This window comes from Cryptomeria japonica, chromosome 10 (genome assembly GCF_030272615.1).
Source record: "Cryptomeria japonica chromosome 10, Sugi_1.0, whole genome shotgun sequence".
Lineage (NCBI taxonomy): Eukaryota > Viridiplantae > Streptophyta > Pinopsida > Cupressales > Cupressaceae > Cryptomeria > Cryptomeria japonica.
In genome coordinates this window covers 126,645,235-126,789,413 of record NC_081414.1, presented here as the reverse complement: position 1 = coordinate 126,789,413, position 144,179 = coordinate 126,645,235, and the positions used below count along the sequence as shown (strand labels likewise).

General features: G+C 37.2%; 1 protein-coding gene and 1 long non-coding RNA gene across 4 annotated transcripts; both read right to left on the bottom strand.

Annotated features, from left to right (window-relative positions):
- Positions 1-25,415: 25,415 nt before the first annotated feature.
- LOC131030874 (autophagy-related protein 18g) lies at positions 25,416-115,243 on the bottom strand. 3 transcript variants are annotated; one of them, XM_057961820.2, is made up of 11 exons: positions 114,878-115,242; positions 113,383-113,622; positions 110,904-111,368; positions 110,353-110,799; positions 109,664-109,909; positions 108,725-109,561; positions 108,436-108,611; positions 27,248-27,435; positions 26,731-27,120; positions 26,416-26,583; positions 25,416-26,319 (listed from the first exon to the last, which is right to left on the bottom strand). In XM_057961820.2, the coding sequence occupies exons 2-11, from the start codon at positions 113,575-113,577 to the stop codon at positions 26,315-26,317; spliced, it is 3,117 nt and encodes a 1,038-aa protein (XP_057817803.2). In that variant the 5' UTR covers positions 113,578-113,622; positions 114,878-115,242; the 3' UTR covers positions 25,416-26,314. The 3 variants fall into 3 exon arrangements, with proteins under 3 accessions (XP_057817803.2, XP_057817801.2, XP_057817802.2); XM_057961818.2 differs by having other exon boundaries at positions 26,416-27,120; positions 114,878-115,243; XM_057961819.2 differs by lacking the exon at positions 114,878-115,242 and adding an exon at positions 114,000-114,115 and having other exon boundaries at positions 26,416-27,120.
- Positions 105,653-106,949, bottom strand: LOC131030875 (uncharacterized). Its single transcript, XR_009102954.2, has 2 exons — positions 106,605-106,949; positions 105,653-106,485 (listed from the first exon to the last, which is right to left on the bottom strand). It is a non-coding gene; the product is annotated as an uncharacterized LOC131030875 (long non-coding RNA).
- Positions 115,244-144,179: the final 28,936 nt, after the last annotated feature.

Here is a 144,179-nt window from a genome sequence, read left to right as displayed (position 1 = left end):
CATAACCCAATTTAGATTTCAACAAAATAAATTCATATAATCCACATGTAAATAATAGAAAATATACCCATCAAAGATGACACAAGATATATTTTGGGAAAACCCTCATGAGGAAAAAATCCAGCCTCCAAAAGCATCCATCACCATGTATTATTCAACAATGCAACATTACAATACAACTATGAAAGCTTCTGAAACTCATCCATCAACAAGCACTCCAAGTGAACAAGCATGTAATCACACATCCCATGCCATGCTTCCAACCTCCACAAATGCTAACCTGGCTAACTGACCAACCCAAACAACTACCCTTGTGGTTGCTTTTATAAGCACAAGCTCCCACAAAACCACTAAGTGGTATTACATCAAAACCATGTGCAAATACCATGTGCTACCTACCCCCTTGACACCACATCTAATATTGGGTACTTTATTAAATTGATTTCCCCAATATTAAATAAATGCAATATAATATATCAATGTTACAATACAACCCATCAAGTGGTCCCGAGAATATTCCCAAGGAATCTCTACATGTTACACGTCCATGTGCAACATCAAATAAATAAATATTACATTACATGTCCGTGGGAAACTCACATAATAAATAAATATTACAATTATAAATATAATTATGCAAGGTGTACAACACCTATTTTCCCAACAAGCACATGCACCAACCATACACACAAGAACACTAGATTTACATAGAAAACCCAAACAAGGAAAAACCATGGTGAGAATCTAACTCACACTATGAATAACTATGTTTTCAATGTTTTCCACTTGCAGCCAAGCAACATCAGCACCTAAAGGACTTGTAGAAAAAAGAAAACTTGCACAATTAAAAATCATTTCTTCAAGACAAGATACAAATTGCTACCAAAGAACTCACTGTCAATCACAACGAATGAAATAGATGAATTGAAATTGAGAAGGATTCTCTTGAATATGAAATTATCCTTGAACAACTAAATCAAGCTACCAATATCATGGAAAACATCTCTGATAATCTTCACTTTCTCAGCACACTATCTTGTAGAATATATCAGCTTCAAAGATCTTCTCAAATTGAATTTCACATCACCACAAACTCAAATCTGCTTGCAAATCAATCACATACACTTCTCACACTCACTTCTCATCCATACTTAATTCATCCATCCACACATCTTAAATATGAGATACAACATTGAAATCCTAATCAAGGTTCGACCAAAACATAGTAAACAATATTACATAAAGTAACCCACTCGGACCTAAAATCCTTAAATCGGTCCACTCCAAGAGAAAGAGGGAACCAAAACAAATTATAGAGACATCCTTCCATGATTGATCCAATGGTCTACACATGCCAACACATTCTTTAAAGTCGTTACAAACTATAATGTGTAGACATAATCAACCAGTTGGCCACATAACCTTTTATGATGCAAAAGTACTCTATGCGGATCTCCACAGGACAAGGTGAGACCCAAAATAACATCCCAACATATCTTCCAACACATTTTTGGACCAAAAGAATATGATCCACTAAACCACAATACGATTAGCAATACATTCAGAAGGAAACAAAAGCATTTCAGACCACCCAGAATATAGGATGCCACAACTAACACCAAGAATATCAACCGCAACAACCAAAACCATATCCAGAACACCATCCATCTAAATATCAACATTTTACATAAATAACAACTATAGCTACAACAATCTCCAACAATATCCCCCTTTGTCATTGATGGCAAGACCAATGCCAACAACATGATCAACAACATGATCCAATAATCTTACAACTCTCTCCCACAATAATCTCATAATAGCTCTCTTCAATGCTCTCCCCCTTTGACAACAATGACAAAGGGCACCATAAACCATACTGACCAACTCACACCATTTCTCCCACTGAGAGTAGCAACATCATCGATCTAGGAGACAAGGCAAGATTGGTATGCAAAGGTTATTCTCAGGAAGAAGGTATTGATTTTGAAGAAACTTTTGCCCCAGTTGCTAGGATGGAAGCTATTAGAAAGTTTCTTGTTTTTTTTACCTACAATAATTTTACAATATATCAGATGGATGTTAAGTCAACATTTATGAATGGAGAACTAGAAGAGGAAGTATACATTGAAAATTCAGATGGATTAATATTGTAAGATGATCATCCAGACATGGTTTGCATATTGAAGAAGGAATTATATGGACTTAAACAAGAACCTAGAGTGTGGTATGCAAGACTGGACAACTATTTATTACAACAAAACTCCAGGAAAGGAATTGCAAATAACAATCTTTATTTCAAGGTTAAAGGCATTAAGTTGTTGATTTTTGTTTATGTTGATGATATTATTTTTGGAGGAAGTGATGGTTTGTGTAAAGAATTTTTCAAAGAGATGTAGAAAGAATTTGAGATGACTATGTTTGGAGAGATGTCATTCTTTCTTGGTCTTCAATTCATTCAGTTGGATGATGAAAATTTTATTTCTCAAGCTAAGTATGTTAAAGAGATGTTGAAGAAGTTTGATATGGAGAATTATAAACATGTTACTACACCTTTAGCTGTTGGATGCAAGCTAGGCAAAGATGACACATCTCTAGATGTTGATTAGAAGTATAGATCTATGATTGGAGGATTTTTGTATCTTACCATTTCTAGACCAGATATTATGTACTCTGTGTGTTTGGTTGCAATATTTCAAGCTAGTCTGAAGCAGACTCATGATCAGTGAAAAGAATTTTTAGATATCTGATTTAGGAACTTAGGAATTTGGCCTATGGTACAAGAAGGATGGAGATTTCATGCTCAAAGCATATACAAATGTTGATTGGGCTAGAAGTGTTGATGACATGAAGAGTACTAGTGGTGGAGCATTCTTTTTGGGAGACAAACTGGTTTCATGGATGAGTAAGAAACAAGAATTAATATCATTATCCACTAAAAAAGTTGAATATATTGCCGCAACATCTTGTTGTACTCAAGTTTTGTGGATAAAGTAGACACTTAAGAATATCAGAGTAGTATATGATGAAGCTATTCCTATTATGTGTGATAATACCAGTGCTATAAACATTTCAAATAATCTAGTTATGCATTCAAGAAATAAACACATTTCAATCTGTTATCATTTCCTACGAGAAAAAGTTGCAGAGAAAGAAGTCAAACTGGAATACATTTCTACATTGCAAACATTTTTACCAAGGCTTTGGTGAAGGATACTTTTGAGTATGTTAGGCAGAAACTATGGGTTATTGCCCCTCCTTTTTCTAACTAGATACATTTTCAGTGGTGCACCATTCCAGGGGGGGAATTAGTGCTTATACTTGTCTCCTAGATTGATTATGTTGTTGATCTCAAGGGGAGCAATGGTCTGTGTTGGTCAGTATGGTTTCCAACGCCCTTTGTCATTGTTGTCAAAGGTGAAGAGAGTTGAAGAGAGATAGCTATTATGAGATTATTGTGGGAGAAAAAAGTTGTGAGATTATTGGATCATGTTGTTATTGATGTATTTGTTGTTGGTGTTTCCATCAATGACAAAGGGGGATATTGTTGGAGATTGTTGTAGTTATGGTTGTCATTGATGTCAAACTTGGCTCTGATGCCAATTGTTGAACACCTGACATGACTAAGAGGGGGGGTGAATTAGTTCAGAACTTCAATTTTTTTTATTAATTAATGATATTAACATACTTAGGAATAACACATTAACAATCAACACACGCATCAACCATCAAAACAAGAACGCTAGATTTACGTGGAAAACCCAAATAGGGAAAAACCACGATGATAATCTAACTCTTAATATAAATAAAAATGTTTACAACATTTTAGGCTTGTAGCCAAGGAGCACCAACACTTGAAGGACTTGTAGAACTAAGGTACACAACCTTAGGCAAGATACAAAGAGGACTTGCACAATTGATGGTTACTTCTTCAGGACAAGATATAAACTGTTGCCAAATGACTCACTGTTAATCAACAACGAATGAAATAGCTGGCTTGAACCTGAAAATCAATTTGTCCTTAAACAGCTGAATCAAGCGACCAATATCATGGCAAAAATCTCTGATAATCTTGACTGTCTCAACACACTATCTTACAAAATATATCAGCTTCAAAGCTCTTCTCAAACTAACTTCCGCATCACCACAAACTCAAATATTCTCTTAAATGAATTGCATACACTTCTCACACAATTTAGTTCTCATCCACACTCAATTCATCCATTTGCACATTTTAAATATGAGATACAACATTGATATCCTAATTAAGGTTCGACCAAAATAGAATAAGCAATATTACATAAAATAAGTCACTCGGACCTAAAATGCTCAAATCGATCTACTCTAGGAAAAAGAGTGAACCTAAATAAATTATAAAAAAATTATTCTATGATTGATCCAATAGTTTACACACACTGACACATTCTTCTAAGTCATTACAAACTGTAACATGTAGACATAATCAACCAGTTGGTCACATAACCTCTTTCGATACAAAATGCTCCATACAGATCTCCACATGCTAAGGTGAGATCCAAAATAACATCTCAATATACCTTTCAATGCATATCTATACCAAAAGAATATGATCCACTAAACCACAATACAATTTGCAATACATCTACAAGGCACCAAAAGCATTTGGGACCACCCAGAATATAGGATTCCACAACTAACACCAAGAATATCAACTACAACAACCAAAAGCATATCTGGAACACCATCCTTCCAGATAACTAGGTTTGACATCAATGAAAACCATAGATACAACAATCTCCAACAATCTCCCCCTATGTCATTGATGATAACACCAACAACAACAACAACATCAACAACATGATCCTAATAATCTCACAACTCTCTCCCACAATAATCTCATAACAACTCTCTCTCTCTCTCTCTCTCTCTCTCTCTCTCTCTCTCTCTCTCTCTCTCTCCAACTCTCTCCCCCTTTGACAACAATGACAAAGGGAATTGGAAACCATACTGACCAACTTGTGCCACTACTCCCCATGAGAGGAGCAACAACATCAATTCAGGAGACAAGTATAAGCACTAAGTCTCCCCTTGGAAAGATGTACCGTTGAAAATGCATATAGTTAGAAAAAGGAGGGGTAATAACCCCTAACTTTTTCCTAAGATACTCAAAAGTATCCTTCACCAAAACCTTGGTAAAAATATCTACAATCTGCTTTGATGTAGAAATGTATTTCAGTTTGACTTCTTTCTCTTCAACTTTTTGTCTTAGGAAATGATAATATATTGTGTGAGATTTTTCCAAGATCAAGAGCTCAATGAAAAGTACAAAAAAGAGAGACAAGATATAGGACAAGAATAAACCGTATTCTCATCAATAGATAAATGATCAATAGATCAATAGTTGTTACATACAATGAATACGAGCCTGCATATATAGGCAAGGCTATATGGATATGTGAGAACACAAACATGACATGTGGCTCAATAAGAAACAAGGGTAGGTAGGAAATAGGTGTGGTAGGTAGGAGAAACAATATAATATTCCACATGAGGTGGATCACCCATCAAAGGTGGAATTATCACTCCATAATAAGTGGATATGATAGAGTAGTAACAAGATCACACCATAAAAGGTAGAAATTCTCCTACACACACTATCCCAATGTGGCACAAACACCCAAGTGTCTCATACCTAAACTACTATGAAATGCATGTTCCTAAGTAAACTTAAGTAAGGTGTAATAATATCCAACATGAATAATTAATTACACCAACACCCCCCCTTAAGTGCAAATTAGGGGAATGCACTTAAGTCTACAATGCAACTAAGAAATGCAAGATGGGTCCCAGCTATGAGGCCATGTTAGGTACCCATGTACAAATGCAAATGCATGCAAACCAATGCAATGAAATCTCTCATAAAGCGGGGAAAGAGAGAAAAAACCAATGGGAAAAAACCCTCCCCCAAAAGAGAGATGAAAGCTATACAAGAAAACTCTCATACAAATGTGAGAGGAACAAAGCCCCATGTGAGGAAAAAGTCCCCCCCATATAAGAGAAGAAGAGAAGCTAGGTATCCCCCCTCAATGTAGAATCTGCACCAATGATAGAAGCTCGATGATGTATGAAGAAACTGCTCCATGAACGCCGAACAACATTCCTCCCCTTAGGAAGAAACAAAACCAAAGGTGTATCCATAAAATCTCCCCAATCATGAAGGGAAGATGTAGGGAAAAAACTCATGATGAAAGGAATCTCTGAAAACTACTCAAGTGTCCCCATGTCGATGTTGAAGGTTACCCCCTCCAAAGGTAGTGAACTTCTCCACACTGCTGAAAAAGGCACTCCAAGATCTAGTGGAGATGAATGTAGAACAATAGCCAAAGACTCACATGTCTCCTCTAAGGATAAAGAGACCTCCTCCAACTGTTGTACATAAGAATCCACAATCATATCAACCTCGAAAGAATGATCATGTAGAGAATGAACAAGAGGGTCAGAGTGTTCCCTCAAAACAATTGAATAAGGATCATATTCAACAAAGAGAAGATGAATATCATCAATGATGTCTCCCAAATATGTAATGTAGGACTCCACAAACAATCCTGCAATGTCTGTCAAGTACTCATCCCATGAAACTGAAGCTGGAAGATGATATATCCTGCTGCATTGAATCACAAGAAGGCAAAACTGTCGCACTAGCTACATCATCAGGTGCAATAGGTGATGTGATATCAATAGGAGGAGATGAAACACAAGGATCCAGAATGGGGTCACATATGAGAATCCCCAAGTTCAAGTACCCAAAGTTCTCCTCAAAATATGAATCATCACAAGAAGTGTGATCATCATGTGTAGAATCATCATATGTGAAATTATCCTCATCAACAAAATCTGAAAAGGAGTATAACTGAGATGCATGATCAACCACCCCAGTCGCAATGATAGCTCTAGTCTCCAAGTCTCTAATGAAAACTAACTCAGGTGTGAACTCCACAATTCTCTTAGTTGCACCATGTGTGATGTGATAGATAGAAAGGAGATTGTTTGTCAAATGGGGTACACACAACACATCATTGAAGGAGTTATCCCCAATGGAAATATATCCTTTCCCAATCACATCCATGTATGTATGATTGCCCATCAAAATCTGCGGCATGTGGGAAGGCTCAAATGTAGAGAACATAGACTGCGACGATACCATTAGATGAGAAGCCCCTGAATCTAGAAGCCATCTCCCTGAATCATGACTTGTAGTAGCACAAAGAGCTTTTCCTTTTCTTTTCCAAAAAGAGTGATTCTTCCCACTTGTAGAAGCCATGAATGCTTGCCCTTTCCCTTTTGGATGTGAGGAAGTGGAAGTTGATGAATCCTCCTTCTTGTAGGCATTAGGCAAATCAATGTTGTGCTTTTTGAGGATGTGTGAGAGCTCATCAATCTTCTTAGAATGGCAATGACACTCCTCATGACCAACCTTTTTACAATAGGCACAAGTAGGTCTCTCCCTCTTTGGTGAATAGTCCTTCTTGGAAGAGGATGAATCTCCTTGGTGTGGAGAAGGTGGTACTTTGTCCTTAGGCTTTGATTGCCATTTCTTCTTGTTTGAGTTGTCCTTTCCTTGATTTCCTTTGTTCCCTTAATTTTCCACTAATGCTTGAGACTTAGAAGTCTTAAGAATGCCCATGCTTATCAACTTAGTTTGTTTCATCATCAATATTTCGGCAAAAGCAACAAATGTAGGTATTGTGTAGCCTGAACCCATTGTCATCCTATGGGTTTGGAAACTAGAAACAAATGCTACATATTCTTGTGGAAGTTTGCCCATCAAATTGAAGATCAATTGAGTATCCTTCTTATCAATGCCACAATCCTTGAGTTGTGCCCTCAACTCTTTTGCCTTAGTAACATAATCTTGTATAGTATCAAAGTTCTTGGGATCTAACATGGTGAGATCACTATCAATCTGATATCCCCTAATCTCATCAACTTGACCATACAAGTCTTGAAACTTTTTCCAAACATCCTTGATTAGAGTACATTTCTCAATATGAAAAATAAAATCCTTTGATACATAGTTTCTTAAGGTACCAATTGCCATGATATTCTTAGTGAGCCAATCCAAGTGAGCAACGGGATCGGCCTTAGAATAAGCGGGAGCAACAATAGTTCCATCAATGTAATGAGTTAGGTCTTTTTCCATAAGTTTACTCCATGTATCAATTTTCCAAGTAGCATAATTATGAGGAGTTAAGAGAGGAAACTTAGGAAAACCCATAGCAAAAAAAAGAAAGAACACAAGAGCACAAGAGCACAATAGATAACCCCCCCCCCCCCCAATTTCTTTTTGTTTAATGATTTTGGCACTTTATATGTAGTGTGTGTACAATAGGCCACTTGCAAACAATGGCAAGGTGGACTTCTGATTTCATTTTACAACTACCCCAATAGGTTAAGAACTATAATGCAAAAGATCAACAAGATAGATCTATGCAATAGAAGTGCCAAATTGGCCAAAAACGACCATATGATGAAAGTACAATTTCTACTCAAAATCACTGCAAAAGGATAGAAGATAATGAAATTAGACAAAAATTTATGCACTTTAAAAAAAAATGGCACCTAAAAAGGAGTTCATATAAGCCCAAACGGAGTCTCAGAAGTTGCAAAAATGAGGATTGGACAAGTACAGTCACCAAAACTGAGATTTCTTGAAAATCTGTCCATCAAAATCAGAAAATAATGCCACCACGAGAAAGTACATGAAAAATTAGCCCATTTCAAAACTAATTGCACCAAAAAAAGAGCAAAAATGAGCAAGATATGGCCTTTCAAAGTTGAACTGCAAAACTAAAAAGCTCAACAGGAGGGGGCTGATAAATTTTCAAAAAAATGATTACGTCAGAAAAAAAAAATGAGGTTAAATTTGACGGTCATATGGCCCTCGCCGAAAATTTGCCTCCCTGCCTGATTGGATGTTCGTACAATACGGACTTGACACGTGTCACTATCTGATAGGCAGAAAAAATGGCGTGGCAATATGGTGGCAAGCTAATGTGGTTGTACGAATTGTTGATGTGGCTGTTGACTGTGTAGTGATGTGGCTAGACACGTGTCTGTGGCATCCACATGGTGGCTCTCGACTGGCCCTGGTAGGGCCGCATGGCAAGGGTCTTGCATGGCTGGCGAGGTCCGCGTGGCAAGGGTCCCACATAGCTGGCAGATCAATGGCAGGGTCTGCGTGGCATGGACGCAGTAGTGCAGAGTACAGAAAGACTGAACGACGGCCACAATGCAGAGGATAGTCATTAGTGACGGAGGGTCAGGGTTGGTTTCGGGGGCTGCCGAGAGTTGACTGTCGGAGGCAGTTGGACAGGCGGTCGAGAGGGTCACCGATAGGCAGCGAGAGGCCGGAAAGCACGGAACACAAGCCTGTGGGGGTCGTTGACGGAGCACGAATGACGACAGCACGGAACGGAAGCCGACGGGGAGACCGGAGTACTGTGGCCAGCAGGAGGGACCGCCGAAAGGAGGGTCTGGTAGGTGTGGAGTTGCTAGAGGTCGTCGGTTTCGTATAGACAGAGGATGGAGGACGACGTGGAGTGTGCAGGCCGATAGGAAAAACACCTGCCAAAATTAAATATGCAGAGTATGGTGTCCCGGGGGTGGAGTTTCATGGAAAATAAAAATCGAAGAATTTTTTTTTTAATTTTCAAAAAACCATACCATATAGCTCAAATCATGCAATTTTTTCCCTCCAAACCCTAAATTTGACTTTCACCCAATATAGGCAAATTTATAGTCACAATTCATGGAAACGGACTCCTGGATGCGATGGCGAGGTCGGATCTGGTCTAGGATACCTCCAAAAGATGTTTCTCCTTAGATCTACCTCTTGACGCCACAATAATGCCTCTCAAAGATGAATCAATGACACTCTAATGGATCTGATACCATGTAAGATTTTGCCAAGATCAAGAGCTCAATGAAAAGTACAAAATAGAGAGACAAGATATAAGACAAGAATAAACTGTATTCTCATCAATAGATCAATAGTTGTTACATACAATGAATATGAGCTTGCATATATAGGCAAGGCTATATGGATATGTGAGCACACAAACATGACATGTGGCCCAATAAGAAATAAGGGTAGGTAGGAAATAGGTGTGGTAGGTAGGAGAAACAATATAATATTCCACATGAGGTGGATCACCCACCGAAGGTGGAATTATCACTCCACAATAAGTGGATATGATAAGAGTAGTAACAAGATCACACCATAAAAGGTGGAAATTATCCTACACACACTATCCCAATGTGGCACAAACACCCAAGTGTCTCATACCCAAACTACTATGAAATGCATGTACCTAAGTAAACTTAAGTAAGGTGTAATAATATCCAACATGAATAATTAATTACACCAGCAGATTGAAATGTGTTTAGCTCTTGAATGCATAATTGGATTCTTTAAAATGTTTATAGCATTGGTATTATCACACATAATAGGAATAGCTTCATGATGTACTACTCCAATATCCTTAAGAGTTTGCTTCATCTGCAAAACTTGAGTACATAAAGATGTTATGATAATATATTCATTTTCTACAACGGATAATGATACTAATTCTCGTTTCTTACTCATCCATGAAACCAATCCGTCTCCCAATAAGAATGCTCCACCACTGGTACTCTTCCTGTCATCAACACTTCCGACCCAATCAACATCTACATATTCTTTCAGCATGAAATATCCATCCTTCTTGTACCATAGGCCAAAATCCTAAGTTCCTTCTAGATATCTAAAAATCCTCTTCACTTCTTGATCACGAGTCTGCTTCAGACTAGCTTGAAATTTTGCAACCAAACACATTGCTTGCATAATATTTGGTCTCAAAGTGATAAGATACAATAATCCTCCATTTAGATATCTATACTTCTTTTGATCAACATCTGGAGATGAATCCATATCAATAACACCTTTCTAAGGCAATAACAACCTAGAGCATTGTTGTAACTCATCTTGATGAGTGACCAAACATTGTAAACACCCAAAAAATAAGGTTAAAAAGAACTGTTTCATTTATTAACTTATAAAATAAGATGATGTTGTCGATGGGTGGGGGGAGGAAATCGGAAACATAATCCATACTCTTTGCAAATAGAAATAGCATTTGGAATAAGATCTTTAGGGGTTGCATACAACCTCAAAGGGTGAAATGAAGTGTTTATTATTCAAAGAAAGTGGGCACTAAAACACAAAAATTAGAAGATTATCTCTTGCAAGGTGGGGTTATGAATTTGTAATTAAGCTCATAAGATACAAAGACAATGAATCAATCTTTCAAGTTCTTGACAAGGAGCATTGACATGTTCTTCATCTAGTCTAGAACAAAAGTTTTAGGCTCAAGTCGTTGCCATTGTTTTCTATCTTGTTAATAGATCTCCTACATCAACTCTCGCTAAGAAGACATCTATGGAGGTGTGGTTAGGATAAAATTTGTCATTAAGACATCTTTGAGCATTTGGTTGCAAGGAATATGCACATGTTTCAAGAGAAAAGATTAAAAAGTTGGAGAACAAGGAAGTGAAGTGTATCTTCATGGGATATGGTATTAGTGTGAAAGGGTACAAGCTTTGGGCTAGTGGAAAAAAGGTTTTATATTAAAGAAGGATTTTTTTTAGAGATGAAACTATCTTCTATTATTTTGTAGCCAAAGAATGAAGAGGAGAAAGAGGATGTGATTCATCTTTTTACTATCCCTGAGAAAAAGGAACCAAAAACTCTGGAGTTGGACCTAATAATGATGAGATCTCTAGTAGCTCTTAAATATTATAAGAAGAAGGAGAATCTAAAATCCAACCACTGAGGAGGTCCAAACATGTTAGAAAACAACCTAAAAGGTTTGGTTTTCATTACATGATTCTAGTTGCATTTTTGCTTTGATTGTTAACATTGATGAGTCTAGAATTGTGAAAAGATCTATGGGCATAAAATAAGAAAGCTCTTGGAAAGAGGCCATGAAATAATATATGGATGCATGAAAGAATAATAATACACAAGATTTGGTACCTTTTCCTAAAGAATGTAAATGGGTGTTTAAAAAGAAATTTGGTTCAAATGGTAGTGTTTAGAAGTATAAAAAAGGTTGGTTACAAAGGGGTATTTCTAAGTTTAGGGAATAGATTATGGTCAGATTTTATCTCACATTGCTAAGATGAAATATATTACATTTTTTCATCACTTGCTACAACATATGATATTGAAGCTGAGAAAATAGATGGATGTGAAGAAAAATTTCCTTCATAGTGGTTTGGTCGTCTAGAGGACATATATATTTCACAAGTAGAGCACTAAATTGAAGAAGGTAAAAAAATTGTTTTTCAAGTTGAAAAAGTCTTTGTATGGTTTCAAGCAATCTCCAAGGGTGTAGTACTAGAAATTTGATTCCTTTGTGTTGATTTTGGGACTATGACATTGAAATTAGATTATTGTGTTTATTAAAAGTAGGACAATGATGACATTCTCATTATTGCATTGTGTGTTGATGATATGTATTTCATTGGGAGAGGCAAAAGTTTAATTTGTGAATTGAAGTCTTAGTCATTAATATCATTTGAAATAAAAGATTTAGGGAAAAACTAGGTAATCTTGGGGATGGAAATAAGAAGACACAAAAAACAAAAACTTTTGGTAAACTAAAGTGAGTATTTGAATAATGTGTTGGGGAGTTTTAACATGTAAAACCATATACCATTGTGTTTCTTGTTATGTAAGGTGCACAATTATCTATTATAAATGCTCCAAAATCTCTTGTTGAGGTGGATATGACTAGAGTTCCTTATGCTAGTGTTGTTGGTATTTTGATGTATGTTATGGTCTATACAAAACCAGACATTGCCCAAGCAGTGGGAGTCCTTAGTCGATTTAGCCTCTAATCCTAGATGGGTACATTAGGATGCATTCAAAAGTGTGTTCAGATATTTGTATGGTACTTTTGAGTATTTCTTGTGTTATCATGGTCATCCTATAGGACCTTAATACTTTGTTAGTGTCTATGGATATGTGGATTTTGATTGGGTTGGTGATATTTATATCAAAAGATTCATCGGTGGTTTTTTTTTACTATATTTGGTGGTTCTATTAATTGGATGAGTAAGTGGCAAGTTGTAGTCATTTTGTCTACTATAGAAGTATAGTACATGGAAACAAATCATGCTTGTAATGAAGTCATTTGGCTTAAGAGACTATGTTTAGATGTTGGGATTAATGTATGGATGATTATTATCTGTTGTGATAGTCAAAGTGCTATTTTTTTGGCAAAGAACCCCAACTTCTATTCTAAAACAAATCATTGATGTTCGGTTATCTTTTATATGTGACGTGGTGGAAGATGGAAAAGTGAAACTTGAGAAAGTAGATACTTTGACAAATGTTACAAATTCACTAACAAATCTTGTGAGCATAGAGAATTTTAGATGATGTTTAGAGTATAAGGACCTCATGACCCCTAGCAACTTTTGTTTTTCTATTCACTCTTACAAGGTGTTTGATAAGTGGGAGAATGTTGGGAATTCAGGTGTGTCAACATTTGCAATTTCATAGTGTTGATTTATTTAATATTTTTATTTTATTTTTCTATACAATATTTTTTTATGCACATACTAATTTGTCATCTTGTGGGAGTTGGCATGGTGACTTTTCATCCTACTAGGAAGGTGACATGGATTTTTTTCCTCACATGAATAAGTACGCATCCCATAGCATTATTCCATCCATGTGTCGACATCTTGTGTGGTGTGTAAGATGTTATGACAAATTATGACATATTTGATTCTATGCCATGTAATGACACATATGAAAAGTGTCATGAAGCATCTTTGCATATGATTTTTAGGTGCCTAAGTTGGGTTATGATAAGTTGAAAGAGAATCAACTATTGTTATTCAGTTATGATATTTTCTCTTACAAAATGTAAGTGTTGTAAGTTATGACATATTTTATGATAGTTGTAAGATGTGTGAGAGCATTTGTCATAGATTATTTTTAGTCAATTTTAGGTATCCAAGCTTGAGATGAAAGATTCAAATGTTATGACAATTGTAAGGGGTCTAAGGGAATATTATACAAGTGTCTTCATGTAAAAGGTGTGGGAAAGTGTGTTATGTGAATTTGGACACCAATTCCTTGTTCCTTCCTCTAGAAGCTTTGTAAAATCTTTTAAAAAATCTATAAATAAGATATTTGAGGAGTAGTTTTCATAGGTCAATTCGTAGGTACTATTATACTCCTTAGAGATGAATATATTGGGTTGTTCTTTGGAGTGGGGTTTTCCTCCTGAAAGGGTTTTCCCTATTAATGTTTGTGTTATGGTATAGTCTCTTTATATTTTATGTTGTGTATCTTCTCATTGTAACCATTAAATAATTAAAAATTTACATTCTCCTCTCAGATTGGTGTAAGAAGCATTACCACATACCTTGATTCCTTTCATTAACTAATTACCATTTTTGTTGCTTCTTATAACCCCTCCCTCCAATTTTCTCACTTCCCTTGATGATATACGTTTATTGGTTCTTCCTCTAGTGATGATATAGTATTATAGTCAATGCTCGATATGGTTATTTTTCTACTCTTGAGCCTTTTCTTTCTTCTATCTCTCCTTAATCTTGTGTCTTCAAGGCTTCTCTGCCCCATATAAACAACATTAGATTTGAAGGCCCCTTTTTATTTGATCATTGTACTACATATTTTTTATACATCCCATCAAATGAGGTACATGGTGATATTCACACATCTACTTATTTTCCTTTTTTAATATCAATCTACTCCTAATTTTAAAGTCATTATTGTCCTCTTCTACCACTATCTTCCCTCAAAATCTTATTCCTATTCTTTCTAAGTCATATGAGTCTTCACCTTATCTTTACACCCTCATTGATATCCTTTATTTGCATGCAAGTTGACTTTGATTTTCTTCTTCATCCATTACATCTTTACTTTCCTAAAGATATCATCTTTCTCTTCTAATAAGGCCACATTATTGAACTACTTCATGCCCTAAACAAAATGAATCCTTGATCACCCTTTCTTCCAACTTTCTACCTCCATCTCCTCACATTACATCTATTTCATCCCCCCCTTACCATATATTTATGGATAACGATAAGGATTTTAGAATATGTGATGAACATAACATTAACAGGATTCATGTTGTGATGAAGATTTAAATGTTTTAGTTCCTTCTAATAATGATTATTTTGTGCATGATATTTATTCTCCTTCACTTTCTATATATCAGATTGTTCAATGAAAAGGGTTATAAAGTACATGTGGTGTTTATGGATGAATCATGTTGTGATGATTCCCTTGTGGTGTCTTATTTTCCTTATCATTTAAATATAATGTATTAAGTTAGTTTCATGAGATCCTATGAACATTAATCATTCACCCTCTACCTATTTCTTCCACTTTCCTTGTTTACCCAATTCGTACCATATATATATATATATATAAAGCTTAATATTCTATTTCTCATATGATATCATCTCCCTTTTCCCCTTCTAAGGAAACACCATACTCATCTAGTTTGCCTCCTATACAAGAATGGTTACTTCCTACTTCTCACGAGACACATAATTCTTTCACAGCGCTTACCCTCAAATCTCCTTACACATTTTTCACTCATTCTCCCCATCACAAGGTGTTAAATTATTCTACACATGATATTTATTATTCACATATTCCTCATTCAACATATATCTACACTAATCTTAAGAAACTAGAGGTGCAACTAGAGACCTTTACCTCTCCTCTCACTTTTCATTCAATACCTTCATGAATGACATCAACCCTTGCATCTACCAATTTTAACTATACTTCTCCTAACATGACCTTGTTGGATTATGATAACAATAATGGCCATGGAGACCCTATCTAGCATGTGCGGTGTTAGAATCCAATTTTACTATGTCCAATTTTTCTTGAGTCTTAACCCCTTTGTATATTTAGGCCTCATTGTATAACTCCATAGATATAACAAATATAGGAAAGCTTCAATTGGGTACCATTTGTTAAATTTTTCCTAACTATTGTTTTCTTCCATCATGCGCCCCTCATATTTTGGAAAGTGCAAAATTCCAACAAAAATCCAAGTTTGGGATGTGTTCTATTAAAATTCTAAAGTCTGAGTTTTTGGAGTTTTGGTGTTACTATGTATACCCTTTTTTCGTCAAGAATTTGAATTTTTCCTTGTGGCATACCTTTCCTTCAACCCCTAGTTTTTCTTTGTCTTTGTCATAGTTGGAAAATTTACCTTATAAGCACGCCTTTTCGTAGAACCTCAAACTTTGACACTTTGCACTAAGTTACCTTTAAAACTCAAAATGGGGGTCATCTTGTTACTCACATCTCCTATAACATGAGGTATGGAATCTCCATGATCCTTGACTTTGTCACATTTTTCATCATATATCCTTTGAAGTTAGACTTGAGGAATTTCATTTCCCACCATCATTCTTAGTAGACATTATGAGTTCTTACTGAACCCCAATTCCTAATTCTTTCTATTATGCCCTTTTTTTAAAAAGAGTTTTTGTAATACCTCTATCTACATCATTTTGGCATCAATTTCTAGGCATCCATGATCCCTAATTACCAATCCCTTTCATTGTGTTATTTCTCAAAACTAGATTTTTAACCATCATTTTCTTCACATAATTCTAGCATGACTTATGAGGTATACTTGACTCTCAAACCCCAACACTTTACACTATATTACTTTTTGGGATCGCAAGTTCAAACTTATTCCTACCTACATAATTTGAGGTAACAATGAAGGCATTTCCCCAATCCTTGACTCCTTGACATATTGCCTTATGCATTCTTTCATAGTTCTAGATGCAAAGATTCCCATATTTTAATATTTTTGGCATGAAGTGTGAAGTACCCTTGATCCTCAATTTTCTATCCTTGATCCCTAACACCCCATCCTTGTACTTTCTTCAACATTGGAGGATCATTCATCCTTTAAAAAAATTGTCAATAAGTTTCTTAATTCTTTAAATCCTTGATGAGCCAACAAGAATATGTCAAAGGATCATTAATTCTTCTAACCTCTGAAATTTTTGACAATTTTCTCTACAATGAAGAAGAATGAAGAGGTCGTTGGTAAGTTGAAAGGTTTCCTAACTCTCTAAAATGTCAACAACATTTGGGAGTCAACCAAATCATTGACAAGTGAAATTCAAAGATTATCAATTTCTTCTAGCCTCTAAAATGTCAAGAAAGTGAAAACATTGAGACATTGGAGGTTCTTAAATTCTTTTAATTATTGAAACATAGACAACTTCTTAACATAAAATTACATAAAGATGAATGTTAGAGGTTCACGAGTTCCCTAAATCTTTGAAATGAAAAATAAATGCAATAAAATAAATTTTGCTCAGTTATAATGTTCCTTAAATCTATCAAACACTAATAGAAGGTTCCTAGAACCATCAAAACTCTAAATTAACATTTTAAGTAGTTTTTACATTTCTTTTATTACAAAGATATATAATAGCCAAAGTCAAAACATGCAAATATAATATCAATTATAAATATCTAATATTGTGCTTTCTCATTTCATATAGCCTATTAATTAGAATAAAAAAATATTTTATTCAAATATTTGATAATTTTTTATTTTCTCTATTTGAATTTTATTCTATCATTACTTATAATCTTTAAATCCCTCAATTAATATATTATTCCTGCTAATTTTAGAATCATACTGTTAAATTTAGATAGCAATGACAGAAAATCAACACAAAGAACATACAGAACACAAGGGTACCCTGGGAAAACCTCCCTCTTGGAGGTGAAAAACCCAACAATCAAAATCTCAGATTGTATTAGACCAAATCAGTATGATTCTTACAAGTTTTGCTTCAACACTTGAAGCAATATATCGGCACAATATAATCCAAACTAGGGCATACAACAGTATGACAGTGCTAGGGCAAACTTATCTGAATATCCTTGTCGTAGATGGTTAGCTAATCAAGTAAAGCAATCTGTTGGTGTAAATCATCCACTTGACAACGTGTTGACTGAGAAGATGATTTTCTGCCCCAAAAACACCTTCGTTGTCCTTGAAAGCGAGTTTGCTTCCCCTTGAATCAGGTCACTTGCTGAAGGTATAAATTCGTTGCTTTGTTGAAGGAATTCGCTTGAATATGTGCAGAGATAATTTGTTGAATAGTGGAGACAATTCGTTGGATCAGTGTGTGCATTTGATGTAAGAATGATTTGTATATATAGGTGACTTGTCCGCCTAGATTGACTTAGGTCGACCTTGCATACATTCATAATTTTGGCGCCCAAAATTACAAGTTACAACTATAGGGTCAAACCAATATAAATTCCGAGTTACATGTGATGATAGGGTTTGTCCTATTTCCATTTACAAGTTACAATGCCCATTATAGGGTTACTCTCATTTACGAGTTACATTAGTCATTATAGGGTTAGCCCTATTCACAAGTTACATTGCCCATTATAGGGTGTGACCAAATTACAAGTTACATAATGTGTTTGGGTCCAGCCCAATACAAGTAATACTTATATTTGATCTGAACTGGCTATTATTTCAACACTCCCTCTTAGCTAGGGAGGATTCTAGCCAAATAACAAATCATCATGGACCTTTCCATTATATCCATCTTGCATTGCCCACAAGGGATGGATCCAAAAACTTTATTATGCACACCTGCAAGAAATGAATACACATCATGAACTTCTTTCATGATATCCATCTTGCAGTGCTGCAGAGGATGGATCCACCTTGCATTGCCCACAGAGGGTGAGAAGAGGTCTTACACCTCAAAAATTCTCTACTGAAAAGAATAACCTATCACCTTGCTTTCCATAGAGGGTGGTTCCACCTTGCATTGCCCGTAGAGGGTGGAGGAGGTCTTTCACCTCAACCTTCTCCTAGAGAAGGATCTGATGTCACCTTGCATTGCCCGCAGAGGGTGGAGGAGGTCTTTCACCTCAACCTTCTCCCAAAGAAGGATCCAATGTCACCTTGCATTGCCCACAGAGGGTGACTCCACCTTGCATTGCCCGCAGAGGGTGGAAGATGCAACTTGATACATCACTAGGACTGAGACTCCCTCTCAGGCAAGGTTGTGTTATCCACAATTTCCAAGTCTCTTTCTAAAGCACACAAACTTCACTCGAACACAAGGCTTGGCGATAACAGCTGCAATCTGCTCATCGATGTTGACATATTCAGCTGAATGGCACCTTTCTGTACCATATCATGAACATAGTGATAATGAGATTCCACATGTTTTGACCTGTAATAAAACACATGATTAACAAACATCTCAATACAATTTTGATTGTTACAATTAATGAGTGAGGGTTCTCAAGGTTGCCCAAACAACCTAGCAAGATTCTTTGTGAAGCCACACTGCTTCACAATGTAATCAGCTTCAACAGTGCTCAATGCAACTCAGGACTGATTCCTGCTGACCCAAGAGATTAGCGCAGAACTCAAGTTGAAGCAAATTCCTGAAGTGTTCTAACACTTCCTGCCCAATCAGAATCTGAGTAGCCTTCTAAGGCCATGACAATGTTGATTGAATACTTCAGCCCGTAGCCAACCATTTCTCGCAAATATCTCAGGATATCCTTGGTTGCAACAAGATGAACATGCTTAGGTTTGTTTATGAACTGGTTTGAAGGGCACTCACTGCATAACAAATATTATGTCTAGTGTTAACTAGATGCATTGAGGATCCAATCAACTACCTGTACTCCGATGGATCTGCAAAATCAGAGTTAGCTGCAGATAAACTCAATTTTTATAGGAGTAGACATAGTTTTACAATCTATCATATCAATGGCATATTTTCTTGACTAAGGATAAGATCTTGGTCATACTTCTAGTCCTAGACAATAATGCATTAGGCCTAGATCCTTCATTCCAAATTCAATGGTTAATTCTTTTTTACATCTAATGATGAGACTATCTCCAACAGTTAGAAATAAATCATCATATATATAAGAAACAGAATTAGTAGTTCACCATTGAATACTTTTAAAGTAAAGGTTAGAATCAACATCATTCTTGCAAGATCCTAAACTAATCAAATACTTGTCAATCTTCTCATACCAAGCTCAAGAAGCTTGTTTGAGGCCGTAAAGAGCTTTTCTTTAATGAGGTTCTCTATTTTGATTCTCATAGCCTTCTAGTTATTCAATATAGACAACATTAAGAAAACAATCCTTATATCCAACTTCCAACCTGCAACATTAGCTATAATGGTTCTAATATTAGTATATGTAGCAGCAAGAGCAAATGTTTCCTTCCAAATATGAGCTACACATCTAGCTTCATATTTTCTCAAAAACTTCCATTTGGAACTTCCTCTTGATTCTTAATGTAAAATTGTGGTAACCAAGTCTCATGAAGATTTCATAATATAAGAATCAATCAAGGAAGGCAGCCAAAATAAGTTACCATAAATCAAAGATGAGAAATGCCAATCTTTTCCTTACTTTACTTTTACGAAATGGACTCATAGCACAATCATTATGATCATGGCATACCTTCAAGTGAAGAAACCAAGCTCCCTCTTAAGCTTGAAGGCATGGTAATTCAAGAATATCTTGAAGAGAAGCATCAACATGATTAAATATCTTTTTATTGACTAGACTTCCACCATTGACAACATATGCCAAGATTGCTCAAAAGGATATTACCAGTCTATAATCAACTTCAATCATACTGTAAAGCTACACAACAATCTTTAAATGTAAAATTATTTTCCATAGTTGAATAACAGAGAGTTAGCAGTGTCTGATCACATCTGAAAACTAAGGCAAGTGTATGACTTTCAGAAAACTTTGACAATCTAACATTTTACAAAATCCATAAGCAAGGTATATAAGCCAAATTTTCTTTCCAGCCAATGCGTAAAATCAGATGAGTATCAACCACTCAAAAAGATACACATTGTAGTTGAGCACAAACGTATGATCAAAAGACAACTTCAATAAGTTAGATACCTCATTCATCTTAGGTTTCATCATCAAGAGAATACTTACTTCAAGAATGTAATAGGTAGTATGCACAAATTGAAGAGATAATATCACAATGAATATTATGTGAGGATAGTGAAAGCCATGACAGAAAATGCAGTAGAGATAAAGGAAATCCTCTACACAAGAAGAGCAGAGCAAGGTTATAATAAATGTATAACAAAGAACATGAGAGCCTTTTATGAAGAGCTAAAGAGAACCAAGCGTTACATAGATCTAGTCCTACATGCCAACATTATTATAGAATAGAGACTATAGTCCGTATGATGTTAGGAGACACCAACAAGACTATTAAGAATTTCAAGATTTAGATAGAATATGATGCATCTGAACTACGCAGCAAGTATCATCAGAAGAAGATAGAAGGGTCATCATTGGGCATAGATACTAAATAGGATGACTAAGACATCTTACCTTTACATGCCTACCACACCAATGATTAGAGGACACTATATGTTTTCAACTAAGGTTCCATGTTTCTGAATCTCCTATAATTTTATTCAGCTTTCAGTCTTCCTATTTGTGCTTGTTGTTATATCCATCATAATACTCCTATTTTTATATCTTAATACACATGCTGAAATCTTAAGTGCCAAGGATGTATTTAGATCAATGCATCAATTCGGATCATTACATATTCATAGCAAACCACATCAAATAGGTTAAGAGATAAACATACTCAAAATAGAGAGTAGGGCATAACCAAATACTAACTTCAATAATTCAAACTGGATTAGAACAAATTCTTAACACAAGAACAAAGCTCAAACTAGGGTGATTGTTACAAACCTTAGGAAGATAGTTATGCAACCCTTAAAGGTATAAAAGGAATACTAGGAACTGAAAACAAGTGCACAAACCGAAATATGAAAGCACCCTCAGATGAAGTAGTTAACAAGCAAGAGAACCTTGTGCACTAGATAAAACACCAATAACAATAAGGCAATCAGATGCAAATCTCCAAACCAAGTGGACCCTACAATTGAGAATAGAGGAATGAGAACACCTGAAATCTTATTCTTGTTATCGTCCCATCGATGCCTTCAATTTGTCAAGCAGACATTGTTGTTGAACTTTTTGATTCACGGTAGACTTCTTCAGCCCTAATCTGCACAGGAAGAAGTACAAGCTCTTCATTCAAGTTGTTATGCCTTATAGAAGGAACCTGCTCTGATACCATGTTAATTTTAGAATCAGACTGTTAAATTTAGATAGCAATGACAGAAAATCAACACACAGAACACAAGGGTACCCTGGGAAAACCTCCCTCTTGGAGGTGAAAAACCCAACAATCAAAATCTCAGATTGTATTAGACCAAATCAATATGATTCTTACAAGTTTTGCTTCAATACTTGAAGCAATATATCAGCACAGTATAATCCAAACTAGGGCATACAACAATATGACAGTGCTAGGGCAAACTTATTTGAATATCCTTGTTGTAGATGGTTAGCTAATCAAGTAAAGCAATCTGCTGGTGTGAATCATCCACTTGACAACGCGTTGACTGAGAAGATGATTTGTTGCCCCCAAAACACCTTCGTTGTCCCTGAAAGCGAGTTCACTGCCCCTTGGATCAGGTCACTTGCCGAAGGTATAAATTTGTTGCTTTGCTGAACGAATTCACTTGAATATGTGCAGAGATAATTTGTTGAATAGTGGAGACAATTCGTTGGATCAGTGTGTGCATTTGATGTAAGAATGATCTGTATATATAGGTGACTTGTCCGCCTAGATTGACTTAGGTCGACCTTGCGCACATTCATAATTTTGGCGCCCAAAATTACAAGTTACAACTATAGGGTTGGACCAATATAAATTTTGAGTTACATGTGATAGGGTCTGCCCTATTTCCATTTACAAGTTACAATGCCCATTATAGGGTTAGACTCATTTACAAGTTACATTAGTCATTATAGGGTTAGCCCTATTCACAAGTTACATGCCCATTATAAGGCCAGACCAAATTACAAGTTACATAATGCGTTTGGGTCCAGCCCAATACAAGTAATACTTATATTTGATCCGAACTAGCTATTATTTCAACAATTCCCCAACTTACTATTTTAAATCAAATTGTTGTCACTCAGTCCTAGGTTCTTTCTAACAAAAAATGTTGAATAGTTAAAACTAAGCATTCACATAATTACCTTGGCTTGTATTTTCCTTATGATAACTAACTTGGTTTGTGTTTTCCATATCATAGCATATTTATAAAAGATTTGCTATGACTAGATCTTACCAATTAAAACAATACTTATTTGATTATATTAGCAAAAATAATAGTTAAAGTTCTCTTTGTTCAATGACAATGCTTGTCAAACTTGCAACCGATTGAGATAGAGATTGACACTTAAAAAAGGTTTCATCTTCATTCAATATAAGTATCATCTCTCCTAGCGTCATGAGATATTCACTTATGCAAATAATGTATATAAGAGTTCTACACCATTACCTAAGCACATTGTTTAGAAGAAACTAATCATTAATCTTGGTTGCATGCCGTCATGATTCTTGTAAGCAAAAAAAAATTTGAAACAAGTTCTCTTAAACATCAAACACTAGAATGGTAAAAGTGGCTCGAACTATTTAATATTTGAGCTCGCCTTTGCCTACATTTACCAATAATGGTGGTTCTTGTTAACATGGGAATTTAATATTGTCTCAACAATAACAAGTAGATTATAACTTTACATAAGCATTTCATGCTATGCAGGTTATTTTTAGGATAACAGAATTATAGCAATTATATAAATAATTTTTATTTGCTAAATCTGTGTGTTTCCTATTGAACTGTAAATCTTGCACAAGAATTATGGGATGCACACTCCATTGTGAGCATTGTGAAAGCCTTAGGAGTGATTTTCAATGAATTGTCTTCAAGGTTTTACAGTTATTAAGAATAGTCATTGATTCATTCTTATATTGGTAGATAAATTCTAATAGAGTTCTCTACTATAATTTCAGAAAACCATGTAAATGACTACAAAGGTCTTCAAATATATCATATGGATCCTCAATAAATTGTCAAATATAGTTGTTCCAAATAAAGTTACAAGGTTTCAAAGCACAATTTGGTGTATCAAAACTCTTAAATAAGATGGATATAAGACTGATCATCTATACTTTTTTCATCCACATGGAATAATAAAAGATAGTTATTGACTAAACAATAAATCATCTCAAAATGTACAAATCAAAACATTACAACAAGAGATGGAAGTTCCTCCACTAAACATCATAGCTACAATATTCTACACAACAATTCTAGACACCCCATTATAAATGTGTCTTGGATCTCAAGAATCAAATCAAGAATCAAATCTTAATCTTGTTATTTGTATGATGCCAAAATCTCAACTTGCTATATGGGAATTACATAAAGCAATACAATTTACAATCCATAATTGGTGATAGACTCAATGCCATACTGTAGACTTTCTAAAGTCATTAGTGATTGATGAACACTATAATGGTACTACAACAATAGTATTAGGTGAGGCTGGCATGAATAATAGTTGAACCTTGTTGTTGGGATTATAGGAAAAATAGTATAAAAAGAAAATTGAACAATACTTAATTTCCTATTTCAAATTCAAGATCCTTGCAAAATTTCAATATTTTTAGTTTTATCATTGTATTAATGAAAAAGTATATGGCAATGATAATTAACGGCATTTGTTGCAATCAGGTAATGAAAATTGTAACTTCAGAGTTAAATCCCCTTAAAATTTTATGGGAAAATTTAGATCTTACCTCTTGTTATGTTATCTTACGCCAATATTAGACTGATGTTGGAAGCAAAGAAGTTTTCTCTTTTTTTGTAAAGTCAAAATGAAGATAGTATTTATAGTATTTATAAGTTTCTAAATCTAGGGGTTAATATGCATTAGTGATAAAGAATGATCAACAAAACTCCAAAATATTCCTATTAAAAGAAAGTTGAATGAAAATCATATAAAAATATGGCATCTACAATATGATGGTTGATGATGCAAATTTCGGTACTTGGCATGGATAATACATACACAAAAATTTGTGCGAAGAAATATTTCCATTGAACTACTATTAGTCGACTATTTATTCACAGAATTTTGTACAATATTTATTAATATAAAAGATGGCATATACAAGATGATTGTCCATTAAATGGCACTTAATAATGTATATATAAAAGTTTTCTGTGAATAAAAATTTCCATTTATTTATTTGCACCAATGTCTCATCTATATGTTCAGATATTCCTGCACTTTATCTATGTTTAAAAATCTATAGAAATGATTTTGCTTCAAAAGACAATTGCTAAACTGCACTTCAAAACATAGAATGTCATAGCTCCACTTAAAATGAACTGTCTTAATTTAGCACCGTAACTGCAAGATGAGGCACCGAGGATAAACATCTTATCCCCATAGAAGCAAGGCACGAGGAAAAGTGTGGAGTTGCCTAGTAAGCCACTTGCACGACTAATCGTGAATGTTTTAGGTGCCATTGATGAATATTCCATTGTGTGTTGTCTTGTAATAAATGCACAAACCTAATCTATAATTGACAGTAAAATATAATTTAGGCAATGATGAGGATCCTTTTTGCAAGTGCCATGCATGTCTAAAAAATCACTGCACAATTGAGCTATTTACAATATACACACGCAATAAAGTTCTTCACAAAGGTCATTGCTTCCCTTTGTAATATGAGTTCGGAGCATCATTTTTCTTCCTTTGCTCTTCAAACTATTATGAACTGGCTTGAATTTTTTTGAGATGCTTCCAATGATAATTTGAGCTTGAAACATTCAATACAAGCTGAAAACCAATTTGATGGGAAGGATCTATATAAATAATTAGCCTTTGATAGGTCTCCCCCATTTTTTGCCCCATATTCCTCTCCACAGTAAAATCTGTCAAAGTCATTTCCAGCATAAATCCGATTATATAGAGAAGCTAATCTCCAGAAAATGAAATATGAAAACAATGTGGTTCGAACCAAGACCCAAAGGTAGAACTCTCTGAAATTATGAACCACGGTACCCATAAGAGGGATTCTTGGAGATGTAGTTGAAGATGATCCCAACACACTAAGTTGATCATCATCTTCCTTCATGCTGTTAAAAGAGCATTTTTCCAGTTTGAATCAGCTGTTCTAGAAATTGAAACCTCTTTCGAAAATTATCACTTAAGAAATAGTAGCCCACGGTTAATTGCATGAATGCCAGCACAAGTTCTTTGACAACCATGTGCTCAATCTGCTCAGAAAAGAAAACTTATCAGGCGCATTGCATAATGCCTAAAAGACAAACTGACCATAAAATATTAAGTCCAAGTTTCAATCAAAAGACTACCTTCCACACAGAAAGGGAATACACTTCCCTCCCAGCCAATTTCATCTTGCTCCTTTATTGGAGTGGCCATCCTGCTACTGAATTCAGTACCCTTGATGCTTGGAAAATGATCTTTCTTATTTACTGGCTCGATACCTAAATGTTCATTTCCCACAGGGCACCTACAGTCTGCATTTACACCATGCATTGGGATACTTGTATCATATAAATTGGGAGATAGGGAACCAGTTTCCCCCTCTGAACCTACAACCCAATCATTTGTATTAAAACACATTAATCTACTGTCACAAGCCAAGTGTGGTTTAATAAGCACACCTCCTTGGGAGACTCCGCTGTTTAATATATGTCCCCTAGAAACAAGCTGAGGACGATCAGTGACATCATGTTTGGTTAGTTGTTTCTTGTTGATGCCAGATTCGTGCATGGAAAAACTCTTCAGGCTACCAGCTACTCTGACTTCTTCAGATATCTGCATGTTGAACACAACACCATTGCCACCGACAGCGATATCCATGGGTGGAGACTCAATGCTTACAAGTTTTCCTGTTTGAGAATGGTATTTGCCATTAAATTCCCGATTTGGAAGCCTTAGCTTCCTTAAAGATATAGATATTTCTTCTATGTCTGGTGATGTTGGACCATGTTTCAGATAATGCCCAGATAGAGAATCTAAGAAAAGCATGCCTTTCATATGTTCTTCAGAATCTGAACAAATACATAAACCAGCCTAAATGATAAAACAATTCCAGATATGCAACCTGGAAAAATAAATTAGATATAAAATAGCACGAACTAGCACAAAATCTTGATAAATCTCAGTAAAAGCATAGACCTTGATTAGCATGAAGAAAGCCATTCCTAATCATTGGGTTCCCATGAAAACAACCATCTTGAGAATTATAACTGCTTCCACCGCTTGAAACTTGTAAATGATCATCTATGCTATCTTGTATGGATCCATCTTTCATCCAATGGAACTGCAAAGGTGAAACAACTGAATAGACTTCTGACTCAGATTCTCTGCAACACGCAAAAAGATTGATCAGATTTCCACATATACATCTTAAGTAAAACACCGTGTTATTGTCTATCCTCATAAAAAATCATTTTCGAGTAATACATTTTCATTCACATCAGCAATAGAGTTAAGGTGAAAACATAGTGGACCGAATTTTCAAGATGTTTTATTGACACAAAAAATTCAAATCCTTTGTCATTTCCAAAACACATTTAAAGCTTGAACATGATTGTCAAATGAGTGAAAGGCCCCCTCTCAAACAAGAGTTCCAAATCTATTTTTTAGCATAACAAAACCCAAATGGTCTGAGAGACAGCAAATCCCCAATGGAGTTCTGTTCAATAAATCCTTACTGGTGACTTTGAATTTCAAGAATACAACCAACACTAAATGATACTATTCCAAGAATGATTAGAGATGTGAGAAACTTCTGGTCATTATACATATCTTGCCATTTTCCTAGGAAAACATATTACTAGAGAAAAGGCTATCGTTCTGCTTACTCCAAGAGTGGATAAATGATATATTACATTCTTGACCTAGCTCAAATATAATTCACAATTTTTTTATCATATAATAAGTTCCACAAGTCATTTTTCATCACAGAACTATTACTCTTTTGTTGTATAGTTTGCAAAGGGAAGTAATTCTGTAATTCTGAGTAAATATGCCTATTTCTGTTTTTGATCAACATCTTGGGTTGACCTTTTCAACCATCACACAAATAGTAATTTACTAATTTTGTTTAGCCTAGAAAAAAATATAAATATTTGTATATTTAGCCAAATGGTAAAGCCCTTGCATCAGAAACATTGAACTAAACAGTCATATACTGATTAAATGATAATTATCAATACTCCATCTAGGTGGTAGAAAGAAATACATGAGACCCAGTTTACTCATTATAACTTTTGTTGAGTGTTTTTCACAGGCACAGAAAGTTTGGATTGTAGCGACAAAAGTAACTAGATTTGGGTTTGGTTCACACCAAGCAAGGCAAAGTGTAAGAGACAGACTTAGACACAACAACAAAGTGGCAACATACTAGATGTACAACCTGACTAAATAAAAGTTGCATGTGATTGAATTCTCACAAACAAAAATCGTTGCACTTCCCTTATTTCCCTGGTGAGCTGGTTTGGCAAGCATTACCTTCTAATGCTAAATAGTAAGTGTTTATATGACAAGCACTCTGTTCAGTTTTTGTAATAACCGCCCTATACTTTTTGAAAATTTTACAAGTGAAATGAATTGTAATGCAATGTCCCGACTCCTTATCACTGTTTGATCACCTAGTTCCTATGATGGGCAAGGTGAGAGAATACAGTGTATAGGACCACACCAACTATCTAGAATGCGGAAACTTGAAAGAAAACACACTTAACAGCAATGCCAGCCAAACTTCACTTTTTCAGTAGAGTGTGCTATGCAAGAACCGAAAAGAAAGCACTTCAATGCTTATAATGTTGGCAAGAGACACTGCACTAGGCGTCAGATGTTGTCATTGATGGCAAGTGCAACCCAAGTTAGAGATTCTATCCGCAGTGTGTGATTTGATCCTACCGGAAGACAGAATGAAGATTTGGTTAAGTCCGGTGAGCTAGAAGAGGGCATCCGCAGAGGTTAGTATTTTGGTCGGTATTTCACTTCAGTTGAATAGTTTGTGTTGTGGAGCTAAGGGAAGCCTGATAGATGTTATACAGGTTTTTGGATAGAACAATGTTCATCAACAGTCTCGTGTGGATATTCATCGTGCGGATTATGTGGATTGGTTTTGGTGGGTTATTTTTGTGTTCGAGGATGGTCAACCAACATAGGGGAAGCGTGTGGACAATTCCTTTTGGTCCTCAAGATTGTTTTGGTTCGGATTGAGCCGACTTGGTATACACATTTCATTTGTGTGTCATGCGTTTTTGGACCGACATGCAGAAGACCTAATTTCATGTTGCAGATGTATAAAATTGTTGTGGATGATCATTTTAGGTATGGGAAATGTGTTAGCAATTATTTGTGCGTAGTTTCAACGTGCACAAGTTTGAGATTTGTGCTCCGGATTGCAGCAGAACAGTGAGACAAAGCAATATGAGTTAAAGGTTGAGCAGTATGTATGTATAATGAGCTTCACCGGAACTATAATCTGGAATTGGTAGATGCTATTCATTAGTTCATTTCATTCATGTGATCTTTATAATCATTTTGTAAGGCAGTGAGCCTTCCGGGGTTGTAGCCCTTATTGTAATTTGAGCAGTGAGCTCTAGGTAGTGTGCTTGAATGCATGTGCATTCCCCTTATGTAATATTTCTATAATGTTGGTAGTGGGCCAGCATCCCTCGCGGGGATTCGCGACGTGGTTTAACAACCTCCTGTGGATTCTATAAGTCTAGTGGTTGTATCGGGCATTGACAGGTCGATCTTTTGGTGCAACGGCAACCCTAGCTTGTAACAAGTGGTATCAGAGCTTGGTCACAGGTTCGAATCACGCAGGCCGCGGCGAGTGACGTTGGGAGGGAGATTGTTGGCAATGGTCCAGCGTCCCTCGCGGGGATTCACGACATGGTTTAACAGCCTCCTATGGATTCTATAAGTCTAGTGGTTGTCTCGAGCATTGACAAGTCGATCTTTTGGTGCAATGGCAACCCTAGCTTGTAGCATATACTTCTGACATAGTATATTAATATCGTGGGTCTCAATCCCACCGTGAAATTTCCCTTAACTGGGTTTTCCATGTATAAATCTGGTTTTATGGTGTTGTGGATATTTGCTTTATGTGTTTGCATCTTTCTTTTGTTGATTTGCATTAGATGGTTGAAGAATCAGATTATCAATGTTAAAGATTGCTGAACACTGATTCACCCCCTCCTCTCAGTGTTCCTTGATTCCAACATATTCAACAGAGTGTGCAATCACAATGAGTACACATGCTTCTTCTGGCTTATTTAGCAGAGTGTCCAATTCCATAACACAATCACTTCCACTTATTTAGTGGTGAGTGCAATTACAACAGCCATAGCAATTCTACTTATTTAGTGGGGTCAGCAAATATGACATTTCCACTTGTTCAGTGGTGAGCAAATACAGTACTTCCACGTATTCAGTGGGGTGAAGAATACAACACTTCTACTTATTCAGTGGGATGAGCAAATACATTAAAATGCAAGGAAGAAACTACTAGCAGTACTACCATCCAAGGTATTACAAAATATCAGTGCATTACAAACATCATATACAAAGGATTAATTAATTTAATTAATGATATGCTGGCATAAAGTGCTGATTATAGATAAGCCTGCTGCAACAACTCCAAATAAAATCAAATTGCATAGATAAACAAGTATTCAATTGCCCAACATGAAATATACATCTTGAAAGATGAAACAAGGCAGATTGCAGGTCTGATTGCACTCTGTTGCTGTTGTCTATCTGTCATAACAGATCTAAACACACACTGAGAACATACAGAAAACTGTTGATTGCTGAAATTTGACCGTTTGAAAATTTATGAGAACTTCTAAAAACTAAAATTTAGAGAGAATTTTTTGACAACTGGTTAGTTAATGTTTGGGGCAAATAATGGGGGATATATATCTCTAGTTTTTCTGTATTATTCACAAAGGATTGTTTGTGATTTTCTGAAAAGAACACATTATGCAAAAAAGGGTGCTTGGGTACTTGAGGAGTTCTAGAACATTGGTCAATCAATTTTTATTCTGTGTCTTGGTCTCCAAAGGATACACATGAAGAGATTATGGTTGGCTCCATTCCTAGATAAATGACTCTTAAAAAAATGTGGGCCCAACTTTGGGCCTTCTTGCCAAAACTGCTCAAATCATTTATAAATATTCTTAAAAGTGAAGAAACAAGGACTACCCTGTCACGCATGAATGCCAAGGTTTTAATCTCAATTAATACGAGAGTTCAAATCCCTCAAGCAATTGAATTTCAGATTGATAGTAAACTATATAAATATGATCTTGAAGGGCTTGGGGGTCTAAACATCTAGTTCCTCTATAAATGTGACAGTCGCCAAAAGAAAGACTGCCCATCATTAACAAAATATAGAAACAATAAAAATTCCAACGAAGTTCCTGAATTTAGAAAGAAAAAAAAATGATGTAGAAATTCCTAAGGAGAAACCCCGGGAGTATTTTGATGCCTCTAAGGAAAAAAATGAGAAAGAAGGGAGTGATATAGAAGAATTCCTAGAGAATCAATTTGAGAAATTTTAACATCTGAAAGGGTATCTAAAAGACACTTTTTGTGCACTCAGAAAGATGGTTAATGTTGATCTTTCAGACTGAGGAGAAGTTTTCAAAAAAGATTTATGAGGAAATAGGTATCTCTAATGAAGAAATGGGCAGTGAAATCAGTGGTGAAATGACAACTATCTCTGAGGAGATGGGTTTCACCAAAACAAATAAGGGCAATGAAATCAATGGTGAGATGATTTCCAATATTGGGAAAAAAAGTGCCCAAGAAATTGTCCTAGAAAAAATAAAAGAGCAAATAAAAGACAATAAAGGAGACCAAAAAGAAGCAATTCTAGACTCTCCAGTGTTGAGACATAGACCACCTAGGACTCGAACCTAGGACCTTCCATACACTGCTGGAGTGCTCTACCACTGAGCTACTGACCCCTCTTGGACCAGTCCATCGTCGGTCTGGGTGTGGCTTATTTCCAACACCAACACCCCCCATTAAGCCACACCTCTCATGTGCTTGGGGCTCCTAGCCTGGACCTGGCTCTAATACCATGTTGAGACATGGACCAGCTAGGACTCGAACCTAGGACCTTCCATACGCTGCTGGAGTGCTCTACCACTGAGCTACTGGCCCCTCTTGGACCAGTCCATCGTCGGTCCGGGTGTGGCTTATTTCCAACACCAACATCCAGAATCCCAGATATTGTAGATACTGCAGTTCTTGATGGTTTTAGGAGAAATTTCCCAGTTGAGAATAAAGATGCAAAATATAATAATAGTTTATAATTTTAAATGCTCATACCCCCTATTGCTGAAGGAAATGTGGAGCAAGAAGTTGTATGGTTAATATCTCTAAATAAGAGGTTAAAAGGAAAAGAAAGCTAGTAGGAGTGATAGTAATCAGAATCTTTGGAAAAAAATCCCCAAATGCTTTGACAGGCTCTATTAGAACCAAAAGCCTGCTAATCCCCCTCCTGGATGAATTTATATTATATCAGCTGGAATATTAGAGTACTTGAGTCCCCTGATAGGGAGTACATAATCAAAGAGCTTTGAAATAAGAAGAAAGATTTAGACTGCTTGTTGCTAAAAGAGGTGAAGGCAGTTGATTTTTCAGTTGGAAAATTCTCTGAGATTTGTTTGGAATGATTCTACCCTTTTCTTTTCTAACCACTGTAGAGGGAAAGGAGGTACTACTATGTTAGTCAGCCAGAAGTGGGCCAAATTTATAGCCCAAAATGGATACTCTCCTTGCAATAGATGCCTCTGAGTCATCTTTGAGAGAAATAATGTTAAAGTTTTGAATTTGTTCAATCTGTGCCCCTAATGATTATAGGGATACAATTGAGCTTTGCAAATGGATGGCTTCTGATCTCCCTAAAATCCCCTGGATCCTTGGTGGGGATTTTGATGTTGTTGAACATAAAAAAGATAAGCTGGGGTGCTCTCTCTGAGCATGGAAAGGTAATGAGTTTTTCTTCTAGCAGAGGATGAAAAAGTTGCTTAAACTCTTTGAGCCACTTGAAGCAAAGAAGAAGAGTAGTAAGAGTATTTGGTTCACCTGGTGCAATAGCCAACAGGATGGGAAAATAATTTACTGTAGACTCAACAGATTTTATGCTCAAGAAAAATCATTATTTTGCTAACAGAAGAGATGTTAATTGTGTTCAAGTGATGCCTAATGCCTTATCTGATCACCATCCTATTGAGGCCTCCATGGCTCCATCATTATCAACTATTTTAACAGTGATAATAACATAAGAAGGGGCAACCTGTTCAAATTGAATACCGAGCTTTTGAAAAACAATGATTGCTTTGATGGAGTTGCAACTCCTAGGAGAATATATAAGAAGACAGTCCCTAATATTTCTGCTACCCGATTCTGGGAAAATCTTGTCAATAACTATAACTCTCTGTTGCAAACCATTGGCAAAAAATAGGTCATGGATAGTAGGAAATATGAGTTCTTGCTTCAGAAGGAATTTCTTAATGCAGAAAATAAAGTGCAGAGTGATAATAAGAATTGGAAATTTATCTAGAGGTTAGGAGTGATTAAACACAAGCTTAGAAAATTCCAAACAAAAAGAGCTTAAGGGGCCAAAATATGAGCCAAGATTAATTGGATCAAAGGATAGAGGTTTTAAATATTTTTTTAATTTGTTGAGAATGAAAAATAGCAAGGAGCACATTGGTCAAATCCTGGAAAATTATATCTGGGTTAAAAACAATGATGATATCAAGGAGGTTTTTAGAACATGTAATAAAAATCTCTTTACAGCTAATGATAAGAGTAGTTGCAAACAAGCTCAATAACTTTGTAGAAAGATAATTCAAGAAAAAGAAATTCTGAAATCGCAGAGGTATTGAGGCAAGATATTACTAGAGGAGAAATTGCAAATGCCATCTTATCTTTTGAGAACGGGAAATTTCCTGGTGCAGATGGACTGCCTATACTCAAATGATAGTATACCTGAAAGATTGAATATATTTTTCTTAGAATCAGGAGCTGAAATCTCTGAAACTAAATCTGTGCTTTTAAGATGGAAGGAGGAGCCTCCAGACTGGTTCAAAGATGTCTCTTGACAATGGGGGGATTCTACCAAGAAAGTAAGGTTTCTGGGGGTTCCGTTTGCTATCAGTCCTCTAAAACCTATGTGAATTGGATGTTTGCAAAAATTGAAAAGAAGTTAAAAAGCTGGAATAATAATTTTTTGTCACTTGTGGGAAGAATTCAAGTTTGTCAAAAGATACTCTCCTGTTACTCGATTTATTATGCTTCTATGTGGTTATTTTCTAGTTATCATATTGAGAATATTCAGAAAATCATTAGAAACTTCTTGTGATCAAATGGAAAGGGAAAGAAGAAGAGGCATGGCATGAAATGGGAATGGTGCTGTCTGGAAAAGGTCAACGGTGGTAAGGGTTTAAAAGGCTTAAAATGGCAAGGGGTAGCCTTGGCTGCAAAGTGGATTCTTAAATCCTTAGAAGGAAATGAGCCTTGGAAAATATTAGTTAGGTGGAATATTCAAGAGGTTGTTCCTAAAAAAGCTAGCCTTTAGAAAAACTTGCATCCACAGGGCATCTTATTTGGGAATTTTCCAATTAAACCTTCTGGATCGGTTGGATTTTACAGTATCTGGAGAGCCTGGGAGTCCGTTAAGAGCTCTATGGTGGGCAAGGAAGCTATTAATAAAAGAGATAATGAGTTGTTTAGCTTCAGGTCCATTTGGTGGAACCTCTATTGTAATAACAAACCCCTTGGTTCGCTTCAAGGGTGTTCTACTAGGAATTGGTATAATAAACATATTATAGAAGCTAAAATCTCTGAAACTAAATATTGTGACAGCAGTCTGAAGAGCTGGATGCAATTGAGAACAGAGTATGATTTGCCTAAATCTCAAAAAAGAGCTTATTCTGTATTAATGAAAGCCCTGAAGCATGTGAAATTTCCTATCAATGTGAAATTTACTACTAAATGCATGGATAACCTCAAATGGAAGGATAACTCTGGGTTCTTGAAAATGAATCCTATTAATCTTTATAAGCTACTAACTGGTTCCCAGGAGGTGTTTAAGGCTAATCATGTCAAACTTCTCTGGAATTTGAATCTAGATTGCTCTGAATGATCTAACTCCCATAAGGGTTGTTGGTCTAATAACCTTGAACCTAAGAAAAGATGTTTCAGATGGCTTTTGTTTCTTAAAAAACTTGTTGATAATTCTTGTAATGATTTTTGTTTTTTATGCAAATGTATTGAGAATTGTTAGCATGTTTTCTTTGACTATTTGTATGTCAAAGCTATCTAATCTATGTTCATGGGTAACATTATAGTTTGGGATACTAAGAATGCTGTGTCTTGGAAAAGAATTTGTGTGGATTTGTCAATGGTTTTAATGCTAAGTTGAATGCTTTTTGAATTTTTTTGTCTACTGAGATCTTATTGTTTTTGTGGAAAAGGAGGAACAAATATTTTTACCAGAAAAAAATAAGGAACCTTACAGAGTCTTTCAGTAGACTCACTCTGTTTAACTTTCTAGAACAGGTTGCAATGGCTCGAGTACCCTACAGGAAGGTCAATGAATGATGTGGCTGAACATTCTACCTTGATGGGCAGTTCAGACATGAAGGTTGTTGCTATTTGGCCCCAGGACCTAAGAAATTTAGAAAAGTTCTAGTAGTTCATAGATTTTCAGATTCACTTCTGTAAACAACAACATTATGAGCTCAAAAGTGACATGGATGTGGGTTTGTTAAGACTGAACATTAACAATGGTGGCAGCACTGCCATTTTCGGATGATAATTGTGATGTACCTGAGCAGGTTTCTTACTATTTGAATTGAGTTCAGATGTGTTCCATTAAATAATAGAATGATAATTGATATTCGATGTTTACAAAAGGAGATGAAAGCTCCTTAAATAGAGAGTACACTCAATGTTCCTATAAAAGAAACGATAGAAGACGAAAGACAGAAAGGAAACTTCCTAAAACTAACTAAAGAAAAAAGACATAAAAGGAAGTTTCTAAATACCAACTAAGATGACCATTATATCAATATTACAATATTATTTTAGTAAATAAAATAGATAGGAGTATAGAACAATTGGTGGCTCACCTCAACATCTCTCGACTTTGCCAAAGGTTGCCACAAGTTCTTGAAGATCTATACTAACCAATAAAATCAATAGTCTCTTCAACTCTTGTAGTCATCTCTTTTTCCACACAAAACAATAGTCTAAGCTTTGGAACAACACTCAAGACAAGTACTTGACACAATAGTCTGCAATAGCAAGTAGCCACCTTGTCATCACCTCTACAACAAGTGGTAGGCTAACAACAAACTCAACACTAAACACCCACAAATTATAACTCACAAACCCTCACAAAACAAACAGTAAAACTCACAATATGTTTTTACATGTCATGAGAGTTGATTTTACGTTAAAAATCCAAGAAAAACTAATCGAAAAATGTTTTTGAAAAACCTTAGCCCTTTTCCATACGAACTTCAGGGCAAACTAGAACGATTTTTTTTATTTTCTTTAAAATTGCCAAATTATCGAAAGAAACATGGGTTGCCAAAGGAGCGAGTTCTTACTTGTAACAAATAGCAAGAAGAAGAGGATAGTGCAATCAAGTGAACAAGATTAAAATTCCAACCTTTGGCCAAAAAAAGATCATACAAACCACCTATAGAATTAGAGCCACCCTCCACTTCTCCAATAGGTGGTTGCCACACGTGCTCTCATTGCAACACACTCTTCCCAAGAAGATGATAGACCCTTTTTTCTCACAAAAGAACAATTCAAGAAACAAGACCTTTAGAAAGTGCACTTCAAGCTAAGGTGAGGCCACTGCAAATGAGCACATTGAGTTCCTTGACACCAATAGGATTCCTTTCAACCTTTTGAAATCACCATATTGGTAGGAAATGGTGGAAACAAGATAATGCAAGTTCTAGCTAATACAAGGTGCACACCACCATATTGGCCCAATAAAGGAAAACATTTAGAAACATCAGTGCAACCAGCCAAAGATTTGTGAGCTGAAATAGAAGTGTCCATTATTTTTGATCGATGGAAAGATTGTACAAACAAGCCCCTAAGTAATGTCATTGCAATGTGCCCTGAAATGTTCAGCATGTTGACCAAAAATCCTTCTATGCATAATGACCATCTAATCAAACAATGAACACTTGCACACTGTTGTGACCAAATCACACATTGCCCCATTGCAAATGGAGACCCCTCTTTGCTTTGTAGTTGTCTGTTGATGTGTTTTTCATGCACATGCGAACACAGAATAAAATACCTAAAGGAACCTTATCCTCTCTTGAACAAAGTTCCCGATTGCTGAAGATCTCGCCGAAGGATCAGTTGAGGCAACTCCAAGGTTCTTGTATGTAGGTTCTCTACTCGTGGATAAGCTCTCTGTGGTATGATGTGATTTTGCCGGAATCACAAGGGGACTTACACTTGATGACTAAACGTCTGATTTGCTTTGAATATTGCTGGAACACAGAGTTTCACTAGCCTAGATTTTTTGAAAAAAAGGAAAAAAGGATGAGGGCGAGGGAAGGATCTAATTCTGACACTAAGAATGTAGGAGCAATGAATGATCTTTGATGAAATTCTAACTAAGTCTTGTTTTGACATCCCAGGACCATCTCCACAAGGTTAGTGCGATCTTCGAAGGAAAGCTTTATGATGTTCAGATCATCACTACAGGCATAGACACCATCAGGCTGATGCATATCAATGAAAAAGCGACAATTGAAGTTAAGCTTAAGCTAAATGATTCCAGTTGACTACACAAGGCAAGTCTGCAATCAACAAACTGCTAGTAGTATGGATATACGAATTTCACCATCAATCAAACACATTTCTTCCACTCATCTAATAACATGAAATCAAATATGAGAAGTATAAAGACCATGCAAATTGTTGAATCGACCCATAAATTTCACCATTTCTTCAATGAAGTTTTACAAGTCTTTTACAACAACATCTTGGCAACAATCTTTGCCTTCTCTTTCTATTCTACTCTAATTGCTATTCTATCAACTGACTATCCACTATTAGCTAACTATTCACCTTCTAACTACTCTCTATTAGCCTTTACAAAATGAAGAGTCAGGGCTTATATAGTGCCCTTAATACAATTCAATGGCTAAGATCAATTTGAGATCAATGGCCAAGATTCTACAATGAAAACCCTAATTAGGGTTTGTTACAACAAACTTAATTCCGACCAATGAAATAATAGTATTAATTGGACACATGCCTTCTCTGGAATATTCGACCAATGGATAGTTGGGGTAGGTACATCGAAGTTTGTGCCACCTTTAATGAGCCAGGTACATTGAATCTGGACACGCTGAGGTGGACCAACCCGACTAGAGGAGTGATGACTAGGATGCCACCTTGTCTGATACTTGCAACTTGGTAGATATCCAATTCGATGATGCTGAGAAGCTAGCTTTAATTAATTCATCTGAAACTATCTGCTTCTTCAACGAACCCTTGCTCTGACTTCTTTTGTCTTTGATGTGCAGGATGATGATGTACCTCGCCTTGGAATGCTGGATTGGAAGAGGTTATTCCTGATGATGCTTGACCGAAGAAGGCCGTCCTTGTTGATGCTAAACGGGAGGAGGTCGCCCTTGTCCTTGCCCTGACTTGATCTTCTTTGATGAGGGTCCGCCAAGTAATTGATCTTCCGACTCCGGGGTCGCCATTTGATGCCTACACAAAAGATTAAAGTTAGTCTTTGAGCATCAAACCTTAAAGCATAGAATTTAGGACCTTCCAAGAGAATGATTTAAGATATTAATTTGGAAATGTCATGATAAATCCAGAATTCTAAATTTCCAAATTAATTATGAATGAAAATTGGATTTTCAAGACTTAGACCTTATGAAAATCAAAACAAATCTTGAATAAGAACTCCAAACAATTTGATTCTTCATACCTTCCCCTTGAATGCTTAACTATAAAACCTTGGAAAATGAAGAAAGAAGACCGGATTTTGCTGGACAAGGGTTGAATTGTGGTCTTCCTTTGGATGAATTACGCCTCCATTAGCCTTCAAAAGAGCTTCATTTTCCACTAGCCTCCAAACACTTAGCAAATTCTGGAAATTATCCTCCAACTTATCAAGAAATTCGCCTCCAACTCAGCTAGGATTCGCTCTTCAAATTGCTCCTCAATTTCGCATAAGAAGGAGTGAAAGAATGATTTGCATTTGCTACAACACCCCTCTCTTATATAGGGTGCTCACCCTAATTAACCATGAGGCCGACCTAGGTTTTTTAATAATAAAATAAGACAAAATCCCACCTAAAAGGAGGCTGACTTGCTTGTAAAAGCAAATAAATGCTCTTGAGCGCTCACCTTTTATTTATTTTTAAATTTCAAAATTAATTACAAGGCCAAAAGGTGGATTTTTCATTTATTTCAAGGCCCAAAAAATTAATTTATTAAATTAAAAAATGCCTTAATTAATGCGCATTTAATTCAATCTTTCCAAATGTTTTAAATTTGGCAAATTTGGCGAAATTTGGGAATATCAAGGTTTGACTGAGGCTTAGTGAAGTTTCTTCAAGATTTCGCCCTGGACCCTTTGGAAGGGTCAGGAGCGATTTTTCCAATTTAGGCCAGAATTCACCTTAGCTTGATCATTGAACTTCTTCAAGGCGATCTCCAGGGTCCATTTCCTTCCATCACTGGGTTAGCTCATTAAAACTTGAAGGAAAAAATTGTATTTTAGGGAATTTCGCCCTGGGCCCTTTGGAAGGGTCAGGGGCGAAATTCTCTCCTGAGCTCAAAATTCTCATTTTTCAAAGTTCACAACCTCACCAAGGCATTCCAAATAGCATTTTTCACCGAGGTCTAGGCTTAGTCTCATTCAAAACTTGGAGAAAAAGGTGGATTTAGGGTTTTTCGCCCTGGACCCTCTGGAAGGATCAGGAGCGATTTTCCTTGCCTAGGCTTACTCCTTCATCATTTTAACTCCAATCAACTTTACAAAGCTAGGAAATAGTCCTCTTCATTCACCCAATCCAAGTTTGATTTGCTTTTGTAAGGCAAAATAGGGGATTTTCAAATTTTTGCCCTGGACCCTCTGGAAGGGTCAGGAGCGAATTTCCCTTTGGGCATCAAAATTTGCATCTTTAGCAATCCAACCCAACTTCAAGGCAATTCAAATGTCATTTTACACCCATGCCTAAGCTTGGCCTTGCTCAAACTTTGGAGGAAAAGATAGGTTTTAAGATTTTCGCCCTAGACCCTCTGGAAGGGTCAGGAGCGATTTTCAAGTTTTGAGCAAGTTCCTCTATCCTTTCAACTTCAATTCACCTTCAAGGCTAAAAACACACTTCTCCTTGCATGTTCAACCCAAGTTTCACTTGATTTTGCCAGGGAAAATAGGTGTTTGAAGAATTTTCGCCCTAGACCCTCTGGAAGGGTCAGGAGCGAATTTTCTCATTTGGGCTCAATTCCTTCTATTTTCACCTTGTCCCATACTTGCCTTAGCGAAACTTGATAGCAAAGAGTGATTTTGAGAAAATTCGCTCTGGACCCTTTGGAAGGGTCAGGAGCGAAATTTTCATTCTTGACCAAAAATCATCATTTTTCCAACTTGAAACTTCTTTGCAAGGTAGGTTTTCATCTTTCATCATGCTAGGAATAAAGTCTCATGTCCAAGGAAGGCCAAAAATGTGGTTATGAGGAATTTCGCTCTAGACCCTTTGGAAGGGTCAGGAGCGAAATTGCCTTTCCTAGGCAGAATCCTTTGTTTTCTTCATTTCCAAACATGCCTAAGGGTTTCAACGTGCCCTTTCCACCTTTCATCATGTCTTTGACATTTCAATTCAACCAAACTGAGCAAGAAATGCCTCCTATAGAGATTTTCGCCCTGGACCCTCTGGAAGGGTCAAGAGCGAAAATTAGGTTTTAAGCAAAAAAATCCTTCATTCTTTCAAGTTGAAACTTCCTCAGGAGGCAAAAAGGAGTTGTCCTTGTTTCATCTATGTCCAAAACTTGACGTTTTTCATTGCAAGATGAGAGCTATTGGGAATTTCGCTCTGGACCCTCTGGAAGGGTCAGGAGCGAAATTGCCTTCCTTGTCCAGAATTCATCATTTTGCATGCTTCCAAACCTTTGAATGATGTTCAACCTTCATTCCAAGAGACCCTGCACATAAAAGGTTAGCCAAAATTAGTGACAAATAAGCACAAATAAGATTTTCACTCTAGACCCTCTAGAAGGGTCAGGAGCGAAATCTTCATCCCAAGCTAAACTGCTCAATTTTCAAGTTTGAAATCATTTCACAGGGCAAGGTTAGATGGTTTTCCAAGTTAGGAACAAGTTTTCAAGCTCAAACAAGGTGGCAAATGAAGTTTATAATGAATTTCGCTCTGGACCCTCTGGAAGGGTCAGGAGCGAAATTCCTCTTCCAGGCTAGAATCCATCATTTTTTCAAGGTTTTCAAACATTTCCAATTTTCCCTTCAAAATGCCTTGCAAGTCAAAATTTGGTCAAATAAGGCAAGAAATGAGTCCTAGGTTGATTTTCGCCCTGGGCCCTCTAGAAGGGTCAGGAGCAAGATTCGCTTTGGACCCTTTGGAAGGGTCAGGAGCGAAATTCGCTTTGGACCCTTTGGAAGGGTCAGGAGCGAAATTTGACTTTTTGAACTCTCCGTCAGGATCATTTTATGGAATATAACATTTAAGTATAAGTGGACTTTAAGTTATATTCCATATATACTTTCAGGATGTTTGAGAGTGGTTTCAAACCTCCAGGAGCTATATTGCAAAATCTAGTTTTTGGAGGATTCTTCAATTTTCCAGACTTAGTCAAATTTCAGGATCAGGGCATTCCAGACTTAGTCAAATTTCAGGATCAGGGCATTCCAGACTTAGCCAAATTTCAGGATCAGGACATTCCAGACTTCATTTCAGGAATTTCAGGATCAGGACATTCCAGACTTCATCACTCACCAACTTGACCTAACTCAAGCAGAACCTGCTATCCAGGTGATCCCCCTGGCGACACTCAAAAGTTAAAGGCTAACAGACAAAACCCTAAAAGACCTAAAAACAAACCCTAGAAAGCAAAAAGCAGGGGTCCCCATTTGCAATGGGGCGATGTGTGAAATGGTCACAACAGTGTCATAGAATTAAGTGTAATAGTTTAGCATAGTATAGAGTGGGAGTCATTTAAAAAAATAAAAAATTCAAACAAAAAAATAAAAAATAAAAAATTCAAAAATTTGGCTAAGGCATAAAAATGATCTAGGCTTCCAGTATTCTCGTACCCCCCTTCCATTATTTTTGCACCCCCCCTTCCACTTTCATTGACACCCTTTGACAATCACTACGAAAATGTAGGAAGGAAAGTGAGAAATTAGATTAAGTCAAGATCGATTATGGAAGGAAAAGGTGGCAATGTTTTACGATGCAAGATGCAATGAATAAAGAGCCACAATGCATGCGAAGCATTGAATGACAATGAACTTGCACGATGAAATCTTATGCCATGATCAATGCAAGTGTGATGGAAGACTCAAATGGTGATCAAAATTCATTAAATAAATGGTAGCCCAAATGCAAATATTGGAAACCAATGCCTTGTGATATTTAAAAGTTTGATGTGCGTCATTCAATACAAGGCAGCCAGCATTATCATGAATCGGAATTTTAAACTTCTAAGTTGGCGATTAATGTTTGAAGACAAAATCGATGCATTTCACAATGATCAACCAAGAGGCATTGAATGAATGTGGTAAGCATGATAATAATGTATTTGCCAACTCAATAAACGTAAATGATTGCACTCAATAATCCCACGTAAATTGCACCAAGTGGCCAAGGTTGTAAAACTCGAAACCTCATATAAATGCCTTATTGGGTCATATTTAATGGTATGTATTTGGTCTATTGGATTCAAGAGAGCTAAATTCGAAGTTAGTAGGATTGCATTTAAGAAGATCACTGAACAGCAAGGTAATGAAAATTAATTGATTTGATCAATGCAATTGAGCAATTGTTTTTACTTTTTAATGAGTAGGATGCAAAGTTCAAAGCCTTTTATTTGCATCAAGGGTGGTCATGTGATACGTGTTGCAAGATATCTACAAACACACCCCAATGCATTTGATGAAGGCAGCAATTAAGTTCCTTAACAAGCTAGTGCGATTTTGAATAAAGCTCCATGTTGCAAATCGAAGAAGCCATTAAATGAAAGGCAACAGAGATCACGATTTTGTAAATGTAATTCATTTAATGAAAGCCACTAGCTCCTTGTGATGAGGTATCGATTTCTTAAGGCCTCAAATTGATCATTTCATTTGATCAATTTGAATTCGATTTTTTTCCCTTTAAACAAATGAACATCAACATACTTAGAAGGGCAGCGATCTGATCAGTAATCAATCAAGGCAAATCCTCATTGACAACGAATTCCTCCTTAAGTCATATCAAGTTCGTTCTTCACCAACAGCGATCGCATTCAAGGCACAGCGAATTCTTCTGTGTAGCGATTCCAAAATTGCCTCCATTTCCAATGATATCAAGGTCATTGTTTGATAGCAAATGTGCCTTCATAAGAAGCGATTACGTCTTGAGAGGGTGATTTCAAGTTTTGATCAGTGATTCACATCATTTGCAAATTGATTAAGAGATGATGATACTGCGACTTTGGAGGGTGGCGATACTGTTCAAACTTTGTATGCTCAAGCAATTTTGAAGGCCTCGTTTTGACAGCGAATTTTGATCTGCAGCGAATTCATCCCTGCATTCTGATCATTAGTAATCTCATTTTGACCAGCAATTTGGTTAGGAACGGTTTGTGTGTAAAGCAATTATCGAGTTTATGCGATCTCCAAAACAGTGAGCAATCTATGAAGTGCGATTCAGATTTTGCATCAGCAAACATCATTGTTGGTGGTAATCCCAAATTTGTCAAAATTGCATTTGGCACAGCGAATTTCATCTAAGGTTTGGACAATTTTCATGATCAAATTCAGAGTTGAGTATTCAAACAATTATTTTTTAAGTTCTGATTTACAACTTTTAATTTGATCAGAGAGGTGGCAATTGTGATATCACAGCGGAATACTCTATCTTGGCAGTGATTTGAATTCAGACCTGTACAGCGAATTTCAGTTTGTCATAAGGCATTTTCGCAGGTTTGAAATGTGTGGTGACGTTTTCACACATTTCCCCATTGCAAATGGGGACCCCACTTTTTTCTGCTTTCTAGGATAGTGGTATAGTCTTTTGCTATTAGCCTTTGCATTGAAGAAGTATAGTTGGTCAAGAGCTGATTAAATCAAGTCTCTCTCTCTTGATGAAGTGAAATCAGTCAGTTGTCAAGGCTTACGAAATGAATGACTCATCTTTTGCTTGCAAAACTAGGGATGGAATGCTAATTTTGGCTAAGGCATGAAAAATTCCTTTGATCACCTAGATCAGCAACCGAGGCATTGACAGCACTTCCTTTGCCCAGCCAAGCCATAATCACTTCCACTTCTTCCAGCACTGTCAATGGGTGCCCAAACCCGATCAACCCTCATTTCCATTTTCCCTCACTCACTCCCATCTCCTTCCATTCCTTTCCATTCATCTTACCCTTCCCTTCACCTACCTTCCTTCTTTTCGTTCCCTCCATCTCCCACCATTTCCACTCCCCCTTCTTATCTTTACCTTTACCCTTACTACCACTTGCATCTCCCTTACCTTCCATCTCCTTCCACTTCCTCTATCTCCCTCCCTTCCTACATCCCTTATCCTTCCATCTTCTTTCATCACCTACCCTTCTACCTCACCCTCACCTTCACCTACCTTCATCTATACCTTCACCTACCTAAGCCTCTTCCCATCCAAGCATACCCGTCCACTACCCTTCACCTACCTCTACCTTCACCTACACCTACCTTCACTTTCACCTACACTTACCTTTGCCTACACCTACATCCTCTACCCTCCATTTCACACCCCTTACCCCTCTACTTCCCTTAGCATCCCTTTCCATGTTGTGTTTTTTAGGCACAATCAAACACATAATAGAATACCAAAAGTATCTTATCCTCTCTTGAATAAAGTCTCTCAAATGCTATGCTTCGCGATCAAATAAGACAACTCCAAGGTTTCTACTATCAGGTCTTGACTCGTGGATAAGCTCAATGGTTGATGTAATTGCTGGTAATCCAAGGGGACTTGCGTTGAATACTTGAATGCTGAACGTTTGGATGTTGCTGGAACTTAGATTCTCACTACTTGCTTGGAAAATAAAAGAGCGAAAGAAATGGGTTTAAGAGGACTACACTACTAAGAATTTGAGAACAATGAACAATCTTTGGTGAAACCCCACTAAACCTTGCTTTGACATGCAAAGCAACAACTCCACAAAGCTTAGTGCGATCTTCAAAGGAAATTAGATGATGTTCAAATCATTATCAAGCATAGGCACCATTAATTGAATGCATATCAATAATTGAATGATTGAATAACAATTGAACTTAAGCTCATTCAAGTATTCCAGTTGACCACACAATGCAAATTTGCAATCAACAAACTGCTAGTGGTATGGATTAGGAGTTTCACCATGAATCATTCACAACGCTCTATCATTCAACTAATCGACATGAAAGCAAATGAGTTGAGAAGTAGAGACCATGCAACTTGTTGAAGTGACATTAATTCACCATAGCTTCAATGAAATCATATGCTCTTTACAACAAGATTTTGGCAACAATCTTTGCCTTCTCCTAATCTAACTTATATTCTAATTGCTAACTTTTCATCTATCTATTCTTCTTACTCTTCTAACATTAACCTGCTATTAACTATTAACCTCCACAAATGAGGAGATTTGAGCCTTTTATAGATAGCTCTTTACAATGAATGGTTCAGATTGATTCACAATCAATGGTCGAGATTACAAGATGGAAACCTTAATTAGGGTTTGTTAAAACAACTCTATTCTAGCTAATGAAATAATTACAATATTTGGACACATGTCCTCTCTTGAATATTTGACCAATAGATAGTAAGGGTAGGTAAATTAGAGTTTGTGCCTCCATGGATGAGTTTGGTTCATTGAATTCGGACATGCTGATGTGGAACTCCTCTGATTGGTGGAGTGATGACTAGGATGACACCTCAACTTGCACTTATAGATTGGATTCATCATCATGAATGAGTATTGAGTAATATCTCTCAATACTCAACATTTCCAAGCTTGGTGTGATGATGGTGATAGATCATATTCCCAATTTCTATCATCTTTCATCCATTTTCTAGCTTTGATTATCACTTTTTCTTTGATTACACTTGCCTTTCACCTCTAAACTTTGGGAATTCCTTATGATATCTTGCATTGATCCTGGGCATCTTGATTCCTTCCTTGGACATTCCTCGTGATGTTTGGAATTCCTTGTGATGGTTTGTATTTCATTCTCATGTTAGGGAATTCACCTTGTTCTCTCCTTGATGATGTTTGATCTTGAAATTCCTTGTCTTTGACTTAAATTCCTTGGGGTAGTTGTGAAATCCTTTGTTTTGAGCTTAGATTCCTCTTGTTATCCTTTGAAACTTCTTGCACTTTCCTTCTTGAATGTCTTGAGTTTGTCTTCCTTGAAGTTGTGATAGTGTTGTCTTGCCTTGGAATGTAGAAAATTTCTTGCTTTGAGTGTGTAGAACACGTCTTTGTTGTTTCTCCTTCATCCTTATGCTTTCTTTGTATTCCCTTGTGTTTCCCCCATATTTGGCATACCTAAAATTTGATCTTCAAATCGGTCTCAGTGTCGAGTAAAGATCCAATAGGTGTTTATGCGTAAGCAGTGAGCACGTGGTCCAAGGTCGTTGCCAATCAAAATATGAAAAATGGATGAATTTTGGAAATCACTAAGAATTGAGGGAAATCATTTGATAGACAGGTTCTAGGCATCATTTTGTGTCATGTGGCTAATTTTCGCATGAACCCAGTTCATAGTTTGTCATTTTTTAAACTTTCAAATTTTGGTGTCTGACGCCTAGAAATGATTAAAATCTCTCATTTTAGGATTCGTCATGAGGAGTAAATTATGTCGTTGACTTGTTTCCCTACCATCAATGCGTGTTTCAAATTTCAAGATCTAACTCCCTAGCGTTTGGAAGATATGGTCATTTTTCTCAAGCCTAAACATTAAATTTAAAATATTTAAATTATTTCTCAAATAAATAATTTAATATTTTAGATTATTTTTATATTGTGGTCATTTGAGGGAAAAAGTTGTCTAAACGTCATTTTCATCTCCTTTATTCTCCTCCGTGGTCGATGGTTTCTGGAGGTCAAGGTCATAATCTTTGAAAGAAATGGTTAAAGATGCTCCATTTTCGAGCATTTTTGACCCATAATCATAACCTTTGAGAAAACAATGGTTAGGAATGCTCAGTTTTCGAGCATTCTTAACCCATATTTATAACCTCTCACAAAAAGGTTAGGAATGCTCCAAAATGGAGCATCTCTAACCTTATTTCCTAAATTGTGGGCCCGCTTTGTCAAGAAGGTTAGAAATGCTCCGTTCTAGAGCATTCTTAACCTCCTCCATAAGAGATATAAGAAAAATACTTCACACGGCAGTATGGACATTCATCAAGGCAGCACTGGAAGGCATAATTGCAGATTAAGGAAGCATTCATATGCCATGAAATGTAAATATGTATGCAAAATGTGGAAGGCATAAACAAGCTACAAATCATTTGACAAAATGCCTCAATGAATTATTATCTCAGGGAATGATGTATATGATGCAAGTGTTTGACAGAATGATGTATAGTTAACATGCATACAAATTGTGGTTAAAATTCGCAGAAAATACAAGTTTTATCATGGCATTTATAGTTTTCTTCCCTCTTTGCCCAATTATCAAAGGTGAATGTCTTCAAACTTGTCATGACATTCAACAAAGTGCAGGAGATAGGGGAATTTTGCCAGCCATTGTAGTTGTAACTGCTTTGGTAGACCTGTATGCAAAATGGGGAGGCGCAGCCAAGACATGCATGTTACTGTTCAACAGAATACCTCAGAAATGTCATCTCATGTAATGCAATCAGGAGGTGTAAGGCCGAATTCCACAACCTGTTAATTGGAGATATAAAGGATTGAGGAATTGTGTCAAATGTTGTAGTTGCAGCTGCCCTGGAGACATATAGCAAACCGTGGAAATCAAGAAAAGGTGTGAATAGCAAAGGTGTGAAGTTGTTTGCCAGAATCGTGTGTTTACGTGAGTGCAAATCGTGGACTAAAGCAAATAATGTGAATGCATAGACAAGGCGTTTAACTATTTGACAAACCGCCTCAAGGAGATATGGAACACGTTGAATGAAAATCATGGAAGCTTTGACATGGCACGTGAACTGTTTGACAATATAACGTGGCAGACACAAATGCAAATCATGGGGGCGTAGACAAGGTAAATGAAGCGTTCAGCATAATACCTCAAATCAATGTCACCTCATTACATGGAATGATCGCAGAATTTGCACCAAATTGACAACAGACATTCGTCAAAGCTTAATGGATAGAGGAATCTCGTTAGACGTTGTAGTTGCAACTGCTACAACAAATATGCTTGCAAAATGTGAAGAAAATGAATATGATGAAAAAGCTTTAGAAACTTTCAAGCTAATGCAATTAACGGGTGTAAATCCAAATTCCACAACCTTTACTAGCATCCCTCCCGCTTGTGCAGAGACAATAGGCCATGGAGCCCTGGTACAAGCATCGGCAAGGCAAGTGAACTGTTTGGAAAAATGGTCAAAGTAATGTGGTCTCATAACACGACATGGCCGCATCATGCACAAAGCGTCTGAGTTGTTTGACAGCATATCTCAGAGAGACATCTCTTCATGGAATTTGATGACTGCATAATTGTTCAACAAAATGCCTCAAAATAATGATATTGGGTGGCATTATTTCATCTCTTCTAAAGCGGGAAAGGACATTGAAAAATGCATCGAGCAAGGTAGAGGAAAGCATTGATGAAGATGAGATAACTATGCAAATGAAGGTGTTTATCTTTTCTCATCTCATTATGTGTCGAAGGAACTCCAAGGAAGCATGAGCAACTCATGGGATATCTTACAATGGAAAACATATTTCGAAGACAATCAACAAACATGCAAGGCGGCAATAAAGGATGTTTAATTGATGTAATTGGATTGTGTCTTTGAAAGAAAGATGTTAGTGAATGATAGATTTATGTCGATGATGAAGGTACCAACCTATGGTCATTCTACAATGCATGATCCTTTTGAAAAAAAAAAACCTTGGAGTTGTCTAATCTTTTCAAATGTATATATATGTTTTGTGATCTCAAATGGCTAGATAGTAAGATGATGACAAGTACAAATGAAGCGGATGAAGATGTAAATCTACATCAACATAACTCATGACTTGGGTTTTCATCGAAGTTACAAATTTGAACTTGTATTTTTGTAAAATTGACTTATGCTACTCATTGTAACCAAAGGTTAGAAAGTGGGCCTTATTCACGCAGAAGTGAAGTAGTTTCTAACTAAGCTCTTTTTGCATAAGAATGAGTTAGTTATTAACCTATCCAAAGTTAGTTACTAAGGTGGTTATTCTGGAAAGCCTATAAAGGCAAGGCTTTTTGTAATGTAAAGGGGGGGGGGAAAGACTTTTTAGAGAGGGGAAAAACTCTGCTGGAATTCCAGGAGAAACTTGTAATAACATTTTGATTTGCACTATGTATAGAAAGGATTTTGGACTTGTATATTTCCAAAAGGATAATGAAGAATACGTCTTAGTTCGTGTGTTCTAAATGTATTCATGTGTTATCATTGCTGATTTCTCATATGTCAAATTGGTAGTCTTTTTATGCATATGTGATTTGTACAATTGATGTGATGATGCACAAGCAATCTTTGGTATCTCAGTTTGAATGTGTTGAAGTATCTTATCTCTCTGTATGTTGAGATTTGTCATTCTTCTTTATCGTCATCTAATGGCTAAGCATATTACCTTATAAACTCCCCTTGTAATTTGTTGCTAATGTTGAGAAATCTCAGTTGATGGTCGTATGTCTATTGTTGGGGTTTCTACCTTTATTTCTTTTTAGTTTTATGTTTTCTCCTTTATGTACTTTCAAGCTAAAAGTACACAAAAATCCTAAATACCCCTATCATACGAGGGAGCTGCCCCTCTCAAATGCAGAGGAAGATTGCGGTTTCACTTCAATCTCTCCAATTGTTGGAACGTTTGTCACTGCTCAGCGGGCAAATGGGGTCAGTTTCAAATAAATGACCACAGTGACAAATCTGTTTACCAACACCTTGCAATCAAACCTGCGAGAGAAGAAAACAGAAATCAATCTCTAACGATTGTGGAATGAAAGGCATTCAAAATTATATCATTTAAATCATGAGGTTAACTTCTCAAGATCCTCCTAAAATCTGGAAATGGTCACTTTAAGGACTAAATGCATGATGTTGGTTATGTTTGCTGCGATTCACATCCTCAGGCCTGAGTTTATTGTCTCTTTTAGGTCTGATCACTTACACTTCACCCCTGATTTTATGTGCTATTGTCCTCCAAGTCCTGATTGCTGATGTTAAGGTTGAACTTTCTATCCGGAAAGCTTTCTTTGCTGACGTTGATTGCTGATGCTGAAGATGAATAGATAATGTTCATTCTTATTGCTGTTTGGCGTGATTACAAGAGGAAATTCGTACATTTTGCTTAGCAAAGGAAAATTTCGTACTTTTTGGGGGTCAATGGAAGTGCAATCAGACTTTTTCACTAGCAAAGGAAGTGGGATCGGGGTTTTTCATAGGCAAAGGAAGTGGGATCGGGGTTTTTCATAGGCAAAGCAAAGGAAGTGACTTTGGGGTTTTTGGTGGGCAATGGAAGTGACTTCGGGGTTTTCAAGTGCCAACGGAAGTAAGTCACCTCTTGTATTGCTGATTTGGACAGTCAAAAGAAGTGCTGTCGGTGGTTGAAATTCCTTGGAGACTTTGATTTGCATCTATTATTTAATTAGTGGGACCCAAGCAAGGCTACGGTAGTAAGGGAGTCAAATGAAATACTTTATGCCTTAAGAAAACTTTTTAAATCTCCATTTTAGAGTTTGTGGGGCCCAAGATGTGTGACAAGGTAGTGGAGGGAGTCGAAGCTAGTAAGCTGGAAGGAATGTGAGGGAAGTGGTAAGGGAAGCTGCCACGTGAAGAAAGGGGAGGAATGTAGGGGGAAGGATAAGAGGAGTGGGATGTAGGGAAATAAGGGGTAAGTGAAGGTGAATACGGGGGTTATAAGAAGTGTTGCGGTAGGAGGGAAGGGAAGTTGGGAGGTATAAGGGGAAGGTATGAAGGGAAGCGCATGCCGTGGGGAGCAAGGGATAAAGAATGTGGGAGGTATAAGGGGTAATGGAGAGAGTTAGGATAGAATAGGGGATGGAAATGGAAAGGGTAAGATAGGAAGGTAGGGAAAGGGTAGGCTAAGGGGAGTAGAGGTAGGGGGATAGAAAGGTAGAGGGTGGAAAGGGATGATAAGGGAAGTAGAGGGGTAAGGGATGTGAGATGGAGGGTAGAGGATGTAGGTGTAGGCAAAGGTAGGTGTAGGTGAAAGTGAAGGTAGGTGTTGGTGAAGGTATAGGCAGGTGTAAATGTAGGTGAAGGGTAGTGGATGAGTATGCTAGGATGGGAAGAGGGTTAGGTAGGTGAAGGGTAGTGGATGGGTATAATAGGATGGGAAGAGGGTTAGGTAGGTGAAGGTAGGGAGGTAGAGAAAGAAAGGTGGGAGATGGAAGGTAAAGGAGATAGAAGTGATAATGGGGGGTAAAGGTAAAGGTAGAAAGGGGAAGTGGAAAGGTAGATGGTGGATAGGAAGGTAGGTGGGTAAAGGATATGGGGTGAAATGGAAGGAAGTGAGGGGAAGTGGAAATGGTGGGAGATGGAAGGGAAGAAAAGAAGAAAGGAAGGTAGGTGAAGGGAAGGGTAAGATGAATGGAAAGAAATGGAAGGAGATGGGAGTGAGTGAGGGAAAATGGAAATGAAAGGGGAGGTGGAGGATAGGAGAATGTGGTGAAGGTGAGGGTGAGGTAGGAAGTGGAAGGAGAGGGTGAAGATGAATGGGCTGTGGGATGAAGGAGTAAGATTGAAAGATGGAAGGGGAATGGAAAGGTGAAATGGTGATGGCAACGGTGAGGAATATAAATGGGAGTGAATGGGTTTGGGCACCCACTGGCAATGTTGGGAGAAGTGGAAGTGATTATGCCTTGGCTGGGCAAAGGAAGTCATTTAGAATCGCCATCTCCACCTTGTTCCCATCAAATTTGATCTTTGGTTTCAATCTTTATATCAATCATCCATGTCAAATGAGCAAAGGAAAAGTTGTATTTGTGGTGAAGCACAAGAAATGATCAAGTTTCTTACTCCAATCGCCCAAGCTCATCAATTCATTTTCATAAGAACTCCTTGTATCCACATCAAACCTCTTAGATTTCAGAAAAATGTCTCCTAGGCCAGATCGGTGATTGAAAAGATCAAAGTCATTGCTTAGCCAAGGCAGTAAGTCATGATCCATGAAGAGCAAAGGCAATTCGGACTTTTTAAGTAGCAATGGAAGTCAATTTGGGGTTTTAAGGAGGCAAAGGAAGTCAGTTCGGACTTCTTGGAGGGCAAAGGAAATTTTCTTATACTTAGCCAATTTTTTGCTCGTGTGACTTGCCTCTTAATTGAAGTGCAATCAGACCTCTTGAATGGCACAAGAAAATCTTCTATACTTGGTGAAATTTCCATCCAAGAGACTTACCTCTCAAACCTCCTTGCCTATCTTGCTCAAATTGACACAATTTGACACCTCCTTGCCATCCAAAGATGATGATCAATCGAAGGAATCGTCTCATACTGGCCCTTGAGAAACTACACCTCTTCGACACAAAGGCTAATAGCCAAGACTCTACCACTACCAAAGTTAAGCTAAGACAATTAACCTAGAAAGCGAAAAAGTGGGCGTCCCCATTTGCAATGGGGCAATGTGTGAAAACGTCACAACACTGCCCTTACTCCCCTTAGCCTACCCTTTCCCTACCTTCCTACCTTACCCCTTCCATTTCCATCCCCTTCCCTTCCTACCTTCCACTACCCCTTATACCTCCCACATCCTTTATCCCTTAGTACCACTTCCTACCCGCTCATACCTTCCACCTTACCCCCGTGGCATCTTTCCTTATCCCTCCCTCACAACTCATCTTTTCCACTTCCAACCCATGACACCTCATATTCTTCTCCGTCTATACTGTATTACATTACTTGGGACCCACAAACCTTACGGTGGAGATTTAAAAGGTTTTTAAGGCATTAATAATGCATTTCAAGCACCGACAGCACTTCTTTTGACTGTCCAAGTCAGCAACCCATGAGATAAGTCGTTTCTTTTGCCAATGAGGAAGAGTATTTTAACATTGTGCAATTTCCTTTGCTCTCCAAAAACCCCAAAATCCTTCCATTGCCATTCAAAAAGTCCAATGCACTTCTATTGCCATTCAAAAAGTCCAATGCACTTCCATTGACACCTAAAAAGTACGAAATTCTTCCTTTCCTATGTAAAAAGTCCGAAATTTTTTCCTTCTGATCATGTCAAGTAACAATAAGTAATGAGGATTGCTAGTGCTAAGGGTTTAACTTTAAAATTTCAAGAAAAATGTTCAATTATACAACTAAGTCGGCTTCTTAAAGAATGAAAAGTTTTATTCAAAATGCAATCAATACGGCCTAAATGGGGAAGAGACACACCTTATCCTTAAACACCTATAAAGGGGCAAGTTGATCATTATCATTTGATCACAAAGACAAAGCAGGCTACAGCAGAGCAGAAGCAAATTAACATTAACAGGAATGAGTATGAATTGAGGGCAAGGCAAATCAGATTCTAAAGCATTAAAATCAAGTCTGAGATCAGACCTAGAAACATATAAAGTTAGTCTTGAAAAACTTAAAAAATCAGACTATAAATAAATGCAATCAGACTCAGAACTTTACACTTTCTGTTTTCCAAAATTGAAAGGGGATGAGATGTAAGGCTAATTTGTTCATCACAGGTCTAATATGAGGTGAATTTTTTCAAAATCATTAATTGATGAAGAAGATATACACTCAGAATTAGGTGAATTTCACCAGTATATTGCTCAGATTTCAGAACTGAGAACATTATTTCCAAAATGAAACTCGGTCATTTCCAGGCTTGAATGAATGATTAGAAGCATGATTAATGATGCAGCAAGAGTGGGAAGTACTGTATTATTATTACACTCGTGATTCTTGATTCATAAATGTTTTCTTTTCAGGTCTGATACATGGGGAAGCATGTCAGCATCGTGAAGACTTCATCACATTCAAGGCATTCAAGGTGATTGCAACATTTGAGAGTTACACCAAGGAAGGATGAATTTGTGTCATGATGAACATGGAAGAAAAGTCAGATGAAAGACTCAGCCAAGAACACTTCAAAGAGGTGAATTAAAGATTAAGACAATGTTGCATCAAAAAGGAACTTCACAGCATGGAAAGGTTTTGCAACAGCAACAGTGATCGAGATTAGGGTAGACTGAACAATGCAAGAGAGAGAGACATCATGAAATTAGGCGTTGCAACTGCTACAAGGATTATGAGCTTAGGATAAAAGATTTCATCAACAAGCATGTAAGATCAAACATCAATACAATAATTACTCAACCAAACAATTGAAGATGATCAAAGAGATGTACATGCTGAAGTGGTGACAACTCCTTCCATCATCCAACTCAAAGAGGTCAACTAGTCCAAGTTAAATGAACCTAATTCATCTCATGGTGGAGCAAGTGACACATGGCGCCTTATCAAATACTATTTTAGATACCTAGGATCATTTTCTATTCACTATTGGTTCACATTCAATATTGAACCTAAATGTAATTTTCTCATTGGTGTTGACGTGTATTTTGTACACAATCATACACAGAATAAAATACCCAAAGGCATCTTATCCTCTCTTGAATAAAGTCGCTAACTGCTGAAGATATCGCAAGAAGGATCAGTTAGGATGACTCCAATGTTCTTTTTAGTAGGGTCTCTACGTGTGGATAAGCACCAGTGGTCGTTGTGATTGCTGTGTCATCAAGGGGCCTTACGTCGCCGAAGATTTTTCCTAAACTAAACAAACTTTCAAAAAATGCCAAAAGAGTAGGGTTTGCGAGAGGTCTAATCTAATCTAACCCTAAGAATGACTTAATGTGGACAAGGCTTGGTGAGATTCTACCAACTTCAATATTGCCATAAATTAACAACTCAATTGAAATTGATGCGATCTTCTAAGGTAATAAATGATTTTTCAATACATCAAAGATCAAGGACACTACCACGAAGGTACATATCCAAGATACAACAACGATTGAAGGTTTAAGCGATTCAAGTATCTCCAGTCGACCACGCAAGGCGTTCCTACAATCAGCAAGAAGCTAGTGGTTTGGAAAGCGAATCCTACCAAAGATCAAGTCCAACACTTTGTCCTTTGAATTAACACACTACTTTGATTGAGAGTGATTCAAGAAAAATGAACAACCATGAAGATAACCACGAGAATTGCAATAAAACACCATAATTTCAATATTTCATTGATCTCAAAGCCATCATGTACAACAATTGTTTGAAATTCCTTTCTCAAAGCTCAATCTTGCTACAAAAGTAAATTGCTTCTAAACTCTCTAATTCTCTAATACATCAATAATTTCTAACTCTCTCTGATTTTCTAGTTCTAGTTTAAAATGAAAAGAAATGAGGGTATATATAGCATCCTCAATTACAATGAACGGTCCAGATCGAAAGAAGATCAATGGCCAAGATTATGACACCTAAACCCTAATTAGGGTTTTATTACAAAAGTTCCCCTTTTATTGCACAACATTAAATGCATAGCCAATTATTAAATTTGGCATGAAAATCTAGGAGACATAAACCAATGACAATTAAGGTGCCATGTCATCTATAGCAACCTCTCATCTAGAATCTTATTCCCTTTCCAATGCTCCTTTTTAGCATATGCAATGAATCTAGACACGATTCCTTCGATCTCAGCAATTGGAATCTCGGGAAGATTCTTCATTCTCTCTTCCAAGTGGATGACCTGATCAAATGCCTGGAGAAGAGCAGCGTCCCAACCAGGTTCAAGTTCCTTAGTCTTCTCAATCAAGAGCATGGTAGCAAACATCCGGTCCCGTTGCTCATCTGTGATAACATTAGCATCCTTGCAAAAGATGATTTTGACTTTATCCTCCAATTCCTGCAAATCCACATCTGTCTCAACTTCGATCCTCCTGCCAAGAATGGTACGCAGTACCTCAAATACTCTATCCTGGATCGGGTGGATAACCTCCTCAACATGATTGCACCTAGAACTGATGTCCTCGAAGAGAACTTCCTTCATCTAGAGTAAGGTTGACCACTGAAGCAAACTATGAGGTCCTCCATCCATTATCTTTTCCTATGCCAGGACCTTCCTTGATGTTTGTCTGATTACTTGCAAGACAGGAATGATAACATCCTTAGTATGAGCAAAAGCGGCTACCGTTATCATCAAGTTGTGGATAATCTCAAGAACCTGAATAGCTCGGTGAATGGTCTGCATCATCCTTGTTGCAAATTCCATGGCGACTGTATGAGATTTGTCAATCCATGAGCTCATAAGCTGGACTAAACTCCTGACTCTCTCTGCCTCACCAATTGATTGAAGGGGAACTGCCTGTACGGGTGATCTTGCTGGATCCTGACGTCCCAAAGGTTGATTGAGATGGCTGAAGTATGTTCTCCATGCACCGACCTCTCTCTCAAGCTTTCTATTTTTCTCCATTTCTTCCCTAAGCTTATCTTTCAATGCCTCAAATGAATCGGTGGCATCATCTAGTGTCTGCTCGGCTGTGAGTGGACCAAGCTCAAATGTCTCTACATCATATTCTTCTGCAAGGATCTCACCTTCATACTTGTCCACGGCCGGTGTAGCTATCTGCAATATTCTGGATCCAGTCTCATCTCTAATCATCTTGGACATCTTGGTAGCTTTTCTCTTCTCTGTCACTTCCTGGGAATGTCCAACAAGGCTCTCCAAATCAATCACATTGTCCTCGTCCTCGATTACAATCACCTTCGTTAATCTTTCCTTTAACCAATCTGGGATGGCAGATCTTGTCTCTTTAACCTGTATCTCCTTAAGCAATTCTTCTTTTCTGGGAGGAGATGTCACTTCGTTATCTTCCCTATCTTCATGCAACTCATTATCTTGGAGAGATCCACCTGGTGACCTTCGAGGTGCCTGTCCTTCTTTATCATTTTGTACCATTGATTCCATGGATTCCTCTATCTCAGATGTCCTCTTCTCCTGTCGAGAAGATGTGCCGGATGAACGATCTCGGTTGGCCTCCTGCTTCTTCTTGGAGGATTCCCTTTTCTCAGGTCTTTCTTTCCTCTTCGAGCCTCTAGGATGGAGATTGCCTTCACTTGTGCTTCGAAGGTTGCCTTCACTTGTATTTCTGGGATTAGGATTACCTTTGCTTACACTTGTCCCACCTTCAACTGGTCTCTCCTCCAAGGTGAAAGTCATAGCTATGCCTTGCTCTCTCAACTTCTGATGCTGCACATCAACCCATCTGCGAGTACAAGACAAGACTGGAGCCATCAAAGCATCCAGATCCACAACCTCGGGCTCATTCCAATCTAACCTCACTGTTTTGCTATCTCGATCATAGGATGATTGGAGATGTCTGCCACTGTCCTGAGCTTGGTCGGCCACTCTGTAAATCTTGCATTCCCTGATGAAATCCAAAGGTAATATGGAATGCATTTTCCTTTTCACTTCAAGATCATCTAAGAGATTCATCATAAAATCTTCTATTTGAAACTCATGCTTAAATTTCCTACCGACTGTCTCCTCTATATATCCATGTGGATCAAAGCTTTCTCTCAAGGCAAAGAATGAAAATGAATACAAAGCTAACTCCTTCTCTGCGTCATCCATGGCTAGAGCATTAGGACATACCTCAACTGAATTTCCTAATATGATAGGTACAGGAACTCCATTTCTATGCCTGTGTCTGAATGCCTTCGCATAAGCTGCCAACTGTCTAGTTACTTCAAGTAACACTATTTTGTCTGTTGGATATCTCGGCAACATGTATGGAGGTGAAGGACATCCATGAACTCTAATATAAGTAAATTTCGGAAATTGGATAAACCAAGCACCGTACCTCTTTACTAGTTCTTGTGCATCCTGTGATAGCCTATTGTGAATCCCACCTTGCAACGTCCTGGTGATGTTCATCGTGAAGGTATCATTAACTAACTTGTAGTTACTTCCTGGTGGATGATGCAAGTGGACATAGGAATCACAAACTCTGACCTCACCGGGTCCTCTTCCAATCACTCCTCTGTGAGGTAGTCCAGCATATTCAAAGCTCCTGATTAAGGCATATATGACGTATGAACTCATGTGGAAAGATTTGGTAGCCTTCAGTCTCCTTAACTGTACGTCCAAGCAATGGCTAATCATTCTAGCCCAATGAATTGTTCCTTTTCCCTGAACTATCACTTGGATGAAGTAGAACATCCACTTCTCGAAATAGAAGGCTTGAGGGGCTCCTGTGACTCGGTTGAGCATTGTTATCAAATCTTTGTACTCCTCCTGGAAATCGATCCTATGTGGTGTGTTCGGGATCTTGCTCAGGCGAGGACGACTCTTAAGTAACCAATTCTTGTTGATGATTCTTAGGCAAGCATTTGGATCATCTTCGTACATGGACTTGGCTCCTTCTAAGCTTTTATAAATCATATCTTTATGTTCTGGTAAGTGAAAAGCTTCACTTATAGCCTCCTCTGAAAGATAAGCACAAGTGTCTCCTTCCTTGGACACGATCGTTCTGGACTGAGGATCATAATGGCGAGCACACTCGATCATCAACTCATGGCACTGGACTGCTGGAGGGAAACCGGCCGCCTTAATGATGCCACTTTCAATTATCCTCCTGGCGACAGGTGATGGCTTGCCAATATAAGGGACCTCTCGAAACTTCTTCGTACTGAAGTTGCCCAAGTTGGTATCTCCAATGTTGCTCCACTTAGACACGATCTTGGTCTCCAGTTCTTCGGTCTTTTGATCTTCCTTCATAAGAGCTGGACGACTGGTGGATGCTCCCGCCTTCGGGGTCGCCATTGTAACACCTACACAACATTTCACAATAAGTAACTAGATTTTGCAAGGTATAACTATAGATTAGAGATTAAATTTAGGAAACTTCATGATAAGTCTTTGAGTTATCATTTCCTAAATATGATCGAGCTACTAAAATTCAAAATTTCAAAATTTCAAAATTTAAGGCTATGACGATCAAAATTCAAAATTCAAGACAAGGAATCACATCGCCATACCTTACTTGAGAGCTAACTCTAAAATGCAAAATTAATAAATTCGCCTAGGCAAAAATCAATGTCTGATGACTTCAAAGTGATCTTTTTCAAACGAACATCCTCCTTAGCAACTTTGCCACCTTTGGGGGGGGTCTTCAATGTCTTGATGGCAAGCTCGCTTCACTTGAAACTAAGTTCGCACTCCCCTTTGATGATGTTTCGCACCTCCTTTATGAAATTCGCACTTCTCCTAGTACTCTCCAAATCGCATGCAAAAGAATGCTCGAATGATGATTTGAAAATGAAATAATTCACCTCCCCTTTATAGGCGCTCACCCTCTCATTCACCTCTAGGCCGACTTTGCAAAATAAGGCAATTTAAAACAATTTTTTAAATAAAAACCAAGGGCCGACTTTGTAAAATATAAGATTTGAAATTTAAGCGCTCACCCCACTTTAATTTTTATTTAAAATAATAATTAATTCATTTAATGCCCTTGCAATTAATTAATTCGATTTTTTAAAGGCAAAAAAATAATTAATTAAATGTTCATGCACAATTTTAAATGCCAATTTTAATTAAATATTTCAATTTTCATCGATCTTAGCATTTAATATAATTTGAAAAATGTCATTAGCGCCAAAATTAGGGAGATGAAAAATACAAACCATATCGCTCTGGTCCCTGGGAGAGGGACAGGAGCGAATTAGCATTTTAGCCTTGATTCTCTCGCCTTTTACGTTCAAAACAACCTTCTCCACGTGGAAACTGGCATCTTCGTTGGGTACCTCGAGCTTGATCGACTCAACTTTGTGGATAAATGCCTCTTAAGGTCAATATCGCCCTGGTCCCTTGGTGAGGGACAGGAGCGAACCTTGTGTTCTCCTTGATCCTTGTTTCTTCGATCACCAATCTTCATCACGAGGCAAGTAACAACGTTATCCCTTCATAGCACGCATAATTTATTTGTCTTTTACAATGCACATTTGATGTTTGAATGATTTTCGCCCTGGTCCCTTGGTGAGGGACAGGAGCGATCCTTGTGTTCTAGCCAAAACTCGTCATCTCTTAACCTTAACTTCTCGTTCATGACCTTTCAAATGACATATTCGATCTTGTGTACCCTTGCTTGACATGATCTTTTGGGACGAATGATAGATTTAGTGAATATCGCCCTGGTCCTTGACTGAAGGACAGGAGCGATATTGTCTCCTTGCTCAAGTTGATCACTTTTTGACGTTTGATTTCTCGCATATCACCTTCTCAAGAACACTTTTGCCCTTGTGCAACCTTGTACGTCCTTGCCTTGACGTGATTTTTGAAAGAACTGGCTAGTGTAGTGAATATCGCCCTGGTCCTTGCCTGAAGGACAGGAGCGATCCTTGTTGTCTTGGGCTCATCCTTGTTCCTATCAACTCTTAATTGTCTTCACAATGTAAAACAATGTCCTTTGATCCTTTGTGAACGTATGAAACGAGATTGACATTCAAAACTTAAGCACACCTAGAGATTTCGCCCTGGTCCCTGACTGAGGGACAGGAGCGAACTTGGGCATATAGTGCAAATCCTTCATCTTTGGCGATCTTTGTAACTTCATTCTTTGTCGAGGCGTTCCAGACATCATTGCTTCCTTGTACCCTGACTTGGAGTGATTTTAAAACTTGGAGGAAAAGCCACATAACTAATATTTCGCCCTGGTCCCTGGCTGAGGGACAGGAGCGAATTTACACTTGTAGGCTCAATCGTGCTTTGCTAACTTCCAAATTTATCTTCAACGGACTCGTTGTGCCCCCTTTCACTTATCCTTGGCATGGTATTTGTTTCAACTTGGTGAGAAATTGGTCTAAGGAAGAAATCGCTCTGGTCCCTGACTGAGGGACAGGAGCGCCTAGGCAAATATGGGCCTCGCTTCGGTGTTTTACAATCTTCAAATTATCTTCAATGGGTTCGTTACACCCTCTTTACTTGCTTCAAACTTAATCTTCACTTGATCTTTGCCCAAATTTTGCCCTATAAGGAATTTCGCTCTGGTCCCTGGGAGAGGGACGGGAGCTAACATCAAATTTCGCCCTGGTCCCTGGCAGAGGGACAGGAGCGATTTTGCTTCTAGAGTCCATTTTCCTTACGTCGGCAGTTTCAAGTTATATTCAACTGATAAAGTGCACTTCCTTGGTTCTCCTCAAATCGTGAAATTGTTGAAATCTTGCAAGGACAAGGCAATGTTGGATTTTAAGCTCCGGTCCTTCAGTGAGGGACAGGAGCGATTTTTGCTCCTGGCACATTTCCATGTTCGCGAAATTCTTCAAATTATATTCAACGGAAAGAACATGCCTCCCTTTATCTCTTCCAATCCGAAAATCATCTTGATCCTGCAAGGACAATAAAATTTTGAGAAACAAGCTCCGGTCCTTCAGTGAGGGACAGGAGCGATTTGTCTTCCACAGGCCAAAATATCACGATTTCAAGGGTTTAATCACTTCACAAGGCAAAGTTAGGTCATTTCCAATACCCGGGATCAATCATCAAAATTCCAAAATTTGGTCAAAATCATTCAATCATACAAGATTCCATAACTCATCATCAACACTTAGGCAAAAATTGGACTCTGCATCAAAATTCCGACTGAACCTAGACCAACTCACTTGACCACTTGACGAATTCACCCTATTCAAAATTGCATCCTACGGGAGGAAGCTCAATAGCTCTCAAGATTAACTGGACCCTGGCCTGAAAACACTAAAACGGGAACCCTAAGGCCTGACCCTAATCCAGACACCTGACACACTAAACCAAAACCCTAAAAAAGCAGAGAGAAAGGCGAGCAAAAACGAGCAAAAAGAGGGGGTCCCCATTTTAATGGGGTGATGTGTGAAATGGTCACAACAATTGGCCAGATGGAGTTTGTTGTAACAAACCCTAATTAGGGTTTTCATCTTGTAATCTCAGCCATTGATTGTGAATCAATCTGAGCCACTCATTGTAAAGAGCTATCTATAAAAGGCTCAACTCTTCTCATTTGTAAAGGTTAATAGCAGGTTAATAGTTCAACAATAGTTAGTAGTTCAAGAATAGTAGCAGATAGCAGCTAGAGTAGAATAGGAAGAGAAGCAGAAGTTGTTGTCAAATTTGTAAATAAACATCCTTTTCATTGAAGTTATGGTGGAATGTGTTGTTTCTTCTACAATTGCATGGTTTCTTGTTGGATCTTCATGTTAGATAATGATAATTAGATGAATGAAAGAACCTTGTGCATGATCGATGGTGAAAATCATATATCCATACCACTAGCAATTTGCTGATTGTAAGTTTGCCTTGTGTGGTCAACTGGAATCCTTAAATGAGCTTAACTTCAATTGCTATTCACACTTTGATATGCATTGTCTTGATGGTATCCTTGTTGTTGATAGTGATTTGAACATCATTTTGCTCTCCTTAGAAGATCGCACTAAGCTTTGTGGAGTTGTTGCTTTGCATGTCAAAGCAAGGCTTAGTGGAGTTTCACCAAAGGTTGTCCATTGCCTCTTGCATTCTTAGGAGTAGTGTAGTCTTCCTAAACCCATTTCTTTTACTCTTTTTATTTTCCACTCAAGTAGTTAGAATCTAAGTTCCAGCAATATCCAAATGTTCAACATTCAAGCAATCCAATGTAAGTCCCCTTGGATTACCAGCAATCACATCAACCATTGAGCTTATCCACGAGTCAAGACCTGACAGTAGAAACCTTGGAGTTGTCTCATTTGATCGCGAAACATAGCATTTGAAAGACCTTATTCAAGAGAGGATAAGACACCTTGATATTTTATTTTGTGTTTGAAGTGCATAAAAAACACATCAATAAAATGGAGCTTAGTTGGCAACTTATATAAAATATTGTGTTCAAAATTGATCTGGCTGCCCATCAAAAGTTGTGTGATCTTGATTAAGGAGGGTTTTATCATATTTAGATTTTCTTAGGGGCTTTATAAGCAATCATATCCAATCAGGGGTTAGAGAAGTACCCTAGGGTTTCACGGTTTTTTGTTCCAAATTAGAATTTCTTTCCTTATATGATCAATTCACATTTGCAAGCAATCATCATTTCATAAAATTAACTCAATCAACTCTCGTAGGTGCAAGATGGGAATAAGGAGGCAAGCTCTCATCAAAGTAGATTCGAAGAACGTCATCATGGAGTCCAAAATCATATCGCATTGGGCCAATGTGGGCGATCCCAATTTAGGCCAGATTGATATGAAGAAGTTTCAAAGTTCACTCTACACCACCGAACCAACAGGATGCGCTAAAGCAATGATGGATAGTGGCATCATAAAGGCGGCAAGCTTCCCTTTGGCAGTGCAGTGCAATGAACTCATCATTGAATGTGCTAGGCACTACGATTCTGACAGGAGGGTGATTGTGGCACTTGATGGAAGAGAGATCACCTACCTTTTCGAAGAGGCAATCAGTGAGGCTTTTCACATACCTCAATTCAAGAACATGATATGCAAAAGCATTGACAGTGCAAGGGCAATTTATGATGATCCAGACAAATGTCAGGGGATACTTAACAAGTATTAGCTATTGAAGAGAATGCCGCAATCCAAACAACTAGACAAATTTCACAGGATCGACTTCAAGGAGGAATTTGGTGATCTAATCACACTCCTTAGTCGAGTCTTCAAGATCCCACAGGCCTTCCACTTTGAGGTTTGGATGTTCTACTTCATGGATATTGTGTCATTAGGAAAAGAAAGGATCAATTGGGCAAGAATCATCGGAAACAACATTGATTTGCAATTTAGGAGGCTTGAGTGAACAAAGACATTCTACATGAAGTCGTATATCATATACTCACTTGCTTGGGCTTATCAATATGTCAGGTTAACATACAGAGCACCGGTTGGTACTAAACCAGGACAACTAAGAGCATGTGATTCATACACACAGTTGCATTATCTCAATCAAACACATTACAGGAGGGCGAATGATGCCTTCACTATGCACATCACAAGGACATTGCAAGGTGGTATTCATCAAAGACTATCCCCAGAAGCACAGGAGTTGGTGGAGAAGTTCAATGCGTGGTTCATCCAGTTTCCCAAATTTACTTATGTAAGAGTTCAAGGATGCTCGTGCCCACCTCTTATGCTACCAAGATATCCTACAAACAAATTGGTACTCCTTGAGTTGATGAGACAGTTGGTAGCATACAATAAAGTACAAAAGAACAAGTTGAAGACAAAGATTCCTTTCCCTATTTCATTAGGAAAGTCTTTGGAGGTTTTTCCATCCTTGCAGGTAGTAGAGAAAGTAGATGAGGAATTAATGATTTTCCACCTTTAACCATACATTTTGAGAAACAACTTTGATCCCTACGGCAACATTCAAAAGACAAGTGGGAAGAAACATGGGCATCGGTTGCAGTTAGAGGATCATTTCATGAATGCACTAGATGATTTTGAGATAAGAAGGAAGATGTATTCAAGGCTACCTATTGAGATTATTAGAGCAACTAAGGTCTTTGATGTTGCTGATCAGGCAAATGATAGTGGAAGACACCTCTTGCCAGCTTATGAGAAGGAAAAGAACAAAGAAGTGAAGGTTAATTGGGTTGAATTGAAGTTACAGATTTGAGAGAACTCATGAGATCAGTCTTGATCAATACCAAGAAATCGGTGGAAGGACAAGCATATAAGTTGCAAGATAAAGGCATTCAAATGACATTTCAAAGGATGGGAGAAGTTGAATCTTTTGATGATGAAAAGGAAAGCGAGAGTCATAATAAGAGTGCAGCTCAATCATCTCATTACAAAGGATCCAGGCAAAAGGAGGTTAATGAAGAAGAAGATCCCAAGAAAAAACTCAAGTCAAGTCAAGCACCTTGTCCTTCCTCTAGTACTTCATCTATACATCAGGTAGATGCGGATCAAGCAGTTGGAACAAATATTGATCATGGAATGAGTCGATGACAAGATAGCTTCACCCAAGCCAGTCAATGACAAAGCAGGTAGTGATACATATGTGAACATTGAAGATGATGAAGAACAAGAAGTTACATCTCCTCCATGAGAGCTATAGTTGAATGAGATGCAAGTTGAAGAAGAGAGATCAGCTATACCTGCTTGGCTAAGGGAAAGATTGTCAAAGAAGGTGATTGTAGAAGAAGAACAAGATCCATTCAATCTAGGTAGCTACCTAGATAGGGACCACAAACATGAGAAGAAGGCAGCCACCAGGATGTCCAAGATAACAAGAGATGAAGATAGATCCAGGATCATACAGGTTGCCATTCCTAGAGTAGACAAGCCAGAGGATGAGATTACAGCACAAGAGTTTGACTTGGAGACCATCAATCTAGGTCCTCCCACCACTGATCAAGCATTAGAAGACATGAATGATACAGTGAAAACAGTTAATGATATGCTCAAAATGGAAGTTGAGAAGAATAGCAAGTTAGAAAAAGAGATCAGTGTATTGAGAGGCTACCTCCAACAACTCAAGGTTCCACTAAAGCAACATGATCCGTCAACTTCATCATTACCTCCTCCAAATACAGTTGATGATTTTGAAAAGATGAGAGCGTCAACACAATTATTGGATGCATGGATCACCAAGACATTTAGAAAAGAAAGAGCATTCGTAAGGGAGTTAGCAAGGATATTTGATAAGGCTAATGATGATTCTTGAGAGGACTAAATGACTCAAGGTAGCATATGATGACTTTGTCTACACAAGAGACTTCACCATCCCTATATTGCAAGTAATGAAGAATACACAGAGACAAACGTTGGTAAGTGAAGGGATACTGAAAGATGAGCAATCACCTAATTTCCATCCATGGTATAACTTGCTTCGCATAAGGAGACTCATATTTGAAGACATCAATCTTGGGTGCACTCAAGTTGATCACGCAATCACTGCAATGCATGATAAGATCCTAGAGGTAGCTGAAATTATTCTTGAGAAGAACAAGGATGACGAAGTTGACATTGTTGTGGAAGATTTGATAGATAAAGTGAAAATTCTCTACTTTGAACCAAATGGAATGCCTTCCGAAGGACAGCTGGACGCTATCCATTCATTCACCGTACTTGCTAGCAAGACTAAAGACTTTGGGCCGGATTTGGATAAAACCTTTGCCACCAGCTTGGATGAAATCAGCTACCTAGAAGTGCAATTGGAGAATCTACCTGCAGTTCCAATAACTGAGATAGAATCTATGACATCCAAATTCATTGAATTTGCAAAAAGGGAAAAGGATAAGGGCAACAAGATTCTAGAAGAGAGTTTGTTATGATTCTATGTGGCATCATTTTTCCTATTGGAGGAATTTTTCTCGTATTTTGTGCCAAATGGATGTCATATTCCCATTGGCTAGCATTTAATGTTTTGCAATAAGTTGGGTATTTTGTAATAATAAACCCTAGGGTTTAGGTGGCGAAATTTGGGCCCTTGATTTCAGTTTAATCTTGGCCATCCATTGTAATAAAGAGCTCTATATAAGCTCAATTCATTTCATTTTGTATCTCATTAGATTTGAGATTATATGTGAGAGATTAGAAATCAGAGGAGATCAATCAGAAGACTTTGAAGAATTGTTGCTTGATGTTTCAGATTTTAATAAAATCATTGAAGTGTTGGTGACTTATCGAGTTTTGGAGCATTTGCTTGTTTCTTCATACCTTTTGTGAGAGCTTATAATCAAAAAAGACAAAAAAGTAAATTAGAATAGAATTTGCTTTTAAGCTTTAGATGAGTAAAAGATATATGTGCATGATTGAAAGTGAAGCTCCATTATTCATACTACTAGCAGTTTGTTGATTGCAAACTTGCCTTGCGTAGTCAACTAGAATTAAGCAGCCAAAACTTAACTTCAATTGCTACTTCATCATTAATATGCTTCATTTTGAGGGTGTCTATGTTTGAGTTGGTAATTTGAAAATCATTAAGCTACCCCTTAGAAGATTGCACTAGCGTTGTGGAGATGTTCATGCGATGTCAAAGCAAAGCTTAGTTGAGCTCACTTAAGATTGTCCATTGTCTTGTATTCTTAGTTTAGAATAGCATTCCTACACCCTACTCTCTTTTCACTTTTTTATCAACAATTAATAGAAGTAGAAAGGAGCAATATTGCAATATCATTTGAGGAACATCATAGCCATTGAGATTGAAGCAAGAAAGTATGTAAGTCCCCTCGCAGGAACAGCAAATCACATCATACCATTGAAGCTATCCAACACGTTAAGACCTAACATTAGAGAACCTTGGAGTCATCTCAAATGATCCTTTGCAAATCTTCAGCATTTGAGAGTCTTTTTATCAAGAGAGAATAGAGTGCCTTTGGTATTTTATTTTGAGTTGTATAGTGCATAAAAACACCATCAACACACACCAGCTTGCCAATGGCAACAAACCCAAAGGGAAGTCTCACCCAAGATGTACTTGGATTCAGAAACCCAATACTAGTTCCTCCTATGGATGAAAACATACAACCATATTCTATATTCAATCCATCATATACCTATATATTCTCTTATTTTCTTCTCTGTCACCTATATTATGTCAATGTTCCTCACTTATGTACTTCTACACTTCTTATCCTTCTCTTATGGTATTTTCTTCTTATTACACCTCATGTTTGAAATTAATCTTTTTGGCCCATGCCCTTATGTCACATCATTCTCCTCATATATCTTCACAATATCTTTTCATAATAATTCTTCTTACTCTTCTTCCTATGTTTTTCTCTCTTCTTTTATTATTTTATCATTTATTATTATTTATTCCTTCATTAATGAGTGATTAACAACATTTAATCACTTTATGATTCATACATGATTCCAAAATAAACAACATGATGCGTATTATCACACAATTTTTTGTATGTCATCTAAACCATTAAATTTCTTCATGGTGTCACTAGTATCCCTACAACACATATAGATGTCAAATTAAGTGATAAATCCTTAAACATTATCTTTGAAGTTAAAATTGTCTCATCCTCAAAACTACCTAGTGAAATATCTTGAAAACTTTATTCTCATCCAAGCACACCATCTATCTCACTCATCTCTATCCTATGTACTTGTCCATAAAGCTAGCTATAAATGTTTCCTCTAAGATCTCATCAAGATTCTCTCTCAATTTTATCTTCCTCTATTACTATTATTATTTTAGCAAATGGCATAAGAGATGGTGATTGGTGTGGATAGTTTATTTCCTTATGGGATTTTTTGGTGCTTGGAATCGCATCCTTTAAAATCTCATTAGTTATCTCTAACCCTTCTTTATCTCCTAAATTACTACTTTCTGTTAGGAATTCACGTTAGTGTTCACATGGGTTAGGATAATAATGTTTGAATGAATGAGGTAAAGTAAGTTGTTAACAACTTACGTATTTATTATGGGTGTTGGGAATATTACACTGTTCCCATAAATGTTAGTAACTTAGAATAACAGTTGTTAGGAGTGTTTATTTGTGAGTTTTTAAAACAACTCATATATTTAGGGGACTAGTTGAAGGTAGAACAGCCTTCCCATAATATAGAATATGAAAGTTCTATAAATATGTAATTTATAATAACAAAATATGAGATATAGAAGCATAATATTATTACGTGTGCAAATCTTTTCATTTAGCTCCTATAATTTTTGCCAAAATCTTTCATACTTTATTCTTCCTCTTCTAAACTTGTATTTCTCTTCTTGTTTCCATCTTTTTCCTTATTTTATTACCTCTCCTTGACAACCAATCAGTAGCAGGTGTCAAGTAATTCAATTCTTTGATTACAATATAAGGTTTTGCCTCTCCTTAGGGTGTTCTCTATAATTTCCTCCTAAGCAATCAATTCCAATGACCTCACCTCCTCTCTACCTTCTACTTCTAAATGTTGGCTACCTATATTGGTGCTCCGCCCAACCATCCTGTCCTCTTCAGCATCCTCCTCTCTTACTACCTCCTCTCCTACATTTACTTCTTCCTCTTGTACTGGTCCTTGTGTTGATGGCTTCAATGATTTTTCTATGTGGTGATGTCCCAACATTTTAGCTAACTACCTTGTTCCTTCCTCAATTGACTAAAACAAAATTTCTAACTCTATTCTCATTCCTTCTTTTTTCTTTCTCTAATCTCATTTACATATGCGCTACCATCTCTTCTTTGGGTCTATTATCGCTCCCTTGGTCTGCTGCCCTTGGTTCATGACTTCTTCTTTGGGTTTGCTCTGGTCCCCTAGCACTCTCCCTCTAGTTCTTAATTTCCTCTTTGGGTCTGTTGCTGCCCCTTGGCACTCTTCCCTAGTTCCTCTCTATTCTCTTTTCTATTTCACTACTCTAACTTCATTCCTATGTTACCATATTTCCTACTTCTCCCAATATCCCTCCATCTTATTCTTCCCCAAACATCATATCTAATTTGTCTTGGTAGTCATACAATCATATCATTTCAGGATCTTCTACCTTTTCTTATGCCATAATGTTTTATGCATTATTGTTGGCTTTCTCTTCCATACTAGAGACTCTAATTGGGTTCTAACAATGGAACCAAATGTTGATCAGAAATTATCCTTTTGTGTACAATGACCATCTGATCAAACATTGAACACTTGCACACTGGCTTTCCAATGGTAACAACCCCAAAGGGAAGTCTCACTCGAGAAGCAAATGGATTCAAAAACTCAATATTTATTTTGTGCTATGGATGAAGACATACATACAGCTATATTCTGTATTCATTCATTCATATAGCTATACATTATACATTCAACTTTCAAGTACAATCCCATCCATTATGTCTCTAATTTATCTCTTCTCTCACATATATTGTCCAAGTTCCTCACTTATTTGCTTCCATACTTATTATGCCTCATGGGTGGATATTACTTTTTTTTTCCCATGCTCTTTATGTTTCATTGTTCTACATATATTCATAATGTCTTTTCCTGATAGCTCTTCATGGTAACTCTCCCCACTCTTCTTCCTAAATTTCTCTTTCCTTTTATTATTTAATTACTTACTATGGCTTATTCTTCCATTTAATCACATATGACCCATCCATGGTTCCAAAATGTGCTATAATATGATGTGCCTCATTGCACAATCTACCATTTGCTTAATTGCCAACTATTCTAGCGGTACCATTAATATCTCTAAGGCACATACAAGCACATAGTTGGGACAGCATATATCATCCACTCACTCAAATAGATGATACAAAAGCTTGGCACGCAAATCAAAGTGGATCAAAGAAATCTGCACTAAGGTTAAGGAGATTCCAATGTTAAGATCAATCATCATAATGTCAAAAGCCATCTTCAAGTCCTCAAAGTTGGAGCTTTTGAAAGTAAGTTCATAAAATTTCGATATATTATTATTTTTATTTACTTCAAATTTGCTATAAATTTTTAATCTACATTTGACATATTTAAAAAATATTTTTTATTTTTTTTAATGCTAATACATTTTTTTGTTTGGGTTTTTTTTTTAACATCATATCAAGTCGTTGAGACTTCATTCAAGTCACACACAATTGCCACAACTTATGAAGGTTCAAAAGGCATTGAATGCCATGGCCATCAGAAATCTTTGGGGTATATGAAAACATTCTAATATAGAGGGATCTCTGTAAGAGTTGGTATAGAATGCTCTATGCCATGCAAGATTTGGCTGAAGATTGTACCCACCCAAGATCTAGGAACTTTATGAAAGCACATGAGAGATCAGCTATGAGAGAATAATGCTATTCTATCAAAGGATGCAAATGATATATTACAATGGATTAAATTAATTGAATTTAGATTACAAAGGAAACTCCTTGGTTGTAGAGGCCAAGGTGAACATAGGACTGCATAAAGTTATGACATGTGTCTTACTCTTATGACTTGAGACATAAAGTGATAACTATCCTATGTGTACCCTAAGTAAACTTAAGTAACATAAAGTGATAATATCTCCTTGAATTTTCTTTGAATCCCATCTATAACAGCACAAAAATACTTATTTGCCTAAGAGGGAGCCACCATACAAAGACGTTGAAGTTAGTAATGGGTACAAGGCAACATTCACCAGAATCTTCCTAGATCCAAAGTAGAGGACACAATCATGGGTGAATTTGGTGATTTTATAGCTTTAACAAACCAGATTCTTAGTGCTCTCTAAGACAAGTACAAGAAGGATGCTCATACATAGTGATACTTCCAAGGCCAAGGCTTTATTTACCTACAACCTATTGCCATCAAAGATCTATCACATGTATGTATTTTTAATTTTTTAACTTCATTACTTTTCCTTGATGACCATATATTATACTTTATTATGGTAAATGTCGTTTCCACTATCTCTAATCTTATCAAGTTACAAGTTCTTCAGCGAAGCACCACTAGAGTACATATTCTATCCACTCAATTAACTGCAACAAGTTGGCTGCAAATTAGAAGAGTTGATCTATATCCATTCTAACTTCAGCCTCCTCTCATATAAACAAGTTTAGTACAAGAAGAGAGCAATGAAGAATTGTGATAAGCCATAAGAGTAAGACACATGTCATAACTACTGTTTCATGTCAAAAATAGAAAATAACAAGATCTGTCAATATTAAAATTATAAATTGCAGCTATTGAAAAATATTCATTAGGTATTCAATAGGTTCAATTGTCGGTAGAGGAAGAGGTGTTGAAAGCATGAATGGATGAAGGTCTATTGAATGATGCTGAGGGACCAAGGGGAGCATCAAATAAGTTAGAAAATATGTGGCTGTTGATTGTTGGTTGTCTGAGACTTTGAAGATAAGGATAATCATTTCATGTTGATAAACTTGAGAATTTTCTCAATTGAAAGCCTGGGGATGTCAATAGTGCATTCTGAGCATAGAGTGGCACACGAGAGTAAATTATTTCAAGGATGGTCACATCGAGAAAATATTGACCAGTACCAAGATTGCAGAGCCAGTAGATTTATTGAAAACAGTTCCAGAGCCACATAAGTTACGAGTTCCTTTGCATGCTTGTATCACAAATATGTTGGGAATGCCAAAGGGCTGCCTAGATTTGGAGAGTGGCATCTCCTTTCAGGCTAACATCTTATGTAATGTCCCCAAATTATTAATACCCAGATTTTGCCCTAGATCACAATTTTTAATTGAAACAAAGTAGGGTTAGAGATACCTTTCACTTTGATTGAGACCTGTTGACGTGTTTTTTATGACAGCGCCTAACACAGAATAAAGTTGTCTAACAGTCACTTCGCTCTCTCTTGATCAAAGTACGATTGTATGCTAAGATTGCCGTGAGTTCAAACAATCCACTCCAAGGTTCCTTTTCGCAATGGACGTGACTCAGTTGGCTGATGTGATTTGTCGGTAATCCAAGAGGACTTACGCACACATGAAGAAGATTAAACAATTCATAACTTTCAAGGAATCCGATTCACGAATGATTTGTCAATGGCAAGCTCTTTTTTAGGATTTTGGGTTTAAAAATGCAGAAAATAAAAGGGAAGGGTTTAGGAAATCTATGCTAACTCTAAGAACAAGGAGACGATGATTGCTTGGGTGAAACCAAACCGTACTTTGCTTCACCAATCTTCATACAACTACACAAAGACGGTGCAATCTTCAAGGGTTGTGCAGGAGTTTTTCATACCACCAATGGACACCATCATAGAAAAATATCCACCCGATGATCGAAGTTAAGTTTACACATAAAAAGGCTCAGACTAACCTTGCAAAGTTAATAAAAATCAGCTACTAACAAAAGGTATGAGCAAGGGCTTCACTAGAAACAATCTCATCAAATTCCCATTCATCTAACAACTGAAAACAAATCTAGCCTAAGTGAAGAGAGTGAGACCATGCAAGCTGCAAAACAAAACAATTATACACCATCAAATTGAACAATGTATTGAGTTAGAGCTTCAACAACTTATTGCAACAATCTCAAAAAGCAATCTGTCCTCCCTTACAAATGAGGGGGGTCACCCCTTGATATAGGCCTCAAGCCATGATTACATGCAAAACCCTAATTAGGGTTTGCCCTAAAAGATTCGCCACACATGGTGCAACAAGGTGGGAATCAGCAATAAATGCCCATTATGCCCATATACAATTAATTTCATCCCATTACAATTGGTATCCAAAATGCATTAAATGCACCATTCCTCATTAAATTTTCTCAACGTGCACTAAATATTCCTCCATGCAAAAAATCGCCCCATTATGTCATAAATGCACCATTATCTCCACACATGACGGCTGCATGCAAAAGGAATCAGCCATAATGCCTTAAATGTGACGGCTGCATGCAAAAGATGCTCCATTAATCCAACATGCGTTGACCCGACCGCCAATTGGTCAAGGTATTCCAGTAATAAATATGTCATTATGTCACTCAGTCAAAAGATCTTCGTCCAAAAATGAGCGTCCATTATCTCGCTCATTAATGGCATAGGCAATGAACTTGTCAACAACAGCCTCTAATTCTCCTACGGAGACACTTGGCATGCTCTCAATCTGGTGCAGGAGCACCTGGGATCTCATTATTGATCACAAGTTGCCTTGTGATAGTTTTTGTTTTGTTTGATGTAATGTAATAAGGTCCTATGGACCATTTCATGTTGTTTCTAGTCATATGTAATCATCTTGTATGGTTTTGACTCCATTCAGGCCTTGTAGTCCTACTAGGTCCCGATTGGGTCAACCTTGGTCAAACCATTCCAAGGGGGTCAAAAATGGTTGTAGATGATGATTTTGGTCTATTTAGGTCCATTTTGATATGGATAAGTGATTAGGAGTGAGTTTTGAGTCATATTGGGCTTTTTGAGCAAAAGTTGCATTAGCAATTTTTACACTTTTGTGTTAAATCATGCTCCCAACGGCTAACTGATTTGAAATGCTTTAAATATGCCTCCCCTTGGTCAAGGCATGGTTGTTGGTGCTTTGTATGGTAGAAATTCAGTCAATAAACTCTGATTTCTGTATTTTTCTCACGTTTTTCTCCAGAACAGTCAATTTGTACGGAGTTGTACGGATCCCCATGACCTGCATGTGACATTTTTGGAAAGAGGGGAGAGTTACCTTTCATTTGGATTTGGTTTGGGCTCATTTCATTGAGTTTTGAGTGAGGTATTGAACTTTTTGTAAAAACAGTCCAGAAACCCTCCTTACCTAGGGCTTGGACACAAAAATTGTAATAACTCCCATGTCCACTGTGGGAAAATTCTGATTTTTGGTGGAATGTTAGTTTTTTGTATGTACTTTCATATTCCTTTGGTTGCAGGGCAGAATGAGGAGTTTGGGTGGAGATATTTGATTTCCTAGGCCTGGCATCTCTATGTGACAGGCCTAGGAAAGTGACTTACGGCTGCAATAAGTGGAACAGCAGAAGAAATTGACCCCTTGGATGCCTAAATATGATGGAAAGGGACTTGTAGAGGCTGAACACAAGTGTTGGTGCCCTGAGTTGAGTGTTGGAATGGTCAATGTTGTGTATCCTTGTGTGGAAGGCCAATTTGGAAGCCTAAAATCATGAGAGTCTTAGGACAGTCATATAAGACCATTGTGAACCCTATCAAAAGTCTTTTGTGTCACTTCGTTCTGTAGAAATCAATCTTACTCGATGTCCTTAAGTGTTTCCAAGTGGCTAAGACATTGGTTGAGTGTAAACCTCCATTGGGAAGGCCCTAATCCTAGTAGCCCGGGTAGGTGCAAGACTTCACTTTCTTGTCTTTCAAGCTTTGTCAAATCAAGTTAAGTTGTTTTGGGGGTATTATAAATGTCCCAATCATGTCCAAGCCATTGTTTTCACAAAATGAAGAGGTTAAGGCTTTGCTGCCCCAAGTAATGCATTTTCTTGTCAATTAGGAGCCCAGGTGTAAGGGTTGAAGGGGTTGAAGACTAGAAGATCCCACTGAACTCTTGTGATAAGTGGTTTGGACCTTCCTTGTGCCTTTGCATCACAATCTTGTACTCCATCGAAGTAAGTTCTTCTTCACTCTTGGAGACAAAAACTCTACCATTCTACTACCATTTCCTGTGTCCGCATAGTGCTGGAAAATAAAGAAACATTTTCCAAGTGTGCCTTGGAGAATGCCCCAACAAAGAAAAATTCATGCAATTGGGCCCTTAGAAAATTTACTGTCACTGTACCCTCATTCAACTTCCTCACGAATAATGTCTCCACTGCATTGAGGATTTCCTCTTGTACCCTTGTGATTGAGTCTTTCAAAGTCAAAGACTCCATGTTGAATCTTTCAAAGGCCTCCCTTCTAGTGCTGATGGTGCAAAACCATTGCAGGAAATCATAAATCTTGTTCTCCTAGATCACCTTCCCATCTATCAATGTCTGCTTCAGAACTTTCATCAAGGCTTTGAGTCGTGGAATGGCCAGGTCCTAATAAATGTGAACATCTTGCAATGCACAATCCGCTACTTCCAACTGATTCAAGAGGGCAATAAATTTGGAATGAAGACTAGCCAGGTCTTCAATGAATTTTCTGGCTGCAATGAAAACATCCTTCAACCACTCCTTAGAATATCGAGCGATTTACCTAACCTTTTCAGCTGCATCAACAAATTCCTTAGGAAGAGAGGAAGGAGAAACAAAGGACAAATCCTCCTTCACTTGATCCAGCACTTGCATTATTTCACCAATTCTAATCATGTCAAGGGGTAGTCTAGAAAACATCTTTTTCTTGATCTCAAGATCATCCTTGGCACGAGCCCAAAAATCTTCCACGTGAAACTTGTGCACAAACTTCATTCCAACTACCTTCTAGATTTTATTATATGGATCGTAGTAAGATCTGGATGTGTAGAATGTTAAATGGTAGAATGCCAATTCCTCCACTGCCTTCTCAACTGCTGACACGTTCGGGCACAATTCCACATAATCACCTAGGACAATTGGGAATTCAATGGATAATTTTCTTGTCTTTTTCTGAATCTAGTCATATGCTATCAATTGTCTGATAAGTTCCAGCAATACCAGTTTGTCTGACGGATATCTTGGCAATTTATGTGGCTGGGAGGAAACTCCTTGTGTCCTGATATAAGTAAACTTTGAAAACTGCAAGAACACGACCCCAAACTTCTGCACCAATGCTTTGGCTTCCGATGACACTCTCGTATGAAGCTCATTCTACATCAACCTAGTTAAATACATAGTGAAAGTGTCCTTCACCAATTTGAATGAACTAGTGCTGGATAGGTGCAGCTAGAGATAACATTCATGTACCTTCAACCGTGTCAATCCACATCCCATGGGCCCATTTCCTGGCAAGCCATCGAAGCAACCCATCCTTACGAGTGAATAAATCACATATGAGCTCATGTAGAAGGATTGGGTCTTCTTTTCCTTAAGATTTTTCAACTGTCCGTGCACATAATGGCTAATTAAACTAGCCCAATCCACCATCCCATTGGCATTCATGACTTCACCAATGAAGAAGAACATCAACGTTTCAAAATTCATGGCCTGTGGACACCCCATAATTCTACTCAACATCATCAATAAGTCCACATACTCTTGCTTGAATTCAAAAAAAGTGAGTTGTTTGGGTATCTTGGAAATGTGAGGTATTGGCCTCTGCATCTAGTTCTTGTTGATCGTTTCGGCACATTTGTCTAGACCTGGATCATATACTACCTGAGCTCTATCCTTAGTCTTGTAGGTCATGGAATGATGTAATGGAATCCCAAAGGTTTCCCCAATAGCTTCTAGAGTCAGGTTGGCCATCAGAATCGCCCTTCTTTCCGGATTGTAGTGCTTCATGCATTCCAAGATTAATTCTGGACACTAGATAGATGGAGGAAAACCAACTGCCACAACAATTCCACTCTTGACAATTTTGGTAGCAACGGGCGATGGAGCATGTCCAGCTGTTCCAAACATTCTAATCCGGAAAGCAACCAAGTTGAAAGTTCCAAGATTCATGTCGCTGATCTCCTTCCACTTGGACACAATTTTGGACTCCGGAAGAAATCCCTTCATCTCATTTTTAATTTGTGCCTGCTCGAAAATAGTTGCTGCCTTACTTGCCTCTGCCATTCCTTCGTGAACAAAGCTTCTGAAAGGAAAGAAAAATTCTTCAAGCCCTTGAATCTGGCCACCTCACTCCAACTCCAACTTTCGCACGTGAGAAATGAACTGAGTTCCCTTGTTTAAATAGAATTCCTTCATTGAGTTGCCAAGTTGGTGAAAGATCAAAATTGGCAGTTATTTTAATGATGCATCATACTTTCCCTTTCAACCTGCCATGCAAATGGGTCGCGCTGTTATCCTTAAGTTTCAAAATGGAATTTTCCATTAATTCCTTGAGTTATGCATCATAACTTGGAATATTCTTTCTTTTTGTGTCGCCAACTTGCTGATTTTTCATTTTGAATTTTGGAGGGATATTTGAAAGATTTACTTGAGATTTTTACTATCCATCCACTTGGCAAGAAATCTTTGGAGAGAGAAAATTTCATCTAGGAAGAATTTTCTTGAGATTTTGAATTTGCCTTGTTCCAAGGAAGCTTTTTCATCAATTTTGCACATTTCCTATTTTTTAGGAACTTTTTCAAATTAGGGTTCCAAGGTCCAGGAGAGAGAAAATTCTCTCACGAATACAAAGCTATCATCATTTTGAAATTTGCATGATTTTTGATGATTTTGAAATTTTTCCTGAGGCAATTTTTTTTCAATCAATGACTCCAATTTTCCATGCCATGGAATTCATCTCTCAATCTTGGGCATGGAATTCACCTTCAAGGGAATTTTCAATTTTCTTGTTTTTTCATTGACCCCTTGGGATTAGCACTCATCCTTGTCCTTGGGCACTATTGGTGTCTGTTTTATCATCTACCAAACATTAGGATAGGATACCCGAAGGTATTCTATCCTCTCCTGAAAAATCACTACTGATTCCAAGGTCTATATGTGCGAACAAGCGACTTTAGTGGAATAGCTTCTTGGGTAGTGTATGCTGAAATTTTCAAGGGGGACTTACGTTTGGCAAGTATTCTTGAACTGCTGGACTTAGATAGATATAGCAATTTAGGCTCTTCTTTCTTTTTTCGGGGGGGGGATTTTCTGGGATTTAGACTTTCAAAAGAAAGGGAAAAAGAGATAGGGTTTTGGAAGGCTAATCTAATCCTACGAATTCTGGAGACGGTATCAACTGGGTGCTCTCGCGAAACCAAACCTTGCTTCGCCACACTAGGGACAACTACACAAGGCCGGTGCAATCTTCAATGGGTTGTGCTTATGATCGAGATGTTGGGATGCATAGGGGATGGGCTCAGACTAACTTTGCACGGTAGAATGGAAATCATCCATTTACCAAAAGTATGAGCGGAAATACACCATCAATTGATACTTATCAAATCCTTCATTCAAATTAACAACAATTAAAGCAAATCTAAATTATTTCTAACTAAGTGTTGAGGCAATTGAAACCATGCAAATCATTCAAATAATAGAGATTACAAAGCAGCGCACATGCAATATATTATCTGGAAATGACCTTAAGCAACAATACATCAAAAACCTCACCCTTTTCAAATGAGAGGAGGCAACCTTATATAGTTTCTCAAAAATAAATGAATGGCCAATATCAAACAGTGATCAAGGGCCAAGATTGAAAGTCCTAAACCCTAATTAGGGTTTCCCGAAATACTATCAGTTCAAGCAAATGAAAGAGTGACAAGTGGGGCAGCTGCTAATTTTACTGAGGTGAGTGGCCACTTTCCTCTTTCAGAGATTCAACGTATCTGGACACCACGAGCTTGACCTCCTCCATGGTGACACTTGGCAAACCGCTAATTTGGAAGTCGACGAGATCCACATCGTCGGCGCATGTAGCAAGGATGCCTTCCCACTCCACTGCCTGGGTGAGGAAGTTGTCATCGATGGAGAGGAAGTTTGCAATCCTTGAAAGATCACCTTTGTCAATCATCCCTGAATCTCGGAAGAAGCTTGTCTGAATCCTAGCTCTCGTGTTCTCTGCTTGTAAATGCTTCTCCCTTAGGCTTTCCTTCTGCCAGATCTCTGACGCCACCCGGAATACCTTGCCCAGGATCTCTCTAACCCTTGCCTCTGTCTCAAAACACTTGGTCTTAGATTTCTTCAGGACCTCAATCCGAGTGACCAGAGCATAGTACCATGTGCCGAAGTCGTACCTGTCTCCTGTCTGTATGATGCCTGCATCCACTAAGCTCTTCTTTGACATGCCTCGGATAACCTTTAGGTGAGGGAGTATTTCGTTCTGAATTTCATCCACTTCTTCCCAATTGGATGATAGATCCTGGATACGATCAATCAACAAAGAAGTTGCCTCATGCGTTGATACTAAGTTGTCTACCAGGGTGTCAGCACGTATCACGGCATCTAAAATCCACTCCTTTTCTTGAGTGTACGATCCCTTCATCTCATCATAGTCCTTCATTGATCTCTACTGAAGAGGTTGTGGTGGAGTAGCTGGGACTTCATGGTTGAGCGGGCTGGTAAGATGGAGAACATACTTCCTCCACTACTGGTTCTCTTCTTCCACTTTCTTCCTCTTTTCTTTCTCATGAGCCAGCCTTGTCTTTAGAACATTACAAGAGTCGTCAAAATGTTGGATCTCCTGGTCCTGGGTAGGCTTACCCATCTCTATGGTGGTGATCTTGTAGTCATCTGCGGTGACATTGTCCCTAGTCTTCCCTTCTTTGGGCACTGCTATCTAGACTGTATTGAATCCGGCACTGTCTCTCTGAATCAGGGAGAACTTCCTGGCTGGTTTGGGTGGTTTAGCTACGACGGGCTCATTCACCTTCTCTAGGAATGCTGCGGTAGCCTCCTCGATTGAGTGGACATCCTTGGGAACCTTGGCCTTTATCCTTTCTCTCAGCCAATCAGGAATGGTCGATTGTTCTACAGTGTTCCGATCAAACTCATCGTCTGCTTCTCCTGGGTTCGCTGGTATGCCATCCAAGAAGATTATAGGGGCTTCATCCTGCCCTCTGTCTGGAGTTCGGAAGACCTTCTCTATCACCTCCTCAACTGGCTGAGAAAGCACTCTTACTTCATCATCACTCACATAGATGTTCATCTCTTGTTCCCCAATTGTACTTTGATCAGGCGCAATGGAAGCAACACTTAGGATGGAGTGACTTTCGCTGGATTCTCTTCTCTCAACTACAGCCCTTTTCCCTGTGCACTTTGTGGGGCTTCCACCCAACTCCTTTCTCTTTCGAGATCCAACACTTTCCGGATTCCGAGCATAACCCACGGAGGTACAAGGGTGGACGGACAGAGTATCATCCACTCCCATTAATTCATAAGTTAGAACCATACCTTTGGCCTTCAACTGTTTTGTCTTTTCAGATGCCCACCACCTTGAGTATTCAACCACTGACCTCATGAGGTCTGCTAGATCTGATTTTTCTCCCTCTGTCCGATCTATCAAGACTAAAGGTTCATTCTTCATCTTCTCAAAACCCGGCTACTGAAGTTCTAGGCTTTCTTCCACCTGATCGGCAACTTTGAACACTTCCGTTGCTCTCACCATACTTAAAGGAATTCTTGACCAGAACCTCTTCCGGATCTCGAAACTATCGGCTGCATTAGCCCAGTAGTCTTCCAGATCCAGTCTGTGCTCAAACGTTGTCCCTTCGATCTTCTTTATCCTCTGGAATGGATCGAAATCTTTTCTTGCCTTGTATTGGTAAAAGGGATACCAGGCCAATTCTTTCTCAGCGGTAGCTGCAGCTTGTGATGATGGACATGTTTCCAACCCATTACCAATTGTAAGTGAGGATGTGCCTACCTTCTTCTGCTTATCCCTTTGAATCACTATATACTCCTCCAATTGTCTCACAACCTCGAGCAACACCACTCGGTTGCTAGGGTAAGCTGGAAGCTTGTATGGAGGACCAGAGAATCCCTGAATTCGGAGGTAAGTGAACTTTGGATATTGGATGTACCAACACCCGAACCGACCGATGAAGTCCATAGACTCTTGAGAGAGCCTCTGGTGCAGGCCACCTTGAAGGGTCCAGGTAATGTGCATCAAGAAGGCATCATTCACCCTTTTGAAATGGAACTTCTCCTCCATATGGAGCTGGGGATAGCAATCATATACCGGAAATTGGTTCTCCTTGTTCCCAACTTCTCCTCTACAAGTGAGACCTTTGTACCTGTAGGTCCTGGCTAAAGAATAGAACAAGTAAGAACTCATGAAAAAAGTCCTATTTGCCTCCAGATTCCTTAGTTGGCTGTCTAAAACTGTCGCTGATCATACGGGCCCAGTCTATCATTTTTACTCCATTGACTATTTCATTAATGAAATAATACATCCAGGGTTCGAATGGAGCTCCCTGAGGATTTCCTATTATTCTATTGAGCAAGACAATCATGTCCCCAATGTCCTCCTTGAAGTATGCTCGCACTAGGCTCTTTCTCTGGAGTTTAGAGGCGCCCTTCCTCAGCTTGTCTAGCCAGGAATGATTAACTATGGCATCATATTCTTCCGAGTGATCATGGTACAGACTGTCAGCTTCATCCTTGGTCATATATACTGTGTTGTGGTACTCAGGGATCCTGAAGGCCTCTCTGATGGCCTCATCGCTGACATTCGCCAACACTCTTCCATCAGGTGCAACAATATCCTTATTGATGGGGTTGTAGTGCTTGGCACATTCAACTACCAGTTCATTGCACTGCATGGTGGGGAGGAAGCCGGCAGCGTGCACGATACCACTCTTCATCATTTTCCGCGCAATGGTGGTAGGCACAAGGTTGTCCAGACCAAACATTCGCTTCTTAAACTCCCTCAGATTGATGTGTCCGAGGTTGGTGTCGCTGATGTTCTTCCACTTGGAAGTCATTCTTGACTCTGGAGGAGCATCTTTATCTACCTGGAACTTCATGGTGCTTAAGACCTGTAGATGAATGATAAAAACTTTAAGTAAGAAAAAATTCTGCAGAATTTCGAAAAAAATAACGGGGCCACGAAATGGCTAAGTGTTGGAAAATTTTCCATTTTTTCACTCTCATACTTAGCCAAAAAAAATTGAATTTTCACCCCCAAACCCTCAACCTTGACGTCGGTTGAAGTTACCATCAAGTGTTAAAACTTTCAAAAAATTTCATACTTAGCCAAAAAAATTGAATTTTCACCTCCAGACCCTCAGCCTTTAGGTAGGTTGAAGTTACCATCAAGTGTTAAAACCTTCGAAAATTTTCATACTTAGCCAAAAAAATTGAATTTTCACCCCCAGACCCTCAGCCTTGAGGTCAGTTGAAGTTACCATCAAGTGTTAAAACTTTCGAAAATTTTCATACTTAGCCAAAAAAAAAAAATTTCTTTCTCCAAAATTTTTGAAAAAAAAAATCATTTATTAAATTCTGTAAAATATTCAGAAAATTCACAATTTTAATTTTACCTCTAACTTGGATAGGAATAAGGCTAGACTTTTCTCCAAAATATTGAAAAAATTCAGAAAAGATGCCTTTCTCCAGAAATCTGTAAGCCTTCTGCCAAAAAAAATATTATCCCACTTCCAGCAATATCTAGAATTTCCTCCAGATGATCTTCAAACTGACATACTTTACTAAGCTCTCCCTAGTAATTTTGAACTTCTGGGTGTAATAATGAATTTGATAATGAAGTATTTGTAGACAAGTTTTAAGCAAAACCCCTAAAATCATCCAACTCATACTTCTAATTCTAAAAAAAACTTTCCATTTTGATTTAAGTTTGAAGATATTCATTAATCCTCCAATATTCCCTTTCAAAAAAAACTTTCCATTTTGATTTAAGTTTGAAGATATTCATTAATCCCCCAATATTCCCTTTCAAAAAAACTTTCCATTTTGAATTAATATCTCAATAAATTTTTAATATTCCCTCAATATTCTCAAAAAAAACTTTCCATTTTGGATTTATTTTGAGGATTTTTTTTTTTTTATTTAGATATTTCTTCATTCTGGATTTAATTTGAAATCTCTGTGGATTTTGTTGACTTTGTTTGACCTTCCATGTGTAGGCTGATTTTTCGAATTTTATCTCCATCTTTTTCAAATTTTTTTTGGCAGACTTTGGCTAGAACTCCTTCGTGGCCTCTATTAACGTGAAAAATTGACTAAGGCATTGGGGCAGATTTTGATGTTGACTCCTCCATGGCCTCCTTTACCTTGGCGGACTTTGGTGTTGACTCCTTCATGGCCTCTCTAGGTGGGGCAGACTTTGGAGTAGGCACCCATGTGACCTCTATAGACTTGGGCAGACTTCAACCCTTGTTCCTCCATGGTCTCCATCAAGGTGGGGCGGACTTTAGCCTTAGCGCCTTCATGGTCTCCTTCCTCCTTGGGCGGACTTTGATCTTAGCACCCATGTGACTTCTCCAACTTGGGCGGACTTCAACCTTAGCTCCCACATAGCCTCTTCAGACTTGGCGGACTTCAACCCTTGCTCCTCCATGGTCTCCTTAGGTGGGGTGGACTTTAGACAAGGCTCCTCTTGCTTGACTTAGCATCTTGGGCGGACTTCTAGCAAGGTTTCCACATGACTATGGAGGACTTTGGTGTCTTCTCCATCTTGGGCGGACTTCTAGTGCTTCTCCTCATTGGGCGGACTTTGATCACTCCTCCTCCTTAGCCTCCCAACCTTGGGCGGACTTTACCTTGGCCTCTTCATGGCCCCTTCAACCTTGGGCGGACTTTACCTTGGCCTCTTCATGGCCTCTTCAACCCATGGCGGACTTTGGCTTGGCCTCTTCATTGGGCGGACTTTGGAGAGTGCTCCATCATGACCTCCTTAACCCTTGGCGGACTTGGGCATCCTTCCCCTTGCTTGGGTCAGCTGGCCATCATGGTCTCTTCAGCACACGACGGACTTCTAGCTGGGCACCCATGTGACCTCCATGGACTTGGGTGGACTTCAACCCTTGCCCCCCCATGGTCTCCTAAGGCATGGCGGACTTTGGAGTGGGCACCCATATGACCTCCATTGGCATGGCGGACTTTAACCTCAGCACCCACATAGCCTCTTCAGACTTGGCAAACTTTAGCCTCAGCACCCACATGACCTCCATTGGCATGGCGGACTTGGAGCTTGGCACCTTCATGGCCTCTTCAACCTTTGTGATGGGGTTTGAACCTGCAGAAACACTTCAAAAACCCTTGTTAGTCAGACTTAGAAGAATCTTCAAAGAAATTTCAAAATTTCAGAGTTTAATCTAATTTTACCGGATTAACTTGAAATTTGAAATCCGTGCTTAGGTGGATCATCTGAAAAAGCAAAAAGCCTAAGATCTAGGGATTCAGCTTTTTTAGATCAAAACTTGGAATTTTCGAGTTCCGATCGAAGCTGGCCAGTAGTGCAAGTGTAAACCCTAGGTTTGCATCCCGAAAAAAGCAGAAAGCCTAAAATCTAGGGATTTAGCTTTTTTAGATCAAAACTTGGAATTTTCGAGTTCTGATCGAAGCTGGTCAGTAGTACAAGTGTAAACCCTAGGTTTGCATCTCGAAAAAAGCAAAATGCCTAAAATCTAGGGATTCAGCTTTTCTAGGTCAAAACTTGGAATTTTCGAGATTTGGTCAGAGCTGGTCAGTAGTACAAGTGTAAACCCTAGGTTTGCATCCCAAAAAAAGCAAAAAGCCTAAAATCTAGGGGTTCAGCTTTTCTAGGTCAAAACTTGGAATTTTCGAGTTCCGATCGAAGCTGGCCAGTAGTGCAAGTGTAAACCCTAGGTTTGCATCCCGGAAAAAGCAAAAAGCCTAAAATCTAGAGATTCAGCTTTTCTAGGTCAAAACTTGGAATTTTCGAGTTCCGATCGAAGCTAGCCAATAGTGCAAGTGTAAACCCTAGGTTTGCATCCCGAAAAAGCAAAAAGCAAACATCCCTAAAAAATAGGAAAAACTTTCTAAAAATAGCCATACCGGGGATCGGGCTAAAAATGCCAAAAACGAAACTTCCTAAAAAATAGGAAAAAAGCAAAAAAGCAAACTTTCTAAAAATAGAAAGTTGTCCAAATTCGTCCAAATCAATTGCGATCTTCGTCCTTTGGCCTCTCTAGGCACTCTGGTGGTGTTCACACTTCGAAATCACATAACTTGCAAAAAACTAACTTTCAATCGTCAGGGCCTGAAGTGCTCTGAACTGGACAAGGCTTGGTGAAACTACAGCAAAAGGTCACAGGATACTAACAAAACCCTAGAAAGCAGGAAAAGAGAAGGTCCCCATTTGCAATGGGGCGATGTGTGGAAAAAAAAAGGTCACAACAGGCACCAAATTGCTAGCATGGAGGAATTTTTCTTTCCTTGACTCATTCCATGGCTCCCTTCACCTAGCGCCTTGCCTTGACCTTGGGCGCTAAAAGCCTAAAACACCCCCATGGAGGAATTTCATCCCTAGCTTGACTTTCCTTGGCATCCTCATTTTAGCACCCATCACCTGTCTTGGGCAGAATTTTCATGAATTGGAGGCAATTTTGACTTTGATGATTTTCCATGGCACCTCCCATTTGGCACCCATCTCCTAACATAGGCACTAATTCACTGCAGTGGTGGAATTTCTTCCTTAGGCTACTTTTCCATGAACCCCCCAAATTTGGCGCCCTAGGCTGACTTTAGGCGCTAGAAGACAATCATGCAGGAATTTTGGGGGTGGAGGAAAATTCCTCCACCACCCCATTTTGGCGCCCTCTAGGAAGCTTGGGCGCTCGAAACACATGGTGCAAGAAAATTTGTCATGGAGGAAAATTCCTACATGACCATGATCTGTGCCCATCCACTTGATATGCATTTTGATGGGGTGAAGGATCTTGCTTGGTTTCTCGTCTAGACTTAGTAATTTTTGCACACTTCCAAATCAAGATGCCATTTTGGATCAACGTGACTTTTTTACTGCCAGGCTTAGAAGATTTTCAATGCTTTCCACTTCTAGAAGGGGAGTCCACACAACCATTTTTTGATCAGCTAGCCTGCTTTTTCACAATTTCCGGATTTAGAAATGTTTAAGAATGCTCAATCTTCAGTGTCAACACCTGTGCCTGTAGAGAACTTGTCGAAAATTGACTTACTATAAATAGTAAGTACTTCAAAATGTTAGGATTAGGGCAAAATAGGACGCAAAGACACTAAAAATTGAAATTTACTAAAAATAGAAATTGCTAAAAAATTAAAGTTTGATTTTTTGCAAAATTAGACCAATTCGAGAGGTAGTGAAATCCCTAAAAATAGGAACTTTCTAAAAATAGAAAGTTGCTCAGAATTCACTCAAATTTCACGTGTAGGTTCCTTAAAGTGCCTGATTCCAATTCGAAGCTCAGTTTTTCCAAAACCCTAAAACGGATAGAACAGGCTCTACACTTAGCCAAATTTGCTCAAACGAGCTGCAAACTTGATCAAATCAACCCCCAAACATTGCAAACTTAGAGGACTAACGAGACTGCCGCGAAAAGACCCGACAAACAAATGCCAAAAGACCGAGGGCCTTAAAAGTAGGGGGTCCCCATTTGCAATGGGGTGATGTGTGATTAGGTCTAAACAAGACCCTGCAAACAAGTTAGGAATCATTTACAATCATAATTTATAAAATAGATCTCTTTAATTAGAATTCATCAAGCATTTATTAGAAGTATAGATCTAATCACAAGATCACTTAAATCAGTTTGAGAAGGCTCAACAATAGAAGAGTTAAGATAGGGTGACTCGATAGAGTGCCCTAGAGATCCTCTACCCTAGGCCCAAGGGCGGAACACTATCCCCCTTCGCCTCATGTGGCCCATGCAATCCATATGAGGTGGAGTACCTAGTGAGGTGTCCTATAACCGTTCCCCTCAATCTTGCCACTTCTATCCTACTTCCCATGATTGAACATTCTTAATGCAATCATTTACCATGATAGAGAACATGAGGAGCATTGACAATAGGGTGCCTTGGAAGTCCATCTCTTCTAAGCCCAAAGGCAGTACCCTTTTGGCCCCATGGACTCCCCAGTCTTATACCATGAGGTGGCGTACCTAGAAGATGACCACATCACTGTTCCCCTACATGTAATTCCCCAATTTCTCTATCATGGCTGGTTACAGCAGTCAGACAGAATAAATATGCATAACATCTTATATCATAATCACATATTTCCTATATCCATATATTAAACCAGTCATAGATAGTAACACATCATGAATCAATAATATATCTATTATGCTATGTCAGATAATCATAAACAACAATGCATATTAATTTAAAAGTATGCAAATATACACAGAATTATTACATTATGTATGTGTAGAGGACGGGATTTGCTATCCTTGAAGTGATGAACCTCAACGAACAAACCTACCTTCGCTCTACCTCACTTAAACTGGCGCTAAAGGTGAGCCAGGGGATGCAAAGTACAAAACTAAACTAACAAGCTACAAACAAGACTTCCAAACGACTCTGTTAAGCCTCTGTCTTTGGGACGAACGCGCGGAACTAAGACACCAGCGTGGCGCGCTACCGTCCTGTACAGACAAGGTACAAGGACCATAAGGAAGACAGACACGACCGTACGACTAAGCAAATCATATAAAAACAAGAAAAGTAAACAGCACAAAATGCAAGAAACTAGAATGAGATAGGAAAAGGTGGCTGGAAACTCACAAGTGGTCCACGATTGAAGCCTCCCGCTACATGATCTTCTTTCCTCAACCGGAAGTCTACACACAAACAACAAAGGAAAATGTTGGGGGTTGTGTTTAGAGGTTTGCCTCAGTCAGACCCCCATTTCGGTTTTTCCACCTCCACGGACAACCCAGATGATAGCAACAATGGAAAGGTAAATGATAAAGAGAGAGATATTGATAAATGATAATGAATGTAGCAATAAGAAGATAATGGAAGCAATTGAAGATGAATGAAAGTGGGAGCGAACTTCCCTTCAACACCAGAGAAGTTGATGCTTGAAGGATTGAAGATAAACGCCCAAGAAGCTCTTGAGGCTGCAACAATGGTGGATGATGATCACCAGAAAAACTTGTGAGAGATGTAGAGAAAATATGCTAATAGCTTGGAGATTTGCCAAATGATCAAGAAGTCCTTGTAAATTGCCAAAATGAATGAGATGTAGCCTTGTAAGAGGAATCTCGACGTCAATGGTTGCAGACAAAAGCGTTACAAACTCTTCCGAGCGCAGGCATAACGCTCAAACGGCCACCTACAGACTGACATTCGCGTCGCGGGACAACTCACGAATTTCTCAGCGGCGTGCTAGAGTCCATAGGTCAATCAGTCAACATGTTGATACAAAGGCCAAACGCTAAGCTGACAAGTCAATTCACGTCGACAAAAGGACAAACAAGCAATGAATGTTTCCAATCAGCTTAAAGCGAAGGCACTTATGTGACGTGGAATTACACGGGGTGCAATTTACGACGTTACAGTATGGAAATCCATATCACAACCAATATATAAATCACACTACTGAGTATTATTGCTTTCCTTGTGATTCAATTTCCTTTTTCCTTGTGTATCTGTCTTAGATCCCACCTTTGATGGTGATTGCTTGGTTCGCTGGGCTGATCCTTTTTATCTTCCATTGGATGCTGGAGAGTCACGACCCTTTCCTATGGGTGTAATGATTTGCAAGGAGGCGCCCCTTTATGCTGACCTTTGCCTTCTCATAACCACTCCTTTTGAGATGCCTTGTTTAAACTCCCTTGAACTGTTTCTATTAATTATGTTTTGTTACGTTTTCGATAGGATCGCTGCCATAAAGGAAGTATGGGTGATATATATAGTAGCAAGCACCGATTGTTATGCATAATGATACACAGTTTCCTGTTGACATGTGGGCATAGTGTCATGGTTAAAAATAAAGCAAAACTGTTAAGTCTTACTATTCGTAAGACAATTTCCAGATATTATTCAATGTTGATTGAGATGTCATGGATGGGGTATGACATCTTAAGGCTTCATTAACAGTGAATTCTGATCACAGAGTGCCATACAAGACTAAATCCTTTCAAGGATAAACCCATCAAGAAACTACCGACCATTAGCAAGACTGCAAAGCCAATGGATTCATTGAAAAGTCTTCTGGAGCTGAAGTTGTGAATTCCTACATACTCTTGAGAATGTCAAAGGGTTACCTAGATTTAGAGAGTGACATTTCCTTCAAGGCTAACACCTGAACAATTCATTTACTCTGTTCATTATCAACGCAAAGCATGAGATTGAGTAGGTACAATTAGATCAAGCAATCTTGCAATCAACAAAAGCAAGGTTAACAAGATTAACATTGATGAATAAAGTGCAAGCAAAGAGACTTTAGCACAAACAATCTAAGGGAAGGTCATATGTTCGAAGTTTAACTTTATATAGTTGCAGAACATCATAAAATGTCATTAAGGGATTTTTCATGTTATTATTAAAATTTACTGAATTCTAAAGTGAGATGTTAGTGAAAAGAGGATTCTGCAAAATTTGGAAGGCCAGTACAGTCATCTTTATGTTTTACCAATAAGACTTGAAACAAATTGCCAGGATGAGGTTCTTCAAAGAAATTTTTTTCTTTGTCGCCACATTTCTGAAGAGATTTTTCTACTTTGCACTCAACAAAATCATTTGCTGAAGCTTGTACCCTACAAGTTCTCTTAGCTAAATACATAGATCATGACATCTGCTCATACAATTTTGCTTGTCCACAAATGAATATTTGCTTTGCTTTCAATTTGTAATTTTGTACATATCTGCAATGCTATGGGTTTAATCTGAAGTTCAGATTTTCTCTTGATCAATTTGCTGCAATCAAGTAAATCATCTTCTGGTGCAAAATCTGCAGTAAATTTCTTAAGAATTCCTTGTGTTCAGTAAAATTTGGCATCTATTGTTTTGATACAATGATCACATAAGTTTTGGATTAGAAATTTCACTCAGTAATTTACTTTTAAGCAATGAACCATCAACAATTTAGTTTTCTGCACATAGAAAAATATTTGTAATTCAAGTTTTATTGGAATTATTTTATAATCTTTGCAAATAAGGCAAACAGTGTCATTGAACTGGAGCGTAGAAACGCATACTGTTGCCAAATATTATGTTAGTAGATTGGTACAGAAACATCTGATATTTATTTCTCTAGTATTTTATGCTTTCAAAGCATGCTAACTCACTCGTCTTTGGGGAAACGCATGGAATTAACAATCCTTTAGAGTTGAAAAGGAAAAAGATCTATTCGACCCATGTTGAGAGATTCTTGCAACTACTCAGTTGCTTATGTCTTCATCTGTCTGATGCCAGTAAAACTCCAAATGCATCTAGAAGCAGATTGATGATAAAATATGATTTGAGTTCATTGATGTCAGTTCATCTTCTGAATTTGAGATACCACTAGAGATAGATTGTAGTGTTCCCTGAAAAGTAACACAGAGCGTGATCCTATTTCAGATATTTCCAGTTCTGTTTGAATATGATAAACAAAGTTGCAAATTTGATGTCAAGGGAGAGACCCACCTCGTTGGAATATGTGGTCAAGGGGGAGCTTCCAGACATAGTAGGATGGAATGACCTTGATATGCAATGATTACAATTACAGTCCAGAGATGATCTACAAATCATCAAGTGGCAGTAAACCGAATTTTAATTTAACACGGGATGTCTACAAGAAAGCTTTAGAAGAGGCATTAGAACCAGATCAATAGACTTCCAGAAACAACCTCACACTATCATTAGTCATCTTGATGATTTTTTATTCATTGGCCATTTCATGTTGGAGGACAATAATATAGTCAATATTTCTGGCCCAGTGTTTGTTGAAAATGCAAGGCAGTATTTCTATCAAGCCTTCGCCTCCATCTCCAATATTGGTTTCCATCAGCTTCATCCCTCATTGAGGAGTCTTCCCTCAATTAGATATTTATAATTGAATTGGATTTGTATGGTTTGGGGTTTAACCACTTTTGGTTTACCCCCTCCAAACATGTTGGCATCTTTACCCACTTATTGACTTAGTTTTGTAGGGTTTAGTAGCTTTTTAGAACACAAGGAACTTTTTACTGCAAGGCAATCCTATTATAATTGCATGTACTTTCATGTTCCACTTATCTTCATTTGTAACATCAAGATTATTTCATTTTATTTCATTGGCATGCCATAATCATAAATTCTTTCTAATACAATGAATAGAGATGATTTCATCATTGTTTTACCACAAAAACCAATAAAACTTTATTTTTTGAATTCAACTTTAATTTATCTTGCAGATTAAGGTGAGTTGCTGATGTCAGCTGACCTATTATTCCTAATAGCATGTATTAATCAATAAATATGTATAAATACATGGCTCTTTCCAATTCCTCTACTAGTCAGTGAAAACAATTTTGATCCCTAAAGGGAGCTGCCTGAGTAGTTTTGCCGTTGATGGTGATAAATTACTGTACAGTGCCAGTGTGACATTACCACATCAGTCTCCTGTGCTTTGTGTCATTTAATTGACTAAATCAGCATTAGATATAGATACATTAGTCAGATGATTTTTGGCTCGGCTGATTTGACCATAAAACACAAAATTCAACTATTATAAATTTTGAGTTGACTGCTTACTTCTGTCAATGCTGTAAGATCACTACTATTGTTTCTTAATTTTCATGCTGCAAATTGAATGTCAATGAGCCTTCGGGAAAATACTGGCACATTGTTGCTTTCAGACTATTTCCATTTGACATCAATGCCTTCAGCCCATAATCACCATTATCTTTGGACCATTTCAAAAAGGCGTCAAGCACAAATCTGTTGAACACACCTTAGGACTGAGAGGGGGGGTGGGTGAATCAGTCCGGACCTTAAAACATTTAAACTTAAACTTTATTTCCCAAAACAATGTCAACTTATCTTTAACCTCATCAACAACAATGAAAAGTAGAGCAATGAAACACAATGCACAAGAGAACACCAAAATTACGTGGAAAACCCAAATAGGGAAAAACCAAGGTGAGAGTTAGCTCACAATATATGAAATGATTACAAATCTGTTTTAGGCTCACTGCCAAGGAAGCACACTACCACCTAACAAGGACTTGCAGCCTGAGATTATCCCAGGGCAAGATACAAAGAGGACTTGCAGGCTGAAGCTCACTGCTCCAGGGCAAGATACGGCAAGACTTGCAAGCTGAAGCTCACTACTCCAAGGCAAGATACAAAGACTTGCAGACTTGCAGACTGAAGATCACTTCTCCATTGCAAGATACAACATCACAGCACTTGAATCTGCAAGATAAAGTCTTCTCTAAATATGAAGCTGCACTTGAACTATTGTCACAAGTAACCAACTCCAACAACAATCACCACCACATTTTCACTGCCTTTGCATCACAAAAACTCTGCAAATGATATGATCATGAAAGCACATTCACACATATTCTAATTTACACACTCACATCACAATGCCACACTTCACACCTTCAAATTGATCTTCTATATATACCATCTATTTCATTGCAAACATCAATTAGGTCGGCCAAAACAAAGGATAAGCATAGGTCTTATTAAGTCGGCCACCAAACATAATTGTGGTGAATGCGGTCCAATCCAAGAGATAGAGAGGACCTAAAACATCATATTACACTTCTCCAGGTAGCTTCTAATAATATACACACTGGCACACACCATCCAAGGATAACAACAAGGTAACGTGTAGAAAAAAAATGTAGCACATAACCAATCAGCCCAAAAACATAGCATCTAAATGAATTATCATAATGCAGATCCCCACACGCCAAGGGTAGGACCCAAATACAACTTAACACACTCTCCAAAATCGGCATATATCAATAAGATCATAGCACAAGCTGAAAAAAGATTTGTCTGCCAGATCACACCAATTACCAAGATAGACAACATCAAACACAATGCAGCACCAACCTGATCATCCAGCACAATGCGGAGCACACAAGGACATTCCTAGAACATCCAACATCATTTCCAAATACTTCTTTCTTATTGTCACATCTATACATGCTAGCACAACACAAACAGATACAAATCACTTCATTGCTAGAATGCCAGGAAACACAATCCTGAACAGAACATCAATAAGTCTTCTTAGAGAACACCTCAACACCTAAAACTGGAACTGAGACAACGTACAAACATAACAAGCATGTCCTCCAAGTCGCAACACCTGAAACATCAAAGTGGAGAAATGCAAAGCATTCTCCAGACCAATCAAATCCACTTCTAACAACCAAACTGTCAACAAACAACAATCACTAGCCACTTTAATTGCAACACCAAGAACCTGAAAAGATAGCAGTGCAATGTCTACAACATAAACATCATGTCCAAATCTGCAAGACCAAATTTTCAAATGTGGAGGAATGCAAAACATTCTTCCAGCCAGACTTTAGATACTCTTTCCTACATATCACATCTCATATTGCAAACATTCCGGAAACAACATTAACCTGAACAAAAGTGCCAAAGCTAAGGAAAACACATCCTAACCATCATCATAATGCTACAAATCCACAATTTATTACCATTAAGACATCATACAAAATGTAGACATCAGACACCAAGAAGGTGGACATCCACAACCCAAAGCAACTATAATCAGTAATAACTATCTCCTCAAATTTTACCAAAACATATCTAACAACCCAATACAGAACAGCAAGTTGACAACAAATGACAACACTGCCAACAATTTCCCATTGATATCAACAACACAACAACATCAATGACCACACAACAACTGCCCATCATTAAGAACACGTCATCAAGGACAACACATGCTCTCAGACATTAGATTGACATCAATGATAACACATATTGCCAACAAAATCAAGTCTTGCTTTGAGCAGAAGAAAATGCAACTAAAAGCCTTTGGGCATATTCGTTGTTTGTTTCATAACACTTGCTAACTAATTCCATGTGTCTATTTATTTGGTCAGTGTGTGCTAAGTACCTGAAGGAGACAATACATAAAAAGGCCTATTCCATTGTAATAAGAGCCACAAAAGTTATATCAGTAGTTTATTGCATGTGAGTTGTTGCTTATCATTCTTGGTCAACAATAAGGATTCCTTCCTGATTTTATATCATTACAATAGTTCTCCCAAACAAAAAAAATTGTGGAAACAAAGGATCCCTAACATTGTAACTTTTAAAATGCTATAAATTGCTTCTATAATTTGCTTGAAAAGACAATGGTGCATATGTTTTATCCATGTTTAACACAGAACCAACTTAAGGTTCAACCGCTCATCATTTTGGTTCACACCCCAATTATGAATTCCATAACAGTGCCTATCCCATTGTTATAAGACTAGCAGATGTCATGTCAGTTATTGTTCATCACTAGCTCATGGAGTTGCAACTATATTACACAGTATGTTGCTCATCATACTTGGTCCACAATAAGGTTTCCTTCTTGAACTTTTCATTACAATTGTCCTTCCAAGAAAAATTTGTCTTATTGAATTAAAATATCCCTAAGGTTGTAACTTGCAAAATGCTAAAAGTGCTTAAACAATTTGCTTGAAATGATGTTGCCCACATTTTATCCATGCTGAACACAGAACCAAATTTAGGCTCAGCAGTGTACCATTTTGGTTCACACCCCAATTATGAATTATGCCTTCAAGAATATGCAAACTAGTATTTACACGTACCCTATGACTTCTTCCTATCCAAATTCTAATTATAGTTTGAAACTTTGAGGAGTGTTAAGATCCTCCAGTTGACAAGTTTTAGTTGGGTGTAGTTATAACATTTGGCAAAAGTAAATGATTTCTGGCATGTCTCCTTGACTGTGATGAGTGGAAATCTTATGGTTCTTCCATCATGCAAAGGTATCTCTGATTCACAATTTTGCAAAGCTGGGAAAAAATGGAAGTTTTGTCAAATATTTGTTCAAACTTCAAAAGTTGGAGTTCTTGTTTAAACCTAGTATCTGAATGTTACATTCATTACAGAATTATAGCTCAAATATGGTACTATCATCAGCTAGTTGTTCAAGTCCTTGAGTTTAGCCTTCATCTGAGTCACGGCATTTGGCTTCAAATGTGCTAGACTAATTGGGATGATGTAAGAAAGTCATTTTCATTACTGTTACAGTGTTCCCTTCTATATTTGCAGGTCTTAACAGTGTTCTGTCCAAACAAAGAGGACTATTGTTGGCAGTAAACCAGCTTGTATGTTTCAGCTTGTAAACTAGGAGTCTTTTAGTGCGAATTGAAGGTTGTCTGTTGCATAACAACACTAACAGGTATTTGGTAATCTGTTAATGTTAAGCCAATAAAATATAAGGGATCTACATGATTGTTGGAATGGCGATGCTCCTCAGTTTTTTTATTGCATCTTAAATTCATTTTGGAGTCTCACATCAATAAGTTCTTTAAGTGATTCATTTTTTGATCATCGATCAAAATCCTTCTAAGCTTTTATTCATATCCACTTTTTGAAATGTACTGGATGGTTTTATGAGTTTCATACCTCAAGGACACCAACTCACAAAAGGATTGAGATATCATTAAAAAAAATTCAAATTTAATGTTGAATTCTTCAAACAATAGGACTTCACAAAGCAAGAGGTATGAAGATGTTATTTACTTAGTCAATATTGTTCCTGGTAGATTTAAAGAGCATGCACCATGTTTACAACCAAATAACATAATCTTGTGTAGTTGGCTAGAACTCTACAATTGCAATGAGATTGGTAATTTCACACGATCAAAATTGATATAGGAGGCTATAGCACATTTCTCATATATGGATCTTGCAAGTTGAAAAAGATTTTGCATTGAGTTAGCGTAAGTGAATGGTGAATTTCCCTCTAATGTATTTCATCATTACACAATGTAAAGGAAGATTTTCAGTAGAATTCATATTCTGATTCTGAAATCATATTTCAAGCAAGATTTAATTTTCAATATCAAATTCCAAGTAAGATTTAGTCCTATTTGGCAAGTAGAAATAACTACGCACTTTGGAAACACATCTCCACCCCTTGGTCTGATTCCTGTCCCCACGTTATTTCCCTACTCAAGCATTGTTTATAGGAATGAGTAGGTATTCCACTCATCCCTTTTTCACATTCCCGCATTTCCCTATCCCTCCCAAAGAGGGGCATAGGAAATCACACAACAATATTTGTTAATTTGCCATGAGTTTGGATGCTTGATGAAACTCATGGATTAAGACACGTGATAGTCACTAGTATTATAACTTAAGTTTTCTTCATGTGGGTTTGGAAATTACAAGAAGCCCGAAGGTCATATGATATCAAATCAAACTACCTTGCTAGGAAACATAGAAAATTAGCACAATGTCACAAAATAAGATGTTAAATACGAATAAAGTCCATGTAACTTAGATCTAGTGACATTGTCCAGGCACGAGTGCAATGACTACCTGCTCTGAATCTTTTTCTCCTTTGCTCCTAACTTCGGTATTTTGACCATATAATTCTAATAGCTTTAACATTGTTGAACACAGATAACCATAATCATAGTTGAAAATCTCAAGACTCAGCAATTACTATGCTAACCCAAATGAGAATCAGAAAAAACTCAAAAAACTCAGCAGTAGCTGGCAAATTTTTTAACATTATTATTTTTCAAAAACATGCATATTACTAAATTTAGGGAGCATATTACTGATCACTTTTCTATATAGATCGAAATTAGAGTTCAAAACATAATACTGATTACTTTCATATATAAATTAAAATTAAACAAGTTCAACATTGTCACCACCTCTATAATTACCCTATAGCTTGAGCCTATAAAATTTGAAGGTACAAGAGAAAAGAGGCATCTAACACTTAAAATTATTTTAAAAATTAGTGTAAAATGTAAATAGATTTTAATCTTATTAAAATGGTTTTGGATAAATAGTATAGAGCAAAGAAGCAAACATCGGGAAAAAATCGCAATCAGTGGCGATTAATCCTAGCATAACTATTGATGATATTGATGAACCGGTATAAGGACTGTTGGTGATGATATAATTGAGATGTTGTTTGATGACTTGATGATCAGTTTGTGTTGTCATTGATGGCAACTATGGTTACATTGTTCTATCATGTTATCTAAGTCGTCTATGATTGACCGGAAAGCTATGGAATGGATTTGACAATTAACTGGCAAATAGGACTTTAACTGGTAAATGTGAAACTGTGTTATGCTTAAGTAATTGGATCTAGAGATTGATGAAGAATTTGGTGTTGTGGTTTGGAATGTGTTTGTGACATTGTAATGAAGTTATGACCGGAACCGCATCATGTTTTGGCTACCGGAAGTTATGTTTGTGATTGACTGATGTATTTTCTGTACGGTTTTAGTAGGGTTTAAGAACCGGTATTCAAATCTTATAACCGGTAATGATTTTGAGTTCGGCGGTATATAACATTATGTTTGTAAGATGGTGATGACGTGGCTGAATTACATTAAGAACCGGTATTCAAATCTTATAACCGGTAATGATTTTGAGCATAGATGGAACACTCACAGAGTACTCGGCGAGTTTTTGAAACTCGCCGAGTTTTTATGACTTTAACTCGCAATAAAAACTCGCCGAGTAATCGCCAAGTTTTTTGCAAAAACTTGGCGAGTTTCTTTAAAAAACTTGGCTAGACTAAAAAAAGAGGCCCAAACATGTCAAAAAATTATCAATTTTTGTTTTTTCAGGTCAGTTTCATTCTCTTCATCAAAATATACACATGAAATATAACATTCAAGTATAAGTGGCATTTCAATATGTCTTTTTCCTTTCTTATAACCGCAAGGGGCGATGCCCCTTGACCCCAACTTGGGGGCGCTGCCCCCAAACCCCCGTCAAAAAATAGAGGGGGAAACTGCGCTGATGGAAGTAGGGAAAATTTAACCTCCGAGTCTGATTAAGCTCCATATAACAACATAATTAGCATTGAAGAAATCTTGGTATTATACATTTTAGAGTTGAAAGTTTGAAACTATATGAATGATGAAATTTCAAATATTGCGCGTTTGTAGATCTCCACCAAGATCTAGACCTATCTCTCTACCCCTCTTTTTCTCACCCTCAAACCCCGGCGAGGGGTGCTACTTTCAACCTAATTTTAATTTGTAGATGCTTGGTGGCAAAGTTGGGGTGGAAATACCCCAAATCTCAAAAACTTTGCCCTCATTATCTTATGCCAACCTTGTAGTTCATCCAGTTGTGAGCACAATTAGAGCTTGTTTGAAGCCATCGACACGAAGAAGAGGAGCAAGCTAGCTCAAAAACACCTCAATGACCTTGTCTTTGTGCAATATAATCTTCGATTGCACGTAAGGAAGGTAGAGGAAGTAGCAAGTGGTCCACTTGACTTGGATGATATAGATCCTTACAGTGATTGGACATCACAGGAGCAACCTCCATTGTTTTCTAAGGATGACAACACTGATTTGGAGAGGCATGCTATGGAGGAGGAGGGGGGTGGATTTGGTTTCACGCTGGATGACATTGAGGAGGAAGAGGATGAGGATGAGGAGTCATTGCCAGTGCCACAAGCAGGTGGAGACATAGCTTCATCCAGGATGGAGGATGAGCCAGCCATACCGAGCGAGGAGGCACAATCATGCCCACTGCAAACTTCTAGGACTAGACCCTCTAGTTTTACCTCTCCTCTAGTTTTAGCTAGAGCTGGGAAGAGGAAGTTGTAATTGTAATTTGTAATGATGTATTTACTTTTGGTTTTACAAAAACTATTTACTATTTTGCTTCCAGCCATCAGCATTCCTCATGAGGATGTGATTTTGTAGACACTGCACATTTAAATATATCTAGAATCAGCTTGTTTCTTTTGTGTTATCATTTATTGACTCATTGGATGCATCTTCTCATTAAATTTTGCGAAAAAAAAAAAAATTATTAAAATTAAGCGTGTTTTTACGTTGCCGAGTTTTTCGGCGAGTTTTTTTCTTAGGGGCTTGGTGAGTCGAGCCGAGTCGCGAGTAGTCCGACTATGATTTTGAGTTCGGCGGTGTATTACATTATGTTTGTAAGATGGTGATGACGTGGCTGAATCCGCGTGAAGTGATAAGATGTTGTTTTGGCGCGTACAAGGAGCGAATTTCTTGGGAATGAGCAAAGTGCTTAGTAGAATGAGCTGAGGGTTTGAAAGTGTATCAGATCGATGTGCGGTGATCATTCAACAGCTGTAATTGATTTGTAATTTGTTGTAATGATCCATATGATGATCTGTAATGATTTGTAAAGATCTGTGATGATCTATGATGTAAATCTTAGTATGAGGTTAGGGTTTTGTAACCGACTAAGTTGTAAAGTCTATTTAGGGTAAGTCTATGATGATTTACTGTGTCGGTGATCGAAAGAAGAGTGTGTGGCCGAACCAGTGTGTGTCTGCAAGAGAGAAGCAGATTGGAGCAGAAAAGGATCTATACAAGCAAGCAGAGAGTGTTATTTTCAGATCATACATTTTTTGTTCCCTAACAGTTGCAGCAGACTCAAAATCCCTTAACCGGGTAGGTCCTGACAGGCCTGATTGTTAAAACCCTTCACCAGGTGACTCATTAGTTTGGGTTTTAAATCCTTTCACAAGGTTACTCCGAACAGAGTAAAGCTCCTAACAGGACTGAGGTAAATCCCTTAACCGGGGGACTCCTAAAGGGTCTGCTCCTAACCAGGCATAATTGTAAGCTCCTAACTGGGCTAGGCTCCTAACAAGACGCATTCCGAAAGAGTGCAAAAATCTTGTGGGTACCAATTCCCACCGTGGTTTTTCCCATTTGGGTTTCCACATGAAAATCCTGGTGTTCATGTGTTGAGTTGATATCTTTCTATTACATGCATGTTGATGAACACTTAGAAGAACAGTTTGATAAATCTGATCAGCAGTATGTTTTCAGTTATTTCCGGTACTGTTTATGAGTTGTCTTGAAAGAAGTTTTTGCTGATTGTTAAAATTTTTAAGTTGATTGTTATTATTGATTCACCCCCCCCCCCCCCCCCCCCCTTCTCAGTAATAACCAGATCCTCACAAATAACACGAATAAAGTCCATGTAACTTAGATCTAGTGACATTGTCGAATCTTCTTCTCCTTTGCTCCTAACTTCAGTATTTTGACCATATAATTCTAATAGCTTTAACATTGTTGAACACAGATAACCATAATGATAGTTGAAAATCTCAACTCAGCAATTACTATGCTAACCTAAATGAGACTAAGAAAAAACTCGAAAAACTCAGCAATAGCTGGCAAATTTTTTAACATTATTATTTTTCAAAAACATGCATATTACTGATTACTTTTCTATATAGATCAAAATTGGAGTTCAAAACATAATACTGATTACTTTCATATATAAATTAAAATTATAATTCAACACACATCATAAATCAAAAAACAAGTTCAACATTGTCACCACCTCTATTATTACCCTATAACTTGAGCCTATAAAATTTGAAGGTACAAGAGAAAAGAGGCATCTAAAACTTAAAATTATTTTTAAAATTAGTGTAAAATGTAAATAGATTTTAATCTTATTAAAATGGTTTTGGATAAATAGTATAGAGAAAAGAAGCAAACATTAGGAAAAAATCACGATCAGTCGCGATTAATCCGTGATCGGGAAGGTATCGCAAAAAATTGGTCAACTGTTTTTTCAGATTTTTCAACTTTTTTTTTTTGATAAATCGCAAGAAAATTGTGAAAAAAAACCAGAAAAAAATGGAAATAAGGAAACCCGCCGCGAAACCCTAAAATGCGATAGGGTGCAAGAATGTGTTAAAAAATTCCAGCGACATGGGGTTGCAAGTCAACATTTTTATCCAGCATCTAAGGGTCTGCAAAATTTGTCATGGTCACTCAATCCATCACGTTAGTCGTTAAAAATCATTCAGGAATGCATAGGGAAGCGGGGAAGGCATACGGCCAAAAAAAACAATTTCAATTTATTTCTAATAAAAATTATAGTTTCCGTAAAAGTCCAAGTCCAGTTTAGATTTTAATTAAATGGGTGAAAATTATAGTTTAGATTTACAAACAATATTTTATTAAATCGGTGAATATTATAGTTTCTCTTTACTATCTAAACCCAACTTTTTTAGTGATATTAATTAATTTTTGGTTAATATTTATAATTTTATTATGTAATAAACTTATCAGGATTTTAATATTAAAATGAATATAAATATCAATATTTTTAAAATAGTTAGATAAAATTATTCAGCTTAAAACTTAAATAAAAATGTATGATATAGTTAACTATTAATAATAAATAATAGTTAAATATTTCTATATTTAAATCTGAACATAAAATTAAAATAAAATATATTATAATTTAGTGTGATTGTAATATTAAATTGAATATAAATTTCAATATTTTTTAAGATAGTTAAATAAAGTCACCCATACATTAAAATTAAAAGAAATAAAATATAATATAATTAACTATCAACAATAGATAATAGTTAAATATTTCAATATTTAAATCTGAATATAATATTAAAATAAAATATATTAAATATGATTAAAAAATATTCATATATATAAAATACAACTCTTAACTATTATTTATTGCTAATATATTTTTTAATTATATTTAATATATTAAAAATAATTAATAGTTAAGAATATATATTAAATATAATTAAAAAATAACAATAAATAATGCTTAAATATTTCAATATTTAAATCTGAATATAAAATTAAAATATAATATATTAAATATAATTGAAAAAATACACATAAATATATAACTATTAACTATTAAATTATTAATCATTGCTAGTGTGTCTATATATATATATATATCCATGTCCATCCAACTTTGCAAATCATGTGTTGAAGTCTATTTTTTGTTTGTTTACAATATCTCTATGCTATGGAAATGTCCTTACATATTAAAAAAATTGGTTTTTATTGTTTTTTTTTCAATTTTTTACATTTTTTTGTAAATCCGATTTTTTCAAAAAAATCTTGTACTTTTGATTTGCCAATTAATTCCCCAAACGATTAATGCTTCTTTGGTATAGAGAACATGTAGAAAGGAAATATTATAGTAATAAAATTAATATTGGTCCATAGTATTGTGAAACAATCCTGTCACACAATGGAGATGAATTGGTTGGAGTGTCAAATCACTAGATTAGTCATTTTTTACAGCAAAATATGCCAATGGGTATCCTTTTTTGCACATGGTTTGGTTGTTATCTCCCTCCAAATTATACTTGTTAAGGTTTTTGTAGTGTCTTACTTGGTGGCATCCAGCTTACAGCACCCTCGTATACATGAAAGCTGATATTTTTCAGTCACGCGAACGTTTTCAACAATCCCTTTGCATGTTTTCCAGTTGCAGACCCTGAACCTGTAACATGTTGTGACCAGCAGAAATAAACACCAGACTGGCGATTTCGTGGCAGAATGCAGACTAATGACCTCACACAAGCCCTGAATACTGTAAACGCAGCACACACAAGTGCCATCTACGAGTAAAAATTCCAAGAAAAATCAGAATGTGTCATGGAATGAACTTTTATCAGCAACAAAAAATTTCCTGAGTTGCAAGTAATGGTAATTTCCCTGCAAGTTGGGTGAATTATCCACAAAACTCAAGGTGAGCTTTTGCAATTACTAAATGGTGAATAATCCTGCAAGTACTCAGATTTTTGACACAAAATTACTCATAAAGTTTTGTAGCTATTATCACAATGAAAGTTAATCCGTCTACTTATAGACTCAACGCTCAATTGCCTCCAATTTGTGTCTAGGGTTTCAAGTAACAAAAGAACCTTCAAAGTTTATTTTATAATTTGTAGCATATGCCAAAAGATGTTCCCTAAGATTCAGCAAGATCCATATTAGCCTTATTTTTATTAGATTTGCAGGAGCAGGTTAGCCTTAGTTTTATTAGATTTGCAGAAGCAGGACTCAGTGAGTGCTAAATAACTCACATCAAACACATAATGAGCATGGTAAACTCGCCATTCAGCTCAACACTCAAAGCTTGCAAGAACAACTCAGTCAACATGATACTTATAAATGATCTGCAATTCAAAGTATTGATAACAAATAACTCTGGAAAATTTTATCCTAGAAGTTTTCTAATATTTGCTTGTTCTTTCACTACTCACTAAGTTGCTGGTACGGGTACAGGTACAAGAACTTGGTACGTGGGTACTGGCAATTTTAGTTGTCAAGTTCTTGATTCTGGTCTGCACTTCCAAACCCCCTCATTGTAATCAAATTTCTTATATGACAAGAGATCCCACTAACTAGTGGGGGTTTGGGAGTGGAGACCCTAAAGGGTTTGAGGGGCAGCAATGATAAGCTGCACAAGGTGTTAGATGTGAGAAAAACCCAATGATAGAAGGGGTGCTGGTAAACAAAATTGGGAAACAAAATTTCCTTGCATGCTGGGAATCTTGGGGGCTATGCCCCCAAAAAATAAAAAATTTAGAGAAAATGAGAAAAGAGAGTGAAGAGAGCAAAATGATCTTTGTGTTGGGCAAAATGATGCTTTAAGGGCATTTTAGGGTTTTTCGATGCAAAAAAAGGTCAATGTCTTTTTTGTTACCTTTTGGGGCTCAACACCTTTGGGTACGCTTGGTACATACCCTAGGTGTACCCAGACACCCGAATACGTACCTAGGGCATATTCAAGCATAGCCCCAGGTGAACCCATGCCCAGACGTACCTAGCACGAGTGTGGGACACCTTAAGGGCATACTTGATAACACAGACTACTCATAATACTCATACTCTTTGGCTGTGGCAAGTTGATTCTAAGTACAATTTTGGCTACTAGAATAAAACTGGTAAGGTGAACCTATGGGCCATAGGCTATATGTGTCAATGTTATTCAAACCCCAACGAGATAACCTCACATGTAACCCAACTAGCCCACATTAACTCAGAATTATGCACATAATTTGTTGGTTGCTCTATAGCTTTAAGTAAACCAAAAGAATATTTTAATATAAATAAGTATTAGGAGCACACCAAGAGGCTTCCCCTATTTACCCAAATACAATATAGCATACACATCTCAATATTATGCATGTTAGTACATAACAATTTGCCACAAAAGTTGCTCGAAGCTGTATTAATTTCTATTTTGTTTTAGTTCTTAAATCAGATGTATAAACAAAGCTAATGCATGCGGTGTTAAAACAGGAAATAGTGCTATATTTTATCAAAAAAAGTGAAGATCCTCCTTGAAAGTATATGGAATAAGTTTGTGCATTTATAAACATGCCCTAGTACACACAAAACATGTTTTCTTTGGCATAAAAGCTAGTAACACATTCATACTTAAGTGTTAAAATACAGTAGGTTGCCATAAAATAGTTTCCATCTATATGTTACTATAATTTCAAAAATAAAGGCATGACACTGAGTTCTTTAAAATGCACACAAAACCTTTTGAATTCACAAATCAGAAAATGAAATCAACAAGTCAATTAACAACTTGAGCAGCCATTTTTAAAATACACAATCATACCAAACAGAACGATAATGGCCTATTTTGAAAGAAATGTACCCATACATCAAAATGTAGTCCTAACAGCACTATCATGCAGAAGATGCATCATAGAGGTAGTAAAAACACTATTTTTGTTGGGAAGCACTTTTTCTGCCTTCTTTACCATTAACAATTAAACAAAAAGTTGAAACCAAATTTTGAAATGTATGAAGCACATAGTGTTTAATGGTAACCAGACCAAGAGTTTTATCTCTTTCCGAAGTTAACAAATCGAAATTGGGTATGGGTATTGGTAAATGAATACAGTTTATTGGTATGACAAAAAACTGGGGTTGAGTACTAGTGAGTTGGGTGGGAATTAGCCAACGGCCCCTTAGAATAGTAGGGGCCCTCCTGCACACTCTACATGGAGACAGGCTAGCAACTATATCTCCCACCCAACCCGGGGGAGAACTGGCACAATCATAATTATACATATTTGCAGCCTAAAAAATAAGAATTAAGTTCAGAATACCATATATCATACATATGTTAAATAAAACTACCATAAATATTACAAATACAGAATAATAATTCAATATCAATTTAAATCAACAATAAATTAATAAATATTTTTTATTTATTTAAATCAAAAGAAGTAAATATTTATTTTGTATTTTATAGTTTTTAGATAAACTTTAAACATATTAAAATCAGAACATTAAAAATGAGTGAGGTAATTTATTTTAAATGTTTTGTTTCGATTGGAAAAAATATACTGTTTGCTGTAAATAGGAGTTAAGTGTCAATAATCACAACAGTGAGCTCCATTTGTCTTCCTTCAAAATAAGGCTGCAAAGGATAAGAACCCAAGCTTTGAACTATCAAAATAGGCCTTCCTGTTTGAAACCTGTGTCTTCAAGTTCACCAAACTTTTCGCAGTTGCTGCACTTGACACACAAAATAGGTAAATATGCCTTGAGAAATTTGCAGATATAGTGTTAGTATTTGGTGACAGTTTTCAGGGCTTAATGGGCCAAAGAGTCAACAACAAATGAGTTGAAAATTTTGTTGACTTCTGGAATCTTTCTGGATTTTCCACATTAACCTCAGAATCACCCAGGTTCAACCTGCAATATTTACAGATGATTCTGACTATTACGAGCCAGACCCTGTGCAAAGCCACAATTCCAATATGACTCATACCTAGAAACAACCAATTTTCCAGCTGATTTAGTAACATAGCTCTTTCATTTAAACTTATTAATTTAATACTTTGTTGCAGATTCATGGTGGCAACAACCCCAAACACAATATTTGTTTGTTTCTACCTTTCTTCTTTCTTTCATACTTAAGCAACTAGATTGAATCACACCTCAAGTAGATTAAATCCTTCATAGATGTCTTCCATAAGTATCTCTTCCCCATTTCCTTCAAATTCTCTTCACAAAGCAAATATCACATCCATAAAAAACCAAAAAGAAACTCCAAATAGACTGCTCCTCTAGCTTAACAAGGGCTCTTCCTCAGGGATATGTAGACCATTACGAAAATCTGCAAGATTTATGGCACACAGTTAAGCCAACAGCCACTGGATTCTTGTTAGGTTAACAATAGCAACATAAATCCAAGTAAACGACGCTAAACACCAGCAAAGCAGAACATGAGGAGACCTCCAATTATGTTGTTGTCACTGCACCCTAAAAGATCAGTCATTCAAAACGTCAAGTGCTCTACAACATCCTTCCATATAACTGGAGGGTCAAAACAAACCATTGGTTCTTGACACGACTCATCTGTAACTGCTGAAAGATTAAGGATTACATGTGAATCTCTTCTTGCAGAGTATTTGAGCAGAGCAAAGAGGGATTTCGCTGCAACTAGTTTTCAACATATCATAGAGTATTTTCTGTAGACATCCCTCACCAAACAAAGATATTAGCATACAGCTAGGCATCATTGCCATCATGCATGCAACTTGCTATCACATATAGGTAATCCACACACATTGCTTGAAATTGAAGCACACTTCAGCATTTTGGGAGGAATCCATGCATATACCATGTTCCATCCAATGTTTTACACTACATACTGTCTCAACATTCAGCTAAGCTATACAGAAACTCTTTACATTAAGTTGTGATATTAGGTACTCTACACTATGTACAATAATATATTCATCCCAATGAGTCATAAAAGTTGTAATTATAATGTGAAGACATGGATTTTTGTAGACAGGTATGTGACAGTGCTCAGATCTGTAAAATACAGACTGTGCCATGATTGCAGAAGTATCCTGAATGGGAATGCATTTGCAGAAGTATCCACCAACAGTACAGATACCAGAACTTGGGATCCAAACTGAACAATCCTGTTTCAGCTACTTTTGTCAACAGAACTTCTTTGGCCGGGAGAAGCATGGAAATATATGAATATGTGAGAACTCTGTTGTGCATGGGAATATATGAATATGTGATCATGTTGGTTGTAAAAAAGGCAGCAGGAGGACAATTGTTTGTTGTTCTTTCCTAGAGAAGGAAGAAATCATTTGTTGTATATTCTTCCATAATTGACAAGAAACAATCATGTGTTGTCTTTCTAAAAATAAGGCAAGAGGTAAATAGGATAAGAATATAGAAGCCTAAAAAAACAAAGGAGGAACGCAGCTGATACAGAAGGAAGCAGATTGCATCCATGATGAGTTTTACTGAATGGAACAAGGGGCAGATTGTATCCATATTATTTTTTGCATAGCTCATTGTATATGCCATTTACTACATAATATAGGTAGTAGGCAATTGCCACTACCGCAGACTGGTTTTTCTTTCTTTGGAGGGTATCCAGGATAAATATGATGTTTAATTATCCTCTTTCCCTCTCTCTAAATTACTAAAACTGTCATAATTTTCCAATTAAGTATTACTGTATTAATTCTTAATTCTATAGATTCTAAAATGAAAGATTATATATCATACATACAGTTAAATTCACATAATTTTCCAATTAACTGTATTAATTCTTAATTCTATAAATTCTAAAATAAAAATTCATAGATCATATACAGTTAAATTCACATTGCCCTCTCTTTGTTCTTGTGTAATCAATTACAATTCTACTTTTAATTCATTCACTGTTCAATTTTGTAACTCATTTTTATATTGCAATTGTTGTTATGTTTGCTTCCATTTATAACACATCTAAGTTTCAACAAGTAAGAGTGTTGTCTCTAGGATTCAAATCATAGGATTATACATTAGCATTGCTGGCTCTTTATAAAACTTAAGGATTTTCTTATTCATAGAAGCAACCACTAAGGAAATCTCTCAAAAATATATTGCAATCTGCATTGAAACATAAAAATAGTTTTCTGCTTGCAATTTTGACAGCTGAAACTAAAACAATTATTTTGACCTATCTAACATAGGCAAGTATTCTTAAGTGTGTCAAATGTAAGAACAAAAAAAACTTTTAGCCATTGTCACTATTAAAGGTCCAAACATGTACCTTTTCTCCTGCAAATTTTTGAAGTTCTGATGAGGCTCAAACACAGGCACTAAGTCTGTTTTCCTTGATTCAACTATACAAGTTTGGATATTCTCAATATCTATTTCCCCATCAGAGCCGACTACATCAGAACTTTCCTCATTTGTACTCTTTGATATCATCGAATAAAAGCATATCTGAAATTCAACCACGCATTACTGCAAACTCCTGATCTTACAAGGTGATTGCTATGAATAAGCACTGAACATGATACTATTCAAATAAAGGATTAATAAGATTATATTTCTACCTCAGATTTTGCCCAGACTGGAGGCCACCTCTGGTGTGTCTGCATTTCCGCATTTGAGATGTACTCACAATGCTTCTCTTTAGCTATTATTTCTTCTTTCTCAGAACTTTCATTGTCGGTAGAGTTAGAAATAGCTGTTGAATTTCCATAACCCTCCAAACCTCTCTGACTTATTTCCCCAGCAAGAGTTTCACAAGAAAGATTATCAACATTCTCTTCCCTCTCTACCCAGTTTAATTTCCGAGCTACATCCCACTTTTGAAGTGGCTCAACAAAAACTCCGAAGTCCTGTGTTTGGCTTGGCCCAGAAGGGTGAACACCAATTCCACCATTACTGCTGTGGGAGACATATTCATGCCCAGTAGTGTGAAAAGCATATCGTATAAGATGACCAGAGGAAGAGAATACCCATAGCTGATCCTTTGAGAGGGATTTTCCCAGATCATTTTCAACATTACAACCACTACTATTGTGGAAAAGTGCAGCAACAGCAGGAGATTTCATCTTGCCTGTTGCAACAGCTGCAGCGCTACTTACAGGATTATGCCACATGCCATTACCATTCTTTATCCTAGTCACAACAGACAAGTTAATAGGATGTGGAGGTGGTGAAAGAGCTTGCTGATTTATCTTCAACGGCTCATTGTTTGACCACCAGGGGAGTGTAGAACTCGGTGCTAAAACACACCTCCTACTTCCATTCATGCTACCATCCCCATGGGTATGTGCACCGACGACCCCACCATATGGTGATATAGCAAACAAATGAGTTGTTCCTTTCAATGTGCTAATGGCAATCCAATGACTATCATAACTGAAGCTGATATCCTGTATAACCTGCTCATAATAAATGAAATTAAACTCCAACCAATGGCTTTTACCTCACAATTGTTTAGACAACTTAGAAATATGAATTATTGTTAAAAGCTAATCACTCACTGCATTTGTCAGCCCTCGATTGAGTTTGTACAGATGCACATGTGACATATTCGGATCACCTAAAGTATGCCGCAAGCCACTTTCTATTGAAGGAGCCATAATGCGATATACATTGAGACTATGCCCATGTATGGATGCAGTAACAAGAAGAGTACCACTGGGATCAAAGCACAATGCAGAAAGAGGGCTGTTATGGGCTCTAAATTGGGCAACAATTGATTTGCTTACGAAATCTCTAACAACCACCTGCAGAAAAGGATTGTCATTTAGAAAACTAATATCTATCACTGTCCAATATTTGACAGAAAAGTTGCAATCAATGAGCTCATTGGGCCTTTAACTGTATGGAAATGATTCTCTCTCCACTTATCTTACACTTTTTTGTATAAATAAAAAGATTTACAGTGCGCAGAAGAGTACTACACAAATATAGAGATGAGGTAAAATAACAATGCAAAAGAGTTTTCACATGAATATCTGCTTCAATTTTTATTTCATGCTCTTATTAGGGACCAAAAAAATTCATAAATTAGTGCAAAATGTGTATAAGAAGGGATGGAGACTTGCAGTCTTTGTCTTTGTTGTATAAGGAATTGACAAATTCATTTAACAATATCCAATTCAGATGACTAATTACGCATGCTCATGTGGAAAATTGAGATGACCTGAAAAAATTTTAAAATACATACCATGCCTGCGTATTCTGGCTCATATGTATGGCCTGCAAAACCATTACTTTTGTTTTTCCAGTTTGTGCTTCCTGATCCTGGAAAACTAGAATCATCAGGGAGAAGCTCGGAACAGTATCTAGTTAATTTCTTAAATCCCATGTCTCCAATGGTCACGATACCAGCAGCAATTTGCTTGCTAGATTCTTTTGCGTAATGTGCAACTAAGCTTCCATTTGCAGGTGATGTTGATGGGCTGACACCTGGTGATGGAGTAAGATTTTGGGGACTAACACGACCAGTATTTTGAACCATAGCATGATTAGCAGCATATGCCAACCACCTTGGGCCCACATCCATTGGACCATACCCTATGTTTAGACCCAATGGTCCTTGTCCACCTTGTGGTATGGGATATGTAAGCAAACTGAATTTTGTTTCAAGAGTTGCTGCATCATAACAGTATATCTGTAAAGGGAAAGCAAAGGAATCAGAAAATCTCAAATGCAAATGCCCAACACAAAGCTGACCTCAATTCTTATTTGAAGGTAATTGGACTTCATCTTTCTTACTTGTGTAGCAAGGGCTACAGCAATGATATTTGTGCTGCAACGAACCATATAAATAGCTGACCGAAATTTCAATTCATGCACATAAGTGTGTGATCTGAAGGAATAAAATTGAATAACTGTGGGAACAGGATAGCTGCTTCCTGTTTGGGTAGGACTGCCTTCATCACCATCATATCCAGTGCCAAACCCACCTTGAACACTGTCTCCACCAGTAGTTTCATCTTCTGTAACAACTAATAATAGAGGCCGAGAATCTTGAAAACATTCAACTTCTGGCTCCAATTTACTTGGTTCAGGCTGCATTCGTAAGAATGCAACTGGACCATCCCGTTTTGAGACCAATTCCTGTACATTATCCGCATTCTCAACATCCCAAACTTGGAAACCATTTTTATATGTCAGCAAGAGCACATGTCGAACATTCCCTGCACCAAGCTCTAGTTTATCAAAACCAGCCCACTGCACCTGTCTCCACAGAACATGTTAGTCTGCAGCTTCCAACTGAACATGCACTCTACAACATAAATGAAAACAATTTGAAAAGTTTAATGCAATTTTACCCCCAACTTTTCCATTTCTCCCTTGGTGCAGAAAATGGAAGCAGAGGGGAGACAGTCACATCTTTACAAGTTGACAAACAGAAAAATATGGTGAAAAAATGCACATAATTTACACTACATTCAATGAAATTGGAAATAAAGGATACAACAGAATAGCTGCAAATCATACATATTAATTTCTGATTTCTGGTTCTCACTGGAGAAGATATTTTTTCAGCTCTTAAGGGGTATTGAGTTCCCTTTCATATACAAGTAAAAAAATGCCAGCAAGCTTGGCAATCTATGAAAGGAGAAAATTCTACACAAGCTTTTGTATGACCTCAGTCCTAGTCAAATTCTACACAAGCTTTTATATGACCTCAGTCCTAGTCTCTAACAACTAGGACTCAGGTCAAATAAAGTAATTCCTACACCGAAGAGATTCCAGCTAGGCCTATACCTGTTCGATTTTTTAATGATCTAATCTCTTTATTATCAAATTTCATTATAGCATATGAGGTTCCTTGAACCAGTCATCCCTTACAAAAAGGCTTCAAACATAATCTAATTTTCACTGGTTGAAGTTCACGTTCATTGTTATCAGATATATCATTTTTAAATTTTAATCAAAAAAATATTTTTCTGTGAGGATAAAACACATGAGCCTGTTTCACTTTCTGAGCTCTACTAGAATTCTGTAACATTCAATGCAGCGTGTCTTACTGTTTGCAAGAAAATTGTCAAAAGAAAATGAATCAGAACTAATTTTCAGTATTCATTATAGGGAGGGCTTTCCCTGACGCATTAAGGGAAAAATTGAAAGCTTTCTTTTTGCTTTTGAAATTTGATTTCAAATTCATTTGTTAGTACCATTACTATAGCCTTGCCTTTCTTGTTTCCTGCAATTAATAGATAACTTAAACAGCCACCCACATATGATTCTCAAGTCAATATATTATACAAGGCCGATGCAATCACATGATGATTAAGTATTAAAATTTTATTGTTAAAGGTATTTAATTTTGACAAATTACTGTCTAGATCCTCAAAGTAAAATTCTAAGGGTAAACTAACAACTGAAAGAATATAATAGCAATCATCAGTATACTATTAGAAAATGCAAAACCCCAAAAATCTAGTATGATTAAAAAATTCAAAGCTCATCTGGATTTCTAATCACAAGGTTTTAAAACAAATTAACTACATCACTAAACTATTCATACGATATAATCACATACACTGACAGCGCCCCTAATCAATTCATTCAAAAGGAGGTAATTCAACTAAAGGAATTCTATCTGTCCATCCTAATAGTTCCTTAAATTAACTACTGGCCACATTATCTTAAGATTTGACATTGTCTGGCTACTCATGCCATTAAAGTTAGATGGTTTATGTTTCTCTATGTGGTCATTTATATATAGATGATTTTTCTGAAACACGCTGAATCGTACCCCATTTCCAATATTTCAAATTCTGTACATTTACATTGTTTTATACTACTTCAAACTCAGACAAATCTATTGTGATTCCTCTATGTGCTTACCTCACTCTTTAAAGATTCAAAGTAAATTTATTACATTCTAACAATATTCAATTTCTTTAACTCTAATTTCAAGTCCAAATTGTAACATTCTGAATTGTTCAATTTCTGAAAGTACTAAGATAAATTAAGACATAAAAGCATTGATGCAATTTTATTGAAACAATTGTACATGTTGGTGCTTGCCAGGGCAAATAAGCTTTGGAGCTTCAGGTCCAAACCCGCAGAATACTATTGTGATGAAATTGGTAAGTATACTGCAATTCTGGGTGCAACATACATCAATCCAAATCTTACCAATTGAAAAAACTCAGAAACATTTTAGGCACGAGAACAATACATCAATTATGCACTGCAGTGATCTCAAATTGAAATATTTGACCAAACAAGGACTTGCCTGTTCTCGCTCGAGGTCATCTTCAGTATGGGCGACTGACGATGCAACGGAGGCCCCTGCAGAGCAGACAGTAGAAGCAATAGAACTGGCATTTCCAGAGACAGTCTTGAGGTAGCTGGAAATAACACGGAATGAAGTAGGGAAGAAGCTGCCCTTCCTGCTGTTCCTTCTTCTAACCCCAACTTCATTCCTCATCCCCTCTAATTCTCATTCAATTACACGTATATTTGCAGTTATAGCCTGATACATAGAGTTTCACATTCAGTCACACATATGTTTGCTTTCATCATCTATTACATCAAATTTTTTATTCAAATATGCATATCTGCATATACTTGCACACATAACCTAATATATAAAAACTTTAAGCCACACATACACATATATGCAGTCATAACCTGGTTTTTTAAGTTTTTTAATTCAATCACCACATTTACAATCATAACCACTAAATTTAAATTGAATTACAGATACATTTGTACTAATCACTTTGTAAATATAGTCTTTAATTCAAGTATACATATATTTACAGTTATAACATACAATACAAAAGTTTATACTCGATTACACATACATTTGCAGTCATTACTTGCATATGAAATTTTAAATTCAATTACCATAGTTAACAGAAAACTCATACTCTGATCCATGTTGCTCGTCTCCGATACCAGGAATGCATACCTGTCAGAGAGATGCATAAGGGGTCTCCATGTATTATCAGAGACTTCAGATGTCCGTTTCCTAGCATCTCTAGGCGTCCCTCGAAAACTAGGAAACTTCCTATTGAAGCTTATTAATAGATTTCATTAATTTATCTTCAAGCACTAGTAAATGGCTGAACACAGTTAAAATAATTTGTCGAAAAAGCTAACAAAATTCCACTATTCTAATTTTGGGTATATAAGTTAATGTATTATTTTTCACAATTATTTTTGCTAACCAAAACCAAAAGTAGTAATAGTTGTAATAGAAAGAGGGGCATTCCGTGGTAGTCACTTCCACTAATTAACTTTAAGCTATATAGTGTATATTTAACTTAAATGTGAAACTCTTAAATTTTATATATTCAATTTTTCTAATTTCTTTTTAATATTTTCTCATACACCTCTGTACCATGTTTTTTCAAATGATTTATCTATCCACACCCAAGACAGCATCCAATTTATAGTCAATTATACATAAACTTGAAGGAATACCCTGGTAAGTGAAAATTTGTATTCAATTGCACATACATCTGTCATCATAACCTAACCTAACCGAATACAAGATATTTCAAATCCAATTTGGCATGCATTTCCAATCATAACCTGAAATTTCTAATTCAATTACAATTACGTATGCATTTATAGAAAGAACCTGGTGCAAAAATTTTAAATAAGGACAATCAGAGAATTGGATTAAAGAAAGTTAGTTACACATATTCTAAGAAAAAAATTCAGACTCATCTTTACAAAAATTTAAAACAAATAAACACAGTTGTAGAATTGCCTCATACCAATTTGGGCCGAAGCACGCTAATAATTGTCTCTGCTCAACTTGATTTAACAGGGCGTTTACTCAATCAAGTAGGATTTCTTCACCTGAAAGAAATTGTTCGCGGCAAAAAAAAAAGAAGAAGTAGTCAATAAATTAAAGTGGAGGGGTTCGATCCCACGACTTCTGGCTTCAGAATAACCGTATGCTCAAGTACCACCAATAATTCTGTTCCTTGCACGTAACAAATAACTACTGCTGGAAAAACCGCTTCGATATTATATAGGCGGGAAATCCAAGCAAACCGGTTTGCTAAAACCACTTAATTAATATTTTTGGGGGTAGTGTTAAGCACGCATTTCCCCCTCCTCCGAGCTGCCGTGCATTGCAAGACAAACTTACTGAAGTAAATTGATTAGTGAAAAAAAATTACGATTTACCAGCCGTCATTTCTTGGGCGCGTTTTTACCTTTTACTCCTGTCGGTCTTGGTGACGTGGAAGGCTTACAGTAACGTGGCAGGCTTACAGTAGCGTGGCATACGATATTTCCGGTGATGGGTGTTCACACTTTTTGCGGTTGGGAATAAGACGTGAGTTGAATTCCCACTCCTTGTGATTTTGCAATAGATTTTGTTTGCCTTTGGATTGTGTTCTCCACCCCTTTTTTGGGGTTACGTGAAGGGAAATAAGTACAGCTCTATGATTGCAAAATAAAAGAGAAAGAACACACCGGTTGGATTTTGATCGATAATTTTATGTTTTTTGATAGTTTTTGTTGCAATAGTTTTATATTGGTTAGTTTTGTTGTTGGAATATGTTAAAGTAGGAACTGAACTTTAGTGTCCAATGGTTATATTGAAGAGGTAGAAATCTATTAGCATTTTTATTTTCTTTATGCATATATTTATGGAATATATGAAGTCAATTAATAGGTCATTAAGAAAATGATGTTGTGTTTAGCAATTAAGATTTTGATGGACAAGTGACAACTTTAGATTGCCACTTACATTAACTTTATTTATTATTTAGTGTTTAAAATGTTGACTCTTAAGTGTGACTTCTTTGGAATGCACAAAAACACCAAATAAAAAGTCTCTCTCTCTCTCTCTCTCTCTCTCTCTCTTCTCTCTCACACACACACATATAAGAGTGAGTTTATGTATCAAGTCCCTAGAGTTAGATGGGCATTCATAATGTTTCGACCATTTGATCACACTTTAAATAGTGCAAGTTTCACATCTTCATGTTTTCTTACCTAAAAATTGACAAGCAAAGTCCTTAGTATATGGCATCCAAATCTTGAAAATATATGAGTATATCCAAGATGAGCTATGTGGACCAATTAGTAGCATGTGTATGAACAAGAATGTTGACATAGGGTTACACCTAGTATGGTGACTATAACTTTGATAAATCTTTGTTGAAAACTTGAGTTGTTGTGCTATGTTGTCATTAATGTCAACCTATCTTGTGTTGTCATTGATGTCAGCATGTCTTAAGTTGTCATAGATGTTGTAGTAAGGATGATATAGTGGAAGTTCTAATATGCATCAAGAAAGAGTACTTATGGGTTCTAGTATGATGATGAAGTAAAGCTGATCTAGTAGAAATTTCAATATGCAGGAAAGAGTACTTATGGGTTCTAGTATGATGATGAAGTAAGGATGATATAGTGGAAGTTCCAATATGCAGGAAAGACTATTTATGTGTTATGGTACTATTGTATTATCTAGTGCAGATGCTTATGTACTTCCGAAAGTATGGTACAATAGGAGTCTCGATATGCAGGAAACAATATTGAATATCTTAGTGGAAGAATGTCTTGCATTCCTCTGGTATATGAAGATTATGTGCTATGGTTATGAATATGATGTATATGTTTTGTGTATATTGCACTATCAAATTTGCAAGTCTTCTATTGCTCAATTTGTAGAGTTGGTTGTTATTTTTTCTAACAGTAAGGTTGTTTGTCAAAATAGGTCTAGAGTATGCCTGGTGCCTTTTGGATATGTGGATTCAATTGATGTGGTTTGGAGGATTTGTTCGTGTGATCTATGTAGTGTTCCAATTTAGTTTTCACGTTGTAACTTGATCGACAAGTGGATTTATGATGTTTTAAGTTATGTGTGTCATCTATTATGGTCTTTGGTTGATTGTGAGGTTACATTCTACTTGGACCATACTATTTTGGTTCGGATATGCTTTGGTGGTTGAGTTAGGATGCTGATATGGGTCTCATTGTGCCATGTGTAGATCCTCATTGAGTTTCATACATTGGAGAATGTTTTTGAGTCGACTGGTTAGTATGCTTCATTGTTCATCTACAGGTTTCGTTTGATGTCGACCTTGGAGGATGTGTTAGTGTGTGTGGTTAATTAGAATAATTTATAATTGTTGTATTGTAATGTTTTTGGGCCCTCTCTATCTCTTGGAGTGGGCCACATTTGATATTTTAGGTCCGGGTGGCCGAATTTATTTAATAATATATATTTTATCTGTGGCCCACCTAGTTAAGGGTTTTCATGATTAAAATTGTATATAAAGGAGTGTGGATGTATGAGTGAGTGTCTGGAATGAGTCTGAATAATTTTCAAAAGGTGTGAAAGATCTACAAGTAGATTTGGTATTGGAGATGTGCAAAAGATTGTTGTGAAGAGCTTTGATGATGATATTCTCAGTGTGACAGAGTTCAGAGATTATGTTTGAAATCAGAAGAGTTTGCCATGATATTGATCACTTGACATAGTGATTCAAGGTCAATTTCATGATCAGGAGATCTTGATCATTCCAATTCAGTTATTCTTTTCTTTGCTGAAAGACGATGAGTCCCTTAGCAACTTTCTATATCTTGCCTTGAAATAGTGGTTTCAGCCTTGCAAGTCATTTGTATCTTACCCTAAGGTTATGCGCCTTAGTTTTGCAATTCCTCTTAGGATCAGAGTTTTGGAGGTAACATTGTAACAGATTATATTTATATTTGTGAGTTTGATTCTCTCCCTCATTGGATTTTCCACATAAATCTGGTGTTCATGTGTTTGTTGTGCTTCTTGCTTTCATAATTTATTTTTGTTGAGATCATATGTTTGTGGTTTAAAGTTTGAATATTAGTATTTAAGTGTTTTAAGGTCTGGACTAATTTGCCCCCCCCCCCCCCCCCCGCCTCTCAGTCTTGTGGTGTGTTCAACAATCTTGAGTCAATGTTAATAGTTTTAATGGAATATTGAATTATTTGTAATCAACATGTATGTTATTTTCTTGATTTTTTAGAGTCACACATAGACTATCATTTATTACCTTTATCCCCCTATCCTTCTCAAGATAGAAGACATGTAAGGGATACAAACATAAAACAAAGGGATAAATAATGTGGAGCTGCACTTTTACATTTGTCAAAGCAAAGTTTGCATAACCACTTGGAAAGAAAGGGCCAAGAATGGCATTGCTCTCTAATAATCTTACTTTTTTCAATATTTTATTTACTAATTGCACTTTACATATAATGTAAAGTAAACTGATAGACTTCAATGAGAGTTACTTTTAAACGAGCTTAATTGTTTATATAGATTAGGAGTATCAATTATAACATCAATAAACCAAAATTGAGCATAATTATTGGTTGCTCATTATGGCTTCTTAGTAGTTGTGTGTTTCTTGTCTCCAATTTTCTACTGCTATTATTATTATATTCCTAGTCTTGTGTTTACTTGTAGTAATTTGAATTCTCATTGAGCTTATGAGTTGAATAGGTGGGAATTTGTTCATTGTCTTTGGATTTATATGTTGAATTTGTGATTTGATACCATGTTATACTAGCAAAACTTGTACTACATAAAGTGTAATTTGATAGTTTACATTATGAATTTAAAGTTGTACAAGTTTTTCTAGTTTAAAATTACACTTTAAGTAGTACAAGTTTTGCTAGTATAAGCTCCAACATGGTGTCAAACCACCAATTTGTGAGTTCTTATTCAAATTTTAAGGGATCCAACCTTGAGAAAAATTTTGATGCATCTTGGAGACAAATAAACCTTGTCATTGCATTTAAAGTGGTCAAAAATATAAGAATAGATAGTTCATTCACCAAAATCAAAGATTGAAAATTTTGGAGTGATTTTTTTAGGGCTCAAAAAAATTATATAGGGTTTTACCTGTCGTGCATTGTACTCTACCATTGCAGTACTATGCAGGCACTTGCATCAAAGTTTGGAGCATTTGTGCAGAAAAATGATGACCTATAATTTTTTTGCCTCTACAATTTTTGGTTTCTAACATTAAATAGTAAGAGGGTGACATCATTTTGTGTTTTATGGCGTAGAGAAACAATGTCAAAATATTTTGATGGAATATTCTCCTATTGATGACTTCCCATTACCCACTCACTACCACTCCATTTCTCTCACTCGACCTCCATGTCATCGTGCTTACCCAATACCCGTGCATAGTCATATTGGTGACCAGGGGCTAGGCTCAACCACTAGTGCCCATTTGTCAACCCCATAGTCTATGATATGACTAGGGGCTTTTTCTTATCCCCCAAGTCACCTCCAAAGGTCTAATTGAGCACTTTTTGGTAAATCAAGTAGAACTTGGGCACCCCAACTTTGATTCTCGCAAACCATATACCATTAGAAAGCTAATTCTAAGCCTAATCTAGTGGTGTACTTTAATTTTCCATATTTTTCTCTTGATTTTTTTATAGGCCTCTAAATTTAGATCTAGATGTTTTCACTCAGAGGCTCATAACTTTTGATTATGAGCTCGATTTTTTGTGATTCTTGCAACATCAAAAAGCTAGTTTTTGCCCTCTACTTAGATTAGTGACCTGATTTTCCATATTTTTATTAGGCACTTCTTATTTTCCTCAAATATTAGGTTTTCCTTTTTTGGTTCTTTTCTTAGAAAACATACAAATTAAGAAAAGTTTTGGGGAACAAATAAAAAATTTCTTGCATTATAAGGGTCTATATTGTTGCTTCTCTTCAACTTTTATACTTTTGTAGTCAAATCATCATGGTTTAAAATCACATCTCTCCACTCACTCCTTAAAACTATAATGGGTGGAAAAAATAAATGAAGATACATCTAAAGAAATAAGGGTTATACAAAGTGACCATGGGCACAAAACTTGAACCTATAGGAGCTATAGAGAAGATAAAATGGTTCAATAGGTGTAATGAGGCTTTTGGAACATTATGTGTGTCTATGTCTCTTGATCTTCTCTTTCATGTTGAATCTTGCACCACGCCCAATTAGATCTAGACTCAATTGGAATCCCTGTTTGGCAAGCAAGATACCTTGAGAAGATCTTAGTTTGAGAACAAACTTATTAGTTTGAATCCTTTAGATTTTGATAGCATCTAAGACTTCTTCACAAAACTCAAGTCTCTCATATTTTAGTTGACACGGTGTGGTATTGAGAAACGTGACCCATGATTGATTATTTCTATACTTGCCAAGTTTACTCTTGATTATTTAGGTTTTTTTTTCTACCTTTTCTACCTTGATAGATGCACTTGGTACTATATTTGTAATGCCTTCACTCAACGATTTTGCTACACCACTCACCAAGGATTGGACAATTTTTTTACAAATGGGGTTATTCAAGTCTTTTAAACCATAGGTTCTTATTGAAACACAAAGTACCAAAGATCACAAGGCTTTAAATGGAAAAGGAAAGAAATAGAAACACAAGGATTCTAAGAGCAACAAGTAAGCAAAGGAATCTCCTTCATAGGATACTTCTTGTTTTTATTCCTCTTATAAGGGGAGTTCATCTAAGAAGGATAGACATAAAATGCACATATTGTAAAATATCAAGACACGATGAGTATTAGTTTTATACAAAGTAGATTGATGATTTGAAGCACCTTCTACATAAGACTCATATTAGTTGCCTTCATATAATACTTTATCCTCTTATTCCACTTCAACACCTACATAATTTGAGTTATCTACTATGGCACATGGAATAGACAATATAGAATGCCATGCTCTCTTTTCATCCACTAGTCCTCAATATAGTCAATGGCATCTTGATTTGAGAAGCTCTCATCATATGTGATCATCTCTAATTATGTTCTCTTTGTTGAAAACACCATAGGATTGAGAGGGGGGTGAGTCAGTCTGTAGAACTAATAATACTTAGTTTATGATCGTTAAACTTTTAATCCTCAACCATATAATCACAAAAGTAATAAATCATGAAAGAACAAAGCACAACGCACACATGAACACCAGATTTATGTGGAAAAACCAAGCAGGGAAAAACCACAATGAGAATCAATAAAATCACAATGTGAATACAATTTATTATAATAATGCCTCCAAAACTCACTGCTTATGAGAGGACTTGCAAAACTAAGGAACGCAACCTTAAGAAAAGATACAAATGACTTGCAGAGTTGAAACACACTATCTCAAGGCAAGATACAAAAGCTACCAAGGGATTCAGTGTCTTTCAATAGAGAAAGGAATAGCTGAATTGAAAAGAACAAGATTCCTAATCATGAAATTTTCCTTGAACCACTGTGTCAATCGACTAATATGATAGCAAACACATCTGACTTCAAACTCTCTCTCAAAATACTGTCATATAGAAGATATTATCATTAAAGCTCTTCACAACTAATTTTTGTACAACTCCAACATCAAATTTGCTTAAAAACCATTAACATATACTACTTGTCATTTCACACCCCTTTCATACCTTTACTCATGCATCCACACTCCTTTATATACAAGATTAATCATTAGAACCCTCAACTAGGTTGGCCATAGATAGAGTAAACAATATTACATGAATTTGTCCACTCGAACAAATAACAACCATTGTGGTCCACTCCAGAAGATAAAGAGGACCCAAAAACATCATACCACATTCATCTAAGTCGATTCCATTGAATTACACACATTAACACATCTCACAAAGTTGACATCAAATGAAACATGTAGATAAACATTAAAACACGTTAACTAGTTGACCCAAAACTATCCTCCAATGCAAATTACATAATGTGGATCTCTACAAACAACAATGAGACCCAAAACACTAACCAAACTCATTCTTCAAAGAAAACCCAGATCAAAAGAATATGATCCAAGTAAGATAATCACCACTGTCAATAGAAACCAGACCAATTGACAACACGAAACTTAGAACATCATAACTCCACTTTCCAATCAAATCATCACCTAAAAACTAAATTGGAACACTGCACAAACCACATGAACAAGTCCTCCAAACTGCAACACTTTAAATCACATATTCAAAAGCCACCATGCATTCTCCAAACCTATTTTGATAGAAAACCTCACTATCAAAGATAACAACAATCAATTTTGCCATCTGAGCAATAGAGGACCTACAAATCTGATAATGCAATATACACAGGTAATAAACATTGTATCCAAAGCCGTAACACATAATATTCACGTATCATACGAATGCAAGGCATTCTTCCACTAGGACATTAAAAACTCTTTCCTACATAAATATTGTTTCCTGCATGTTGAAACTGTTGATTTTATTGTAGTTGTGGTCGGAATCCACAGGCCGACATTGATATCACAAAGGTTGTGATTATATTTATATTATTATTATGAGATAATATAATTATATTATTATGTGATAATATAATTATAATGTATAATTATATTATATGATAATACAATAATTATTATATTATATTAATAATGTAATAATTGGTACCGCTTGGAAGAGTAGCGACCCTTGGTGTATAGTCTGTATGCGGGAAAAGCGGGTCGATGAAACTTAAAATGTGAAAAATGAAGCTCCGAGAGGCTTGTCCACACACCCACAAGACTTCTTGGTGCAAGTTATGGAGTCATGAAGAATGACTCAACTTCCCAAGGATGGTTCCATGGTTCTCTATCTCACAAGGTCCCTCAAACCAATGCCTTTGCTCTCAGCTCACTGAGCAAAGTGGCTTAGGGATGACAAATGCAAGAACGAGGGATGCTTTTGATTGATTTTAACATGAGAATGCATCCTATCTATGCATGATCCTACAAATACAATAAGCTAGACTATAAGATGACAAGATTAGTAGTAATACTATCCTAACATGATATACTAGCTATATGAGTTAAGCTAATGATAAAGGGAATAGTCTAAAATGCTTATTAGATTAATTCCTTTTGCAAAGAGAGACTAGATGTATTGATAAAATTGAGAATAAATGAGAAACTAAAGCTTGCATGGATCTTATATAATAGATTTTTTGGATTCGTGGATGCTCAAAATGGAGGAAGGAGAGCTCTATTTATAGCAAAAATCGGGCATTGGATGGCCAGGATTGAAAGAGTTAATCAAGGGTCAAGATTGAAAGTTATCAATCCATGTTTTCAATTTTCACCAATGAAATGGTGACAATTGTCAACATAAGGCTAGTTGAGAGGAGATGTAAGAAGCATTAAATGCTTGAGAAGACCTCATGGTTATCCTAGGGGGTAAGGGTTAAGATTAGGTTAGGGTTATCCATTGGATAAAGCTTTTATCCAGGGGGTAAACTCTTGTGCAAAGGTTAAAGGAATAACTATGGTCAAAGCAATAAATGCTTGATGAGACCCTTGGGTTAGATGGAGGTTAAGTTAGGCAAAAAGTCTCTAACCATGCCACTAAGGCTTAGTTAACCATTAATGGTTTGAAGACTTTGGGGACAAATTTGTAAGAGTCCTTCCAAATTTGGGGGCATTCAACAAGTTATCTTGTTGAATGGATAAAGGCTTTAATGCATTTTGAAGACTTTAGTCCAAATTTGAGAAGTGACCTCCTCAAATTTAGGGAAAGGGGATAATTGATGGGTTTGGGTTAATTGATTAGGATTAGATAGATTCTAGAAGAATTTAGGAATAGGGTTTAGGATGCAAGTGGGAGATGTAGGAAAGTGAAAGTGGGCGAGGGAAAATAAAATTAATTAAAATAAATTTCTTTATTTCAATTTGGTTGCAAGTTGGGGATTTTAAATAAATTGGATTTATTTAATTAGGGTAAACTATTTAATTAAATGTGAATTTAATTAAAAAGTAGAGAGAAGGGTTTTAATTAAATAAAATGATTTATTCAATTAAATGATACAAAAAGGGCTCTAGTGAATTTAACTAAATAAATTGAATAATTTACTTAATTAAATAGAGGAATGTGGGTGATTTAATTAAATTGGATTTAATTAAATAGAGGAATGGACATGAGATATTCATTTAGGAATATGGTCATTTTTATACGTCTACATTTTGCCCCTCTTTGAAGTGACGTGTGTGCACATGTTGATTCAAAGAAATGATGTGTCATTATGATTTGTTTGTGATCAATTTTTATGTCATTTTGAGATTTTCACGTCATGCCCCAAATTTGATAAACGATGTTGATAATGCCCCCTCGGGAGATGAATCAAAAGTTTTGAAATTTTGATTTGTTTTTAGATAATTTTGATAGCATTGTAAAGTTTGGTCTATGTTGAATGCAAAAATTGATTCATCTCTCGATAATGATGTTGGGTAGGATGGCATGAGACACCACGAGCGATTTTCGCGTTGCTCTATGTAACCCTAATTTTGATTTACCCTATAAAAAGGGAAAAAGTGATTTCTTTTGTCTCATTTGTGCTTGTTGACTTGGGAGAAAGTGACACTTGGAGAGAAGTCAACATGTCGATTTCGTATTCTTCTCATCGATTCAAGCGTGTTAGGAGGTATCGGAGGCCTGCTGTGTATGAACCACCGGTAAGTCAACCTTTTTGACCCCTGTTTGATTTTTTATTTTGTCCTTTTTAGTCATTTTTTGAATTTTTTATGCGGATTTTTACCTTTTAGTGCGTCAGATCGAAAGGGTAGCGGATACGAAAATTTTTGTAGCGCGTAGGTTATAACAATAAAGGGTAGCGTCCAAAAATTTTAGGCTAGCACATCATTAGGTTAGGGTAGCGCATAGGATTATGTTAGCGCACCGGGGGCACAGGGTAACGCGTTGGGTAAAACGGGTTGCGCATAGAAAATATCCAGTGCATAGGGCTTCTAGAGGGTCACATGGGTAGGTCTAGATAGTCAGTTTTGTCGGGATAAGTGCGTTTAGCTAGTCTTCGTGTCTATTGCCATTGGTGTGATAAGTGTGTCCAATATGAGTTCTGAGATAACTTGATTTGATTTGTGATGTTTCAAGTTGATATAGATTTTATGTGATTTTGATATGATGTGGAACTTGATTGAAATTGCTCAAAGTTTTCAAGTTTTTGATATGAATGTGTTTGATATGAATTGTGGAGCTTGAGTTGTGTTACAAGTTGATATGGATGTGAAACTTGATTGAAATTATTCAAAGTTTTCAAGTTTTTGATATGAATGTGTTTGATATGAATTGTGGAGCTTGAGTTGTGTTACAAGCTGATATGGATGTGAAACTTGAGTTGTGTTACAAGTTGATATGAAACTTGAGTTGTGTTACAGGTTGATATGAATGTGAAACTTGAGTTGTGTTACAAGCTGATATGTTTTGATGGATTGATATGATGTGGAATTTGATTTAGATTTGTTCAAAGTTATCAAGTTTTTTAGATGAATTTGATTTTGATATCCATGTGTTGATGAGGGAATTGATATTGGACTTGCGTTGCTTTTGACAAGAGCGTCTTGGAGTGGTGCAGTCGCGTGAGCGATTTCCAAGACCGTGGTCCTTGATACCACGATTGACACAGGCTGACAGAGACATTATTGAGAGGTGTGGTTTGACCTCTTTGTTAGATATGCCTTAGTTTATCGTAAACCGAGGTTTATTGATAGCATTGGCTGAGAGGTGGCACAGTAATACAAACACCTTTCACTTGGCAACAGGCGATATTACAGTGACGCCTGAGGATTGCTACCGGATTCTGCGGATTCCTGTAGTAGGTGCATTGCTAGCCTATGAGCAGATGAAGGAGGGTGGGATCGAGGCACTTCACCGAATTTTTCAGGATGACACTATTTGTGGGTATGAGATCCCCTGGCAGGAGTTTTTGGATTTGGATTACGTGCCTCTACCATCAGTTTTGGCAGGCTTTATAGGTGGTTTCTTATGTCCCGACCGTAGGTCGAAGGGACTGTCAATGGGATGGGGATTGGTAAGCTAGAGGATATGGTGACGCAGGGTCATCGATTTGCATGAGGTAGTGTATTTGGGTTACGACAGTCTATCATCTGGAGTGACACTGCTACAGGTATGGGCGTGGGAGCATATCCCCGCAGCTAGGCCACTGGAAATAGAGATAGGCCTGTTGGATGTGCGTACGCATATGGGTACATAGGGATAGTTGTCCAGCGTAAGCTAGGCAAACTAGAGCATTGGAGGAGAGTGTTGGTTGACATTGATACGATCGTCTGGCGACCATATACAGGTTGTGAGGTATGGGCTGAGGATGGGATGGAGATGCCCTATGTCTATATGACCAAATATTTGATAGGGCGAACACCCTTTGTGATTGCGAGGTTTCTGCATAGCCGGGTGCTGCGACAGTATGGTCGATAGCAGGGGATTCCACATGGAGCATGTTTTTATGCTCAACTGAGACATGATATTCCGGATTGGGGATCGACGATTGATAGGGGGGCAACAGTGGAGGAGTTCTCTCATGCAGCTGACCTGATTTGGGATTATGCCCCTGACATAGTAGATGCAGGGATGACGGATGAGTTTGCAACACTCTTCACAGCATGGGCAGTGGCTAGGATATCTGATCCAGCTAAGATGATTCTAGCTTTTGATGACAAGGAGGTAGATGAGGGGGGTGGTGATGGAGGAGGAGGGGATGGAGGAGATGGTAGAGGAGGTGGCTGAGGGCGGAGAGGGGAGAGGAGGAGATTGGATCGAGGGAGACTTAATCGAGGGAGGAGAGGAGAGAGAGGTGGAGATGGTGGTGCCAGAGGGATACAGGGTGAGAGCGTAGGGCGACGGGTGGCGATGGATAGGGGGAGAGGAGGTTTGGCTATCAGAGCTGGAGAGGAGGAGCAGGTTGGCGAGGTGTTAGCGACGGTGGGAGGGTATGATGATTTCAAATGACCAGCCTAGAGGAGGAGGTCAGATGTTTTACCTCCACCAGCACCGAGGACAGTTAGAGGGACAAGGGGTACCCCTTCACAGGTACCCTTACAGATGCGGATTCCGACGCATGCAGAGGATGCACAGATTAGATCGCTGCAGTTGTCAGTGCAGCATTTGCAGACACAGATGTTAGTGCATTAGCATCAGATGATATAGCTGACCATAGAGCGGGATACTGCCTTGGAGCGATTGGGTCGAGTCGAGGCTCGAGCAGAGGCTTTGGACAGAGCGGCAGCAGGTGGCCCGATGAGAGACACCTTGAGAGAGCTGGCTTTGAGAGCCAAGGAGGCAGAGTATTAAAGGAGACATTATGAGGATGCGGTGCCCAGGGAGCACCGAGTGCAGAGTTTTACACAATCGAGATCTAGTCGATCTCGAGAGACTGGGTCGAGGATGGAGAGCAGAGGCATGATAGGGCCTCCTAGACAAGATCCACCTGGAGATCCAGGTGCTGGGACATCGTCAGCGAGACCGTCTCCCTTAGGAGATAGTCATACGTGAGAGACGTTGTCTCTATCGTATTTTGATCATTTTGTTGTATTGGCACAGACATGACATATTTTGTACAGTGATCATTTTTTGATATATATATATATATATATATATATATATATATGACACCATTTTCTCTTATCTTCATGTGATGTGTTATGGATGATGCGTTCTATATGCTTTTGTTTATTCTATGATGATGCAATGCTTAGATAGATGTATATGATGCGATATTTGATGAATATGATGTGATAATGCATGATATTGTGAGATGTATCTTGAAAATGGGATGTATGATATGATATGTTGTGAGATGTATCTTGAAAATGAGATGCATGATATGATATGCTATGAGATGTATGATATGATATGCTGTGAGATGCATTTTAAAAATGAGATGTATGATATGATATGCTGTGAGATGTATCTTGAAAATGAGATGCATGATATGATATGTTGTGAGATGTATCTTGAAAATGAGATGCATGATATGATATGTTGTGAGATGTATCTTGAAAATGAGATGCATGATATGATATGCAATTAATTGTAAAATGATATGCAACTAATTTTTTTTGACCATCCTCATTCTGTATTTGTCATCCCTGTATAGCCACATGTTGTTTGCTTTCTTTTTATGTATCATCATTGAGCATTGATTTGTTGTGGGATATGTTGAAAATTTATACAAGCATAATGGTATAATTGAACCATAATGACTTGAGAAAAATTTACATGATTTTTGATTTTGCAAGATAACACAAGCGTCAAGGTATAATTGAACCAGGACGACCTGAGTGCGGATTGCATATAAACAGACAAGATTAAATCATTTGTATGCGTAAAGTGGAATAAAGTCTTCAGTAATATCCTGTGAATCACGTCTCGAGACAATTATTTACACAGTATAGATGATCGCCTCACATACAAAAAACTAAAAAAAATTGGAGTCCCTATGACGTTTCTCTAGCGTTGAAGCATTGTTGATAAAATTTAGAGGATCCAACAATTCAAAAAGTTCAAGTGCAAAAATAGTCAAAACTTTATGCAAGATGCAACATTCGATACTTCAAAAAATCATCCATCATATTTTGTGAATCTTGTTAAGCGATCAATGTTTTGCTTTGCGATTGTGCGAGTGTTGTTTTGCTGGATATGAAGTTCTGAGTTTGCAACAAGTTTTAACATTTTGAACGTGTTGGAAGTTTTGATTACTGCCCCTAGTCAAGTGTACTTCTTAATGTGGATATGTACAGTGATTACCAAACCATGGTGAGATGCGGTGAAAGGATATGCGGATAAACCAGGATAGTGACTACGCTAAGTATGGCCTGGATGGATATTGTGCTAAAAATGTCGGGCGATGGCTGATAGTGCTTTACTGTGGAGATAATGGTATGGGTATAGATATAGATAGAGGAGTTGTCCTCTCACAATAGCGCATGTTGCCAGGTTTTCACCAATTGCTTTTATTGTACCTTTTTATTTACCTTTTTCTTGATTTTTTTAATTTTTTTACTTTTCCATGCATTAGATTACTCAAGTGTAGTATTTCTTCAGATGAATGTTGTTAGTTGGTTCATCGAGAACATCTCCTTCTGAAGTTGTTAGCTGATAGGCGCCTGATCCATAGGCTGATATGATGACATAGGGACCTAATCAATTAGGTTCAAATTTCCCTTTCTTTTCCCGATCTTGCTGATTCCTAGGATTTTCTTTGAGTACTAGGTCACCAATTTTAAAAATTATGGGAATTACCTTGTGGTTGTAGCTCCTGCACATACGTTGTTGATATGCTTTGAGATGAGTGTAGGCACGTTGACATCTTTCATCTAGAAGCTCGAGCTCTTGCAGTCGGTTAACTCGATACTCTTCATCTGGGATTAAGCCTTTCAAAGAGACTCTGAGAGATGGAATTTCTACCTCCAAGGGTAAAATTGCTTCTGATCCATATACCAATGAATAGGGTGTAGCTCCTGTAGGTGTGTGGATGCTGGTTCGGTATGCCCAAAGTGCTGGATTGAGTTGTATATGCCAATTTTTGCCTACATCATTCACTGTTTTCTTTAAGATTTTCAATATTGTTTTGTTGGATGCTTCCGCCTGACCATTCCCCTGTGGGTAGTAAGGTGTAGAAAAACGATGTTGGATTTTGAATTTTTCACATAGTTCTCGTACATCTTGGTTTTTAAAAGGCCGTCCATTATCTGTGATGATGGAACTCGGAATAACATATCTGCAGATCAGATAATTAAGGATAAAAGAGGCAATTTGTTTCCCAGTTACTGTGGTCATGGGGACTGCTTCTATCCATTTTGTAAAGTATTTTGTTGCAGTTATAATGAACTTGTGTCCATTTGAAGATGAAGGATGAATTTTGCCGACCAAGTCTAGTCCCCACTGATAGAAGGGCCAGGATGTTGTGGATGGCTGCAGTTCCTATGCTGGTGCATGTATAAGATTGCCATGGATTTGGCATTTAGGACACTTTTTTGCAAAGTGATAAGAGTCTTTTTCCATTGTTGGCCAATAATATCCCATTCTTAGAAGCTTTTTAGCAAGAGTAGTACCACTTGAATGTGTCCCACAAATACCTTCGTGAAGCTCGTGTAAAGTGGAGTCAGATTCATTACGATCAAGACAACGAAGAAGAGTACCATCTAGACCTCGACGGTACAAAGTATCAGCAGTAAGAGTATAACGAGCGGCTTGTCGGATAAAGTTGCGCTTCTGGTTTTGGGATAGGTCAATGGGTAAGATATTGTTCTTAAGATAGTCGTAGATGGGTCCATATAATGGAGAGTTAGAACCAGTCAAGGCATAGATAACATGGGATCCTGAATGGTCATAGGTAGGGGAGAACGGTTTCTCTACCAGAAACTCGTAACGATTCTGTTGCTCTAGAATTTGCAGTAGGGAAGCGATAGTAGCCATGGCATCGACTGCTTTGTTGTCCAACCTTGGTATTTATTCGAAGGTGATGTGTACAAAATATTGCTTGAAGTCATCCACCATTCGCTTGTAGGGTAGCAACTTGTCGTCCTTTATCGGATAGTCATTGTTGATTTGATTGATGACGAGTTGTGAATCTCCGTAGACTTTTAATTCAGTGATCCGCCATTCTACGACCATTTTGTTGCCTATAACTAATGCCTCATATTCAACAATGTTGTTGGTGCATGGAAACATAAGCCTATATGATCTTGGTATAGTGTGTCCTTCAGGAGTGATGAATAGAATGCCAACACCTGAGCCACGTTGTGTGTAGGATCCATCAAAATACAAGGTCCATTGTTTGGTAGAAATAGCCAATACGTCCCTGTCCGGAAATCGATCTCCATAGTTTGTTTTCCAGGTAGTAGTGCTTCAGCCAGTTGATCTGCGATTGCTTGTCCTTTGATAGCTCTTTGTTCTATGAAGTGGATATCAAATTCACTGAGAATCATGACCCATTTAGCCAATCTACCTATAAGAGCCGCTTTACTGAGTAAATATTTGAGAGGATCAATTTTTGCAACCAGCTTAATTGTGTGAGCTAGCATGTAGTGTCAGAATTTTTGAGAGGCAAATACTACTATTAGACAAGCCTTCTCAATGAATGTATAGTTTAATTCATATCCGTTCAATGTCCTGTTGATGTAGTATATAGCTTGTTCCTTGCCTTGTTGATCTTCTTGTGCTAACAATGCCCCCAGTGATATATCTGTTGTTGAAATGTAGAGGATGAGTGGCTTTCCTGCTATTGGTGGTACTAGAACTGGTGGGTTCATTAGATACTGCTTGATTTGATAGAAGGATTCTACACATTTAGCTTCCCATATGAATGGTACATTTTTATGTAGCAAATGATTGAATGGGAGACTTTTATCTAGTAGTTGAGTGACGAATCACCTGATTGATTGGAGTCGTCCTTGTAGAGATCTGAGCTGGCTGATGTTCTTTGGTGGTGGCATCTCCATAATGGCTTGTACCTTTGCTGGATCCACTTCAATACCTTTTGTTGAAACTATGTAGCCTAGTAACTTTCCTGATGTAACCCCGAAGACACACTTCTTAGGGTTGAGTCTGACTTGGAATTTTTCCAATCTATCGAAAATCTTTTCGAAGATGCTTAGATGTTCTTCTCTGGTGAAGGATTTAGCTAGTAAATCATCTACATAGTCTTCCATGAAGGTATGCATCATGTCATGAAAGATTGTTGTCATTTCTCGTTGATAAGTTGCTCCTGCATTCTTTAAGCCAAAATGCATGACATTCCAACAGTATGTTCCCCAAGGACAGGTAAACGCTGTTCTATCTTGATCTTCTAGGGCTATCTTGATTTGATTATAGCCTGAAAAACCATCCATTAGTGATAGCATTGCATGGCTTTCTATGAGGTCTACAATTATGTCAATACTGGGTAAAGGAAAGTCATCCTTTGGACAGGCTTTGTTGACATCTTTGAAATCAGTGCAGATTTTGATACTGCCATCTGGTTTTGATACTGGTACAATGTTGGAAATCCATTCAGCATAGTCAATGGGTCGAATAAATCCGACGTCTAATAGTTTCTTCAATTTAGCTTTAACCATGAGTGCCACAAGTGGATTCATCTTTCGCAGTTTTTGCTTGACTGGCTTAGCTCCTGGAGCAATGGACAAGTGGTGCATGATTAATTGTGGATCAATCCCAGGCATATCTGCATATGATCAAGCAAAGTTGATTTGCTTTTCTTTAAAAAAATTGATAAATTCTGATCTTTCTATTTCTGCCAAAGATTGTGCAAGGTGTATAGTTTTGGCTGCTTCTGTAGTAACAATGTTGATTGATTGAGTGGGCTCAATCAATATGGGTCACTGCTCGTGATAATGTTCAGGAAGAGTGTCAAGTTTGCCATCCTTAGGTGCCTTAAAAAGGTTTTCACCCTTAGATGCGTCCTTTATTTTTACTTTTGTGTGATCTATTGCTGCCATTGACTGGTTTTCAATAGTAGATCTTTTATTTTGTTCATTTTTGCGATTGAGAGACTTGGCACTCCCCTGATTGCAGATACCGTTACTTTGTTCACTGGTAGAGTCTATTTCCAGGTTAATGGTATATAAGTAATGGATAATGGATTCGTCATTTGGGAAAATTGGTATATCATGAGTTTTAGGTTCATCCCAGTCTATGAGGTCAGGAAAGACAAGTGGTAAGGAATAGTTGGGTGGATCAAGTTCTGCTGTTGTAAGTGTCAGGATGGAAGTATCATCATGATTGGTCGGGGTGTTAAAGAAGTTAAGGATTTCATCGAGGTCTTCGGTGGTATCATCTTCCATATAGACTTGCGCATAATGTTGCTGCTCATTTTCCTTGGCGTCATAGATATTTTGTGGACCAAATTCAAGTGGTCTAGATTCTGTGTCGCGTTCTTCTTCAGAGATGGGTGTATTACTCTCATTTGAACAAATATCTTCAGTAGTATTAGAACAGCTGCCCCATTCATATTCATTGGAATCAGTCTTAGAGGTATTATCCCAGATTCTAGCAGTGTTGTGAACTGGTATGTTGTAGGGTGAGAACAGGTCTTTGATAATTGAGATAAGTTTGATAGTTTTCTCTGATTGTATGTCAGATCCTGCTTCCACTCTTTGCATTTGTTCATATACTATCTCTCCTCGGGGAGGAATTATGTAATCCGGAGGGGAATCTTCTTTGTTGGATGTTGGTTCTTGAATATGATGTGCTTCTATAGTAGATGCTTCCTTCTTTTGGTTGATAGGCTGCTTTTGACATTGTTCTCATTCTTGATGTTCACGTTCTTTACGTATTGTCTCTGCTGACTCAAATATTGCCTCCTGCCAGGAGTCTTCTTTGTATTTCTTCTTTGCTTTCCTCTGAGGTTTTTGATATTTGTGTGGTACCTTCTTTGGTAGTAGAGTGAGTTCAAAGCCCAATCCCTTTTTGTCTTTACTGAATTGTGAAGGAGGATCCAATGGTTCTGTGATGCCTTCCTGAGGCTTACCAATGGGTCCTTTGCCATTGTATCCCATTTGCTGCATGATTAAGTAGCCTTTTCCATATAGGTGTGTGGTTATAGCTACTTCCACAATAGTTGCTCTGTCTTCTTCCTCATCTTTGTATAGCCAACTAAGGATATCCTTTTCCTCAGATTCATGTGCTAGAGTGTCGAGTTGAATGAATGTGCCATCAAACTTGGTGATGGGCTGAGTTGTTTGATGTGTTGAAGCGATATGTAATCCATGAGATCTAGGTGATGTTGGTAAGTTGGCCAAACACATGGGTTCCAAAGAGTATTCTCCCATGCCTTGTTCTTTGATCTTCATTTTCTTCTTGAAATCTCTAGGTAATGATTTAGACTTTTCTTGTTGAAGATCTTGTGCTGATGAATTTTGTTTTTCTCTATTATGTGGAACCAGGTTGTCTTGGGCTGCTTCCATTGCATTACAATGTTGAAATAGATTATGATCAGCTGATATAGAAACCTCCTGGCCATTATAGGGAAATTTGACACACTGGTGATATGTCGAGGGTACTGCTTGCATTTCATGTATCCAGAGTCGACCCAATAAGATATTGTATGTGAGGTCTATGTCTAAGACCTGGCACATGGTATCTTTTTGTATCAGTCCTACCTGAATAGGCAACATCATGGTTCCTTTAGATGATATTTCCTCATCATCATATGCCTTTATAGTGATTTTCTTGCGTGGATCAATAGACTCTTCAGAAAAGCCTAATGCATGGATAAGTTTTAAGGTACAAATATTAAGTCCAGCTCCTCCATCTATTAATACTCGTTTAACTCGGTGTTTATAGACTATGACTTCAATATGGAGAGGAGTATTATGTGGATGGCTCAATGAGATATTATCATGCTCAGAAAAAGTGAGGTTATGAGGTCCTGTCATATGAGCCACCATGGCTTGGAATTTGTCAACATCCAGATCTTGAGGTACATTTGTTTCGAGTAATGCTTGTTCCAATATGTCTTTGTGTTTTGGTGAAAGTTTCAGCAACTCAAGTATAGATATTTGAGCAGGAGTTTTGCGTAGTTGACTAACTAGATCATATTGAAATTTGGGTACGGTGTTTGTTGTTGACATATGTCCCTTCAAGATATATTTTTGAGCTCTGTTTGTTACGTTGACGGATTCATGTTCACATATGTCTTTGATTGTGATAACATTAATTTCATTGTCTACAGCTAATATATGATTGATGGTGTTATTGTAGATGTGATTGATACGAGCCCCACGTGTATCGTTTGAGGTTGAAGCTCCATCTTTGTTGTAGTTTGGAAGAGGATTCTTAAAGGCTCCATGGTCACCATTTGTCTTGAGACCATCTACCGTTAAATCACCTCTATCAATCATGTCCTGAACAATGTTTTTCAGTCTCATGCAATCATTTGTTTGATGACCTTTGTTGCGATGAAAATCACAAAAGTGCGAGTTATTCCACCAAGGTGGTTTTATTTGTGGTTCATAGTTGCTGATTGTTGGTAAAGAGATAATTATGTTTCCAGGAGTTCTTTGAATGCTGAATCCAGTGATTGTCCCAATGGTGTGTAGACATGTTTTTGAAAATTGTTGGTGTTACCTCGTGAATTATTATTAGGCCCTTTATTTGTATGATTGTTTTGGGTATTGTTGGTGTTGTTTGTGTTGAGTTGATCTTGATTGGTATTTGGTGCATAAGCATTAGTGCCTGGGTTAGCACCTTTGGGATTCTTTGTAGCTTGAGGGTTACTTGATAATGCGAGCACAGTTTGTTTTGATTTTGGATCATTTGATTCATTGCCTCCTTCATTTCCATTGTTTTTGTTTCTGGTCCAGAATCTAGATTTGTCCAAATTGTTGTTGTTTTGGTTATTGTAGTTTGATGAACTTGTTACTTCTTTGAAAATTTTTAGTGTTCCTTTCTTGACACATGCTTCTTCCACTTGAATGCCATTCTCAATCAATTTAGAAAATGATGGTATGCATTGGAGTTTGAGCCTGTAACTCATCTCACCATTTAAGTTGTCGATGAAAATTTTCATTATCTCCTTTTCAGGGATATCTCGAGGATATCTTGAAACCATACGCCGCCATCGTTGAAGGAAAACAATGAATGTTCCATTGTTTTTCTATTTGGTGTTACAGACGTCTAACATGGTGATAGCACGTTGAATGTTATAGGAATATTGAGTTATGAATTAGTTGACTAGTTCATCGAATGATCTGACGGGAGGTGTGATTTTGGATAACCATTCCATTGTTTGCCCTCCCAAGCTTCTTGGGAATAACCTCATCAAATAGGTATCATCATGAGTTAATTCAAGACTCATTGTGCAAAATTCTTGAACATGATCACGGGGATCACTTTTTCCATCATATTTGTCAAATTTGGGAACATCTGAGTTTGGAGGAAAAGGTATCATGTTCAATCTTCTATCAAATGGATAAGGACAAATTTCATTTAAAGAGTACCGTACTGTTGTACCTTTTTGTATGTCTTGCATTTGTCTTTGCAACATTTGCATTTGTTGAGTAAGAGCAATCAAAGGTGCATTGTTTTGCTGAGGGAAGAATTCTTCCCTTGCATTAATTCTAGGTTGAAATGGTGTATGGAACGGTATGTTTTTCTCAAGGATGTTTTGTTCAGGTAGATTTTGTTCAGGAATATCTTGCTCAGGGTCACTTGCATCTTCTTCTCTTTGTTGTTCTTGATACTCGTAATGTTGAGATTTTGTTCTAAAAATGTCTGTGTCAAAGTCTTCAGGAAGTTTAACACCTTTGCTTGTGAGCATGAGTAGGTATTTTTCCTTGTCATTTTCCATGAGTCTTTCCACAAGTTTTTGAAATGAAGCGCTTTCTTGACATTCTTGAAGAAGTTCTTCAGAAATTTCGGCGTCCTCTAGATTCGGATGCTCGAAAGGATTTGATAATCTCCGATTCATGTTGGATTCTGATTGCATTTCACTTTGTTTGTTTCGTTGAGAGCGAGTAACAACAAGCATTTAGTAGAAGCTTTTTGTGATAAAAGGAATGAACTCTTCTTCAATGTTTTGTTCAGGAGTTGGTGGTTCAAATTGGGGGATGTTGTAAGTGATGCACTCGTCAGGAAAGAATGCTGGATTAATCTTTCCTCCACGATTTATTTGTTGACTGAACACGAATTTTTGACAGAATGCTCTAGTCTTCAAAGGTTCCTTGTCAAATTCGTTTGATTTGTTCTGAATATATAATCGTACATGACGAAGGAATGTTCGATGAGATTTGAAGAGTTGACGATTGATGTATAAAAATTTATTTCTTTTGGCAAGTTTCGAAGAACTTGGTTGTTGTTTCTTCAACTTAGTGTTATGATAAATATTCTTTCTTCTCAGAATATGAGGATTAGTCATGCACAAGCGATCAATGGTTTCCTTTGAGTTGTTTTGGATTCAGTTTATCTTGTTTTGGAAACTTAAGTTTTACTTTATCAAAGTGAAGGTTTAGATGCCCCCTCACGACAAAGTGCGTCAAATGATATGGAATAGAGTTTTCCCGATATGGAAACTCGATTTGACAACTTGGAGTTTTAAACAAGTGTGTTTTGGGATAAAAATCTATGTGATAAAAAGGACCTATTTGCCACTTGTGATGATGTTTCCTAATTTTGATAGGATGGATATGTTTATCATGTGACCAGTTTCAGATTTTGGACAACTTTTGTTTGATGAGAAACTGTCTTTGGAAATAGCTTTTGATACTCTGTTTTTGGTATTCTGATTTGATGAAGTTCAGGCTGATGAAAGGAGGTTTCTAAAAATGTTTTCAAAATTTTCCAATTTGACCTTTGTTTTGCTCCCTATTTTTTTGGTTTTGAAATAGAGACGCTATGCACTACAGAAAGTTCTCAAAGCGCTAAGGAAAAAACCCCACGTGCTACGCTGCCCCGTGCTACGCGCTAACTGGTTTTATTGGTTTAAATTTGTTTCAGCTTTGGTTTAAAAGATCATGCGCTAATATGAGTTGTTGATGCACTACTGTTTATACTCTACACGCTAAAGGTTGACTTCCATGTGCTAAGCTGATGCTTCAACACCCCAAACTATTTTCATAATGCGCTAACTACTACTGTTGATTGTAGATTTTGGTGAAGCACTACTGTTAAGACTTTACGCACTAAAGATAAGGTTTGATGCGCTAAAATATGGTTGCCACGCGCTAAGAAGTTGCTCTTACGCGCTAAACTGTCCTAACTTGATCGTTTTCTGAGATTTTTGGAGTTTTTGCCTTAAGTTTTCAGTGATGATAGATGATTTTCTGAAGTAACAAATGAAGACACAACACCAAAGAAGTAACCATTTTTGCTTAATCTAAATAGTAAGTGTATGTTTTGCGAGGATGTGTTCAAATCCCCAATGTTTCAACAGGTTTGGATACAAAGAATACACTTCAAAAAGACTCTTTATTCAAGGGTCATAAGTAATATCATAGCCCACTAGTCTCGATACTCCGTCAGCTCAAACAGCCGTGTCACCCCCTAGAAGGCGCCCATTTTTTTGCCTTTTTCCAGAAATTAACTCAAAGTGAATTGCTTCACAATTGAGTAGTTATCTTGGGAGATATATGGTGAGCGATCTTGGGGGTGGATTCTTCCCCACCCTTGCACTATGATATTACAAATGTCTGGTTACTGACTCGGCTCAAAGTTTCTATGCTAAGGTTCGTAATCAAGCTTCCTGTTCGAACGTCAGTGATAAACTCCTTTAGGAGGCTTCCCAAATTTTAGAACGAAGGCTTTACGTATCTCAAGGATACTGGGGGAAGGCTAATCGCTGCGCGCAACTGTTGAAAAGGACTTTTGTCACTTTCCACATTTGATTATAGTGGGTTGGAACACTTGGCTTCAAAGTTGTTTCCCACTTAGGTCGTTCCCTTCACACCGGCAAAAAATGGCTTTAAGAGTTTTTCAACCCCTTGGGAAGGCAGACCCGCTAAAGGATTTAAATGTAATAAACACTGAAAGTATAAGAGTGGTCTGGATTTTTGATCACCCAATTAAGGGGAGAGCATATTCCTTCCACTTTCGTAGCAAAGCAAACAAGTGTTCTTTTTAACTCTTCATTGCAATGATTTGTTAAAATCTATATGGAGATGTTGCTCCACAAAAACATGGTGTTTATTTTATCCCTTCAAAGCAATGATTTTCTAATCTAGGAAAAGAACCTGGTCAACAAAGCAGAACTTCTATCTTGGTGGTCAACAAAAGAAATTGATAAAAGGGGAAGGACTTCCCTTTTTAACTTGAAAACAAAATTTTGACAAATGTGGTTTCTTTTACTTTGCAAAAAATTTGAAGTTGATCCTTTTAAACACCAAAGGATGGTGAGGTTGTTTTTAAAGCTTTTTGCAAAATGAAAGATTGTCTTGTTCTTTTTAATAACCCAAAAAGGAAAGTTTTTCTCCTATGAAAGCAAGAAAGATTTTGATTGTGGTTCTTTTTAGGTACCCAACCGAAATGTGAGTTCAGTTTTAAGAAAAATATAAAAGAGGTTCAAATTTTAACTAACTTATCTAAGTTAGTAAAAACTCTAAACTATCTTAATGATCCTAAAAATGGAGCTCCTATCTGCAAGAAAATTGTTAGAATCCTGCGAAATAACAAACAAAATCGTTAGACAAATGTGGACTTCAATAAGTCTAATTTCGCACATGGTTACAACTTTTATTATTATTATTATTATTTATCTATGTCTATGATGTGCTACAAAACAAACTGTACGTGCTACAATATAATCCGGATGCGCTATCGGATAGACCTAACGCGCTAAATTGTGTTTCAGATGCGCTACTTTGTTTTTCTTCCATGCCAAGACCTATAGGAAAAGATTAGTGGGGACGTTGCGCTAAAGTAAAGACCACACGTGCTAGAGAAAAGACCCCATGCACTAAACAGTGCACTCGATGTGCTAAAAGATCCACCAAATGCGCTAAGGGATGTTTCCCACACGCCAATTCCTGTTTCCCGCGGACCTGCAAAAGTGTTTATTTTTTAAAACCGATTTGATTAATGGGGTAGTGCCCCATGGTGGGCGCCAGAAATGTATGCAGGAAAAGCGGGTCGATGAAACTTAAAATGTGAAAAATGAAGCTCCAAGAGGCTTGTCCACACACCCACGAGACTTCTTGGTGCAAGTTATGGAGTCATGAAGAATGACTCAACTTCCCAATGATGGTTCTATGGTTCTCTATCTCACAAGGTCCCTCAAACCAATGCCTTTGCTCTCATATCACTAAGCAAAGTGGCTTAGGGATGACAAATGCAAGAACGAGGGATGCTTTTGATTGATTTTAACATGAGAATGCATCCTATCTATGCATGATCCTACAAATACAATAAGCTAGATTATAAGATGACAAGATTAGTAGTAATACTATCCTAACATGATATACTAGTTATATGAGTTAAGCTAATGATAAAGGGAATAGTCTAAAATGCTTATTAGATTAATTCCTTTTGCAAAGAGAGACTAGATGTATTGATAAAATTGAGCATAAATGAGATACTAAAGCTTGCATGGATCTTAGATAATAGATTTCTTAGATTCATGGATTCATGGATCCTCAAAATGGAGGAAGGAGAGCTCTATTTATAGCAAAAATAGGGCATTGGGTGGCCAGGATTGAAAGAGTTAATCAAGGGTCAAGATTGAAAGTTTTCAATCCATGTTTTCAATTTTCACCAATGAAATGGTGACAATTGTCAACATAAGGCGAGATGAGAGGAGATGTAAGAAGCATTAAATGCTTGAGAAGGCCTCATGGTTACCCTAGGAGGTAAGGGTTAAGGTTAGGTTAGGTTTATCCATTGGATAAAGCTTTTATCCAAGGGGTAAACTCTTATGCAAAGGTTAAAGGAATAACTATGGTCAAAGCAATAAATGCTTGATGAGACCCTTGGGTTAGATGGAGGTTAAGTTAGGCAAAAAGTCTCTAACCATGCCACTAAGGCTTAGTTAACCATTAATGGTTTGAAGACTTTGGGGAAAAATTTGCAAGAGTCCTTCCAAATTTGGGGGCATTCTTGTTGAATGGATAAAGGCTTTAATGCATTTTGAAGACTTTACTCCAAGTTTGGGAATTGACCTCCTCAAATTTAGGGAAAGGGGATAATTGATGGGTTTGGGTTAATTGATTAGGATTAGATAGATTCTAGAAGAATTTAGGATGCAAGTGGGAGATGTAGGAAAGTGCAAGTGGGTGAGGGAAAATAGAATTAATTAAAATAAATTGCTTTATTTCAATTTGGTTGCAAGTTGGGGATTTTAAATAAATTGGATTTATTTAATTGGGGTAAACTATTTAATTAAATGTGAATTTAATTAAAAAGTAGAGAGAAGGGTTTTAATTAAATAAAATGATTTATTCAATTAAATGATACAAAAAGGGCTCTAGTGAATTTACCTAAATAAATTGAATAATTTACTTAATTAAATAGAGGAAAGTGGGTGATTTAATTAAATTGTATTTAATTAAATAGAGGAATGAGCATGAAATATTCATTTAGGAATATGGTCATTTTTATACGTCTACATAGTCATCTCTCACATATACATAATGAGATGTGTGATCTCATTCAATAACTATATAACAATGAAATACAATTGCAGATTGAATATATAGTGCTCGGGGGAGACAATTGTGAATTGTCTATGGTTGGGAGGGCAAATTAGTGCCTGTAGTTAAATGAGCGCATAAAAACAACATGGTATAAGAGCGGGTTCCCTACCAACCTATGATGTTTCAAAATATTCTGCAGGTAGTTAGTCACAACATGTGGATCTTCAAACTGCTCGAATGGCATTCGAGAGTGGCTCCTACATATGAAACTTATAAAGGATTCTCACAGTACCTGAACCATAATGGATATAACTCACACATAACATGGTAGAGATTCTATCGACTTGTGAAGTATGACTGATATATTTTCCTGACACATCGATTCAAGAATGACTTCATAATATAGTAGCGCCCATGTTTTGCTGGAGACTTTACCAAAGTCGATCAAAGCGATTGGAGATACAAGAAGGCGCCAAATGTTGTGTCATCAAATAGAAATTTAGCAGGATTTTATTCAATGCAACGGTGAGGAATTGACTGTAAAGAAGAAGTGACTCTCAGACATCAGTGAACCTCCTTGTGACAAATGACAACAAGATCTCTACTTGCGATATCATTTAAGAGAATAAGACGTTGGCGTGGGAGAAATGTATTGAGGCAATAATCATCCATATAAAGAATGCACAGTGATGGTCATTAAAGTAGCGAGATAAATGAAATGGTGACATGACTATGAGCAATGATTTAATATAAAGCAAAAGGATATTCTTTAATATAGGAATTTAGTACTTCATTCTGAATATTGACTTAGTTTCAATGATTCATCAAAAGTGGAATCGGTTAATAATATGCATCGGTATATGAACAAGCTAGGACGACTCATGTATACCATAGCCGACTTCATGTTTTAAGAACATACAGTGATTCTTAAGACAACAACAAAAATGACTATATAGCGCAGCGATGTTAATGAAGTTAATTAAAAAGCCTCATGTACATGTTGAATGTCAAGAAAAGAAATAACACTTCAAATTGATATTGGAAGGAGAGTCTGAATGTAAACAAACACTGGTGTTGGTTGGCAACGAATAGAGTCTTCACAAGGCAGCGGACAAATGAATTAAGTGCAGTATATCCTTGTTTTTTATTAGACGATTTAATCACATAACAAATACACTCAATATTTTCTAAACAAAAATATGACTTATAATGTTAAGAGGTGTGTGATTATCTCTCATATAGTATGGGTTAATGAAGAAATACAAAGAGTTTGAATAATGATGAGGTGCATAATGAATAGACGGGGTTGGTAATTTATTAAAGTATTCGATTCCTTGAAAGGATGCAAGTTAATAAAGTAATCAAAGAGAAGTGCGATCTATTTGGGATTAATGAATTTTGTTAAAAGCTATGAGTAAAGTATGAAAGGCTACAATTAAGAAAAACATCGCATTTACTAGAGGTTGTCAGGGGGAATATCTTACAGCTTGATTTCTATGTTGTGAAATGCTCTCATCCTTGTTGTGCAAACTTTGTTGCTTGACATCATCCAGTTCAAATCGTGGTCTTATACTTTGACTACATTCATTCCTTGCGAAGCGTGGTATATTTGAAATCATAGATGATAGAAAAGTGGGTAATATCATTGAGATATTGGAGATAAACCCTGAGGAAGAAGCTGATCAATTTCTTCAAAGAGGAAGAATCAACAGTCAAAGGGAGTCTGACAACCCAACTGAGACAACCTTGGACAAGAAGGATAGGAGGTTGATGTTTGTACTTGGAGCTTCAGAGGGAGCAACCAGAGGATCTGCTTCATTTGATTTCCAAGGATCTTGGTCATATTGGTTCAGAGGGAGTGGACCATGTCAAGATGGTTTCTCTAATGATCAACAGTCAGAGGACTATGATTCATGGGATGGAGTCCCATACATGTAGGCTGAAAAGGCCTTTATGCTGACATCTAAGACATGATATTCCTGGATAGATGGATACTTGGAGTGCTTGGGATTCACCAAGAGTAATGAAGACTCCAAACGTGTATTTCATGACTGGTCGAAGTATGTGGAGATCATATATCACCATATTAGAGATATGGTGCAAAAGGATGCTATTCAGTTGAGGTACATTAGCTCTGATGATCAGATGGTTGGCATTCTCACCAACCCTCTTGCCAAAGTGAAGTTTGTGCATTTTCGAGACAAAGTTTGGAGTGGTGGAGAATGAAGCCCTAGCTGAGATTGAGTCTCATCATCATTGATATATATTTATATTTTATACTAATGCATTCTTCTCTTTGAGAATGATGTTTAAAGTGTAAACTCTTGTTAATGCATTTCTCTTTGAGGGAGACTTGAGGTTAAAGCCCTTATTTCCATCCTCTGATATGGTTCATGGTGGATGTCATGTGTGTGACACCATGATAATATCACGTGAGAGAGTTTGTGGTGATTTTTCCTGTGCTAGTGTGTTTACCCTTTGGATGAGCCATGGTGATATCATTGTGACATGACAATCTCACAATGATGAACACTTGTGCATCTTACCATCATTATGAGGTGACAATCTCACAATAATGGTTGATATCTCATGAGGTGATATTTATGGATATGTCATAATGGTGGATATCATGTGAGGTGATATATATGGATAAGCCATAATGGTGGATATTACATGAGGAGATATCTATGGTGGATATCACGTGAGGTGATATCCGTGGATAAACCATAATGCTTGATATCATAGTGAGGTGATATATTTCCTTTCCACATATGGATGTAGCCGTTGTGGACAATCATCACAATGAAGTGATTTAACTTATTAAAGGTTAAGAAGGATTCTTCCCTAGCTAAGAGGGAGTGTTGATTTTATTGTAGCTATGGTCGGAATCCACAGGTCAACATTGATATCACAAAGGTTGTGATTATATTTATATTATTATTATGAGATAATATTATTATATTATTATGTGATAATATAATTATATTATAATTATAATATATAATTATTGTATTATCATATAATAAAATAATTATTATTTTATATTAATAATATAATAATTGGTGCCACTTGGAAGAGTGGCGACCCTTGGTGTATAGTCATCTCTCACATATACATAATGAGATGTGTGATTTCATTCAATAATAATATAACAATGGATACA

Excerpts from the sequence above, each read along its gene's own strand:
- LOC131030874 (XM_057961818.2), bottom strand. The coding sequence starts at position 113,577 with ATGAGGAATGAAGTTGGGGTTAGAAGAAGGAACAGCAGGAAGGGCAGC. Across the intron at positions 111,369-113,382 it reads ATGACCTCGAGCGAGAACAG|GTGCAGTGGGCTGGTTTTGA; the intron begins GCAAGTCCTTGT and ends CTGTGGAGACAG. Across the intron at positions 109,562-109,663 it reads ATCGAGGGCTGACAAATGCA|GTTATACAGGATATCAGCTT; the intron begins GTGAGTGATTAG and ends TATTATGAGCAG.